The sequence below is a fragment of the Balaenoptera ricei genome, chromosome 1 (assembly GCF_028023285.1).
Source record: "Balaenoptera ricei isolate mBalRic1 chromosome 1, mBalRic1.hap2, whole genome shotgun sequence".
In the NCBI taxonomy this organism is placed as follows: Eukaryota; Metazoa; Chordata; class Mammalia; order Artiodactyla; family Balaenopteridae; genus Balaenoptera; species Balaenoptera ricei.
Genome location: NC_082639.1, coordinates 112,454,268 through 112,593,742, shown reverse-complemented (window position 1 = coordinate 112,593,742; position 139,475 = coordinate 112,454,268). Strand labels below are relative to the sequence as shown.

The 139,475-nt window shown below is 46.3% G+C and overlaps 5 protein-coding genes across 9 annotated transcripts; 3 read left to right on the top strand and 2 right to left on the bottom strand.

Annotated features, from left to right (window-relative positions):
- The first annotated feature begins 1,322 nt into the window (after positions 1 to 1,322).
- Positions 1,323 to 43,035, top strand: ADAR (adenosine deaminase RNA specific). 5 transcript variants are annotated; one of them, XM_059932659.1, is made up of 15 exons: positions 1,323 to 1,395; positions 23,908 to 25,343; positions 27,203 to 27,386; positions 27,887 to 28,035; positions 28,618 to 28,762; positions 28,889 to 29,079; positions 35,021 to 35,246; positions 35,511 to 35,682; positions 35,989 to 36,082; positions 36,707 to 36,829; positions 37,124 to 37,257; positions 38,794 to 38,976; positions 39,470 to 39,582; positions 39,926 to 40,053; positions 40,235 to 43,035. In XM_059932659.1, exons 2-15 carry the CDS (start codon positions 24,622 to 24,624, stop codon positions 40,470 to 40,472), a joined length of 2,802 nt encoding a protein of 933 aa, XP_059788642.1. In that variant the 5' UTR covers positions 1,323 to 1,395; positions 23,908 to 24,621; the 3' UTR covers positions 40,473 to 43,035. The 5 variants fall into 5 exon arrangements, with proteins under 5 accessions (XP_059788642.1, XP_059788621.1, XP_059788627.1 ...); XM_059932638.1 differs by lacking the exon at positions 1,323 to 1,395 and adding an exon at positions 20,034 to 20,202 and having other exon boundaries at positions 27,887 to 27,963; XM_059932644.1 differs by lacking the exon at positions 1,323 to 1,395 and adding an exon at positions 20,034 to 20,202 and having other exon boundaries at positions 35,021 to 35,168.
- A 5,502-nt stretch (positions 43,036 to 48,537) lies between these two features.
- CHRNB2 (cholinergic receptor nicotinic beta 2 subunit) lies at positions 48,538 to 56,000 on the bottom strand. The gene is made up of 6 exons (XM_059901968.1): positions 55,937 to 56,000; positions 54,565 to 54,710; positions 54,332 to 54,376; positions 53,838 to 53,947; positions 52,070 to 53,042; positions 48,538 to 48,708 (listed from the first exon to the last, which is right to left on the bottom strand). The coding sequence occupies exons 1-6, from the start codon at positions 55,998 to 56,000 to the stop codon at positions 48,538 to 48,540; spliced, it is 1,509 nt and encodes a 502-aa protein (XP_059757951.1).
- Positions 56,001 to 64,810: 8,810 nt separating this feature from the next.
- On the top strand, positions 64,811 to 73,477 carry UBE2Q1 (ubiquitin conjugating enzyme E2 Q1). The gene is made up of 13 exons (XM_059932622.1): positions 64,811 to 65,257; positions 67,536 to 67,640; positions 67,975 to 68,079; positions 68,712 to 68,762; positions 70,341 to 70,481; positions 70,706 to 70,790; positions 71,060 to 71,120; positions 71,312 to 71,402; positions 71,513 to 71,571; positions 71,653 to 71,701; positions 71,975 to 72,070; positions 72,445 to 72,511; positions 72,983 to 73,477. Exons 1-13 carry the CDS (start codon positions 64,931 to 64,933, stop codon positions 73,012 to 73,014), a joined length of 1,269 nt encoding a protein of 422 aa, XP_059788605.1. The 5' UTR covers positions 64,811 to 64,930; the 3' UTR covers positions 73,015 to 73,477.
- A 2,171-nt stretch (positions 73,478 to 75,648) lies between these two features.
- On the bottom strand, positions 75,649 to 118,470 carry TDRD10 (tudor domain containing 10). The gene is made up of 13 exons (XM_059901954.1): positions 118,433 to 118,470; positions 115,141 to 115,169; positions 114,730 to 114,809; positions 113,729 to 113,787; positions 102,617 to 102,687; positions 101,806 to 101,962; positions 82,090 to 82,132; positions 81,306 to 81,396; positions 80,339 to 80,486; positions 79,927 to 80,072; positions 79,543 to 79,697; positions 76,145 to 76,215; positions 75,649 to 75,942 (listed from the first exon to the last, which is right to left on the bottom strand). Coding segments are annotated over exons 2-13 (1,056 nt in total). The 5' UTR covers positions 115,143 to 115,169; positions 118,433 to 118,470; the 3' UTR covers positions 75,649 to 75,909.
- Positions 118,471 to 119,250: 780 nt separating this feature from the next.
- SHE (Src homology 2 domain containing E) lies at positions 119,251 to 137,994 on the top strand. Its single transcript, XM_059932612.1, has 6 exons — positions 119,251 to 120,249; positions 122,940 to 123,066; positions 131,822 to 132,124; positions 134,385 to 134,541; positions 134,990 to 135,109; positions 136,545 to 137,994. Exons 1-6 carry the CDS (start codon positions 119,644 to 119,646, stop codon positions 136,729 to 136,731), a joined length of 1,500 nt encoding a protein of 499 aa, XP_059788595.1. The 5' UTR covers positions 119,251 to 119,643; the 3' UTR covers positions 136,732 to 137,994.
- Positions 137,995 to 139,475: the final 1,481 nt, after the last annotated feature.

Here is a 139,475-nt window from a genome sequence, read left to right as displayed (position 1 = left end):
CACAGTTGAACACTGACATACCCAAAACCCATCAATTCCACTCCTAGGTAAATATACCCAAGAGAAAAGTTTGTATAGAGGAACCAAAAGGCAATGCTCATAGCAGCACAGTTGGAAAAAGCAAAACAAAAACAAAAACAAAAAAACACCAACAACTGGAAATTGCATAAATATTCAGCAGCCAGAGAATGGATAAATAATGGTACACTCACAAAATGATTTGTTATATAGCAGTGAAAATGAATGAAATGCAACTTCACTCAACAAGAAGAATGAATCTTAGGGCTATGGTCAACATTTGTGTTCTCCCCCAAATTCATATGTTGAAATCCTGAGGCCCAATGGATGGTATTAGGAGGTGGGGCCTTTGGGAGGGGCTTAAGTCATGAGGGTGGAGCCCTCATGAATGGGATTGGAGTTCTTATAAAAGAGACCACACAGAGAACCCTAACTCCTTCTGCCATACAAGGAGAACTCTGCCAAGAGGAAAAGGGCCCTCCCTATAACATGCTGGCACCCTGACTTCCAGCCTCTAGAACTGTGAGAAATAAATTTCTGTTTAAAAATCTGGTATTTGTTATAGCAGCCTGAATGGACTAAGTAACTTAGGAACGTGTTTGTTAAAATAAAAGTCCAGAACATTAGATGAAAGTTCAAACACACACACACAAAACTAATTTAAAAAAAAAAAATAGCGTTTTATAATGCATATAACTGTGAAAAGAAATTAAAGCAATATAAAAGTTGTGTAAACACAAGTCAGGATGGAGGTTACTTCTGAGGGGAAGGCAGAGGTAAAGGATGGCGACCACTTATAAGTACATTAAAATTATTGATAATATTTTAGTTCTTGGTTGGGGTGGCAAAATGGGGAGTTAAAGGTGATGTTCATTATAACATTTAAAAAATATTTAATTTGAACGTGCCATACAAGGAATACTGATTATAGGGTATTATTAACTAATTCTGTGTACTTGATATCCATTTAAAAAAAAAAAAAAAAAGATGGTACCCACATACGTCTCAGGCCTTCTGGCCCAACTACGTTATAAATGACTGAGGAGTTTAATCAAGGCCATGAGCAAAAATGTAGCATACCAAACCCAGGTACCTACTCTCCACCGTGCCTACGACAACGCCATTAACAGATTAGTAAAAACCCAAGGAGGAAGCAACAAAATCCTAGCTTAACTAGGACGCAAACAAAAGAGGGAGCAATCACGTGGTGCTCCCTCCCACGCCCGGCGCGCCAATGATGTCACCAATCCGCGACCGGGCCATTGATTCCCGACTGAAGGTAGAGAGGGCTACGTGGTGGGGGAGGGCGGGGGGAGGGTCCCGGCGCCACTGGCAGTCTCTGGTGTCGCGCTGTGTCCCGGAGAATTACAAGACCCGGTAAGAGGCTTTTCCCTTCCCCGCTATCACCTTCTGTGGCCTGAACGCCCGGCTCGCGCCGCCGCTCCAGTGTCCGGCGCTGCTGGAAGGGGGAGCGCAGGGGCGCCCGGGTGGGCTGTGAGTGTGGCCGCAGGGCCAGATGGGGAGGCGGGGGTCGGGGGCAGCGGCGGGGCTCAGCAGCCTTGCGGGGAGGCGGGCGCCGGGGGCCAAGGGCTTGTGTGCGGGCGTTTGTGCTCCCGGGTGTGCGCGGGTGTGGGCGGCAGAGGCTGCGCACGGATGCTCCGGCGCTCGTGCCAGCCGGAGCCGAACAGCTGGGTACCAAAGGCCCTTGTGTCCCTCTCGCCAACTCCCTCCCCTGGGGGAGAGTGACTGGAGAGCTAGGCGCCTGGGACTCGTTCAGGTCCGCGCCTTCCTGCGCCTTCTCCTCTGACTGCATAGGCCCGCGCCTCATCCCTGGGATAATATCCGCAGCCCTTGGCGTGCCTTATACGGGGAAGGCGTAGGCGTCCGCGGTGGAGAGCCCACTGCGGGGTCACGGCCACTGCGTTCTGCCTCGGTCTGGCCTTGGTGCAGGAGGCCTAGTTGCGTCACCTCCCCTTCCTTCATCTGCTTGGCTTGATTCTTGGGTCCCGCTAGAGGGTAAGCCTGCCTCAGGTGTGCCCTGTTGGTGTCAGAGTTTGGGAAACTTGCCTTTCAGAGAGGCATACGCACCTGTCATTGGATTTTAAACGCAGTGTCGGGGAGTCCCAGCCTCCGGTTGGGGAGGGAACAGAGCCTAAGCTGCTAAGGGAGAAGATTTGCACACAGAGGCCTACACAGTGGCTGCTGTTGGAGAGGGAGGCCGGATTGCTAGAACAGGTCACTGGGAGCCGAGAACGTCGGAGCAACAAATTGTCGATCAAATGCGAGTGATGATGGCAGTTTCTTTCTTTACTAAAGAAGGCCCGTTCCCATCGTTTCAGAGATTTTGAGATATCTTTTCCGTTATTTCATTATTTCACAGACAGCTGGGTGTGCTTGCTGTATGGGAGGCAGGGAAAAGAGTGGAAAGGGGGCATGACTTTTGGGAGTCTGGTCTGCGTTTGCCAGCTGTGTGACAGTGAGTGAGTTATTTAACCTTTCTACTCCTACTTGGTCTTATCTACAAAATGAGGATAATTATATCTACCTTGCAGGGTTGTTGTCAGAATCTGAAGTGTCTAGCTATTATTAGTAAGGGCCCAGCACTTGAACTTGCTCCCTTGCTGAAGGTTTCCCATTGGTACAGCTGCTTGAAAAGCAGGGGAATGTTTTGCTATTCTGTGTGCTTGCTGTTCTGCCAGATATGATAAAGCAGACTTGGGGTGGCGGGGGAGACTCAAAACCCATAATCTCTCTACAATAGACCATAACATTTTCAAACTGGAAAAAGTCTCACTTTATTCTCTTAATTATAGCTTCTCTTTATTGAGCACATGCTATGTGTGTGACCCTGTACTGAGCTCTCAACATACACTAATTTCTTTAATCCCTCCGGCAGCCCAGTGCTATAATAAGTACTATCCCCATTTTGCAGATGCAGAAGGTGAGCTTAGCCAAGTTCCTGACACTATTTAATGGCAGAGCTGAAACTTGAACCCAGGCCCTCAGGCTATGTAGGGGTTGGGTCTTGTTATTTCTCAGTGACTAGAATCCTGGCAGTGTGAGGTGTAGTGGGGGAAGGGAGGCATAAGCAGAGTTTAGAGGGCCGGTATTTGCTGTAAGAATAACATCTCAGGGCTTCCCTGGTGGCGCAGTGGTTGGGAGTCCACCTGCCAATGCAGGGGACACGGGTTCGTGTCCCGGTCCGGGAAGATCCCACATGCCGCGGAGCGGCTAGGCCCGTGAGCCACAACTACTGAGCCTGCGCGTCTGGAGCCTGTGCTTTGCAATGAGAGAGGCCGCGACAGTGAGAGGCCCGCGCACCGCGATGAAGAGTGGCCCCCGCTCGCCGCAACTGGAGAAAGCCCTCGCACAGAAACGAAGACCCAACACAGCCAAAATAAATAAATAAATAAATATATTTAAAGTCCAAAAAAAAAAAAAAAAAAGAATAACATCTCAAATTGTCCAGTGATAAATTACCTTTTATTTTACATTTTACCCAGCATTGTCCAGATGCAAAGCAAGATTTAGCCTTTTCACCCAGAGAAAAAGGAAAGGCTCATGGGCTCACAGTGCTGGGATAGTGGGCAAACAGTAGGTATTTGGTAAATGTCTGTGGAAAGAAGAAAAAATCTTGAGGTATTGTTACGTCTGCCAGAAGGAGACCCATTGCTAACACACACAGTTTCCTTTAAGCTAGCTATTTTTATACTGTAACACAGTGTAATATGAGCATCTTTCTGATTCATGGATTTAAAGATTTGAAGCCGTGTTTCAGACCAAGACTGGTATTATTATCTGTGACCAACTGATTTGAGTTTATGTGAACAACAGGGTCTGAGCCCCTTTTGGGCTTCCGTAGTGATCTCTTGAGATACAGCAGTTTATTTTGCTATAACATCTGTTAGACTTGGACCATAGTGGGTACAGCTGCTTGAGTTAAGTTTCCTGGAGAACACTGGATGATGGTTTGGTATCAGGGATACAGAGTTCAAAATATTAAGTTTGTCACAAAATTAAGTATTTGAGAAAGATCTGTGACGGATGTGCATTAATGTGGTAATGGTAAACGGGTTTTAAACAGATGATATTCTTGGTGTTTTTGATGAGCCATTCTGTGTTGGTTCTCAGTCTGAAAATGACTTAGGGCTGTATAGTGAATTATTACGAATGCAGAAAGGTTTATATAACCCATCCATATAGATTGTGACAAGTAAACTCTCAGTTCCTCCACCCAAGGAGCTTTCATTGCTGCTTCTATACCCTCCCAGACGCCTTGAAGCCACCTATTTCATCATGTTTATCAAACTTAATGGGAGAGACCCTTTAACATAATTTATCCTCCCTTTCCCTCTGTACCCCCCCACCACCACACACAGAGTGAAGTTCTTTCCCCAGAAGGGGGTATATTAATCTAGTTGCAAATGGCAGAAACCTAATGTAAACTAACATAAGCAAAAAAGGGTTGATCATTTAACTAGGAGGTCCAAATGTGAGCTTCAGGCATGGCTGGATCATGAGGCTGAAATGATGTCATGAGAACTCTCTTCGCCCTGCCTTTCTCTGCTTCTTTTTGTTTATTGCCCTCATTCTTTCCTGCTGTTTTCTCCATACATACTGAAAAAGGTGACTCTTGGCAGCCCCAAGCCTATGAGCTTACAGCTCTCTTCTAGCATTGTAAACTAATCATGTGGACAAGGAGCTAGGGATGCCATGTTTAGACAGATCTGTGTCACAGGCCCACTTTTGAGATGAAGGAGTAAAATTTCCTTCCATAACCACATGGGATGGGGAAGTGCAGAGGTACTAGACAGGTGAAAACAACAGATGATTACTGTAAGTGTGTGTGTATACATAGGCATATGTGCTGACATGTGTGCTTATATCCCACTTCTTTGAGGCCTTTCCAGAGCCTTCCTACTGGAATGGATCCACGTGGTTTTGTTTGTCCATCACACGTTGTTTTTTTTTTTTTAATTTATTTATTTATTTATGGCTGTGTTGGGTCTTCGTTTCTGTGCGAGGGCTTTCTCTAGTTGTGGCAAGCGGGGGCCACTCTTCATCGCACTGCACGGGCCTCTCACTATCGCGGCCTCTCTTGTTTGCGGAGCACAGGCTCCAGACGCGCAGGCTCAGTAATTGTGGCTCACGGGCCCAGTTGCTCCGCGGTATGTGGGATCCTCCCAGACCAGGGCTCGAACCCGTTTCCCCTGCATTGGCAGGCAGATTCTCAACCAGTGCGCCACCAGGGAAGCCCACACGTTGTTATTTTGTTGTGGCATTGATCATGTTCTTTTCATCCCTTCCGCTCCTTTGCATCTGCTGTTTGTGCATGCACGCGTGTACACACACACACACACACACACACACACACACACACACTGTTTTGTCTGACTGACTTCCTTTTGGATTCAGGTCATGCTTCTCTTCTCAGAAGGCTTCCTTGATCTCCATCAACGAGGAAGTCACATCCCCTGAGCACAACCCTACTGTGGATTTGATTTCTGTTTGATAACAGTCTATTTTCTAGTCAGTTCTCCACTAGACTGAGAGCCCCTTGAAGACAGAGGTGCCCTTTGCTTTGTATTCCTTACCTCCTCCTTAGCTGCATTATTTTTCTTCTTAGCACTTACAACCAGTTGACACTGTATATTTGTTTGTTGCCTGTCTTCTCACTAAAACATCAGCTTCATGAAAATAATGAGGAAAGGAATTTTTATTTTATTTACTGCTGTATCTCTAGGGCCTAGGACGTGCCTGGCACATAGTATGTGCTTAATAAATGTTTATTAAATGAATGAATGAAAATCTGCCCACAGGGAGAAAATGATGCCACGGTGTTGATGAGGATTCAATCTGCATGATAGATATAGTTCTCACTGTAAATGTCTGTAAATGCAAGTACATGTAAATGCCCCGGAAAGGCAGAACCTCTCTCCCCATGTGCATCTGAACCTACAGAGGTGAAGGGTCAGGCCCCAAGGAGCAGCCACCTGGAAATTCCACCCTGTGAGATATTTCACCCCCCTCAAACCCTTCTGAACTATGATAGGTTGTATATTAAGGCTTTTTTTTTTGTAGTTTGAGTCTTTTTTTTCCTTAGAGTATTTATCTTTTTTTTTTTTTTCTAATTTTATTTATTTTTGGCCATGCTGGGTCCTCATTGCTGCACGCGGGCTTTCTCTAGTTGCGGTGCGCGGGCTTCTCACTGCGGTGGCCTCTCCCTTTGAGGAGCATGGCCTCTAGGAGCGCGGGCTTCAGTAGTTGCGGCACGTGGGTCCTAGAGCGCACGGGCTTCAGTAGTTGTGGCTGGTGGGCTTAGTTGCTCCGCGGCATGTGGGATCTTCCCGGAGCTCAAACCTGTGTCCCCTGCATTGGCAGGCGGATTCTTAACCATTGCTCCACAAGGGAAGTCCCGGAGTATTTATCTTTAAAACATTCCCTTGAGCGCTTACAGTGTGCCAGGCATGGTTTTAAGTCCCTTAACAACTTATTCTTTGACTGGAGTTTGGGGATCAAGGTTGTGAACTTTAAAACTTTTTTTTTCTTTTTAAATACAAAAACACTCAAAAGAGGCTAAAAAAAATCCAAACTAGAAAATTATAAAAGAAATGAGACCCCTCTCCATCCAGCTTATCTCACCCTCCAGAGGTAGAGCTACTACTAATAGCTTGGTGTGTGTCTCCTCCCTTACCTTTTCTTAGGCTTTTGTAGTCAAAGCTATTAAATAAAATACACTCCATCTTGTTGTCATTGTTTGATTTTCACCCAGATGCAGCCATGTTCTACATGCTGATCTGCACCTTTCCTTTTCCATAGCTGTCTTCAATGTGCTTCTGCTGCACCCACCACTACTCCCCAGGGAGAGCACCCTGTCTCGGGGTGATGGGGGACTTGCAGCCCAGAATTGCAGTCTGTCCTTCAGGACAGGGGCTGCTCGGGTGTTGGTCTTCAGCCCTCTCCCAGGGAGGGCCCAAATCCACATCCATCTTCCTGGGTACTATTGTGCCTTATCTTATCTTAACCTACCCATGCCACACCCACCCCCCCAACAAAAATAGCGGGAGGGGGAATACCCTTTTGTTTCTTCTTTTAACACACAAAAAGTAGTTCTCATACAATTAGAGGCTTGAGGTGAAAGGGCTAATGTTTAACCCCACACTCACCCCCAAACGTCTGGATCCCCCGCTTCTACCCAGCTGCAATACCTTCTTGTAGTGCTTAGTCCTCATTTGCTTCCTAAAAAGTGAATATGAGTTTATACTGCACTGCCTGACCATTCGCTGTTGCCTCTGTCTCACCCTGCCTTCTCCAGGACTGGGTATTTTAAGTGAAAGAGGAAAATCTTAGCTAGATTGAAAAACGGTGTCTCATTTTAATCTGCATTTTTTGTTATGATTAAGTTTGAACTTTTCTTTTTTGCATATGCATAGTAACCTTTTTTATTTCCATTTTAAAAAATCTGTTAATTCCTGATTTTGTCTATTTGCTTATTGTGTCTAAGTGATTTTTTTTATAAATTATACAAATACTCTAAAAAATATGAGTATATGCTCATTGTAAAAAACAAACAAAAATCTCTTATTTGCTGTAAATATTCTTCCAGTTGGTTGTTTGCCATCTAATTTTGGCTTTATCATTAAACATACAAAACCTGTTTTTCATTCTTCTGCAGACAAATTTTGTCCTTTTTGATTTCTTCCTTTGCTTTTAAGCTTAAAAATATTTTTTCTTCATTTTGTGTTCTAAAGGTTTGCTTTTTGACATATGACTTTGAAAAGCTAATATTCAGTTTTATTTCAGATTTAAACAAGATATTTGATGAAAATATTGTACAGTGTTTTAAATAAAAGCAGTTTTAATAAGATAAAGGTCTGTGGGGGCTTCCCTGGTGGCGCAGTGGTTGAGAATCTGCCTGCTAATGCAGGGGACACGGGTTCGAGCCCTGGTCTGGGAAGATCCCACATGCTGCGGAGCAACTAGGCCCGTGAGCCACAACTACTGAGCCTGCACGTCTGGAGCCTGTGCTCCGCAACAAGAGAGGCCACGATAGTGAGAGGCCCGCGCACCGCGATGAAGAGTGGCCCCCGCTTGCTGCAGCTAGAGGAAGCCCTCGCACAGAAAAACGAAGACCCAACACAGCCAAATAAATAAATAAATAAATAAATAAATAAATAAATAATTAAAGGTGCTAATAATTTTTTAAAAGTCTGTGTTTTGTTTTTTATAAATTTATTTATTTATTTATTTTTGGCTGTGTTGGGTCTTTGTTGCTGCGCGTGGGCTTTCTCTAGTTGCAGCGAGTGGGGCTACTCTTCATTGCGGTGTGCTTACTTCTCATTGCGGTGGCTTCTCTTGTTGCGGAGCACGGTCTCTAGGCATGCAGGCTTCAGTAGTTGTGGCTCGTGAGCTCTAGAGTGCAGGCTCAGTAGTTGTAGCGCACGGGCTTAGTTGCTCCGTGGCATGTGGGATCTTCCCGGACCAGGGCTTGAATCCGTGTCCCCTGTATTGGCAGGCAGATTCTTAACCACTGTGCCACCAGGGAAGTCCTATGTTTTGTTTTAAAGATACTTACATTAGTGCGTATATATCATTTATTTTTCCTTTTTTAAATTTAGCAGAATATCAAAGCTTGCTCCACAAAACTGAGTTCAAATGTATGTATAATTCTCATCATTTTAATGTTCTTAAGCATTTCCATAAATTGCTGCATGAGATGTTTATCTGTTGCTGTTGATCTGGTTTAAAGAAGCACTCTTATTCTGTTAGCAACTTCTCGGTGTATAGCCAAGATGATGAATTTAGCCTCTTCCAGTTCACCTGTCTCACCATTTCCCTAAGTCTCTTTTTGAGATGTAATTATATACAGTAAAAATATTTAATGAATACGCTATGGTATTCATTGAATACCATTCAGTAAATTTTGACAAATACATATACCCATTTAATCACCATCCAAATCAAGAAATAAAGGATTTCCATCACCCCAGAAAGTTCCCTCGTGCACCTTTCTAGTCACCGCTGTCCCCAAAGGCCACCACTGTTCTGATGTCTATCACCATAGGTCAGTTTTGCCTGTTCTAAAATGTTATATAAATAGAACTATATAGTATGTACTTTATGTGTGGCTTCTTTTAGTGAGGTTCAGCCATGTCGCATGTGTCAGTATCCACTGTATGTATATACATTAGTCATTTATTCATTCATCAGTTGGTGTGCTTTGGGGTTGTTTCCAGTTTGCGGCTATCAAGAATAAAGCTCTAGGAACATTCTTTTTTTTTCTTCTTTTTCATTCTTTTTTTTTAATTGTGGTGAAAAACACATAAAATTTACCAAATTAACCATTTTTAAGTGTACAGTTCAGTAGTATTATGTATATTCACATGGTGAAAAGTTCAGATCTCCAGAACTTTTTAATTTTGCAAATCTGAAACTCTGCACCCATTAAACAACTCCCCCTTTCCCCTTCTCCCTACCCCTGGTTCCATAAACATTCTTGTATAAGTCTTTTTGTAGCCATCTCTTTTCATTTTCCTTCGGTAAGTACCCAGAAGTATAGCGGCTGAGTCATACATAGGGTGTTTACATATTTAGCCTTAGAAGAAATTGCCAAACAGTTTTCCAAAGTGGTTGTACCATTTTACATTCCGACCAACAGTGTATGAGAGTTCTACTTGCTCCATATCCTCACCATTAGATATTATGAGGGGTTTTTTTTAGTTTTATTTTAGCCATTCTAATAGCTATGAAGTGGTATCTCATCGTGGTTTTATTACAGCATATCTTAATCACTTATTTACATGGCTATTTCCATTATTACACTGAGCTTCTTAAGGGCAAGGTTCATGCAATACATGAACCTCTTTTTCTTATTAACTTTTCCCCTTTGAGTGTGATAGATGCTTTATTATAGAAAACTTGAAAATTGAAGAAACTATTAAAATGAATAAAATCTCTGGTAACCCTACTTCTCAGATATCATCATTAACATTTTGGTGTCTTTTTTTTGTTTTTTTAAATTTTATTTATTTATTTATTTTTGGCTGTGTTGGGTCTTCGTTTCTGTGCGAGGGCTTTCTCCAGTTGTGGCAAGCGGGGGCCACTCTTCATCGCGGTGCGCGGGCCTCTCACTATCGTGGCCTCTCTTGTTGCGGAGCACAGGCTCCAGACGCGCAGGCTCAGTAGTTGTGGCTCACGGGCCTAGTTGCTCCGTGGCATGTGGGATCTTCCGAGACCAGGGCTCAAACACGTGTCCCCTGCATTAGCAGGCAGATTCTCAACCACTGCGCCACCAGGGAAGCCCATTTTGGTGTCTTTTGTGCAGTGCTGTGTTGGTTAGCCCACAGATAGGGCAGTTCCAGGGTAGATTGATTCAGCAACTCAGAGTTGTCCCAGCCCTCTACTCTGCCATCCTCAGGGCATCATTTATTCATAGCAAGGAACCTTTGTGACAGAAAGCCCTTGACAGACTTCCTTTGTGTTTTGTTGGCCAGAGTTGTATCACATGTATCACTGGCAAGAGGAGTGGAATTGCCAAAACCAAGTTAGATTAGACTAATCACAGTCCTCCCTCTGGGTCTGGGGAGGGAGCCTGGCCTTCTCAGATGAATGTGGACACAATCAGGGTTCTCTCAGAAGGGAAGGCAGAGTTCTAGGGTAGGCACTCAGCACTATCTGCCACTTGGGCATTTTGTTTTTCAAAGCCAAAATTGTTCTCTATTTAAATTTTATGTCTTTCCACTTATTATGAACTAAACATCTTCCATGGCATTAACTCTTTGTAAATGTCACTTTTATGTATTGTATAATTTACTACTGTACCAGAATCTACTTGACTGTGTCTCTAGTTTTGGACATCAAATCTATTTTCAGTTTTTTGCTATTGTAAACAATTCTATAGGGAGCTTAAATTTCTGTACTAGACTTCAAATTATCTTCCTCAAGGTAGATTTTTATGATTGGATCATTAATTACACTTATTAATAATTATGTAGCAATATGATTACATATTAATAATGATTGTTGATTATTAAATGAGGTTATTAACATATTTAAGACTTCTGACACACATTGTCCAATTGCTTTGTAAAAAAAAGCATCTTAGTCTTACCACCATAGTGTAGAATGCCTATTTCTCCTCCTTTCCTTATTTTTTTACTTTTCTCCCTCCTCTTTCTTTCATTCAATCATTAATGTATATTCCTTTGACAAATATTTGTTGAATACCTTTTATAGCCAAAGCACTGTGCTCGGTCATGGGGGGTACAAGGCTAGTACTGCTCAGGACAGACAGACAAAGATCATGCAATTGTGTAACTACAGCTACTGATAAGGATTATGAAGGAAGCTTCCTAGGGTTATGGATACTATAAACTCTATATGCCGTCTGGCATAGGGACAGGACTGGAGGAGAAAACAGTCTACGACTTGGCTTTTTCGAGGCTGCAAGAGTGCTCTGTGGCTATTGGGCAAACAGGATGGAAGGTGCCTTTTGTGAAGTATGGGAGAATAGGCTTGGCTGGAGAGTGGGAGTGCACAGCCGACCTTGTTATGGACTTGGGCCTTTATCCCAAGAGTAACATGTAGCCAATAAAGGGTTAAAGAAGGGAGGTGATGGTGACCTAACCATCTTTGAGAACATTTTGGAGGGGGCCAGAGGGGATTCCTAGAGTCCAAGATTAGATTGTGAAGGTAGCCATGGAATCTCCCCACCTGGCACTGGGTCATTTTTTTTTAATTGCTAATTTTATGAATGAAAACGTAAAACATATTACAAGTGTAACTGAATATTTCCCCAAGCGTTTGACAGGCATTTGCACTTCCTTTTTTGGGAACTGGCTTTTTTATCTACTGCAGAGTTAGTGGGGGCAGTGTAATGGCCAAGAGCACCCGCTCTGGAGCCAAAATGCCTTGAGTCTGAATCCTGGCTCAGCCTGTTACTGGCTGTGTTATCTCGAACAACTTTGGCCTACCTCAGCTTTTCATGCTGTAACATGGGGACAGTAACAGTGTACCTCTCTCATAAGGTGGTTGTGAAAATTAAAAGATAAAGTACAGGGACTTCCCTGGTGGTCCAGTGGCTAAGACTCCATGCTCCCAATGCAGGGGACCTGGGTTTGATCCCCGGTCAGGGAGCTAGATCCCACATGCATGCCGCAACTAAGAGTTCGCATGCCTCAACTAAGGAGCCCGTGAGCCGCAACTAAGACCCGGTGCAACCAGAAAAATAAATAATAAAAAATAAAAGATAAACTACAGTGCTGGCCCATATGAGCACTCCATATGTACATGCTGTCTTATCTAGGTATGTGGGCTTTATATATACACATATACATATTAACTCTGTCCTGTGTATGATGTGTTGTAACTGTGATTCCCTGTCCATTTTCATTTTTTTATTAATGTCTCTTTTTAAAAACTTTTTTCTGTGAACATTTTCAAACATCATGTCACTATTTTGAAGTACAAAAATTTATCTGCAGTGAACAGATGTCAGTCTTCTCCTTTGTGATGTCTTCCATTGCTGTGAAACAGGTCAAGTCATACACAAAGACTTTTGTTTTTTAGTGTTTTTATTTAAAATACTTCACAAATAATCCTTTAATCCATTTGTAATTTATTTTGGTTTATTAATATAAGGCAAGACTCTGAATAGATCTTTCTTTCCAAAAAGCCTATCAATTAGCCAAGTTCCATCTATAGACTAATCCTTCTTCCCCTCACTGCTGCTTTTGGCTCCTATCATGCATTGGATCTGTACACACACTTGGGTCTATTGGGGGAAAAGTGGTTCTGCTCTATTAGGCTGTAGCACCATTCCTGTATTATACCAGTACTGCTTTGATTTAATCAGTATGGCTGTCCTCTTAAAAATATTTTGGCTATTCTTGCCTGTTTGTTCTTGCACTTGAACTTTAATCATTTTGTCAGGTATCCACTCCTTACTGCCCCTAACCTCATTAGAATTTGCAATAAACTGTTATTTAATTTGGCACTAATTGGCATTCATAAACTATTCCGCCATCACATTTGGAGCTGGTGTATCCTTCTATTTAAGACAGGTATTCCTCAACAGAGTTTTGTACTTTTCCACATGTAGACTCCTCACATTTCTTAGGATTATTCCCAGATGTTTCCCTTTTCTTTTTTAATGTTTTATTTGCTGTTAAGAATATAGTATTTTTCATATAAGGAAGGGAAGGGTTGTGTTTTGTATATTTCTCTTATATCCAGCCATATTCCTTAACTGATGGTGGTCCAAGAGTTCTCATTTAATCTTCTTGGAGCAACAAGGGTTACGATATTATCATCTGCAAATAATGTTTTTCTTTCCTTTTTTAATAATTTATCTCTTGTTTCTGTTTTGTGTTACAGAATATGCTAGGATTTTCAAAATAATGTTAAATACCATATTTCTTTGATTCTAAGACCACTGAGCATAAGAACATGCTGTCAACTTAATAATAGCTTTTAGGGACTACTAGTCAAAATATACCGATATATAATGTAAATGCATGTCATTCACATCCCAATATCAGAAATGTTTGGAGTACATCTCAGAATTGAGGAGATAAGATAACAGTGGTAATGGTGGCCCTCCTTATTTTATTTCTTATTTTAGTGGGAATGCCTAACTATTCCATTTTAAATATGATATCGGCTGTCAGTTTATGATAGGTAGTCTTTGTTATATTACAGAAATATCCTTTTCTTCAAATAAAACAAAAAGCTCTAGTTCTGCTGGACAGTAATGAGAAGGCTGTACTGTTTGGTTTAACAAAAAAGTGGAAGTTGTGGCTGTGCACATCGTCTGTGCCAGCTGGTCTGCTGGTCTGTTGCCGCCTTTTTCCTTGATAGCCCCAAACGCAGAAATCCGTGGCTGCACAGCAAGGTCTGTGCCAGTCCTGTGCCCGGAGCTCCCTGATGTGCACAGCCTGTCGAGGATGGTGTATTAGTTTCCTACAGCTGCAATAACAAATTACCACAGATTTGGTGGCTTAAAACCATAGAAGTTTATTCTCTCACAGTTCTGGAGGCTAGAAATCTGAAGTCAGTTCACTGGGAGGAAGTCGAGGTGTTACAGGGCTGTGCTCCCTCCAGGGCCTCTACGGGAGAGTCGGTCCTTGCCCCTGCCAGCTTCTGGTGGCTGCCTGCATTGCTTGACTTGTGGCCGTATCACTCCAGCCTTCAAGGCCAGTGTCTTCAAATCTCTCTCTGCTACGTCTTCACCGTCTTCACGCACCTTCTCCTCTGTGTGCGTAGATGGAAATTTTTCTGAACTTGTCGATGCTGAAGGAAATGCTTTTAAAGTCATATGTTAGGAATAGCAAAGCCTTATTCATTCCCTTTGGGAAGAAGATTGTGGTCATCTGGAAATAGCTCTAGGTCAATTCTCAGAAAATCAATACGCTGAAATTCAGTTCCACAAAAGCCCCTAAACCTTGCCCCCTCCCACTGTCCCCCGGTCTCCTCCTCAATCTCCAGCTCTTCAGCTTCAGGGAGACGGGCAGAGTACATTCCCCCTAATACTGTTGTGAAGGAAGAATAAAAACTGGTCAATTAAGACTAGAGAGCTTAAAGAAAAAGGTAAAGTCTTTTTCATATTGGTAGTTTAGTAAATCGGTTATTCAGGGAATTGGCCACTTGGCAAGTCAGCTTTCTGCGATTGGCTGTTGCTGAAATCGGCCCACTTCCCCAGGAAACACTGCAGAACTTGTGGGCAGAGGCTGCCCTCAGGCCTGCCTAGAACAGGACTGCACTTGTCCCCTCTGCTTCCTACAAGCCATGGAGATGGGGACACTGCCCTTGCAGGAAGCTGGGACTGAGCCCAGCCACTCATAGGCTAGGTCCTAGGGGTGAGAAGGAAGAGAAGGCAAGAGTGAGAGGGAGGTCCCCCCCTTTGGACTCTGGCTCAGCGGAACCCACGTGTGGCCCAGTAGCTGAACCTCTTTGCTGGCCAGAGCCAAACTAGACGTCAGTCAGGTGCTGCATGCCAGACCACCTAGCATGGAAGAGGTGGTTTCAGGGTGTCAGGACTTATTGCATAAGACCACAAGCTATGTAGAGTCATCTTGTGGGGTGGTTATGAGACTAAATGTACATTCACTGTTTAAACTTGCATGTAAAATATTCAGCACAGGCATGTTAGCCATTATTATTAGTATTGTTTTGACATTATTACCAATATATCTTTAAAATATGGTAATACTTATCACAGTGCCTATAGATGGTTTGATAAATACCATTTTCTTCTTTCATTTACTGGATAACTTTGGGTAGAGGCACATACCCACTTCTGGAGACCTCTGTTTCTTCTGGGGGTACCTGAGGCATCTCTTGCTTTCTTGTAACTTCAAAAGCCAGTCTAGTCATTAACCTCAATAGAATATAAATCAGCATAAAGACAGCTGTGGAGCACTGCTCAGCCAGTTGGGCAACTTCGCTATTCTGCCTTATAGGTTATCAAAGCAAGTCGGGTTATTATAGGAAGACCCTGTAAATTGTGAAAATTATGTTCATGTGGCAGTAGCTGTTTAGTGGAATAAAAAACCCAATGATATATTGAAAGAGAAACAACAAAAACAAAAAAAGGAAGGCAATAAATTTATGCCTAGCAACTCTACGAATTGCTTCTTATGTATTTCCTAGGAGTTAAGAACATGAGTTTATTTTTGTACAGATCCTACTCTAAAATAGTGCCCTAGTACTTAAAAATACCTCAGTAATTCATTACTTTTTTGATAATGTGTTGCAAGTTCAGTAACACACATTCACAGTCAGTACATTTCTGTTGCAGTATCTGCTGTATGAGCAAATACTGAAGGAGTTTGCAGACATCTGCTTTACAGTAGGGAGATAGATGATCCAATTGGATGTAGCCCATATGTGCAGTAAAGTCTGGTTATAGGAAATTACAGACTAAAAAGACTGTTGTTGTAAATATGCACCCCTGCACACAGTAAGGTTAAACAGAAAATCCGCAAGCCAAATTAATCATTACAAAGAAGACTAACAGTTATATTTATAGCATAAAAGCAAGAATAGCAGGGACTGGAAACTAAAACCAACCCAGTAACCCAGATGATAATGCGTCCTTCCCCATAATTGGTGAAGTCCAGGCCCCTGCAGGCACACATGGAGCCAGAGCTTGGCAGTGTTATGTGGCAGCCAGATTTCTGAGAACACTGAATGGGGGGCTTTTTCTGTAATACCTAATTTTAGATGGTAACTCTTAATCACTTAGGTGATGGTTAGCAAGTAGCCCTAGGTAGTATGTTCACAGGAGGTCTTGCATTTGGGGTTACTTCACAGCTGAGCAGCAGACACAGGCTCCTGGGGAGGTGAGCCCCAGTGTTAGGAGAGCTGTGCCTGTGTGTCCATGGAGGCTTTATGCACAGGGAAAACAGCAAGGGTGGACACCAGTGAATTAACAATGGAGATTTAGGGGTAACTTTGACAGTGTTTGCTCATCTGTATTTTCTGAAACTTTTTGCAATGAACCTGTTACTTTTGGTTAATTTTTAAAAGAGCTTCATCCAACTCCTCAAGCCCCTACAACAGAACAGCACAAAGACTGATGTCACCACCTCACAACCCTGTGGGAGCTGAAACAATCCCTGATGGGGAGAAGATGAAATGTTTATGAATAACTCTTGTCTGCAGTTACTCGAGCTGCTGAGATTAAATGACAAGAGCAGTTGTTATTCTTTCAAGGCATGAACTGAACCTCTGTTGAGGAAACATATTTCCCCTCCCTGCTTCACCACTGCATCCTAGGTTCGATTCAAAGCCATGGAGGCAGCAGCGGTGCAGCTTCCCGTGCACAGTAGCTCTGATTACTGCTTCTCTGGATCTTCTTTTTTTTTTTTTTTTTTTTTAATTTATTTATTTATTTGGCTGTGTCAGGTCTTAGTTGCAGTGCGCGGGATCTTTCATTGTGGCACACAGGCTTCTCTCTAGTTGTGGCGCACGGGCTCAAGAGCGCGTAGGCTCAGTAGTTGTGGCGCGCGGGCTTAGTTGCCCCGCGGCATGTGGGATCTTAGTTCCCAGACCAGGGATCGACCCTGCGTCCCCTGCATTGGAAGGCAGATTCTCAACCACTGGACCCCCAGGGAAGTCCCTGGATCATTCTTGTAGATGTAGGTTAAAGGCTTTGGGATTGTTTAGCTTGAAGGCAAGAAAGCAGAGGTAAGACGTAACTCATTTCATTATACTTAAATGAAAAGTAGAACATGGGGAGGTAAGCTGGAATTGCTACAGGGAGAGTTTGCTGTTGTTTTTAACCTTTTAAAATTGTGAAGTACAGCACATACATACAGAAAGGTACAGAAAGCGTCAGCGTATAACTTAAGGAATTATTGGAGAGCCATCTATGTAGCCACCACCCAAGTCAAGAACTAGAACATCACCGGCACCCAGAACTTTCCTTCCCAGGCAAAACCCCTCCTCCCTCCCTAGAGATAACCACCATCCTGTCTTTTATGCAGTGTATACTATAGTTGTTTTGCCTGGTTTGGGACTTTATGTAAGTGAAACAATGTAGTATGTGTATGGCTTCTTTCACTCAGTGTCATGTTTAGATAATTAGCCACCTTGTTGCATGTGGTTATAGTTCTTTCATTTTTGCTTCTGTATCATATTCTATCATAGGCAAATGCCACCATTTATCCATTTTCCTTTTGATGAACATTTGGGTTGTTTCAGGTTGGGAGCTGTTATGAATAATGCAACTACCAACTTCTTGTATGTGTATCCTGGTCTAGGAGTGGAATTGCTAAATTGCAGGGTGTATACATTCACCCTTTTCCCAGGTTTCCTGTGGTGACTAGGAGCTGCTCTGCTTTCCCCCCTGCTCCCACCTGCTCTGATCAGATGGTTAATGTGCCTGTTTGACGGACGGACGGTAACTCATGAGGCTTTGCTGTGCATTTCCCTAACATGATGAGATTGAGTACCGTTTCTTATGTGTGCTGATATTTTTAATTTCTTCTTGTGACATTCCCATGTCACTGTTTGGTCCATTGTTTTTTCTACCGAGCAGTCGGTTATTCAGTCAACTAACTATAACTCTGAAGGTCACTATGCAGGGGATGTGGGGATGTTCCCTGCCGCAAGGAGAAGACTTTACAGCTCTAAAGGCAGATACATAAACAAGTAGTTCATAACATTGTGATAATCGTTGACGCATCAGTCTCCTCCACTACGCTGACTGTTAGCTGAAGGGACAGGACTTTTGTTTGTGTCATGTCCTCAGTGCTTTACACAGTATCTGGCACACATTAGGTGCTTAGTAAAGTCTCTGTTAAATGAATGAATGAGGCATTTTCAGAGGATGGTGAAAGTGCTCTAGTAGGGGTAAGTGTTGAGTAAGAGAGAAGCACAAAATAAGGAACCACGAATTGCACCCACTCCCCCACCCAGAGTGGGGCAAAGCTTCCCTAGGAGGTAATATTTGAAGCAGATCTTGAAAGACTTTCACCAGAAGCAGTGGAGGAAGTACATTCAAGGCAAAGGAATAGAATGCGCAAAGGCATGGAGAGGGAAAGTACATGCCACCCTAGAAATGAGAAGTTGGGGAGGGGGCCTAACACTTAGGGTGAATGGAGTGAGAGGACAGTGAGAAAGGGCATCAGCTGGAGACAGTGCTGTGAAGGGACTGCCTTGTAAATCTCATAAGCAGTTGTCGACTGAAAAAAATGCACAGCCTAAAAGTTGAGAGTTATGTTTTATTTGGTGGACAAAACTGAGGACTTAAGCCCAGGACACAGCATCTCAGATAACTCTGAGAGACTGCTCCAGAGACGCAAGGGAGGGAGCCAGGATATATAGGAGTTTTTGCAACAAAGACCAGGTAGTCGGAACATCAACAGATTACTGTTAATTAAAGAAAACCAGATATATCCTGTGTTTTCTCATCCTGAGTTCCCTCAGGGCTCACCGTCGGGGTGGCTGTAATATGATGGCTTGATGGCTGCAACATCCTTTGTTTACTGATATGGCAAGCAATATTTTTCATTCACACAGTGGGGATAAAATTGAAATTAAATACAGAAAAAAATTTCTCACAGATGAGGGGGGGAGGGGAGCTGTTGAGCAATAGAATTGATCTACAGAATCTTTTCCTAGACATCTTGGACAAAACAGCAGATATATAAGCCTGATCATGAAGTCCATTGATAACAAAAGTTATCTTTTGGAAAGCCATGGTGTAACCTGAGCAAGTGTAGAGTGACTTTCCGCAGTCAGACCTGGATTTAGCAGCAGCATGGTCCCAGTGGAGCCTCCATTTCCACATCTGTAATTTGGGAATAATGCCTACCTGGCAGAGGTGTTGTGAAGATTAAGGAGATAAGGTGGGTCTTCCCTGGCGGTCCAGCGGTTAAGACTCCGCACTTGCATTGCAGGGTGCACTGGCGCGTCCAAAAAAAAAGAGAGAGAGCGATCAGGCCTGTAAAGGATTTAACCCTTGCCTGGATGGCGGATGCTGAAAGGTGGGATGGTTTTATGATGTAGATCCTTTACTGTTCAGTTGCTGGTATCATTATCTTGCTACTATATATTGGCTGTTACGTGGTCGCGTCAGTTAATATGCTACAGTATGAGTAAAGTCCACAGTGAGGACGTTAGTCATCTGAAGAGTTCGCCACCCCTCCCCCCCCCCCCCCCCCCCCCGCACTGCCACATTAGAGACACGAGGTCACGTTAGTGTGGACCTGGGAGTAAGAGGACAGAACCTCAGGCTGTTTCTCCAGCGCTAGGCTTCGCAGGGTGGCTTTGTTCTCCGTTTGCTTTATCCCATGTATTCCTGAGAAGGCCATGAGGGGAATAATGAGCTCAGTATTTATAGCTGTTTTCCTAAAAAAGAGTATCTTGCCCAGTTCTCATGCAAGGAAGGGATTAAACTTGTTACCGGCCTGAAACCAGACGGCTCACGCTAGCTTTGCCCAAGCCCCGCCCCTCGGCCAAACTTTCCAAAGAGGGAGGTCCTTCTGAAGAAACGAAAGTGAAATTGAACCGGAGCCGTTTCACAGCCCTGCTCCCCGCCTGCCTGGGCCTGTCCCGATTCCAGAGGAGCCTCTTGTGTCTTGGAGGCCGACGACCCGCGTTGGGAAGGGTCCCTCTCGGGGAGGGTCACGGCGGGCGGACACCGGGACATGCCTCGGGCGCGCCATGGACCCGAGGCAGGTAAGCCGCTGGGGTCAGAGCCCAGAGCGGGCCACCTGCAACTTGCTCGCCCTGGCTCAGCTACCTCCCTACGCTCCTGTTTTCATGCATGACATATGCGCGTTGTGTGTGTGTGTGAGAGAGAGAGTGAGAGAGAGAGAGAGTGTGTGTGTGTGTTTTCTTGCCAAGCAAAATTTATGTTCTAGGAATTTAGGAATTTGTATCTTGCTAATTGTGTCGAGCAAGGCGTGGAAGAGGATTTGTGGGGAAAATGCACTCCCCTCCCCCCTTCTGAGGAACAAGGCCTGAGCCCAGGTCAAGACAGTCCCCCTCTTCTTTTCTGCTAGGACCCCATGTATGCTCACGCCTCCTTTAGCCCCACTTGGACAACATGCTTCACTTTTAGCGTCTCCTCTCCTTCTTAACCTGTAGGAGAAAGTTTATAGTGGCTTTATTCATTATCTCTAAAAACTGGTATATCAATATAATGGAAAACTGCTAGGCAGAAAAGGGCAGGAACTATTGCTATATGCAACAACATGGACAAATTTCAGATTCATGATGCTAAGCAAAAGAAGCTGGACTCAAAAGACTGCATACTGTATGAATCCATTTAGATGACATTCTGGAAAAAGCAAAGCTAGAGAGACAAGACAGATCGGTGGTTGACAGGGGCTGTGTGTGGGGAAAGGAATTGATTGCAAAGTGCATGAGAAAACGTTTTTGGGAAATGGAAATGTTCTACATCTTGATCTGAGTGGTAGTTATAAGGCTGTGTGTGCCTTGACTCTATATGGTCAAAACTCATAGAATTATATACTAACAGTACATTTTACTATATGTAAATATACCTCGATTTTAAATATATATAAAGTATATGTACACACGTATATATATATGTGTGGTATGTATACATACATATGTGTGTGCATGTGTATATATATTTTTCCCTTCTTTAAAAGGATTAGGGACACCTGACTTACAGGAAAAGCATTTCTTTATGCAAACCAATATATTACCCTTTGGAGCCCATGTGGTAAAGATGGGGGGCTTGTCTCTTAATCCTAAATATATGAGAATAGATTAAAGTGAAATTTTGCAGAGCAGTGAATGTTAAGTGGCTTGTTACATAGTTTGTATAGTACATAGGCATGAAGTTGGGTGAGTGGAGATGTTGAGGGATTTAGGAATGATCTCCATGGAGGTTGGTTTCTCACTTTCTTTGCTCTCACTGCCATTCAGTGGCTCTCCTCCAAATGGCTGTTCTCAAGTGGTGGTTTGGCTTGGTTTCCCTTGTAGGAGATTTTAGGGGGTATAAGGAAAAAATTAATAATCTCCCTCTAATTTTTCCCTAAAATAGCTATTGTTAACAAATTCGTGTATCCTTTTGAGTCCTGTGAGCCAGACACTCACCGTCTGTACTCACATATACCTCGGCCCCAGGTGGGGGTAGGGGGGTTGTGTGAAGCAAGAGGAGCAAGAAAAGAGATGGAATTCATGTCTAGCGATGTCTTGTTCGTGCAGACATTGGTTCAGGATCAGCTTTGTTCCAGGTGCTGCCTTAGGTGCTAGGGATGCAAAGATAACTGAAGTGTAGTCCTTGTCCCCCAGGGGCTTACTGTCGAATTGACTGCAGCCCCCCATCAATACTACATGGGGAATATTGAGAGTGGAGAGCTGAGTATAATTTCTAGGGCACCTAATATTGTTAATCACCTTTCAGACACACTACAATCTATATGTGCCATTAAAAAAAAATCAGTAGCTATGATAAAAGGTAAAGTAAGTGGTGTAACAGGTGCTGGATGGGAGGAGTTCAAGGAGAGGAAACTCTCATGGGGGCGGCGGGGGGGATTCGGAAGTCTGAAGAAGGTGGCATTTAGAGAGATCTGTAGCAAGTTGTAATAGGTGGCAGTAGGGGGAAAAGCAGGCACGTTGCACTGGAATGTAGAGGGATGGAAAGATGAGAGGCACTTGTGGTAGCCCATGTGAGAGGTAATGAGGGTCTAGAACTGGAAAAAGACACGTTTAAGAGAAAAGATAGAGGTGGTAGACAAGGTAGGACTTGGCAACTACCTGATGAGGTGTGGGAGATGAGGGAGGGAGGGAGGAAGGAAGGCAGGCAGAAAAGATGACTCAGGTTTCCAGCCTTAATAACTCAGAGGAGAATGCTGCCATTAACAGTAATAAGAACCACAGGAGAAGGGGCTGGATTGAGGGAAAAGAGTAATTTGGTTCAGAATGTGTGGCATTTGAGGTAATGGCAGGATATCTAAGGGGACAGACAGATCGTCTAGGCATCTGAAAATTCAGGTCTTAAGCTTCAGCACAGGTGGTAGCCCAGCCATTGGAGGAGAATTTTTAAAGAAGAGAGCTCAATCCACATTGAGTCAGCGCATGTTTGTTGTACTGAATTGACCACCAAACAGCTGTGAAAACCTAACAGAAGTTCAAGAGGAGGAATTTATATGGCCCCATTAGCGTGGTGCGGCGGTATCCTCCTCCAGCACCATTTGGAAGCTTTGGAACAGAAAAAGGGGACAGCGGGCCTTGGGTGGTGAAGGGAACTGACCGTGAGATCCAGGCTGAATGAGGAGGTGTGTGAAGCCAGAATGGAGACAAACCAGGAGTGGCTGACCCGCAGCTACAGGGATGGAGGTAGAAACACAGGGAAGTTGCCGGCTGAGAAGAGCAGGAGTCCGCAAACTGCGGCCCGCGGGCCAAGTGCAGCCTTCCCCTTGGTTTTGTAAAGGAAGTTTTACATTTTGCCTGTGGCTGCTTTTGTGCTACAGTTGAATGCCCCTCCGGCCCTTTACAGAAAAAGTTCACTGACCCTGGAAAAGTTTCAGGGTTTGAGGTTTGATAGTGGCCCGGCTCAAGTAAGAGTGAGATTGAATGAGGAGCCGCACAAGCCACTTATGTGGCTGAAAGGTGGAGGTGGCCATCACTGGAGCCGCACTAAGGAGATGTGCAGCGAGCATGCCGTGAGCTTGACCAGCAAGAGTGCTAAAATCCCCTCATGGTGACGGGGGGCAGGGGTCGGGGAGTAGAAGGCTGAAGTTATTGAAGAAAGGGACGCAGCTGCCTGCAGGTCCCTGTAGCCTTCAGGAGAATCAGACAAGGGGGATGTGAGCGTGAGGAATCATTGTTCCTAGATATGCAAGCCCCGGGGACGGGCAGCAAGGTATTTACTGACACCCCCAGGGTCCCTTTTGTCCTTAGAAAAAAGGCACATGGTTCTCGTCCTTCAGTGTGGTGCCCAGACTTGGAAGGGACACTGGGCACTTCTACCCAAACCACCAGGCTCCCCTGGCTGTGCGGAGTTGGCAGCGTCTCTTCCTGGATACCTCGGCCCTAGCCTAGCCTCCCACACCCCCTTAGCTACTTCCCAATAGCTGCTTCCACAGCGTGTCTTCAGAACCCGGTTCTGTAGGCCACAAGCTGCGCCATCTTCTCTCAGACCGCCACCCGTTTACCAGAATGGCGAGCACTGTGACTCTATACGTCTTGCTTCCTGCTCTTCCATCTCCTCCCTCTGTTGGGTCCACAGGTAGTACTTATGAGGTGGGCGGGCCACCCTAGCTAGGTCACAAGCCCACGTCTCACTTGCCTTCTCAGCTTATTAGGAATCAGGCGCGACCCTCACACCCACCCCAGGCAGGGGGGAGGGACAGGCTCGCTGCTGCAGTCCCAATTCACTTTCTTTTCCATCTTCTTGTTCTGCAGGGGCGTTCCCTCAACAGATACCAAACCCATCCCGTTCAAGGCTATGAGCACAGCAAGCTCAGACACCAGCAGCCGGGGCTGGGATCTTATCCTAATAGTTTCCAGCTCCAGCAAATAGAGTTTCTCAAGGGGCAACTCCCAGAAGCACCCCTAATTGGAAAACAGGCACCATCACTGCCACTGTTCCTCCCTGGACTCAGGCTAAGGTTTCCAGGACCACCTGCCAGAGGTGGGTACTTTGAGATCCCGGGTGTCCCCAGGGGTGTGCCTTTCAGAAGTCAGGTGTTCCCAAGAGGGTTCCAGCATCCTTTCCCACGTGGCCGGGTTCGGCCATGGAGCGGTGTTGATAGGCTCTCCGCACGTTTCCAGGAACTGACTATCAGCCAGGATCAGGAACAAAGGATCTTAAAGCTCTTGGCGGAGCTTGGGGAAGGGAAGGCCACCACAGCGCATGATCTGGCTGGGAAGCTCCAAGCCCAAAAGAAGAAAATCAATCAAGTTTTATACTCTCTGGCAAAGAAGGGGAAGCTGCATCGGGAGGCAGGAACGCCCCCTTTGTGGAGACTTTCAGTTCCGGTTCAGGCTTGGAACCAGCCCAGCCAAGTAGCGAGAGCAGACAGTCATAGCCAGGGAGCTCCAAGCTCAGACTTCAGTTTGGAAACTGAAGACAGAAGCTTCACATCTGGCTTGGAAGATCCTCCTGAGCCTCTCGACATGGCTGAGATCAAGGAAAAGATCTGCGATTACCTGTTTAATGTGTCCAGCTCCTCTGCCCTGAATTTGGCTAAAAACATTGGCTTCACCAAGGCCCGAGATGTGACTGCCGTGCTGATTGACTTGGAAAGGCAGGGGGACGTCTACAGGCAAGGGACGACCCCTCCCATATGGCATTTGACCGATAAGAAGCGGGAGAGGATACAGATCAAGAGAAACGCGAACAACGTTCCGGAAACCACTCAAGCTGCTATCCAGGAGACCAGAAAAATCGCAGAGCTCCCCACTTGCAATTTACCTGCGTCAGATGCCTCAAACAGCATGGTCACCACAGAAAAAGTGGAGAATGGGCAGGAACCCGTCGTAAAGTTAGAAACTAGGCAAGAGGTCACACCAGAACCAATAAAACTGAAACCGAAACCACCTGTTCATGACAATGGCCCCTCCAAAACGGGGTATGTTGACTTTGAAAATGGCCAGTGGGCCACAGATGACATCCCAGATGACTTGAATAGTATCCACGCGGCACCAGGTGAGTTTCGAGCCATCATGGAGATGCCCTCCTTCTACAGTCATGGCTTACCACGGTGTTCACCCTACAAGAAACTGGCAGAGTGTCAGCTGAAGAACCCCATCAGCGGCCTGTTAGAATATGCTCAGTTCGCTAGTCAGACCTGTGAGTTCAACCTGATAGAGCAGAGTGGACCACCCCATGAACCTCGGTAAGAGACCACCCAGGATTTGTGCCTACGGTTGGGGTCAGGCGCTCTTGCTCCTGATGGAGTCTTGGCTGACTCATGAGCAGTGCCAGTTGGTGGCCCCTGTCTTTTCCCTCTTTTTTTCTGCCTGTGGGCTGAATCACCCTTGTCTGGCCCTTCCTCCACATCTTGAGCAGGGAATGTAGACCTCAGCCCAGCCAAAATCTTGGCTGAGCAAGGGGGAGGTTGGCAGCCTTGGCTAAAATGAAGCTTCTTTGGAGATGATTAGCTGCCATGCATCAGTGTTATGCCTGCCTCCTAAGGCCAGAGGTAATGAAGACTTGACACCCTTCCCGCCCCCTTCCATGTGCCGTCCTCCCTCCCCCCGAGCTGAGTCGCCCCGGGGGTGCAGGAACAGGTGGGTAGCGGCAGGCTGCACACAGAGAGCAAGGGTGGGTTGTGCTGCTAAGTAGCAGCGGGTCCAAACCGCACCTCCCCACCCCCCTCCTGCTCCGCTCCCGTAGGGAAAGGATGCTGTAGGGTGCACGGCTGCCTGTCTGTTGAAGGTGGTGGTTCTAATTTTACGCACCGCCTCTGCACAGATGGGTGGGCTAGCACTTGCTGCTGCTCCTAAGCTGTGAAATCAGAAATTACCTCACTCAGACAGCTGGCCCAGCCCTGCACCATAGGCTCTTCCAAGCCAGCGGACAGATTGAGGAAGACAGGTGGGCCCAGGAGCTGCTGCAGGGCCTAGCGGAGAGCTGAAACCACTGAAGCTGAGTGACCGCACGCCAGTGAGGCCAGCAGAGGATCCCACTAACTTTTACATTAACCGTAGGCTGGTGTCTGAGGGTAAGGATTCCCAGCGGTGACCCTTCCTCCTTATCCTGACCGTCTTCATGACACTGAGATGGCATTGCAGGAGAGCTGTTAAGAAGAGGGGTGCGTCTGTCCAGAAGCTGACAGGGCCAGGACTGGTGTGCTTCTGTCTGGGGTAGAGACTGGATGGCCGTCATTCTCTTTCTTCTCCCACCATCCCCCTCCCCAGAGTTGGGGAACAGCAGTGGGTTTTGCGGTTAACCTTTCTTTGGACTCCAGCTATAAGAAACATTGATGCCATGCTCAAATATTTCAGAAGAACCAGGAAATAAGAAATTTGACCTACTTTTCTAAATGAAATCCCAGATTGAGCAAAGAGCTGAACAAATATGAAAGCTTGAACAGAGACGGTCTAAGCTAAGTCCAGAGGCCTAGAACAAATGCTTTTTGGTTCTCTGCATAACAAGGGGAAATTCCTTTCATCTCAGGCATCAGACAAATAGAGCTGTAGGATGACTCAAAAGAAACCGTGAGAGTGGTGTATCTCTGAGGGTAGGTTGGGGACGAAAATAGGCCCCCAAAAGGGGCAGGTATCTGATCCCTGTAGGTGTCTGGGGAGTGTGAGACTGCGCTGTAAGAAGCCTTCGCTTTCCTTAGGAGCTGCCCTTGAGGTGGCCAAGTCTACCACCATTGCTTTAGGGTAAAGGCTCTTTGGTTGCTAACAAGACTGTAATGGTGATTTTAGCTCATCATTTTTTGTACAGACTTGATCTTAATTCATTGCTAAAAGATAGTGGGTTTCCCTTGAGCTAGTTTCCTATCACCTGTGGCTATGTTTGCTCTAATGAGCTTGGAGAGAGAGTCACTGGCTGCTTTGTTTCCAAAAAAAATAGGAACAGGCTGAGCCTCCAAAGGGACAGGAGTTCCTTGGCCTACCCTCCATCTCCTTCACAAGTCAACAAGCCCCTTAGTGTAGCAGGAAATTTCAGGGTGAAGATCTCTTTGGAGAGGGCAGAAGGGATGGCCTAGACTAGTGTTCACACATCTAATCACTTTCCATCAAGATTTAAATTCCAAGTTGTCATCAGTGGCCGAGAGTTTCCCCCAGCTGAAGCTGGCAGCAAGAAAGTGGCCAAGCAGGATGCAGCTATGAAAGCCATGACAATTCTGCTTGAGGAAGCTAAAGCCAAAGACAGTGGAAGATCAGAAGAATCATACTACTGTTCCTCGAAGAAAGAATCAGAGAAGGTAGGTGTCCTGCCCTCTGGGAGGACATCAGTTCACTCTCCAAGTCTGTGAAGTATCAGAACTTCATCTGACCCTCTTGAAACAATCTCAGCCTACCCAACCCACTGTGTCAGAGTCAGCTTCCCACTCTCCCCTCTCCCCTGCCTCACCAGCCCACCTTTCCTCTTCTCATACCCAGCTCCCGTTCTAGTGCCCCCTCCCAACCTAACTGGAATTGCAGAATTTCAGGGTTGAAAGAGACGTTAAAAATTATTGAATCCAGTCTCCTCTCTTGGCAGATAAGAAATGAGACGAAGAACATTTAAATAACTACTGTTTCCTGCAAGGCCTAGAAAAATCCATCCCCACAACCCTCTTCCTTTAGAAAGCCAGCCCCAAACATGCAGTTGACCGAAAGAAATTCTCCCATCCCCATTCCCTCTGCTGTGATGGAATAGCCAGTGTTTTCTCAGTTTGTTTTTGTTTTTGTTTTTGTTTTTTTTGTCTCTCATTTTCTCCAGACTGCAGAGTCCCAGACTACCACCCCTTCAGCAACATCCTTCCTTTCTGGGAAGAACCCCGTCACTACATTGCTTGAGTGTGTGCACAAGTTGGGGAGCTCCTGTGAATTCCGCCTCCTATCCAGAGAAGGCCCTGCCCATGACCCCAAGTACATCTCTTGTATCATGTATCTCTGCTGAGGTTTTCTCAAAAAAGAGAGAGATACATTTTCTTCTTTGCCTCCTCAGAGATGGCAGATTATTTCACTGAGCAATCACTCCTGTTTTCAATATGGAAAATGGGGGGCCTTGAGAGCATGGTTGCTGCTTGTGGAGCAGAGAATCTGGGATTAGGAGTTCAAAGGGCAAAGCAGGGACCAAGCACAAGGGAGATACACGGCTTGGAGGTTACTGGTGGTGGGACTAAAAGGTGCAAGACCTGGGCGTACCTGAGAAGCTCTCTGCTCTGAGGCTCTGCAGACTTACATGTTCAAGAGAAGGGTTCCTGGAGGAGGTGAAATTAGGTTGATGCTTAAAAATGTTGAATAGGGGTCAGCCAGGCTAAGAGAGACTGGGGGCAGGAGGAGGGTGAAAGGCACCGGCTCTTCAAGGCAGAAGTGACTGCGTGAGCCAAGGCACAGAGGCGATGTGTGCAAGGAAATTACAAGTCGTAAAGGATGACAACCTGACAAAGGCTAGGTAAAGCTCTTCCATCAAAACCAGTTTAATCCTCTCCTTTCATCTCCTGTCAGGTTCCAGTACTGCGTTGCAATGGGAACCCATACTTTCCCCACTGCCAGTGCCCCCAGCAAGAAGGCGGCAAAGCAGATGGCTGCAGAGGAAGCCATGAAGGCCCTGCAAGGGGAGGCGACCAGCTCAACATCTTCTGATGACCAGGTGGGGCCATTTTCTACTCAAAAGATACAGGTCGTTTTTAGCAACTGAGCGGCTTAGGATTGCCCATGAGCCCCTCAGAGTTTCCATTAAGTGTTTATGATTCCTCTTTGGCTGATTCTCCTTCAGCCCGGAAGTATGAACACGGAATCATTTGATAACTTGGAATCGGTGATGCCCAACAAGGTCAGGAGGATTAGCGAGCTCGTCAGATACCTGAACACCAACCCCGTGGGCGGCCTGTTAGAGTACGCCCGCTCGCATGGCTTTGCTGCTGAGTTCAAGTTGGTCGACCAGTCCGGACCTCCTCACGAGCCCAAGTGAGTGTTCCTGTCCTGGCTACAGCCGTGTGTCACACAGTGGGAACAGCTTATAACCCAGGGAAAGAAAGGATGTGCATTAGCTGTGAATGACAGGAGGGGCATGTTGAGGGAGCCCTGTCCCCAGGGCCTCCGAGAAGACACTAGATCAGCCATCTTGAGAAGACAGCCACTCTTCCAGTGAGCGTGAGCCTTTTTAATTTTTTTAAACTAATTTATATGTACATAGAAAATCATTCAAGCTGATTGAAAAAATGTGCAACGAAAAGTCTCATTTCTATCTCAGACTTCTAGTTTCCCTCACCAGATTCATACGCTATTACCAGTTTCTTAAGTCCTTCTAGAAATTTCCATGCACATATTAGCACATTTTCCTTTCTCTTTGTTTTTTATTTTTATTTTATTTATTTATTTATTTTATAAATTCATTTATATATTTTTGGCTGTGTTGGGTCTTCGTTGCTGCGCACGGGCTTTCTCTAGTTGTGGTGAGCGGGGGCTACTCTTCGTTGCGGTGCGTGGGCTTCTCATTGTCGTGGCATCTAGAGAGAGCACAGGCTCTAGGCACACAGGCTTCAGTAGTTGTGGCACGTGGGCTCAGTAACTGTGGCATGTGGGCTCAGTAACTGTGGCTCGTAGGCTCTAGAGCACAGGCTCTGTAGTTGTGGCTCATGGGCTTAGTTGCTCCGCGGCATGTGGGGTCTTCCCGGACCAGGGCTCGAACCCATGTCCCCTGCATTGGCAGGCAGATTCTTAACCACTGCGCCACCAGGGAAGCCCTCTCTTTGTTTTTTAAAGTTAAGTATATATCATAATCTTCTGTTCTACCCCTTGACTCCTTTACTTATCAGTGTGTCTTAGAGGTCATTACAAATAAGCATGTATATATCTACCACATAATGCTTCATTGAATAGACACTTACAATTTTTAAATTGCTTTATCAAACAAGAGATGTAAAAGGTCTTCTTAAAGTGGACACCCAACTACTTACCACCTAGTTTAAGAAGGAAAATGTTGTTATTTCTGTTTGAAGCCCCACCATGCGTAATCTATTTAACTAACTTCCGGTGACATTCAGGTTGGTTTTGGTCTTACTCTTAGAATCACTCCTGCAGTGAACATCCTTGTATTGTATGTCTTTGCTTACATGTACAAACTTGTCTGTAGTATAAATTCTCAGGAGTGGAATTTCTGGGCCATGAGTCAATGTACATTGGTTTTTAAGGGTTTTTTTTAATAGGTAATAGATGATGCAAAATAAAAAATATTATTCAAAAATAAAAATATAAAAAGCTCATTCTCACTTTGACCCAGCTCTTACCTACACACACACACACAGACACACAGACACACACACACACACACCCCCCAACGTGTAGTAACTTTACAGTATTATACGTTCTTCCACAGTATCTTTATATAAATACAAGCAATTATATTCCCCCCTTTTGTTACACAGAAATACATATATGCATTGATTTCTAGCTTGCTTTTTACACATAAAAGTATTATCTTAGAAAATTTTTCATGTAACTTTATACTCTTTCTATATAACTACAAAGTATAGTGTTCCAGTGTACGGCGTTTATCATGATTTATTTAACCAGTCCCTACTGATGAATACTTGGATTGTTTCCAAACTTTTGGTATTATAAATAAGGCTGCAATGAATAACATGTATACGTGCATTTAAAATTTTGGTAAATTTTGCCAAACTTTCCTCCAGTGAAATTATACCAGTTTCTGCTTCCACCAACGATGTATAAAGAATCTCTTCCTCTACACTGTGAGCATTCTAAAATGCAAAAAATAGTATCTCAATGTAGTGCAAAGACTAGTCTACATTAAGATATTTTTTATTATTATTATTATTATTTACCACATTAATAGGTCAAAGGAGAAACACCACATGATCATCTCCAGAGATTCCAAAAAGATGTGTAGTAAAATTCAGCATCCATTCAGATTAAGAAACCAAGCTGTTAAGAAAATAGAAATTAGTGAATACATCCTTTAAATGATAAAAATACAAGTCTGAAGTCCAAAGTCAGCAGCTTACTTATTATTGAACCTAGAACTGTTCCCATTAAAGTCAGGAGGAAGATGTGGATGCCACTGTCATCGTCATTTAATATCATTCTGGAATTACCAGCTAATGCAATCAGTTTAGAGAAAGAAGTAAGTGTAAAGAGAGGAAAGGGGAGGTAAAGTTATCATTATTTGCAGATGATATGATAGTATACCTGGAATATTCATGAGAAAACTAAAGAAATGTTAGAGACAAAGGAGAATTTAGGAGAGCAGGGGACTACAAAGTGAGGTATAAGAGTCAAGAACTTGTCTGTATACAGTAATAAGCAGTTAGAAAACGTAGTAGAGAATACCCTATTTGCAACATCAACTAAAAAGATAAGTGACCCAGGTGCATTCCTAGTAGGGAATATGTAGGCTCCACATTAAGTAAAATGTCAAAAACCTGGGGACCATCTTCCCTATCCCCTTCACCCCCTTCAGCCAAACCATCCTTAAGTTCTGCTTATTGAACCTACAATTTGTGTCCCAGATCCCTTCCTCCTCTTTCCGCCTCCAGTGTCGGCACTCTCAGGTAAGCCACTCTCTTCTCTTACCTAAACCAGGCAGTAGTCTCCTGGTCTCCCTACTTTATTTATTCATTCAACAGATATTTATAGAGGACATTGTATTTGTTAGAACAGGAGTCAGACATCAATCAATAATCATGTAAAGAAATGTAAGATCTCATACTTGATATGTATTATAAAGAGCTCCAGTTGCATGATGCAGTGAGAATCTACATAGCATGACTTGACTCAGTAAGGAGAGGGGAGAGGGCTTCCCTGAGAAGTGAAGCCTAAGCTGAGATCTTAGGGATGATCAAGAGAGAGGGAGGGTTCTAGGCAAAGGAGATAGTACCCCCAAGTCCACAGAGCTGGTAAAGGGCTGCAGGAAGGCCAGTATGGGTGGAGCAGAGAGCACAGTGGAGGCCTGATGCTAGATGAGACTGGAGGGTCTACCTTGTGGGCCATGTTATGCTCCAGCCACACAAGCAGTGGAGAGACATTGAAGGGTTTTAAGTAAGGGAGTGTCACTTGCCCCCCACCCCCACTTTTGTCCTCTTCCTGGCAGTTTTTTTTTTTTTTGGCCGTGCCGTGCAACATGTGGGATCTTAGTTCCCCAACCAGGGATCAAACCTGTGGCCCCTGCATTGGGAGTGCAGAGTGTTAGCCACTGGACCGCCAGGGAAGTCCCCGGCATTTTTCCTACTATATATATATATATATATATATATATTTTTTTTTTTTTAAAGGAATTCCTTTATTTTTATTATTTATTTATTTATGGCTGTGTTGGGTCTTCGTTTCTGTGCGAGGGCTTTCTCTAGTTGCGGCAAGTGGGGGCCACTCTTCATCGCGGTGCGCGGGCCTCTCACTATCGCGGCCTCTCTCGTTGAGGAGCACAGGCTCCAGACGCGCAGGCTCAGTAGTTGTGGCTCACGGGCCTAGTTGCTCCGCGGCATGTGGGATCTTCCCGGACCAGGGCTCGAACCCGTGTCCCCTGCATTGGCAGGCGGATTCTCAACCACTGCGCCACCAGGGAAGCCCTATATTTTTTTTTTTTAAGTTTTTTTTTTTTTGGCTGTGTTGGGTCTTCGTTTCTGTGCAACGGCTTTCTCTAGTTGCGGCAAGTGGGGGCCACTCTTCATCGCGGTGCGCGGGCCTCTCACTATCGTGGCCTCTCTTGTTGCGGAGCACAGGCTCCAGACGCACAGGCTCAGTAGTTGTGGCTCACGGGCCTAGTTGCTCCGCGGCATGTGGGATCTTCCCAGACCAGGGCTCAAACCCGTGTCCCCTGCATTAGCAGGAAGATTTTCAACCACTGCACCACCAGGAAAGCCCTCTACTATATTTTTGTACTACATTTTCTCTCCTACTCTAAGAAAATCATTTCAGACCTTTGCCTCTTTCTTCAAATTTCCACAAAACCCCTCTTTCTCACTCTGATGACCTTACTTCACACCTAATTGAGAAATTAGCAATAACCAAATGACAGACACCTTACCTTCCCATCACCAAATCCACCTTCCTACCTCGTCTGTACGTTACATCTGTACCAGTATGCAGGAAGCATCCTTCCTCCCATCCCTGTGCCCTGGATCCCTTCCCTCTCGTCTTCTCCTTCAGTTATCTCCCTCTCTCATCATCAGTTGCTCCCTCTGTTGGATCATTCCCATCAGCCTACAAACATGCCCGTGCCCATCTTCTAAAGACCTTCCATTGACCCCACATCTCCCCCCAGGTACCACCTCATCTTTCTGTTCCCCTCACAGTCAGACCTCTCAAAAGAATTGTTTGTAGTCAATGTCTTCATTGTCTTCACTTCCTTAATTTATTCCAATCGGGCTCTTGTCCCCAGCATTCCACTAAAAAGGCTAACCACTTGCCATATGTGGTTACTGAGCACTTGAAATGCGGCTGTGTGACTGGGGAACTGAATTATTAGTTGTATTGAATTTTAATTAAAGTTAATAGCCTCGTGTGGCCAGTGGCTATCATATTGGACCACGCAGCTCTAATGGATTCTAGTTGCACAATTAACAAACTTTATTTTATATATATACATATATATATTTGTATGTATGTGTATGCATATATGGATGTATGTGTATATCTTTGTGCATAAGAGTTCATACTCTTTTCAAACTCATAGAACACTCATGAAATTCTCCTGGATCCCTCAGGTCAAGATCCTACATGGTTTGGCCCCCATCCCCTCTCTTCAACATCTTTTCATGCCGCTCTCCTCTTACTTCACTGAACTTTAACCCACTGGCCGGCACAAACCAGTCAGCAGCATCAAAGAAAGAGGCAAAGGCATTCAGCTACTTAGGATAAGCAAGGAATAGTGAGAAGCTCAGTAAGGCTGAACATAAAGATTGATTCCTTTCACTGCCTGAGCTGACTGATAAATCTTGATACTGAAACCTTTGTTGTATGCAGTTGGATTATCCAAAGCTGGGTTCCCCAAAGCAGATTAGGATCTGGTTAAAAGCTAGTATTCTTGAAACCTTGTCTGGTTGCTGCCCAGGCTGTTTTGCTCCATCATGTTCTGATGTGTTTGTGGAGATCCCCAGCCAGGAAGGGAGGGGAACTGCAGGGCCCCCCAACAGCACTGCCTGCTTCCCTGCTCCACCAGTGCCCAGGGTACACTCCACTCCCCTTAGCCATCACAAGGCCTCCAGGAATCGAAAAATAACTCCTCATAAAGGTGTGGTTCCCTGAGCTAAGGCTGACCTTGACTCTCTGACTTCTCCAGGTTAAGTCCTCTTGAGCTAATCAGGAAATGAATGAAGAAATGGAGTCAGGTACTTAAAAAATCAGACAGAGCATTAAAAAAGTGATGCAAGCAGGGAGAAAGTCATTCCCTTCTCATTTTTGCTTTAGTTAAGAAGAAAGTCCACATGTGGTGTTAGTATTTCTTTAAACCCTCCCTAATACTTGCTACACTATGATAAAAGACAGGCCTAGAGCCTTTACAAGTAATAGTGTCTTGTCAGAATTTAAAACATGATTTTTATCATAGTCAGTTTTACAGCCACCTTCAGTTTATGGCAAGTGATACTCATCTTCCATTTACAGTAGTGATATGAAGTGTCCTTTTAAAATGTGTTTACATTTAAAAAGAGTCAACTTAGAGAAAAATATTAAGTAGTAATGCTCCAAGTGATATCTGGATCTAGCGGAAATCACACTGTGATTCATGAATATCCAAAGTCTGGGAAATGCTGCCTTAGGAACAGAGCTGTCAAGAGTGATGGGGCCACGTGTTGGCAAGACTGGCCGCATCTTGAGCGAAACCAGCCCTTTTCTGGAGCGGCTGTCGGGGTAAGGTGCTTGTCTTTATTCCCTGCTTCTAATCCCCAAGGTTCGTTTACCAAGCAAAAGTTGGGGGTCGCTGGTTCCCAGCCGTCTGCGCACACAGCAAGAAGCAAGGCAAGCAGGAAGCAGCAGATGCGGCCCTCCGCGTATTGATTGGGGAGGACGAGAAGGCAGAGCGCATGGGTTTCACAGAGGTAACCCCAGTGACAGGGGCCAGTCTCAGAAGAACTATGCTCCTCCTCTCAAGGTCCCCAGAAGCACAGCCAAAGACAGTTAAGACGTCTACTTTTGGTGCTATCTTTTTTGGGGGTCCTGCTAACTCCTGTCTGGGTGGAGTCAGCTCTTAACTTGCTATCATGTGAACTATTCCTAGGCTTTAATATTAGACTCAGTAGAACCTAGAACTGGGACACTAGACGTGAGAGGGGGAAAGATGACCCCACCAGTCCAGTAGAACTCGACCTCCCTGCCCACTCTGAAACATGGTGGACACAGATGAGGCTTGGTGGCCCTGACATGGCCCCCTGTCCCCACAGCTTCCTCTCACAGGCAGCACCTTCCACGACCAGATAGCCATGCTGAGCCACCGGTGCTTCAATGCTCTCACCAACAGTTTCCAGCCCTCCTTGCTTGGCCGCAAGATCCTGGCTGCCATCATCATGAAGAAAGACTCTGAAGACCTGGGTGTCGTGGTCAGCTTGGGGACAGGTAAGTGGGTTCTGAAATGTGTCCCAACTCTCCACCCCCCGCAGTGACTGGAAGCACCTCATTCTCTCCTGGGGTCCTGTGTGGGTGAATTTAAGGCAGAGAGAAGACTCTTCTTATATTTCATTTTAGCTACAGTTAATTCAGAGCAGGGAACGAATTCTCATTTCCTAGTGAAAAGAATACAGGAGTCAGGATCTGATAAATTGAGGTTGTTTCTGCCTTCAGGCTTTAAGAACAAACAGCCTCTACCCTATTCATCATCATTTTCCTTTGGAAATTTCACATTTGCTTAAACTGCCTTCCCAGGGAATCGCTGTGTGAAAGGAGATTCTCTAAGCCTAAAGGGAGAAACCGTCAATGACTGCCACGCAGAGATCATCTCCCGGAGAGGCTTCATCAGGTGAGTGAGATCGCAGGGCGTGGCGGCTCTGACACCCACCTGACGGGCAGGTCCTCGACCCTGCAGTGTCAGCCTTTGCCTCACCTGTCCATTTGAACCTGTCTTACAGAATCAATCCCTTCTGTGACCCGGCTACATGCCCCTACTCAGCCTGCTGTTTAAGAGCTCTTTTTCTGCTAACTCTGCTTCAAGCCCTTTTTTAAAAGCACACAATGACCTCTTGATCTTCAGTGCTGTAGGGATGAGGAAGCCTTCCATCTCCATTTGAGGACCTACAAACAAACCCATTGCCCTGCCAGCTTTCCCCTCCAGTTCACCTTTTCTTTAATTTATGAAGGGAGAGAAGCAACAGCCCCCTATAGTCCTTGAATCAGTTTGTTCTGCCCTAGAATCCCTGCAGCTGCCAGAGCGAGAAGCTCTTGGCAGAAATGGAACTGACCTGAAAGGGCTAACTTAGCTTTAAGAAATGCTGAGGTCTCCCATGGAGAATTTCCTACCAACTGTTTCAACCTGAGAAACCCTGAAAGGTCTGCACTGTTAAGGCTTGTCCTTGCTTGGGATCAGATTATAGAAGCAACTGCTGTTCCCAGAATCAGTCTTCTTAACCAGACTTTTTTCTTGTAGGTTTCTCTACAGCGAGTTAATGAAGTACAACCCCCAGACTGCGAAGGATAGTATATTTGAGCCTGCTAAGGGAGGAGAAAAGCTCCAAATAAAAAAGACCGTGTCGTTCCATCTCTATATCAGGTCTGTACAGTCTCTGTGGCCACCAGAGCCAGCCCTGCCAGGCTTCCAGAGCTGGGTATCTGAATGCTCTCCTGGTCCGTAAATCAGAGCTTGTTCGATGGGCCACGCTTGACTCTGTTTGAGGTCCACGCCCCAGTGTGGAGTGACTCACATGTGCTTCTACCCACTCCGGTAGCCTGTAGTAGGCTTCAGAAAAAACCCTTGTGTCTCCCACATCAAGCTGTTCTTGAGCCCCAGGAAACTGGAGAGATATATCTGCACAGGTGGGTTTTAACAGACGCCCCTGTATTGCAGCACAGCCCCATGTGGCGACGGCGCCCTCTTTGACAAGTCCTGCAGTGACCGTGCTGTGGAGAGCACAGACTCCCGCCACTACCCTGTTTTTGAGAATCCCAAACAAGGCAAGCTCCGCACCAAGGTAGAGAACGGTGAGTGACACGTCCTCCCTCTCCCACAAAAAGGCTCTGCAAAGCCCCAGGCCCGTCACAGAGCCAGGGCACAACTGCCAGGTTTTTGCCATTAGTTGTTGAGGTACCAGGGTCTTGTTTCCAGGGAGAGGGAAGATGTAGGTCAGAGAAGATCTGTAGGAAGATCAAGATTCCATTTTGAATTAGGTAGCTGGGGAGATCTCCAAATCAAATAGGAGGCAGAAGTACCCAGTTAGAGCTCAGAGGAGAGAAATGGCTGGAAATAAAAGTTTGGGAGTCATCCTCCTATGGTTGATCTTTATAGCGATGGAAATGGATGGGATCACCTCAGGGAAGATTGGAGAAAATGGAAATAAAATGATGCAGAACCAAGCCTGAGGTGTTGACAGGAGGACGCCAAGTGCCCGGGTCCCCTCCTGACTAGTTGGCTGCTGATTCTCCACCATGTCTGCCAGCTCCCCCTCCTCCACTGTCCTCTAATGTCTCCTACTGTCTCCTCACATCCACTCCTGTTCCCTTCAGGCCATCCTTCTACAGTTATCAGAGTGACCCTCAAACACAGATCATGTCACTTCCCTGCTCAAAACCCTAAAGTGTAAACACAGAGCTACCATATGACCCAGCAACTCACTCCTAGGACCATCCCCAAGAGAAATGAAAACATACATCCACACAAAAACCAATACAGGAACGTTCATAGGAACATTGTTCATAATAGCCCAAAAGTGGAGACAACCCCAGGGTCCATCAACTAACTGATGAATGGATAAACAAAATGAGTTCTAGCCATACAATGGGATATTATTTGTCCATAAGAAGGAATGAAGTACTGACTTCTAAAGGATAGGAGGTTTCTTTTGGGGGTGATGACATGTTCTAAAATTGACTGTGGTGATGGTTGCACAACTCTGTGAATATACTAAAAATTATTGAAGTATATGCTTTAAATGGGTGAATTATATCTCAGTAAAGCTCACTAAAAACAAAAAGCCCACCATCCTATAGTGGTTTCCCACCACACTTCACATAAAAGCAAAACGTGCCACTCACCTGTGCTTCAGCCACACTGGCTCTTTGTCAGCTCTCTCAACAGCTAAACCCCCTGCTGCCTCAGGGCCTTTGCTTTTGCTCTTCTCTGTGTCTGAAACACTCTCAGCTGTTCCTTCTCCTCCTTCGTGTCTCAGCCCGCCTGACAGTCCTATCCCAGGAGGTTCCCCTGGCTGTCCTCCATCATAGCTCCCTCAGAACCATCTAGAATTCTTACGTGTGTTGACTTACGTGTTTAGTGCCTGCTCCGTTCCCTTTCTATCCCCTCACCCCCATAAACGTTCTAGGAAGGCAAGGATCTTATTTGGTTTTGCTCACCATTGTTTCCCAGCACCAAGCCTAGTGCCGAGCACATAGTAGGTGCTATGAAATATATGAAGAACGAATGAGTGAGTAGCATCTGGCCCAAGTCTAAGGAGCAGAAACACCACGCCAGAGAGGGGCTCGGTCCAAGGGCCCCTGCGGGTCTGACCCAAGTCTCTTATCCAGGAGAAGGCACAATCCCAGTGGAGTCCAGTGACATTGTGCCCACGTGGGACGGCATTCGGCTGGGGGAGAGACTCCGAACCATGTCCTGTAGTGACAAGATCCTGCGTTGGAACGTGCTCGGCCTGCAGGGGGCGCTGTTGACCCACTTCCTGCAGCCTGTGTATCTCAAGTCCGTCACACTGGGTAAGGACCTGTCTTCAGAGCTGAAACGACTGTCATTTTGGTGCCCAAATCCCAGCAAACCGCATGCTTCGTTGCCAGGTGCTAACATGATGTCTCCCCTTTTCAAAGCGTGCTCGATTCAGTGGTTAGTGATTGATTCTGAGTGTCTGGTCTGCTGTGATGGGAAGATTGGTTTAGGCAGTGAGCCTAGGTAACGACATGCCAGCCAAGTCTTTTCAAGATGAGTAAAGAAACACAGCAGCTTAAAACTGCAGTGTATGAGTTTCCTTGCTCTCCTCAGCCCTTGGCCTTACCTGGAACCTTATGTATTGTGCTTAAATGTTTGATGATCCCTGTATATCCTGGGCAGCCACAGTTAGAAGGTGCTTCCTAAGTAGGGAGTTGATTCTCTGTCTTGACAATTCTGTCTGTACCCTCACACTCCCCACATGCCTCTGCCGCTTCACAGCATTTGGTGCAAACACAGGTGTGTGCATTTCTTTTTTGTACCCAGGTTACCTTTTCAGCCAAGGGCATCTGACCCGTGCCATTTGCTGTCGTGTGACAAGAGATGGGAGTGCGTTTGAGGATGGACTCCGACATCCCTTCATTGTCAACCACCCCAAGGTGCTATAACCCCATCCATTTTTCCCTTGACGTTTTCTCCTTTTCAAGTAATCCTATCAGCAGAGCAAAAACATACAGTGTGGGCAAGGGGAGCCTTAGTTCGTTTCCCCAGAACTTACCCTTTCCTCCTCTTGAATGCCAAGGGCTTTCCTTCTTTTAGGCTGGAATCCATTTGAATTGAGGTGGAGTTAGTACGTCTGAGTCTTAGCCAAACAGAATCCTAGATAAGGGGGAAAGATCATGACCCCACAACTCCCTCTTTCCTGTGAGTCTTGAGTCCCTGCTTCAGAAGCTTTTTCCTGAAAGGTTTCCATCTTTCTCCCATCACTCCTGGAATTCCTAGGTTGGCCGAGTCAGTGTATACGATTCCAAGAGGCAATCCGGGAAGACCAAGGAGACAAGCGTCAACTGGTGTTTGGCTGACGGCTATGACCTAGAGATCCTAGATGGGACCAGAGGCACCGTGGATGGGTAAGGAGCTGGGAGAGCACAGCAAAAGCAGAGCCAGGCGTCCTGGCCTGAGCCCCAAGGGGGTGTCATGTTGCCCAACACCGGAGCTTAAAAGCTGCCACACGCACCCCTGCGCCATCCCCCCACCAGTGTCTCCACCTATTCCATCCCAGGTGAACAGTGAGTGCTTTCGTTTCTCCAGGCCACGGAATGAATTATCCCGGGTCTCCAAAAAGAACATTTTCCTTCTATTCAAGAAGCTCTGCTCCTTCCGGTACCGCAGGGATCTACTTAGACTCTCCTATGGTGAGGCCAAGAGAGCTGCCCGTGACTACGAGATAGCCAAGAACTACTTCAAAAAAAGTCTGAAGGACATGGGCTACGGGAACTGGATAAGCAAACCCCAGGAGGAGAAGAATTTTTACCTCTGCCCAGTGTAGTGTGATCCGGTGACTGATGGGTCAGGGTGTTTCACACTGGGGTGAGAGAGAGGTCGTAGCATTCCTCATCACATTGGTCAAGGGTTTTTGGTTTTTGGTTTCCTTTTTTTTGTTTTGTTTTGTTTTTTTTTTAAATGGAACCACAATTGGTAACACTGAGAACTTTGGGTTCCTGTTTTTCCTGCTTTCTTTGGGATTACTAGGCCAGGTCTAGCCATCCCCCTTCTCTTTTCCCAAGCAGAGGGGTAGAGACCTAAGGGCAGAGAGAAGGGGTTGTTCCTTCTTTGCTCCCACTTCCTCTTCCTTCTTCGTTTTTTTCTGTTTCCGTTCCCTCTGTGTTTGCTACACTGACCTCTTGTGGTCTCGATTAGGTTCCAGTCAACAGTGTGAATCATGCCAGGGACTGATGATTTTTCATTTGTGGATTCTGAGGCCCCTCTGCTTCCCCTCCTCCCCTTCTGAGATTCCTTCATGATCATTAAGTTTTACCTTTTCCTCCAAGAGGGTAAAGAGATGAACTTAAACAATTTGGTGAAACATTTGTAAGGGCAGGAGTTTAAAACGGCAGTCAGCTTGTTACCAGTGCCAAGCAGTGATCAGAATCTGCAGATAAGGCTCAGTGATCTTCGGATTGTGCACTTTAGCTGGCTTGGGAGGGGCCGAGAGGCAGGGAAGGCTGCTGCTTGGGAAGTGCATCCCTTCCCCAGGTGGCAGGGAAGGCTGGGACCAGCCAGACGGGGCTAAAGGAATTGCCCGAGCGATAGGGAAAGTCTGCCCTGCAGGGGTGACACAGACCACCTCCTGGGGAAGCAGACATATCCTGGCATGTTGCCAAGCTCCCAGCTGTCCCTCCTAAAGCATTGCTAAGAATTTGTCCTACCAATGGGGGAAGTAGCGCCACAGACCCCAACCAACTGGTAGGAAAAAAACCCAGGATAAATCCTAGAGGGTAAATCATCTCTGCTCAGATAATCAGGACCTAGCAGGAATAAGGGCAAAAAATCATGTTGGGTCAGATCACTGTTCCACCCAGCATGTTTCTTATGACCGTGACACCAAGGGAAGGTGACTAAATCATGGGTAAATTGGGAGTTTTAAAAAGAATGCCGTAAATGTTGATTCCTAACAGCTACAGATAACCTTGTAATTGCACAGATTTAAAAGTCAGATGTCATTTTCCATTGATTAACCAAGTGCTTTTGTTTTGCCTGATAGCTTCAGAAGGTTGTTTGTGGGCGGGTCACAGACCTGAGGTCTCCCTGCCTGCTAGGGAATCTTTATAGGGTTGACATTCAACAGTAGTTCTAGGTGAAAGGGCAGGTTGTCCTAAAACTCTGAGATGGGACCCTTGGTCTACCCCTCAAGGTACTGTGGACTCTTGTCAGAGCCTTCGACTCTCTGTGGAGTCTGGCTCTGGGCCTAAGCCAGCCAGACATGCTCAAGGAAAGTATAGAGGCCCTGCCACCTCCAGGCCTGAGCCTCTTTCCTCTGGATGATTCCTCTATCATTATCTGTGAACATGCTGAGCCAGTGCCCTCAGATGATTTTCCATCCTCCCCCACACCCCGCAAGCTACCGAGTAGTTAACCCCCTGTCTGTCCCACCTCTTCAGCAGTGGATACATCCGCATCCACACATTTATTCTTGTGGCTACCGTTCTCTCTGTACTTTTGACCAAAGTGAGAAAACGTAAGTCTTTAAATACATTAAGGATACCTTTGCAGAACACCAAAGTGTCCCAAGGAACTAGGAGGGAAACAGTGCCTGTCTTCTGGGGTGGAAGGGGCCTGCCCCTCAGTCCTGTGAATCTCCTGATGGCACACAAAATCAGTCCTGCCCCAGGAGGCAGCTCATCTCCCTAGTTCTTCAGGCTGGAGGGTATCACCTACTGATTCCTCGGCATGTTCGGCCCCTGTGGACCGTCTTGGGCATTGGAATCTCCTGCAGAGCTCAGACTCGGCTGCCTCTTCTTTAACCAGGAGCACGGGTGCTCTCAAAAGGTCAGAGCCCCTGCTTGCCCCAAGATCTTGTCTAGCGAACTTACAGTATTCAGTTTCTGCTGTAGGGAGAGAGCAAGGCTTCCCTGTACCCATGCATCTGCTGGAAACAAGCCTGTGTCAGGCCCTGCGCGGCCACGCCCACCCCTGCCCCTCTGAGTCACATGGGACAGAGGCAGAACTCCCACCTAGAGTGTTCTCTTCACCTTTTCGTCCAATCTTTGATTTTAGTAAGCAAGACCTTCTTCTCCCCAGCTTTTTTTCTTTTCTTTTTAATGATCTTTGTAGTTGATTTGTCTGAACTGTGGCTATTGTGCATTCTTTGAATAATCACTTGTAAAAACTGTCACTGCTTCAAGCTATTTCCTTTACTCACGTTGAAGGGATTTTGCTGGTTTTTGGGGTCTTGGTAGTGACTCCAAGAGCAGAGTGGGGAAGAGCCCAAGCGTAGACTTGGGTGCCACGATGGGTGCAGTCAGTTTTATGATTCCACTTTTATGTGTCCCTTGGTAAAAGTGACTAACAATATACATTCCTCATAAATAAAAAAAAGAGAAGAATCTTAATTGTTAGAAAACCTCAAGTCTTGGTTTCTTGCGGGGTGAGAAAGTGGGGACAGAGGGAGCCGTGGTCCTGGGATTTCTGGCAACAGCACCAGCTGCATCTGACACAGAACCTGAGGAGAGGGTCTCCCTCAGCCAGCAGAGAGGAGCCATTTCAAAGGGCCTGCCTGGGAGGTGGGTTTGTGTCTGGTGTGTTGGAGTACATCAGACAACCTTTAATTACTTCCCCAGGTCCACAGCCCCCCTTCCCCATCAGTTCCGACCATCAAACATTTTGTCCCCAGAGACTTGCTGCACAAGATTTCAAGGCCCAGAGTAGGAAAGCGTCCCTTGAGACCACATCACAAATCACGTATGCAACTCCAGCTCTCCTTGAGGGGTTTCTACAGCCTTCCACTCGCAGCTGTTTTGCCTGCAGGGAGGTGCAAGTTGCAGCCTGGACCAGAACTGGCTTGGCTGCAGTCTTAGGAGACAGGCCATTTGCTTTTTACTTCATAGATGGCATCCAGAATATTTCTCCATCTTGATTTCAAAGAGAATGCACCACTTTCCAGATTGCAGTTTAGTCCAGGATTTCTACAAGACTCTTCCTTGACCTTGTAAAAATACCATACCAGAGGACACGAAATATTTGACAGTGAGGCTTCCTAAGTCGCAATGAAACCTCCCTCTTCATCCACTATACAGATGGAACAACTGAGGCCAGGAGAGCCAGCGACATGTTTGGGGGGCACATTAAATAAGGGCCAGAACTCTGCATCGGTGTCGGTCACAGTCTGTTGAAATACAGTACCTGGTGAGCTGGACATTTTTGACAGTGAAGGACAATGTCTCCGCCTACCATGAGGTACCTGGAGCCTCGAGCATCTCTGTCCTCTCTGTTCTCAGGCATCTGGTCCCACCTGGAGGGAAATGTAGTATCCAGGCTTTGTGGAAAATGGACCGTTTCTTCCATACCTACAGTGAGTGCATGACGTAAGACTGTCCCCCTGCCACCCAGCTCTGGGTGGGCTGGGAAGCAAGGCTACCCCACGGGAGCACAAGAGGGGTTTTCTTCAGCTCAGCATTTCAGTTGCTGCTCACCCTACATTTCGTCTCAGGGGCCCACCATTTAATACTGCTTCCAGGATGTGGGCCTGGGTCAAACCCATGTTTCAGGAGCCGGAGTGCCTTCCACACAGACAGCCCTGACTTCCCAGAATGCAGGGGCTGTGAGAGGAGTCCCCGGCCATCCCTCCAGGAGACCAGGCCTCACCTCTGCCCTGTCCTCTAGGGCCCCTTCTTTACAAAGGGGCTCCCCAGGAGCTATTTCTGGGCTCTGTCTACTCTAGGCCCAGCCATTTGGCCCTATCTTTTCCATCTGATGAATGGACTTGTCAGGCCACAAATCACAATCATTGATTTTACCACTGATCTTTTCTTCGGATTCTTGCAATGTGTTTAACCTCTCATGAGTCCAGTTTCCCCAGTATTCTCCCTTCTTCCCTTATTCACCAACCCTGGCCCGAGAGGATTTCCCCACCCCCCAGCCCCCGTCCCCACCTCCGCCCCCCAGATGTAACAGAGAGATAAGACGTCTTTGGAAACAGCTTTCTTTATGAGAATCTTGAGTTCCTAATGAGTCTGGCCTGGAGTGGGCTAGGTCAGTGCAAATATTCCAGGAGCACAGACAGGGGCAGCCGAGGCCAGTGTGGGGGAGATGGGGGCACTGCGGGTGGGTGAGTGAGGTGTTCTAATGATTCCTAGACCGACAGTCCCTTAGGAACCATGTGACTGTCACACTGACCTCTGAGACCTGTTGGGATGAATACTGAAGGGTGGCTGCTTGTTCTCTGTCTAGTCTGGGTGGGCGACTGGCCAGCACCAGTTGGCTTGTGAGGGATGCTGTGACTCCAGCCCAACTCTGCCTACAAGCAGAGGGTGACGGCTGGAACTGAGTGGGGAGAGAATTCAGAGAAGACACTGAATGCCCCTCACTTCCCTCCCAAGGAGCTGTCCTCCTCCCTGCCTCAAAGGCCACAGAGAGCGTGGACTCTGGGATCAGTGTTGGGTTTCAGGTCCAGCACTGCTCACCAGCTATCTCTTGGTCTCTCTGTGCCTCATTTTTCTTCTGTCAACAGGGGCCCCTTCCCTGCAGGACAGTGAGGGGTAAACAGTGTATCTGAAGCAACTGGCCCAGAGCAGGCCACTGTGCACAGCAGCTAATACTGGGATTGGGAGGAGAAGCAGAACAGGAGTCAAAGCCCCACATCCTCCCTGTTTCCTTAGAGGGAAATGACCTTGCCCTTTCTGCACAGATAGCCTTCCTCCACAGAAATGCCAGCTGGGGGCTGCCCGTGTCTTGTTTGCTTTTAAATCTGCAATAACTTAGTACCAGCTCTTCCACTTATTAGACACCTCACTGCCAGGAGACTGCCTTCCTCCTGCCGCAGTTCCAGCCGTCAGAAGCAGTCTCTCATACCCTCTTTTTCAAACAAAAAGTGGTTTTCAGATGGCCTGTGGCCTTCTCATCTCGGATGGAGATGATCCCAACTGTTTCCTCACTGCCCTCTCCCAAGCCCACCTTGCTTGGGTGCCAATCCAGTATGTCTCCCTCCCTCTTCAGATCTGGGGCCTTCAGTCCTGGCCTGGAGCTCAGTTGGGTACCCCATTCTCTCCAGAGATGCCCTGCCCCACCCCATGGAAGGGGCCAAGAGGCTTCCCTGACAACACCAAGAGAAGAGGACGGAGGACCCAAGAGTAGAAGAGACTGGTTCTCCAAAGCTTCCCAACGCCCTTGAGGGGTCAAAATCTGTACTGACACGTGGTAACACCTTGCCTGAGCCCTCTTTCCTCCACCCGTCCTCCCCTCCTCCCCACTGGCGTGGTCCCCTAGGGGCTGCACCCAGAGATGGAGGGAATGGTACTGCCCCAGGGACCCTGCCCGGTTAACCCCTTCCATCAATCCCTCCCATCCTTGCTGTAACCCTCGGCCAGCTGTCACCCCCATGTCACAGATGAGGATGAGCAAGTTGAGAGTTAAGTGCTTGCACAAGGTCAGCCAGCAAACAACCTCTGGGCCTCCACTTCCCCGTGTGTCGGGGGGGCCGTGGCGAGGAGTTGGACAAGCTGCTCTCCAGCAGCCCCTCTGGCACTGTCTGGTGACTTCCTTGGACAACAGCCAATTGCAGGAAGTACTGAAAGCAAGTCCAGCCACAGCAACAGCTGATGGGGCCTCCCTAGCAGCCTAGACCCTGGCGAGGAACACGGGAGAGCTGGGCAGGAGGGCCTCAGGCCAGCACCTACCCTTCAGAGGGAGGGTTCCTTTTCATTAGCTGTTTCAGGTTCCGGGATGTTTCCTCAGGGCTGAGTCCGAGGTGGGTCCAGCCATAATACAGGCAACTCTCCATTTGCTGTTCTAGAAGAAGGGAGTCTCCATGGTGCCGAGACACTCACCCCCCAGAAGAGATGTCTGCCAGCCCATTCCGGCAGGTGGGGAAATGCGCTGAGGCACATCTCTCACAGCTGCTGGCTTCATGTCCCAGTGGCGTTCCTCCACAGCCAGTACGAGACCAGATCACCTGGGGGCCTGGGCACACACCTGTGTCAGGAGGAGCCGATCCAGAAGGGAGGCCGGAGCCTGAGCTTAGCCCGGGAATGGAACGAACCTTTGCTGAAGAGGCTCCAGAGGGCAGCCCCCCTGTTAGGCTCCCCCCAGCATTCCCTGTGTTGCTCCTCTCCGGCTCCAGCTCCCCCAGACCCCATCCCTGTTTCCGGGGGCTATCTGCTCCAGGGTATGGGCGGGTCTGGAAGGAAGAGTGACATGACAAGGCAGGTGAGCCCATACCCGTCTACTCTGACCACCTCTCAGACTTGACATTCACGAAGCATCTACTCTACGCCAGGTAGAGCCCTGGGCTTTTTCACATACATCACTCCTGCCTCACAACAACCCCATGAAGAGGGCCTTACTATCCCCGATTTATAGATGAGGAAGCTGAGGCCTAGCCAGACTTGCTCAGGATGGCTGAGAGTAAGTGGCAGAGCGGGGACCAGAATTCAGACTGTGCGCCCTGTCCAGCGCTCTGTGCCTGTGCTGTCTCCCCACCTCCGAGGTGCCTGCAGAAGCAGGCGTCCAGCCAGATTCCAGAGAATAGCACGGTGTGTCGGGCAGGCCCCTCAGGTGCGCTTGGCAGACGGACGCCTCTGTGACCCCGCTGGCCCAGCACTGAGGCCAGCCTGGGACCACAGATCAGAGCCAGTCACGTGGCGGGGGCCAGGGCAGGTGATCCTTGAAGAGGTCTGTTTCCTGGGCTAACAGGCAAGGTGGCCTCCAGCTGGCCCCTGGGAGCAGCGTCGGGATACACCCTCCAGGGACCCACAGGACAGGAAGCCGAAGGCTGGGCTCTGTGTACAGTCCGCTGTGCAGACCGGCAGTAGCAGACCTGTCCTTCCGAAGTTCTGCTTCAACCCTGCTCAGGTTTGGTTGGGCGGGGGAAGAGGAGGAGCCAGAGCAGAAAGGATGGAGCCAGGAACAGAAGTAGGGGGGCAGGAGCCATGCTGATGTGGCAGAGTTCTGGCCACGCGCACCCTGCTGGGCTGGCCTCCACAGGCAGCCCTCTCCTGCCCGGCCTGCTCTGCTGCGGGCAAGAGGGCTGGGTCTGCTTAAAGCTAATGTCCTTAGTTTACTCATTCCAATGACCAGTCGGTTCAAATTGCGGCCGAGGAACAGCCTGTGAACTTGAACTCACACAGTTCAAGAATTCGGCCCTTAAGCTCCAAGCAGGTCACCCAAAGATTCAGAACTCCGAGGCTCCCCTAATACCCAGCCTTGCCCCCCCACACCCTGGCCTGAGCAAGAAAGGAAGTCTAGGGAGAATCTTCACTGGGAGAAGGGGACCTGGGCCTGAGCTCTGGGCCCCTTAGAAGCAAGGGGCTGTGGGACTGGGCTGGAAGCCTCGCTCAGGATGCCGACCTCAGCTCCAGGCTAACCTCTGGGCAGGAACCCCTGCCTGCCGTGAGACCCACCCAGCTAGCTGCTGTCCACTTAAGCAGGGACAGACATCAGGTCACACCCAGGCCTCTCTCCCCTTGCTCCTCCCTTCTGAGCTGCCATTGCGTCAGGCCAGCCCAGCACAGAGTCGGAGCCCCTGTCTCGCCCCCGTGCTCCTCCCTTTTCCCATGACTTGGAGGCAGCCGATGGTTCTGTCCCCTTCTTGTCCCCTTCCCCATCACACTTTCCTCAGGGTGGAAGGCTCCAACCACTCCATCCTCCACTTCTCAGCCTTCATGCTCAACCAGCAGCACTATTGCCTGGCTTGGTACAAGAGGAGGAGGAGAGCAGCCAGAACACGACGCAGCTGGTCCAGCCTCCAGGTTGGCGCTGGCGGGGGGGCGGGCTCCAGGTGAAGTGAAAAGATGGGTCTGTGGGGGCAGCACCCCTCTTCCTGGTAGCTCACTCATCCCTCCTCGACCCAAAACTACTGTACAACAGAGGGGTGAAGGAGCATGGAGCTGGGGAGGGCCTCACTTGGAGCTGGGAGCCGAGTTGTCTGCGTGGAGGAAGGTGGCAGTGGTGTAGTTCTGGAAGAGAGGCTGCAGGAACATGCCGATGGTGCCAAAGACACAGACGAAGACAAAGATCCAAAGGAACAGACGGTCGATCACCATGGCGACATACTTCCAGTCCTCACTCACCTGGACAGAGGAGAGGAAGGAGACCCAGGTATCAATCACATGATACAGGAGGGGAGTGGATCAGGTAGAAGCAGCTTCCACCACACATCACTCCTCTCACTCCACGACCCCAGAGTGACCTTTGCAAAGCATGGCCCCAGTCTTGCCTGCTTAAAAGCCTCCAGTGGCCCCACTGCCTTCAGCAGCCACCCAAACTCCCAAGTCTAAAATCAAGACCCACCCATGACAAATATGAGCCAACCACCTATCTTCCAGCCTCTGACCCAGCCTTACCAAACTCCAGTCTGTCCTCTCAGGTCTCTGTGCCTTTGGGTTTCCTTTTGGTCTAGAATTCCAGTCCTCCTTATCTCTACCTGTGAACTCCTACAAATCCTTCAAAGGCTAAATCAAATGTCACCTCTTCTATGAAGGCTTCCCTGATCCCCCTGATGAGAATGAACCACTGTTTCCTCTGGGTTCCCTCAGCACTGTGTACACGTCTCTATCACGGTATTTTTACTGCACTGTATTGTCATTTCAATTTGTATGCCTGTCCCCTCCTTCCTCCCCGCCCGCCTCCCGCCACTTAAGCTATGAGCTCCTAAACTACAGGGACCCGATTTGATTCATCTTTGTAATCCCAGCATCTCAAACACAGGGTTCCGGTAAACGGGTGTTGAATTAGTGAATGAATGGCTGCCTCTGCAGGCCTCACTCCTTATATGACTGCCTGGGGAGCCCCATCCAACAGCCCCAGAGGGTGAGGACTAGATCTCAGGTGTAAACAAACCCGTCCAGAAGAAAATAACCTCTGTGGGTTTGGGAGCCAATCACAGGGCCTGCAGGAGGCCTGGCCTCCACTCAGAGCTGCTCCACTCCGGCCTGAGTCTGGACCTTTGTACACGTGTTCATCTGTAGCCCAGCCAGCCGGGGGGATGGGAAGAGGCACTGTGCACCTTCCTTTAGTCAGCAGCTGAATAATGACTCATTCGTGTCACCCTTGTGCCTCCTATGTACCTGGCACCATGCTAGGCACTGGGGATGTGACTGAGAGCAAGACAAACACATCCTGCAGTTTACAGTCTACTGAGGGAGATGGACACAAAATTAGTAAAAATGAAATAATTACGCATTGGTGGGTGCCTATATGGAAACAAAGGATAGAGAAATGGAGGGGGAGATATAATTCAGGGTGTGATCTGGGGAGGCCTCTTTGAGGAGGTGACACCTTAAGCTAAGATCTGATAAGTGAGAAGGAGCCAGCTGAAACAATCAGAAACAATCAGACAAACCCAAACCGAGGGATCTTCGATTGGTCTGTACCCTTCAAAAATGTTTATGCCATGAAAGACAAAGCTGAGGAACCGTTCCAGATTGATGGAAACTAAAGAGACGGAACAACTAAGTGGAATTCAAGATCCTGGATTGAAGTGGGGGAGATGCTACAAGGGACATTACTGAGACAACTGAAAAAATGTTAGTATGGACTTTATATCAGATAAAGGTATTGTATTGATGCTAAATGTCCTGAATTTCATCACTGAGCCTGGGTTATGCAAGACAATATCTCTGTTCTTAGGAGAGAAAAGCTGAGGTATTTGGGATAAAGGATCACTATGTCCACAACTTACCCTCAAACAGTAGTGCAAAAATTAATAATAGTAATAATAATTTTTAAAAGGAAAAAAAGAAGGGCATTCCAAACAGAGGGACCAATATGTGCAAAGGTCCTGAGTCAGGAAAGAGCTTAGCTGGCTTAGAAAGGTTGAGCAGATAAGCCAGTGACCTGAGCAGGGGAGAGATGGCACAAAGTGAGCAGGAGACATTGTGTGTTTGGATGGAGAAGCACAAGAACTGAATCAGGGAGACCATTAGGAGTCTCTGCCCTGGTCCAGGCAAGAGCTGATAGAGGCCTACAGCCAGGGAGGCAGCATGGAGATGGTGAATAAAGAAGGAAGCTGAAAATCACTTTGGAGGTTGGTTCCATAGGACAGGACTTCTGATGATTTGGATGGTGGGGGACGTAAGAAAGAGAGGAGTCAAGGATGACTGCAGGTTTTTGGTCTAAACCATTGGGTGGATGGTGATGTCATTTACTAAAAGATGGGGAGATTGGAGGAGGAGCAAGTTGGTGGTGGGGATGTAGATTAAGCACTCAGTTTTGGACATGTTAAGTTTGAGATGCCTGTGAAGCATCCAAGTAGGTCATTGCATCCTCATCACCTAACTCAGTAAATGCACATTACATGAGTGGACTGCAGTGGGGGAGGCGGAGGCAGTGACGCAGCCGGTCAACCCCCTGCATGCACCACCGGCATCTCCCACTTGGCCTCAGCCACCTCTGAGGCTCCCGCCCCATTTCCTCATGACTTGGTCCCTCTCTTCTTCCTTCAGGACCATAACTTGCTCCTTAGCTCAAGCCTCAGCTCCTGCCCTCCCAGGGAATAGAAACACCAGGCTCTGAAGCATCCCCCCCACCAAAAAAAAAAAAAACCGGTAGTGCAGGAGCCCACCCTTCCTCATCCCCCAAGCCGGAATGGCTGCAATCCAGTGGAAACATGGCCAGTCACCAGAGCAACAGCTGAGCCACAGCCTGGAACCAGCCAGGTACCCAAAGACTGATTGCCAGATGGGGCCAGCCACAGCCCAAAGTGGGGGGAAGTCAACCCACCATCTTCCCCCCCATCCCCTGGCTCAGTGTTCCCCTTCTGGGAGTCACTGCAGAAAGATCCCAGTGTGCAGAAAGCTCAGGGTGGGTCTTAAAAACCCTCGCCTCCACCTGCCCCCACCTCCGTAAATATTTCACAAGGGCATCCCCTGAGGACCCAGAAGAGCAGGAAAAGGATATTGCTTTGGGACTCTTTGCTCTTCCCAGCAGCTGGTGGAACCTCTTAACCACCCCCACCCCTCCCATACACACTTTCTACTGCCCTCAATTTTGCCCCCCGACGCGGGGCACACAAAGGACTCATCTCCATTTGTGCTAAGAGCTGCAGGTTAACAACATGGGCTCGGGAGTACAAGCGGCAGAGAGGGTGTCTGGGGTCAGAGCCACGGGCCAGCTGCAAACCCAGAAGGGCCTCCTCCACTTCCTGGCCACCCTCCCAACACTAACGACACTCACGATGCCCCAGCTGAGGCATTTTGCTCTGGATACTAGTCCTCAGGAAGCCGCAAGGTCATCCTGTACCAACTGCAGCTTAGGCTGTGCCGCCTCCCGGAAGTCAGAGAAGAGGCCACGCCAGCGCCAAGGCCCACAGGCCCCGGCCGGACTCTCACTGCCCACATCCTGCACTCCCGTTAGCTCCTCGGTGTCTGTCTGCGCAGGTACCGAGGGCCCTGCAGCCCGCATCCCACGCCCGAGTCCCCGCGCCTCACTCACGCTCTGGTCGTCGTCCTCGCTCCGCATGTGGTCCGCGATGAAGCGCACGCCGTCCACCGCCTCCCGGAGGCCGCAGCCACACGGCCCCCCAGAGCGCGCGGGGCCGGCTGCCGGCGCCGGCTCCGAGCCGAAGGCCCCAGCCAAGCCCTGGACAGACGCGTGGTTGACGAAGCACGTGCAAGAGTCTGCCCCCAGGGCTTCGCGGAAGAAGAGGGCGCCGGCTCCCTCCCGCCCGCGCTGGCGCCGCCGCAGGCGCAGGCGTTGGCGGGCGCAGCGGTGGCGCGGCTGCTGCATGAAGAGCAGCGTGGGCAGCTTCTCCAGGAAGATGACCTTGACCCAGGGAGCCATGGTGTGCGTGGTGGGTGAGCGGTGGTGCACGTTGAGCACGCACACGCTGGTGACGATGGAGAAGGTGACTAGCACCATGGTGAACATGAGGTACTTGCCTACAAGCGGCACATCGAGGGAGGTGGGCGGCACGATCTTGGAGATGAGCAGCAGGAAGACGGTGAGCGCCAGAAGCACGGAGATGCACAGCGTCATCTTCTCGCCGCAGTCAGATGGCAGGTAGAAGACAAGGATGGCTAGTGAGGTGATAAGCACGCAGGGGATGATGAGATTGATGGTGTAGAAGAGTGGCTTGCGGCGGATGATGAAGTCGTACGTGATGTCCACATAAGTGGAGTCGTCCGGGTTCTCGTTGCGCCGGCCCGGCAGCGCAACAATGTCCCACTCGCCACTGGGCGTGAAGTCGTCCAGGCTGGCCACGTCACTCTTGAGCACCAGGTCAATCTCGGTGCGGTCGTAGGTCCACGAGCGGAACTTCATGGTGCAGTTCTGCTGGTCAAATGGGAAGTGCTTTACTTCGATCTTGCATGCACTCTTGTAGATGGCAGGCGGCAGCCAGAAGATGCTGCCATCATAGGAGACCACGGCATTGGAATAGAAGGACACCTCGTACATGCCGTCAGCACTGCCAAGGGATGAGCGCAGTCAGCCCTGGCCTAAGCATTCCTCCACCCCACCCATCAACCCAGCCCTGAGTGGGAAGAGAGGAAAGCCAAAGGGATATATGGGAAGAGGGTAACCATCCAGGGGTAGAGGGAGGAGGAGCAGGAATTGAGCAAGAAGGGGATCTGGGTGGGTTGGTGAGGAGAAGAGGTGTCCTGGTCAGAAGGCCTCAGAGACAGAAGAGGGTGATGAAGAGGGGAGGCACATCTGCCACTTGTCATGCATTCTGTAAGCTGGTTGCTCCACATGAAGGTGGAGAAGTTAGGGGAGCCAGGGAGGCCAGAGTGAGGAGCCCCAACTAATGGACAGGGACAGGGGCAGGTGGGAGGAGGAGACGGTCCCTAGTGGCTATGGACTAGTGGCTTTGGGTCTTCGAGATAAGAGGGATTATTGTAGGAGAGGGGCTGGAACCTGGAGGAGAAACTGGGATCTCCAAGTTCTTTGACCCTCCCCAATCCTCCTGAAAAGCCTATTCTTGAATCAGTTTAGGCACTGGGGGCTGTCAATACTCGTTTTTATGCCACTGCAGCTCCAAACACTGGGAGTCCTAAGTGGCTGAGAGGGAGCTGGCCATGGCCCAAGTTACCTTGGCTGTCCACATTATACCTCACTGGTTTGGGTCTGTCTGTCTGGGTAGTGACTTGTCTTTGCCAATGAAAAGTCCCTCTGTCCCCCAGCATGAGCTAATTTACTTTCCCCAAGACCTGAGTACTCCCATGATCTCCTCCAGCCTTCCCACCCTTCCAGGGTCACCTACTTGTTGTATAGGACCACATCTGGGAGCCAGATGTGTTTGGAAGGGAGCCGAACTTTCTTCATGTTGTCAAATTCCTCAGGCTTCCAGGTGAGGCGATAATCCTCCCACTCCTGGGAAAGAGAGAGAGGGAGGCAGCACCAACCTCTGCCCTGGGAGGGGCTCAAGGTCAAGGACAGGGACAAGAGGAGGCCTATCTGGCTTGAGGAAGTTTTGAAAAGTCATTGCATCCCCACAGTGACTTCTCTGCCCAGCAAAAGTGTCTTCTCATTTAATTTGCATAGCCAAGCCAAGATATTAGAATTTACGTTTTACAAATGAGAAAATGGATCTTGCAGAGTTTAACATATTCAAAGTTACAGAGCTGTGAGTAGAAGAACCAAAATTCAAATCCAGTTATTTAGGACTCCAAAGTCTATAAATTTCTGCCTCTCTTGAGGACATTAAAGAGGGAAAAGCACATGCCCCCCAGGGGTGTGGACAGGAAGAGTGCTAACCTGGGTCAGCCAGACGTTGGTGGTCATGATCTGCTCCCGCTCATGCTGCAGGGAAGAAGAGAAGCTGCTGAGAAGTGCCCCACCCCCACCCCTCAAGCCTGTGGTCTCACTACACCACCCAGGTTCCTTCCCCCACCTCCCCAAGCCTTGGGAACTCCAGAAGAATAAGCACAAACACATTCTGGCTATGCTGACTTCAGTAGCTGGGCAGAGAGTTTGGGACCTTCACTCACCACACTGATGAGCTGGGCCAGTGATACCATGAGCTGTACGGTCACCAGCTCAGAGCCATTGGTGGCTGGGCGGATAAGCTTATTGTAGCGGGAGGGATCCAGGAGATGCTCCACCAGCCGCTCCTCTGTGTCTGTACCACAGACTCCTGGGTAGTGTGGGTGGAGGGCAAGAGGTAAGTACATAGGCAAGGAGGTCCCACCCAGGATCCCACTCTCCCTAGGCAAGTGGTACAACCTAGGCCCAAACAGGAGGCTGTAGCTTCCCACAGCCCCATCCTTAAGGATATAGCAAAATGCTTAGGTTACCCCATGGAGGCCCCTCATAGAGAAGTCCCTCTCTGAGATCACTGACCAAGGAGCCCAGACAGCCCCTCACAGTCCCCCACTAAGAACCCATTCTGCAAGGATTAGTGGAGACCCTGCTCTTCCTGCAAGGTCTCAGAGGGTGGTTTCAAAATAATTGAAATTTCTGTCTCCATGGCTTCCCCTAGAAGATACCTACAATTCAAGGAAGGTTCTGGAGGGTGGTGAAAGGGGAACAGTTATTCATGTCCCACCATACAGCCTTTCTCCTCAGTCAGTGCCCATCTATGTGTGCAAGTAACATTGTGTGCCTCTACATGTGACTGGCTGTGACCCCCTCCCCCCAAAGGTACTGGGTTGGAGTAGAATAGTTGGGCTGCCTGAGCTCTGGGTCAGGGCATATATTTAGTCCCAAGTTGCGCACCTACAGGAGCCCACCTCTCATGAGATTGTAGGCAGGTATGGAAAGCTCATTTAGTTGTATATTCCCTTTGTACCTGCCCCACCACACACTCTATCTCCTTCTGCAACCCTGCACGAATGCACCCCACCCTCTCAGAGATTCCTCCCTGGCCCTCCGCCTGGCAGAGCTTCTTCCCTTCCGAGTCTCCTGTCCACCCTACAAGAGAGTTGAGAAGTTGCTTCTTTCCCCCTCCTGCCTTGCCCCTTTGGAGTGAGCAAAATCAGGGGTCCAATATGAGGGACAGAAAATGATGGAGAGCCAAGGGAGGGTACTGAACCAGGTAGATTTTCTTGAGATAATGTTTCACAGGAAGTCAAATGGCATCTCAGCTGCAATCAGACTCTCCCCTTCCTTCCACCCCAGATAGCCTGGGGAGATCCCCTCCCTCCTTCCTGTCTGTGCCCACACCCTCTCCACCACCTCTGCCCAGGTTGCCCTCTCTTCCCAGCATCACTTTGGGTATGTCCTCCTCCCAGTTCAGTCTCCCAGGTACTCCCTGCGGTCCCGTAGGTCTCTCCCCTAACCCCTAACAGACTCCCCGCCTTAGGGATCCCTCCCGTACACCTTCGAGACTGAGTGAGAATGAGCGCGGCGACTTGTCCTTACCTGAGCACAGCCCGAGGAGGCCAAAGCTGAGGAGCAGCGCCATGGGGCCCGAGCGCCAGGCCATGCCTCTGGCATAGCTCGCGGGCTCGCCTAAAGCTGCCGAAGCGCGCCGCAGGCCGGAGGGCCGCGGGCGGGGCGCTGTCCGTGGTGCTGAAGCCGCTCCCGCACCGCCCGCGACCAGCTGGCGCTGAGCCCAGGTTGTGCTCGCAGCCTTTGGTGCTGCAGTGCCGACCGCCACGGCGGTTCCCAGGGCTCAAAGAGCTGGTTGCGAGAAGGAACCAGCTTCTCGTTTATCCCGGTCTGAGCAGGAGGAGGCTTTTCCGGCTGCTCTTCCAGGGAATACAATTGGGACGGTGAGGGGGAGGAGTCTCCGCCCCGGAGGCGGAAGCGCAAGAGCTCAGAATAAAAGGGGTCCCTGCGTTGGGTATTCTTCTGCTGGTCCTGCTTAGTTAGGGTGTGCGTGAGGCGGAAGAAGGGCGGCTCACCAGACAGTGGAGGAGTTCTGAAGCCCCTGCGTTGGGACAGGACCCTGGAGGGGTCTGAAAAGGCTCCGGAAGAAAGCGCGAGTAAGACAAATAGGTCAGGACCCACTAAGCACTGGGGACCGAGGGCCAGAATGAGGGGGTGGGAGTCGGAAGGAGTTTCTGGAGTTCCCGCCTTCTTTCTTTTCTCTTACCAACCCCAAATGATCCTGCTTCCAGGGAAGGCTGAGGATGCAGCCAAGAAAATGCATTTTAGGCCCTTAGAGAAAGAGACAGGGGGCTGTAGGTTTGCTATTTTAAGAAAGCAAGCAGTTTTGGAGTCTGGAAACAGGATCCCCTCACCTGTTTCCATCTCTACCAACGTAGAAGGCCAAGCTTCCTGCCCTCCCCCAGGGGATCTGCGGTGGGGACATGTGGACATCTCCTGAAAAGAAGGTGACCTTCAAGAGTGGAAAGGTAAATGGCCCCTATCAATTAGTCTTTCTCACCCACATTCCCTTCCTCTCCAGTCTTTGGCTTCTGTGTGACAAGGGGGGATCAGAGGATGATTTCACAGAGGCCAGCCCAAGAATGAAGCTAACACAAAGGAAAGCAAAGATGAGACAGAGACAGAGAGAGGTGTCAAAACTCAATGACATCTTTGATCTTGAAAGCCCTGAACTTTTAACTTCTGAGCCAATAAATGTTTCCCTTTTTTCTTAGGGGGATTTTTGTCATTTTCAACCAAAAGATTCCTGACTAAAGCAGCCTTATTATACATCAAGGCACTGTCTTATTCCATCTCTGCCCACTTCTTCAACCTCCTCTGGGCCACTACCCCCAGCCCCACACTCCTCTTGGCAATGTCTTTAAGATCCTCCCAACCTCCACACTTCAGGGCCTTTTAAACATGCAGTTTCCTTGATTCTTTTATCACCCATTTCCCCTCAACCACTTTCTACTTTAGTTTGTACACGTGGCAGAAACGTCAGTTCCTCAAGGAAGCTACGCCTGACCAAAGATTAGGTCAGGTGCCCTGCTACATGTTTCCAGAGGATGATCAATGAGTAAATAAATCAATCTAAGGTGGTGGCTGTCTATCCTGCTAGATCATGAACCAGCACAGTGTCTGGCGTATTGTGAGGGCTCAGCAAATAAGGCAAAGGGCTGGTATAGTACTGAAATCTTTTAACATGTAGAGGAAAATTCCTCTCTAAAAGCTCAGCCAAAAGCAATTTATTTACATGTACTTACTTCCTTGAATTGAGGAGGAAAAGCAAGACAAGTATCAGCAAAGAGCTGGAGAGGATGTGGGATGACTACAGGCCCCATAATGCACATGGAAGTGGCCATAAAGCTGCAAGCTCCAGGGCATGTGCATGTGTAAACATGTAATCATCTCTTAAGAATTCCAGAAATCTTGGAACCAACAAAAGATGTAGAGAATAAAAGCCTTAAGGAAAATGGAAGGAATGTGTATAGTCACTCCACTTGGCAAAAGGGTCCAAGATGGGAAGAAGACACCCCCTTCAGTAATTCAGATCAACGTTTGTTGGGTATCTACTGTATGGGTGTTGAAGCAGTGATCAAAAAGACCTAGTCCCAGCTATTAAGGAGATCACAATTTGGTGGCAAAGACTTGTTACACCATACGGTGGCTGCTCTAGTAGAGTATAAACAAGGTGCTTTGGAAGCACAGAGGAGAAAGAGGTTCATAATGCCTGAGAGCCTGGAGGGGATGGAGATGAAAATTGAGATTGGAAAGATGAGAAAGCCAATAAGACAAAGGTGGCTAAAAGGCATTCAAACTCCTGAAAGAGAGAGACAGGGAGCTTTACATGTAGATAGTACTTAGTACTTTCATCTTTTGGTGGAAGCTGGGTGATTGAAGAAGGCTGTGAAAGTCTTCTCTTATGAAAATCTCTGTCTGGAGTGGTTGCTTGTCTCTGTATTGATAGACTGGAAAGTCCTTTGCTTGCTTGAAGCCCTTGGTCACTCCCTGATGCTCCTCTCAGATCAGTCAGGGCAGCCTGTTCACCTTGACCCCTACCTTTTCTTTTCAAATTCCCCAGCTTTTATTTCAAGTTTAATTCCAGCCTGGCAGGGAGTGAGTCCTCCGAGCACAACCACTCAGTGGCCGAGGAGAACTGGAACACCCTTCCTCACTCCCTCATGTCTCCCACACACACCCCTTCCATATCCACCAGGGAGAGAGGACGGGTCCAGAACCATGCAGGGTGATGGATTCATAAAGGAGTATCAGCCCTCAGGCAAAATAGTGACCAGGCAAGGTTTTGGTGGGACACTCCCAGTGCCCCTGATGGTAAGGAACATTTTCTCTTGAAAGGCATTACAATGTTATTTTCCTTTAAGATATTTTAAATTTAAAAACTTACTACCAGAGTAATACATATCCATAAAGAGCAATTAGAAAACACAAGTTAGCAAAACACAAACTAGATTCATAATCTTACCTCCTAGCAAAAAAATCGCTGTTAGCATTTCATATAGATACAGTATATCTCCACATTTATCTATGTGTACTTAGATATAATATACATGCAAAAAGTATGTAAATTATAAGTGTACAGCGAGATAAATTTTCACAACATGCACACAGCCGTGTAACTCCCACCTAGATTTAAAAAAATAGGGAACGTTACCAATATCCAGAAGCCCCCCACTATGTTCCCTCCAGGCATTATTCCCTCCTCTTGGAAAATAACATCATTGGGGCGGCGGGGGAGGGATGAATGGGGAGTGACTGCCTAAGAGGTACTGCTTGAAGTTCTGGAACTAGAGAGAGGTAATGGTTACCCAACTTTGTGAATGTATTGCATGCCACGGAATTGCACACTTTAAAATGGTTGAAATGATAAATTTTATGTTATGGGTATTTTCCCACAATTAAAAAAAAATGACCCCAAAAAAGTAAACTCTATTCTGACTTCTAATAGCATAGATCAACTTTGCCTGCTGAATTTTATATAAATGGAATCATAATCTTTTGTGGGTTTTCTTTTTTTTCCCAACATTATGTTAGTAAGAATCAAGGGCATTGTTGAATGTAGTTGTAGTTCATTCATCTTCACTTCTGTAGACTATTCCACTGTATAAATATACCATTGTTTATCCATTCCGCCGCTGATAGAAATTTGGGTTGTTTTCTCTTTTGGACTATTAAAAATAATACTGCTATGAACATTCTTGTTCATGTTTTTGGTGTACAAATGTATGTATTTTCATTTACTTTTTTAAAAGGAGCACACTGTAAAATAGCTCTGTAACCTTCCTTTTTCATTTACTATTTCTGAAACATCTCTCTATACCAATAATTATTCTTTGATAACTATTTTAACAGCTGCATAGTATTCCATTGTAGGTAAATGTTTGCACATACCTTTAATAGTTTCCAAGTGAAATTGCTGAGTCAAAGGTTTTTTTAGTTTTTTGATTATTTAATCATTTATTGCTAAATTGACCTCCAGAAGGATTGATACTATTAGGGTTACCCTGGGGCCCCAGGCTAAAGCACCCATGACCAACACCTCTACGATCTTGCCTGTGCTGAGCCCCTTCCTTGTCCTCTTCCCCTCTTCTCCTAAGTCATTCCTCCTTTGTCTTAGGCATTTCTGCCCAACCTCCTTCTACTTTAGGGCCAGTGCTTTAAAAACATCCCCCCATTTCCATCTAAGTAACTTCTACTTTCACATTCTTTCTTGGGAGTTAATCCTGACTACTAGCACCCTTCAAGGCTAGTAGTCCTCCTTCATCCCTGTTATTGCATTTGTCACATTGTATTACAGTTGATTACATCTGGCTCCACTCCATCCATTACCACCTGCTCCTAAGAGCAGGGGTAAGAAATACAACAAAAATGATAACATGAGTAGCAGCTGTCCTGTGAGGAGCCAAGAATCAAGCCAGGCTCTCCCCACAGGGACTGAGCTTACTTGTCTCTGCATCCCCAGTGTTTATTACAGTATCTGGCAAAGAGCAAGTGCTCAGGACACGTTTGTTGCGTCAGTGACAGAATGCTGTGCTTCTGGGAGCAACTCAAAGGAAAAGGCTGCTCACTCTGCCCAAAACAAGTGCATCTGTTCACTCTGATAAGACATGACCTTTTGGAGAAGAAAAAAAAAAATCTCTGTAATTCATTTTCCATAGAGCAGCCAGAGTGATTTTTTTTTTTTTTTTTTTGCCTTGTGGGATCTTAGTTCCCCCGCCAGGGATCGAACCTGGGCCCACGGCAGTGAAAGCACCAAGTCCCAATCACTGGACCACCAGGGAATTCCCCAGAGCGATCTTTTAATATTTTAAATCAGATCATGCCACTCCCTGCTTAAAATCTTTCAATGGTTTCCCGCTGTACTTTGAATAAAACCCAACAACTTACTGTGGTCTCTATTCTTCACTGGCCTCATCTCCTACCCCTCTTTCTCTTCTTTTGTGAAACTCAAGCTATGCTGATCCTCTATTTTTTAAAAAATGAGCTCTTACTGTGTGCACTGGACTGAGCACTTTTCATGTGTTATCTCACGTAATCCTCCCAACAAACATATGAGGTAGGGTGGTTTCCATGTTAGAGATGCTGAAAGTGAAGCATGACAGGCTAAGTAACTTGCCCAAGGTCACACCACTAGCAGCTGGCAGAGCTGGGGTTCAAAGCCCATGCTTTCAGCCGGTATATCATGAGCTTCCTGCTTCTAGACCACACCACCTTTGTTCTCACTCAGGGTCTTGGAGGTTGGCTCTCCCTGATGGAATGCTCTCTGCCAGTTCCTCCCAGGCCTGCCTTCTCTTCATCAGATCTCAGCTCAAACCCCACCTCCCTAGGGAGAACTCCCCTGACTACTGGACTTAAAGTAACCCCCAGTCATTCTCTCCCACATGACCCTACTTTAATTCCTTGCCTCTACTTACCAGTCTGATATTCCTCTGGTTATTTTATTCATAACTCCTTGAACTTAGAATGTAAGTGCCATGGGAGCTGGGATACTGTTTGTCTACTGCTGTATATTCATACCTCCACCAGTGTCTGACACATGACAAAGCTCCATAAATGTTTACTGAATGGTGAGTACCTCTTGACTTTGTGGCAGTTAACAGTAATCATAGCAGTTGCAGGGTTTAGCATTTGCTGAGCAATGTACTATGTGCCCAGCACTGCAAGATGTGTTAATCATCTTACATATCCCGTTTCATCTACACTGGCACAATGACCCACGCTGCAAGTCAGAGTGTCATACCCGTTTTACAGATAAGGAAACTGCATTTCACAGAAATTAAATAACTTGCCCAGGGTCACAGAGCTACCAAATCAGAGAAGCTCAAATCTAAGCCCAGTTCTGTCTGACTCCCCAGTCTATGCTCTTTCCACTCAGCTGTGCTGCCCCCTTTATGGTCTAATTCAAAGAAGAGCTGTAGCTGACTCTCTTGTTAACACCTATGGCTCTGCCCCTCTCCCAAACTCAGAACCCACACCCTACTGCATGTCCGGGAGATTGTCCACGTCGCCCTCCCTCCACACACTCAATGTGTTTGTAACTCTCCACCTTTCCCACAAAGTTTAGCTCTCCTTTGAGAAGTCTTACCCTCTGTTAGCACTACTACCATTAGTTACCCAGGCATCCAGAGCCTCTCAAAATTCTAGTGACTTTTTGATCATCCTGCATCTTAAAATAAAGCCCAAGTTCCTAAACATGGGTTTGAATATCTGCCAAGACTTAACCCCTGCCTAGCTTACCTTCATCACTCTCTCTTCCTCACCCTAGACACAGGCCTACTTTCTGTTCCTCCAGCTTGTCATAGTCCTACCTCAGTACCTTTGCACATGCCACCCCTTCTGCCTCAGACAGTGTCCAGTCTCTCCTCCCTTAGGTAATTCTACTTACCCTTCAGAATTTAGCATATCACTTGTTCAGGGAGGCCTTCCCAGATCTCTAGTCTTGTTCTTTGAGGCACTTAACCATAACTGCAGTTAAGTGGATGGATGTGTAACAAACAACTCATGAAGTATCTGACTTTCTCCCAGCCTGAATACATGGAAAAGGTGAAGACTGGGTCTGTCTCGCTCAGTGCTGCATTCCCAGTGCGTCACGTGTCACAGATGCTCAGTACATATTTGTTCTTCTCTAATGAGTTTGCTTTGTCAACTCCACCTTTATCATGTCTGTTTCCCTCAATAGAATGTAAGCTCCGAGGGCAGGGATTTTTTTGTTTTATTCACTCCTGTTCCCCTAGCACACAAGTGTTCATTAAATTAATATATCCATAACTTCCTTTCCATTTCTAATGCCCCTGCCCTACACATCTCAGCAGAACACCAGGTATGACTCCGCACTAGGCTTCTAGATGCCAGAGGACTCTCCCAGCCAGAGAGCTGAAATGCTGAACACACCAGCAGAGAAAGCGACTGAGCTCATCCCAGTGACCACGACTTGAGTTTCCTCCTTGGGGGCCTTAGAGTCTGTGCAACATTGTGAGACTGCCTCATCATGTTGTTTTCTTGTAATTAAAACTCTTTATAAAATATGGAATTCAGGATCTTCCAAATGGCTGCATTTGTGGTTTTCTTGGGTAAGGGCTAGAGTCAGTGGACATGTGAAAACTTCTTGAGAAAGCATCAGAGGAAAGCAGAGATGGGTAAGGCATGGACTTTGGAGACATGCCCAGGAACTCTCCTTACTAGCTGTAAATCCTTGGGCAGTCACTCCTTTTCCCCTCTTGTAAAACAGGGATAGAAATGCTTCCCTTGCAATGTTGCTGGCTGGGGTGGGGGGGTGGGGGGCGCGTGGGGACATGGTGGGGGGGTTTAGAAATATTTGCAGGATACCCTGACTCAGGAAGTGCTCAGTAAACGGGAATTCTTTTCTTTTTAAATTGATGTTAATTTATTTACAATACTGTGTTAGTTTTGGGTATACAGCAAAGTGATTCAGATATATATCAATATATATATCTTTTTCAGATTATTTTCTATTATAGGTTATTACAAGATACTGAATATAGTTCAATTAACGGGAATTCTTACCACAGCCTTTTATGCCCCCAACTTGCACATTGAGACACAGAGGTGACATGTAGCTAACTGTTCAGCCTTCTCAAAGGAGATAAATAGCCCCAGGAGGACCAGGAACACATCTCAATCATCTTTGAATACCCAGAGCCCAGCTTAGCCAAAGAAGGCCTTTATCAACCGCCACTGACAATATAAATGAATAGCCCAGCACAAAGAACCGAGGTGCACAGTCAGCTTCCAACAAAGGCTAACTCATTTCAGTCCAAGTGAAAGGAGAAGGTGGCAATCCGGCCAGCTTCTCAAGCGCCGAGTTGGCTCGGTAGATTCCATCAGGCCCTACCACGGGCTAACACCAGCCCTTGGCAGAGGAACCTCAGCCAGCTTTGTCCTTTGTGATAGTGCCACCTAGCGAGGCCCCGGAGGCACTGCCACCTACTCCTGGCAATGCCAGGACCACTGCGACAAGGTGTTAGCCGGTAGACTTGGGACTGGGATTGTGGTCTCCTTTCATCTTATTGCTTGGTTAATGGTTTAGACTAGTGCTGCTCTCCTTTCAAGACCCGGCAGAGGAAGCCCGTGTCTTCCCTCCCCACCCGCCTCGTCCAGACCCAAGGAATCTGATAAGCGCGAAGAGTGAGCTGTCGTCTACCCGTCGTACATTAATTGACCACCGATCCCTTCGTGATCTCCTCGCATCCAATCCTTGGGAGCAGGCAAAGCAAGCATTATTATCCTCATCAAAGTCATCGTACAGATGAGGAAACTGAGAGAAGGTGGTTAACCCAAGGCCACGGAACGTCCGATAACCCAAGCCTCCTGTAACCGGGTCCCTGGTTCCTTCCCCAATCACACGCCCCTCATTTCAGTGTGTCCCCAGGGGGGCAAAGCGTCAGGGACCCTGCGCCAAGGACAGGCGTGTGAGCGCAGGATAAATACGGTACAGCGGCGTCCGCAGCTCTCCCACTTTCTTTTCTGCCCACCAAGCGCCCGGCACGTTCACAGCGGCTCAGGGCGGGGGAAGAGGGGCCCAGAGCAGGAAACAGGGTCCCGCGCGGGTAGCCCCTGGGAGCACGCGGCGCCGGGTCACGTGAGAGGGGAGAGGCGGCGAGGGCCGTCGGTCGCACGCACGTACGCCGTACGTAAACACGCACTGAGGCGCTGAAAGCTGCGAGCCTGAAGCCCCCAGTCACATGTGGAGGGTGGCAGTGGAGAACAAGGGGGCGGGAAGGAGAGAGGTGTCACGTGAGGGAGGTCAGAGCAGCGAGGTCACGTGAGGGGGGACGGAGGCGGGGCCGCCGAGGAGGAGGAGGAGGGGCGCGCGGCTTCCGGCGGCTGGGGGGGGCCGGAGAGCGGAGGGGGGTGGGGGGGCCCTGTCCCGGAGGTGGCGGCGGCGCCATCTTGGCGAAGGGGGGATCAGGAAGTGCGGACCGCGGCGGCGGCGGCGGCGGCGGAGCCCGGAGCGGAGGCCGGAGGCTCCCGGCCCGCCGGCCCCGGAGCGGAGCGGAGCGGAGGATGCAGCAGCCGCAGCCGCAGGGGCAGCAGCAGCCGGGGCCGGGGCAGCAGCTGGGGGGCCAGGGGGCGGCGCCGGGGGCCGGGGGCGGCCCGGGGGGGGGCCCGGGGCCGGGGCCCTGCCTGAGGCGGGAGCTGAAGCTGCTCGAGTCCATCTTCCACCGCGGCCACGAGCGCTTCCGCATTGCCAGCGCCTGCCTGGACGAGCTGAGCTGCGAGTTCCTGCTGGCTGGGGCCGGAGGGGCCGGGGCGGGGGCCGCGCCCGGACCGCATCTCCCCCCACGGGGGTCGGTGCCTGGGGATCCCGTCCGCATCCACTGCAACATCACGGTGAGGATCCCCTCGCGTGTGCGTCTCTGGGGGGCTCTTGTCTGGGGCTCAGGATCACCCCACACAGCTTTTCGCTGTCGAAAGACCTGGGAGGCCGAATCCCCTCTCGGGGCTCGGCTCCTTTTCTCCAGGTTACACTTGTTTCTCCTGTGCACCCAGAATCTCTACTCTTCATGGTCAGGGACACCCCGACATATGGCGCCTCGACTACCCCTTTTCACTAACCCACCCACATCCCAAGGTTCATGATTTTGGCCTATTTGGGCTACTTCACGACTTTACCTTGACCCCTGGGAATGCCCCTGTCCCCACCACTATCATCTTAAGGTTCCAGGTCTCTGCATTGACCTTAGCTGGAAGGACCTGGCTTGGAACTCTGCAGATTTCAGTGATGCCCCCTTCTCAGTAGTACCTTTGATTTAGGACGTTGCCACCTGTGAGATCCCTGCCCAGGCATCTCTCATTCAACTCCTCTTTGCTCTCTGAATTTTACCAAGTGATGGTTTGCAGTTTAGTGACTCCTCTTCTTCCTCTCCTTTGGATTCCCTTTTATTCTGGTGTAACCTCTAACTCTCCTCCTTTTGCCCCAGCTGGTAGCTGCCACTCCCCTCCTGTTCTCTATGGATATCTCCAGTTGCCCTGGGTTGTTGGCTTTCCTGCTCATGATGGTGATGTGCAAGGGCTTTCCCATTTATTCTGAGCGGTAACAGTTCCTTTTCTCCCAGTGAACATCATTCCATCCTAGGCGTGCAGGACTAGGAGACACCTTACCTCTCCTGCCTAGGCTACCCTCAAACATCCTGTGAAGAGGGTTGGCCTCTGATAATCTGGGAATGCCTGATACCGCATGGTATAGCACTTACAGTGATTGATACCACCCGGTGTGATAGTGTTCGCCCTGCTGGGAGCACTGGATAGCAAGCCAGGAGACAGTACTTAATCCAGGCAGGCAGACTGCAAATGGGAGTAGTCTGGGGAAAGACAGACTTGTGAATTGTGTGGCACTTTGGGGCCTGAATTCAATTTACATGGTTCTTGTTTTCTATCCCTTTCTTCCATCAAACCAGGTCAAGGTTTGATGAGGCAAGCCTCAGCTTGGGTTGGATGGTCCCCCCCACCCCCAAAACTCGTGTGTTCGATTTTCCTCTCCCATCTTTTTTCGTACTAAAAAGTTGAGATTGCAGGACTCGGTGTGGTTCCGTGAGCTGAAGACTTGAGCATCTGATAATTTGTTTTCCTCCAGCATTGAGGATTAGAGCCATGGCAGAGTTAAGACCCCTGGTAGAAGAGGATAAGGTTTTCTCAGCATATGTGGAAACTTCAGGGGTCGATTTTGTACCTGAATTATGCTTCCAATTGCTTAAGGGTAGGTTTGCCCCCTTCAGGTTTGCCCCCTTCTAGCTGCCTTCCCAGTTGCCAGAGGCCATCTGCTGTCTTTGTCCCTGGAAGGAGGTTAGTTAGAAGATTCTCAGTCAGACTCTGTGTGGCCCCTATAAAGAAGACTTGGCCTGAACTGGCCCCCTTGGTTTGGGCAGAGGGGGAGTCTGGTCAGGCTGCATTTGGCACCGTGGCTCAGGAATGCTGGGAATGTTAGTAGCGTAGGTTTCTTTCTCCCAGCCTGCCATGTGGAGCCCTACAGCCTACGCCTGGACTGAGAGGGTGGCAGTTTCCCAAGGGAGAGGTGGGGAGAAGTGGCCTTTGAGGGGTTCTGTTGGGAGTGAGGTGGGAAGATTCTTCCTGCTACCCTTTCACGTTTAGGTTCTGGAGACATAATCTAGTTTCTAATCCCTCCTTCCCCAGCTAAAATGAAAGTAATCTGTGGTCTTTGCTTTTTTTCTGTCAGTGTGATTGTGATGAGGTGATCCCTTCCTCAACTGGTTAAGGAGGGTCAGGGGCCTCTCTGTTGGGTGTGGGAGAACTTCAGGTCTGGAACTTGTAGAGGCAGCACAGGAGATAGGAAGTCTCCCTCACTGTTAGCAGGGTTTGGCTCTGCTGCTTTCTCTGATGTTTACTCTTGAGAAGATAAAGAAAGGGACCGGGCTTCTTGGAAAGGGTCCTCCCAGGGACTTTTTCTCCTGGTCTGGGATTTGTTGGGAAGCTGCTTGGTTAGATAATGACCTGCTGCACTGGGCTTGTATGTGTGTGTTTGGGGGGAGAGGGGCGGGGGGAGCGGTGGAGAGCAAAGGGACTAGAAGTCTTGGTGCGTGGCAGGCAGGCAAAATCTAGCTTTCCCCAGAGTCTCCCATCTTGACTGCTCTCCCTGCTCTTTTCCCCTTAGGAGTCATACCCTGCTGTGCCCCCCATCTGGTCAGTGGAGTCCGATGACCCTAACTTGGCTGCTGTCTTGGAGAGGCTGGTGGACATAAAGAAAGGGAATACTTTGGTGAGGGGGCCAGGGTGTTGAGGTGGGAGGGCATTTTCCTCCTGTGACACCCATGCCATGAAAACATCCTGTGAAAGGCGTCTCTGGAAAGTGGGTGGTGCAGTAGCCTGTACATTTGAGGCAGACGTCTTAGGGGAGTTGCTTCCTGAAGCCAGAGGGAGAGCCTTGCACCAGTCCCAGGGTTCGTCCCCTAAGCTCCTCCCCATGGCCGTGTGGTCTGAGTTTTAGAGAACTAGGTACCAGTTTGGGGGCTAAGACAAGAGCTCACCCACGTACCTGTCCATATTGGGGTGGGGAAGGAGTGTTTGATATCACTGTGGTCCCCTACCCCCAGCTATTGCAGCATCTGAAGAGGATCATCTCCGACCTGTGTAAACTCTATAACCTCCCTCAGCATCCAGATGTGGAGATGCTGGATCAGCCCTTGCCAGCAGAGCAGGTGAGCAACGGAGCGGCTTTGGACCCTGTTATGCAGAGTTGCCCCACAGACAGCACTCTAAAAATGCATGTTAATTCAGATGAAGCTGCAGTAGTTTCTCTCCAGCCCTACTCCAAACACGTACACATATCATGACTCTTGGCCTCTTCTCCAGAAGGGAATCTAGCTAAATGGGGCACTAGTAGCTTCACCTCTCCGATCAAAACTCACTCTCCTGGGCAGGATCATCCCTCATGGGGGGATATGGGGGGGGATTTTTACAATTAGCAGTAGGTAGCCATTGGGGACCGAGGTCCCTTGTTAAGATCCAAGAATGCAGTATCAGTCTAGAGATGATTTAGTAAAGGAGGGGTTCTTGAGGAGATAAAACTGGGATTTGTGAGTTAGGTGACAGAAACAGCCATTGTGCTTCTCTTTTATTCTTTGGCATATGGTGGTAGAGGAATAATGGGCTGGTAGTGAAGTCATTCCCTAGGCTGTTGCTTCCACTCAGTTCTGGCTGATGGAGAGGCTGGTAGCATTATGGCCAGGCGCACAGCTTCCAGACCCAGAGGCTCAGGGGGAGTAGGTCAGAGGCTGCATTCTAGGAAACCACCGGGGTCTCATCTCCCTCTTTTCCCTCCCCACTGCAGTGTACACAGGAAGATGTATCTTCGGAAGATGAAGATGAAGAGATGCCTGAGGTAGGCTTCCATCCAAGGCGGCACTGGTAGGAAGCTCTTTCCGTCAGCAGCATTGAGTGCCCGCTGTGTACAGAGCGCCAGTCTAGACCTGGGGAGAGAAAAATACCAAAGGAAATAAAGACAGATTTACTGACCTGGAGGAACAGCAGTGTAGTAGAGGAGGAGACAGGGCACCCGTATCCAACCACTGAAGAGAGTTAAGTGCAAATCTGTTTACACTTAATAGTCAGGAAGTTAATCGCAGATGGCTTTGTAGTCAGACCTGAGCGGGCATCCTGTATCTCCTAACTCTCTTAATTGGGGAATTTTACCTACTCGCTAAGCTGCAGTTTTCCTTATTTATAAAATGTGATTATAACAACTACTACATAGGGTTGTCTTTAAGATTAAATAAGGGATTGCATGTAAAATGCTCCATTCAGTACATGATAAATGCTAAATAATTTATCTGATATATTCTCTAAAAACATACTTTTGCAGAATGTAACATAATGGTTAAGAACTTGAACTTCAGAGTCAGACAGAATTTGATTCACATCTTAGCTCTATAAAGAGGTGTATGACTTCGGGCATGATAACTAACCTCACCTAGACCTCAGCTTCCTCATCTGTAAAATGGGGGTAATGATAGAATAATGGCATGGTGGTTATAAGAATTAAATGAGCTAGTGTGTATAGCATCTAGTACGGTATCTGACATATAATTAAACATTCAGTAGATATCAACAACTAATGTAGTATTAACATCTCTTGCTAGAGTGAGATCACTGATCACTTTGTTTCTCTGCACTGAATTAACATCCCAGGTTCTGCAACTTCTGTAACTCTGTCATGGTCTTAAGTCTCACAAAGGGCTGGGGATTCCTGAAACATTCTCCTCTCAGACAGCGGACAGCCCTCCCGAGTCTGACTGAGAGGGGCTGAATCCTGGCTATAGGCTCCTCCCCCATGTACAGTGAACTACTTCCTCACTTAGAGTGGGGCAAACAGGGACTAATTCTGTTCTTGACCTCTACCATCTGCCTTTCTGGACCTCCTTCCTTATTTCCATCTTGGCACTGGGTACCTCTGCATACCTCATCAGGCCCAGCACTTGGGAAGGCAGGAGATTTCTGATCCAGCTTTCTCCATTAGACCTGGAGTCCTGGGAACTCCTGGGTACAAAAGTCACCTGATGAAACATGAGCTTTGAGTCACAGCGTCAGGCCAAAGTCATTCTAGGAATTAAGGAAGAGTTTCTGCTGCCAAGGGAGAGCTTTAGGGATGGTTGGAGCAGGGTAGGTCTGGGGAACAAGAGAGCTGAGCCTGCTTGCTTTCCCTAGGCCCTTACGCAGTTCTGCAGCTTGAGAATTGAATAGGAGGAGAGATTTGCCACAGCCTTTAGATTGTGGACGGAATGGGACTGGGAGTCTTCCAGCAGTGGAATGGGTATTTTACTCATTAGCATGCCAGATAAGACTACTGTTCCTTGACCTGCAGCTCTAGGTCAAGTGGGACTGGGAAGGCGATGGCCCCTCTCCACAACGTGTGTTGGTTTCTTTCCTCCTCTATCCCACTCCCACCCCACACCCCCACCAGGACACAGAAGACCTAGATCACTATGAAATGAAAGAAGAAGAGCCAGCTGAGGGTAAGAAGTCTGAAGATGACGGCATCGGAAAAGAAAACTTGGCCATACTAGAGAAAATTAAAAAGAACCAGAGGCAAGATTACTTAAATGTACGTGCTCTCTAGGGAGAAGCTGGGCCAAGGGGTCGGCTGGTGCTGGCTGGGAGGTGGGAGGCATCGAGCATCAGTCTGGGGAACAGAATCCACTTTTGGGTGGGTTATGGGTGTGCCTCATCCTTGCCTAAATCCTGGCTGCCAGACTGCCCCTGAGGTCTAGTGTGGTGTTTCTAAGCACATGACCGTGAGATGTTCTGTCCTCCATCCCTCCCTTGTAGGGTGCGGTGTCTGGCTCGGTGCAGGCTACTGACCGGCTGATGAAGGAGCTCAGGGATATATACCGATCACAGAGTTTCAAAGGCGGTGAGTTTGCCTCAGAGAGGGGTCTGAACACGAGCTTCTCATAAAGAAGGACATGGTGGTGGCAGCAGATGCACGGATGCTTATGCAAGTTTTCAGGCCAAGGATGGCACACCCCCACTCCAGTGGCTTAGATTGGATGCATGTCTATCTGGGGTGAACCTGGAGCCTTTGACCTTTTTTTCTCTCAGCATGGGAGAGGGATCTGCATCGGGGACCACTCACCACTTGGACCATCACCTAATGACACCCATTTTCTTCCCTCCTTCCAGGAAACTATGCAGTCGAACTCGTGAATGACAGTCTGTATGATTGGAATGTCAAACTCCTCAAGTGAGTGGGGACTGTGGGATTGGAAAAGAAGTTGAGTAGTGAGTGGAGCCACTGTGGTGGGAGTCTCCAGGTCCGTCCCAGGGAGCGGGTGTGGGCAGTGGCTTGGCCCTCTGCTGCTCGCCCAGGGTTGGTGGGAGCCTCGAGGCTCCTGAGCTGGACCTGGAGCTGAGCCTGAACTCGTTGCTTCCTAGAGTTGACCAGGACAGCGCTTTGCACAACGATCTCCAGATCCTCAAAGAGAAAGAAGGAGCTGACTTCATCCTACTAAACTTCTCTTTTAAAGTAAGGTCTTCCTTTCCAATCCGTCCCTGGCCTAGGCTTCCTTCTCCACCTAACAGTGCTGCAGAGGGCACTGGCCTCCCCTCCCTGATCGTTGCCTCTGTCTCTCTCAGGATAACTTTCCCTTTGACCCGCCATTCGTCAGGGTTGTGTCTCCAGTCCTGTCCGGAGGGTGAGTAGCTCAGTAAGGGCAGAGGGTGAGGAAGGGTGGGGAGCTTTTGCCAGTCACAGCTGACTAACCTTTCTTCCGCAGGTATGTTCTGGGCGGAGGTGCCATCTGCATGGAACTTCTCACCAAGCAGGTGAGCCTGTCTCTCATTCTTGGCCTGGCTGGCCTGGGCAGCGCTAGGCTGAGCTTTAACCACCCGCCCCCCGGGTTGGGTGATGGGCACAACGTGGCCCTTTCATTCTGCCTCGCAGGGTCTGTGCCCACTGACCTGGGCAAACAGGTGATGGCCATTCTGGGAGAGAAGGGCAGGGGCCCTTCTATAGGTGCAGCTGCTCTCTGGAGAACAAGCATAAGGTTTCTCTGGAAACTCTCCTGACTTGTTTGCTTTGTGCCTGTTGTTACTTAGGGCTGGAGCAGTGCCTACTCAATAGAGTCAGTGATCATGCAGATCAGTGCCACACTGGTGAAGGGAAAAGCACGAGTGCAGTTTGGAGCCAACAAAGTAAGGAGCCTGGACCTGAGCCTGGTGGGACTGGCTGGAGCCATACACACTTTAGGCCACTAGGAGGCCAAGGCGGCCTTCTTTTAGGGACTGAGAGGATAAAATCTGTGGGCTGGCAGCATCAGATGAGTGGGCCTAGGATGCCCGCAGTGGGAACAGGAGCAAGGCCTTGGCCTGAGGGGCAGCCTAGGACTTTGGGGAGGGTGCAGGTCTGGAAAGGGAAAGCTAGGGGACTGTGCCCTGAGGGGACCTCCCAGGTGGAAGGTATTTAGTGTGTCAGCAGAGCATGGCGCTGGGAGCTGGGACTCCTGGGTGGCAACAAGGCCACAGCTGGCCTTGCTTGGTGGCCTGATTCAGTGGCTTCCTCTCCCCAGTCTCAATACAGCCTGACAAGAGCACAGCAGTCCTACAAGTCCTTGGTGCAGATCCACGAAAAAAACGGTGAGGCTGGCGCCACAACTCCAGATTCGGACCTTTGCCAAGCCTGAGGTTTCCACTTCCAGCCAAACAGCAAGAACCCCTTTTGGTTTCCGAGCGTTTACCACCCATTAACACAGCACCTGCCCCTGTTCTCCAAAGAAGTCAGTGAGGTGGAGGCTAACGTCCGCCACCTCTTCTCCAGTAAAGCCCCAGCGGTCCATAGCGCCGGCAGACTCAGTGCTGCCCCTCTTCCCCACCACCCTGTGAGAAAGCTCATCCCACTCTGCTGTCATCTCAGGTTGGGCGCATCATTCTCCCTTTCCTTATAATCTCCAGGTAGGCAGTTTCTTACCTTCCCATACACCTTCTCCCCGCACTGGGGAGCCCTTTCTAGACTCTTTTCACCTTTGACCTTGGAGATGTCTTCAGTGATTGGGGCCGGGAGGGTGGACATCAGTCTCCACCTCACTGTGTTCTTCGGTTTCTTTGCAGGCTGGTACACACCCCCGAAGGAAGATGGCTAACCCGGGAGTGCCATCCCCTTCTTCCTTCCCCAGGCACCACTGGACCAATTACCTTTGAATGCTGTATTTGGATCTCACGCTGCCTCTGTGGTTCCCTCCCTCATTTTTCCTGGACGTGATAGCTCTGCCTATTGCAGGACAATGATGGCTATTCTAAACGCTAAGGAAAAAAAAAAAACAAACACAACTGTTTCAAGTACTCAAGACTGACTTACAGACCAACCAACCACCTGGCTGGAACCCTTGCTAGCAGGCATTCTTATAAAAGAAACTTTCGAGCCTCCTTATATTGCTGGAAACTCAGCTGTGCTCCAGACTAGAGCCTCCTTACCTATGCTATGGATTTTTAATTTATTTTCTCTTATTTCATGTACACTGCTTTTTTTGGTTACAGTGTATGATGGATGTGTATGAAAAAAAAAAATGTATCTTTGGGAAAACAATTACAGTTTGTTAATTTGAAGATGCTGGTCTTGACTCATCTTTATTTTTATCCCCATGTCCCACCCCACCCCCACTCCTGAACTACTTGAGCAGTGGGGGAGGGGCACCAAGTCCTCCGTGGCTTTGGTAGCTATGAGGGGCTGCGCTTCGCTGCTAAAGCCAGAGAAAGGTGGAGCTGAAGCACGCACCTGGCTCGCCCCTGAAGGCCTCTGGAGTGACCAGCACTTGTACACCTGGGAATGCAGAGCCTGGCCTGCTGAACCACAAAGTAGTAGACTGAAATGATGAACTTAATTCTTAGGACTACTTTTCTAGTCACAGATGTTTTCAAATTTCTAAGAAAGAAATAACAAGGAGGCCTAAGAGGCTGCTTCACAGAACTACTTTCAAATGAACTGAGTAGGGATGCGGGCAGAGTCTCAAGCATGTATGTGACCTTTCTGGTCTCAGCAACATGCTGTGTAGCTAACACTCCAGTGTTCACTGGTTCCCCTCCCTCCCAGCAAGTGGCACTGAAGGGTGATGGTTGGTAGCTCCCTTGTTGCCCCCTCCCGTCTCTTGCTTCATCTGGTCGTATCAAAGAGGAGCCGTGTGGCTTGGAGACTGGGGATTCTTTTAAGGCACTAGTAAGGTGGGTGCTACTGGAAAGGGTCAGCTTTAAGGGCGTTGGTCTGTGTACCTGCGTCCTTACCTCAGGCTCTGAGAACTGCTGGGGAGGGGAGTCTGCTGAGCTGAACCGTAGGTGCCGTGTCTGTTCCTGCTATTTAAAAGTACAGGCGTACTGTTTGCATGTGGTATGCGCTGCCTGCCTCCTGGTCAGTGAGCTTGCTTTGAGGCAGAGGCAGCCTCTTTGGACCTACTCTGCCTACAGACTGGATGGTGACAAACGCCAGAGGCCAGGGATGGCTAAGTGAAGACACTCATCTTAGAAAGCCCAGACTTAGGACAGCCATCTGGGAACCTGTAAGATGCCAGAGTTCTGTAATGCTTTGTTTGACACAGCAATTTTAACATTGGTCATTTCTCCCCCTTTTAAGGGATTGTAATGTTTTGCTGCTTCAGGTGGACGGAGAGTTCACCAGTCCCACTCAACGCTGCTCCTACTCCACCACACCACCTGATACAGGGTGCTAATTTATGCTGAGGTGGAGACAAAGAGGGGACCCAAGGGGGAAACTCATTTCATGAAGCTGAAATCTGGTTTTCAAGGCCTCTGAGGCTTTCTTCTGAACTTATCACCAGCCCTGGCTGGAAAGTAGATTGTGTTTTTAGTAATGTGTACTGTGATCTGTCCTCAGTATAATGTATTTTGTAATGTATTTTTCTCATCTACCAAAGGATGAAACAAATAAAATTATTTAAATAGTTTGGCTCTAATCAAATTATTTAAAGAAATAATGGGATCCACATTCACCTGATGTCAAGGGAAGCACCAGCTCCTGTGCGCTATAGCTATATAAACACCAACTCTAAGAAAGTCTTCCACTTTTCTTGTCAAACCTAACAGTCCCTTTCATAACCTTACATTAGGCTCCTAATGAAGTTACACAGCATTAAAAAATAAGTAAATAAAATCAAGGCCACATCATCTTGAACCAATGTTCTGTCCACTAAGAAGGCAAAGAGAAAGGAAAGAAAACTTATACCCACACTACCAAATGTAAAATAGATAGCTAGTGGGAAGCAGCCGCATAGCACAGGGAGATCAGCTCGGTGCTTTGTGACCACCTGGAGGGGTGGGATAGGGAGGATGGGAGGGAGGGAGATGCAAGAGGGAAGAGATATGGGAACATATGTATATGTATAACTGATTCACTTTGTTATAAAGCAGAAACTAACACACCATTGTAAAGCAATTATACTCCAATAAAGATGTTTAAAAAAAAACAACTTATACCCTATGCAAGTGTGCATCTATAATCCCACGCAGTGTCCACACGGCCGGCACACGGCAGCTTCCCAGTCTCGCTGCTTCGGTTTTAGAGGGCAGCACTGGGGAGGGGTGGCTAGACAGAGGAATCAATCACCCCAAACGTGAAGCATGCCAACATTTATTCACCAAGGCGATGCATCAATGTTTAAATGCTCCCTACCTGATTCTACAACAGAATGCCAGGAAAATTAAGCAGTGGGCCCCTCCATTCTCCAGAATCTGTCAGGGCAACTTATATCATGCTCTGAGGGTACAAAGAAGAGACACAGGAAAGAATACACTGGTTACATCAGACTTTCAACCTCATGGAAGCGTCCCATGTTTGGTTCAAATGTTCACGCTGAGCTGGGGGACGGAAGGCATATGACAAACTGAGAAGTGAGCTGGGGGAAAGGCAAAGGGGAATCCAATCAATCCTGGGCACCGCTGTGGCCTTTTTCATCCCCAAGGCCTCAAGAGTGAAAGGGTAGAGCAGGCTGAATCTAGACACGAGAAGAAACATGCCGATTGTAGCCATGTTATTTAAACTCTTCAAGCTTCAGGATGTGCAACTGGAAGAGAAAAAGAAAATCTGATTGGGAAGGAAGGACTGCCCCCAGGTGGTCCACCCAACCCCTGGACAACTTCAGTTTGTTTCCTCTAAGGGAATGACAGGTAAACCCGCAGCATTCAGGCGGAGGCCAGGGCCTGCAGCTGAGACCCTGGGAGGTGGGGGAGGGGAGGGGAGGGGAACAGTAGATACACAGCAGTTACCTTCAAGTTCAAAGCACCAGTGATTTTCCCTTTGAGGATGCGATGGATAACCTGATATGAACTCAAAATATCTGTAAAACAAAACACAACAACAAAACCTTGGTGGCACTTGGTCAGGCAGGAGGAGCAAGGGAGGGAAGTGAGAAGCCGGGGCTGCAGGAAAGTATTCTGGCTGCAGACCAGGTCCTGTAGGCAAGTCTCTGCTAGTTAGTGCTCACTCCCTGCTGCCAGGATATCGTGAGATAATAAGCCCTGCAGAGGGAGGAGAAGGGGAGGGCAAAGTAAGAGCAAGTAAAAGGAGGCATTATTGTTGTTAAAATAATTACAGGGATCTGGGATTTTACATTCCCTAATGGAAATTCTGGAGACAGAAAACTGTGTTCACTCAACTCTGCTCTGAGAGTTTTTGCTGGAGAGATGGAGGTTAAAAGGCAGAGAGCCTTTTTACCATGACGAGTGCGCATTCCTACCTGCTGGGACAAGGCAGGGCAGGGCGCTGGTCAGACACTCACCTTTCTCCAGGACATCTGCCCTTACTCAGCTCCCGCCATCCCCCCAAACTCTGGGACTGTTTGTATGCATGAAACTGGCTCATATCAAGGGTCAGACCTCAGTTCCACCCCCAGCTATGCCATTTTCTTGCCATGAAACGTGAAGAAGTCCCTTTCGTTTTCCTGAGGCTTACTTTCCTCATCCATAAAGGGAGAAAAATTGTACACCTGCCCACCTGGCCTCGGGGCCATCTCAAAGTCCACACGAGAGCTGAGAACCCCCATATCCGGGCTGCACACTCTGGCCCCTCTGACAGGCTGGGAGCTGCTCTTTGGGGCAGGGGCTCCTTACTCTGGGCCACCCTCCAACACCCAAGCAGTCAGGTTCAGCCCACCAGAAGCTCCCAGGTCCTGTCTGCTGGCACTGGCATTACTCCCCAGGCCGAGCAGCAGGGGCCCTCTTCATGCAATGACCCAAGGTGACCTCTGGGTGGTGCCCATCAGCCTAGCAGGGAGGCTTGGCCTTGCACTTTGGGGAGGTGCTTTTCCATCTTATTTTGTGTGTATGTGTGTTTCTTCACATCCACTTCTCCTCAGCCCCCAAAGCATTCTTTCACTCTTTCACATCTCACCTAAACCCCAGTCTCGAGAAGGGGCAGAGCAAAGAAGGGGCCTCTCCATTTCAAGGGTGTAGAAATTGAGGCTCCACAGGTGCCTGGATCTATAGTAACAAACACCTCACACTATATACAAAAATAAACTCAAAATGGTTTAAAGACTTAAACATAAGGCATGACACCATAAAACTCCTAGAAGAGAACACAGGCAAAACATTCTGACATAAATCATAGCAATATTTTCTTAGATCAGTCTCCCAAAGCAAGAAAAATAAAAGCAAAAAGAAACAAATGGAACCTAATGAAACTTTAAAAGCTTTTGCACAGCAAAGGAAACCATAAACAAAACGAAAAGACAACCGATGGACTGGGAGAAAATATTTACAAATGATGCGACCAACAAGGGGTTAATTTCCAAAATATACAAACAGCTCATACAGCTCAATATCAAAAAAACAACAACCTCATCAAAAATGGGCAGAAGACCTAAATAGACATTTCTCCAGAGAAGACATACAGGACTTCCCTGGTGGCGCAGTGGTTAAGAATCCACCTGCCAGCGCAGGGGACACGAGTTCAATCCCTGGTCTGGGAAGATCCCACATGCCGCGGAGCAACTAAGCCCGTGCGCCACAACTACTGAGCCTGTGCACTAGAGCCCGCGAGCCACAACTACTGAGCCGGTGCACCACAACTACTGAAGCCCGCGTGCCTAGAGCCCGTGCTCCGCAACAAGAGAAGCCACCGCAATGAGAAGCCCACGCACCGCAACGAAGAGTAGCCCCTGCTCACAGCAACTAGAGAAAGCCCGTGTGCAGCGACGAAGACCCAACGCAGCCAAAAAAAGTAAATTAAAAAAAAAAAAGACATACAGATGGCCAACAGGCACATGAAAAGATGCTCAACATTGATAATTATTAGAGAAATGCAAATCAAAACCACAGTGAGATATCACCTCACACCAGTCAGAATGGCCATCTTCACCAAGTTTACAAATAATAAATGCTGGAGAGGGTGTGGAGAAAAGGAAACCCTCCTATGCTGTTGGTGGGAATGTAAATTGGTGCAGCCACTATGGAAAACAGTATGGAGGTTCCTTAAAAAACTAAAAATAGAGTTACCATATGACCCTGCAATCCCACTCCTGGGCATATATCCGGAAAAGACAAAAACTCCGATTCAAAAAGATACATGCTCATTAATAATCAGAGAAATGCAAATTAAAACAACAATGAGATATCACTCACTCCTGTTAGACTGATAAAAAAAAAAAAAAAGATACATGCACCCCAATGTTCATAGCACCACTGTTTACAAAAGCCAAGACATGGAAGCAACCTAAATGTCCATCAACAGATGAATGCATAAAGAAGCCACAAAAAAGAATGAAATAATGCCATTTGCAGCAACATGGATGGACCTAGAGATTATCGTAATAAATGAAGTAAGTCAGACAGAGAAAGACAAATATTATATGATATCACTTATATGTGGAATCTTAAAAATAATACAAATGAACTTATTTACAAAACAGAAACAGACTCACAGACAGAAAACAAAATTATGGTTACCAACGGGGAAGTGGGGAGAGGAGGGATAAATTAGGAGTATGGGATTTATAGATACACACCATTATACGTAAAATAGATAATAAGGATTTACTGTATAGCACAGGGAACTATAGTCAATATCTTGTAATAACCTCTAATGGAAAAGAATCTGAAAAAATATATATATGTATAACTGAATCATTTTGCTGTAGACCTGAAACTAACACAATACTGTAAATCAACTATACTCCAATTTAAAAAAGAAAAGAAAAAAATAAAGTAACACACAGCACATCGGAGGAGATACTGAGTCCAAATGCTCTAACCCCTATCGTTGGTCTTCAAATTCCAGTTTTCTTCTACACAGAATGCTTCTCTGAAGAAATCTTAAGCAAAACTCGATGTACATGAAACAGATGGAAGCTGAGCCACTCTGGCAGAAGCGAGACTGGGAGGCTTGCCCTCCCCTCACTCCACCCAGAGAACTCAGCCTTCGGGCAGCACCTGAGGTTCCTTTCCAGATCTGGTTGCTCAGAGAGACCAGGTGTGAAAACCAATTCTCAAGAAGCAGCTTTGCAAGGGGCAGACGCCGAAAACTGGGGTGAGATCAAAAGAATAGAGGCTGAAGGGCAGGCATCCTGAGGGCCTCGGCTGCCCCGGACGCCATTCCCGCCGAGGTCCCAGAGGCGCTCACAGCATCTCCTGTCTTCGAGTGCTCAGGAGGGTGGAGGGCACCTTACCTTTCTCCAGCATGAATGGCTGAACCAGGGGGGGGATGGTCCAGAAGTCGTCACTATCCAGGCTGCGCAGGGACTGCACTGGGATGGTGGCCAACTGGCCGAAATCGATGAACATGACAACAGCCCAGGAGTCCACTCGGTCCAGCACCCAGCACCTGGCCAGAGGGAGGGAGAGGAGGCTTGTCCCACCTGGTGCCACGCACAGCAGTCCTCACAGAGAGGGCTTGAAGGTCGGGGCTAAGAGGAATGGGAGTTTCCTACGCTGTTCCCCACCTTGGACGGAGAGGTGATCAGAGGAGAGATATCTTGAGAGAGGAAGCAGCAGCAAATAAACGAGAGTCCAGAGGATGGAGAAGCAAACCTGCAGCCCTGCCTGGCACACACCCGTTCCAGGCCCGTCCGTAATCACCCAGTTGGTACTCGGCCAGACAGCGGGTCCCGCGCCGCACAGCCGAGTCGTGCAGGTAGGGCTGCTGCTCCTCCGCCTCGGCCAGGGCTCTGGACAGCGCCTGCATGTTCTGGTGCAGCGTCTGTGGACGGTACAAACGCCATGGGCCTCGCTGCCTGCCCCACATCGCACGTCTGTCTCTGCAGGTGTCACCTGTTACATCAGCACCGCTGATCCACCCCAAGGGAACTGAAGGTATGACGTGGGAGAGAGAATGAGGCTCAACCAGGGATCAGAGTGCGGCCACTCTGGATGTTCACCGCTGACGGGCCCCCATCACCACGCTTACCCCAGCAGGGCCCCATGAGGTGGCACCGAAGCCCAAGAGGACCACCAACAAGCCTGTACCTCCGTGACATGCATGGCCCAGAAGAAGGGGGTCTGAGGGACAATACTAGTCACCAACAGCCCCACGTCCCCGCCGATGCCATGGACGGTGGCCAGCCAGCCCAGGTCTCGGAAGCATTCCCTCAAGAGCAGCACCCAGAAGGACCCTCTGCAGGAAGAACAGGGAACGAAGGGAAGGGAGTGAACACAGGAGTGATTCAACCAACACCTGTCCTGGAGGATGCTGGGCAGGAGAGTCACGCTGACAAGAGGGCTGTGCACCCCCCAGGGTGGGAACAAGACAAGTGCCCAAGTAATCATAACGCGGAGCAAAGGAAGCACCACACCAGGGGACACAGGGGTTGGAGAGTTTGGGGAAGGGGAGAGGCAGAGGGAAATAAAAACACACCAGGGAACTCCACCGAGAGAGACACGCAAAAGCCTCACTGGGCTGACCTTGGGCCTGCCTGAGTGATTCATGAACCTCAAGTGATGCAAGTTTGGACCGTCCACAATGCAGGACACGTCTGCAACGCCCAAACCACTCCTCCCTGTGTTTAAGCACACGCCACACCTCATCCCACCACTCCACGAACTCTATCGCCTAAGTCACACACGGTTAGAAAGGCAGACCTGCCACTTTAGAAAAACGAAACAAAAAACACACATCCTATAGCATTTCAAGTCAAACAGAATATTCTGGCATCCCTGACATTAAGAATGGTGTCTGCCGTTAAAGCAGACGATGTGGTGGACATGCCGATCTCATGGCATCCAGAGTAGGGGAGAGTCACAGGCCATCACTGTACAGAAATGGAGACAGACTGTGTAAGTCACTGCGGGTCACAGCCTTAGAGCCTGGGTCTGATGCAGGAGTTCCTGAAAACTTTATCCCCCGCCCCAGTACCATCCCTGCCGCCACCCTCTAGGGACTGAGCAGACGTTTATAGTTGTCCTTTGCCAGCGGCCTCTCTCCACCTCTGCTCACCTCATTTCCATGGGAACTGCAAAGATGCTTGTCCTCGGTTTCTCTGTCTCACAGGGGTCAACAGAAGCTTTAGGAGTGAGCTGTGTACAAGCTGGAAAGCAGAAGGTTGTATTCTGGAGGCACCAGGGCTATCTCAGAGGACCATACTCCACCTGCCCCCCAGAAGGCCCTGGCCCCACCCTCAGAGGCAGGATGAGATGGGAAGTGAAGCTACATCCTTCTAGGTCTCGGCCTTCACATCCTCAGCTGGGTGGGGAGGGTTTGCTGGATGACATTGTTTAATCAAGAAAGCATCCTAAGGAGGCTTCCCTGGTGGTGCAGTGGTTAAGAACCCGCCTGCCAATGCAGGGGACACGGGTTCGAGCCCTGGTCCGCGAAGATCCCACATGCCGCGGAGCAACAAAGCCCGTGCGCCACAACTACTGAGCCTGCGCTCTAGAGCCCGCGAGCCACGACTATTGAAGCCCGCTCGCCTAGAGCCTGTGCTCCACAGCAAGAGAAGCCACCGCAATGAGAAGCCTGCGCACCGCAACGAAGAGTATCAGCCGCTCACCGCAACTAGAGAAAGCCCTTGCGCAGCTATGAAGACCCAATGCAGCCCCTTAAAAAATAAAAATTAATTAATTAAATTAATTAATTAAAAGAAAGCATCCTAGAGGAATAAAAAGGGATATTTCCTACACTGAGGGGTCAGCGTGGGACAAAGCTGGAAGAGAGGCTGGGAGAAGTGAATCAGGAGCTGCAAAGACATGTCCTGGGAACAGATGGCAGCTCATGATCTCACCAGTGGTTCTGGCAAATCCTTGACCAGAGGCCTTCTCCAAACCCTAGGGAGAGAAAGAAAAGGTATCACTCAGGCATAGTAGTATTCGTTTCACTGGTTTACATGTTGAGTCTCTCCAAGCAGATCTGGAGACAGCGCAGCAACAGCCCCTGTGCAGACACAGGCTTCAGCTGACTTTTGGGACTCCCTCCACTTTCTCCTCTCTCTTGGGTGGGGGGTCCTGAGTCAACCAAAGACAAGAGGTTCAAGGAACAGGAAGGGAGGAGGGAGGGAGGTGCTGCCGGTGGTGCTCGTCGGTACCTACAGGCGCAGAAGCCCAGCACTGCTTAGCCCGGGAGGCCCCTGCGGGCACTTCTTAGGGGAGAAAGAGGTGGAAATGGTTACTCCGGCAGCAGGGCTGGGTGGAGACAGAAAGACTACAATCCTGCAGCCCTCAACCCACACTGGCTTCCCTTGCTCCACCGTCCACACCTGGAAAATTCCCCCCCTGGTTACACCCACGGATCTGCCCGCCCTGCCACTTCGCTGCTTACCCCACTCCCCACTGACCGCTACCTGAGAACACATGCGGCCACTGTTCTCAAATGGTCATGCCACAATCCCATGGTAAGCCCCTAGTGAGTTTCCTTTCCTTCCCTCCAATGGACGACACCTCACCCCCTCCTCTCTTCAAACCCTCCATACTCCCCACCCTCCGCCCACCCTATGAACCTGCCTATTCGTCAGGAGAAAACTGGAAGCAACTGGATGGGAGGCCCCTCATCCTCTCACCACCCAAAGCGCCGCCCCTGCCATCCCTCTGTTACCTTCTCAGAAGGGTCTGGCTCTGGGGCTGGCGCTGTCTCGCCTTCTCGAGGACAACACCCCCGCAGCCACGGCCCTTCTCCTCTACTGCCATCTCTCTCCCGGTGGACACCTCCCACCAGGAAACAAACATGTTCCATTATCCATGTTTGCAAAGACCCTGCCTCGCCCCCCCACCCCCTCTGGCGAGCACCTTTCTCTGCTCCCTTCACTGAAAGGGGTGTCTAGAGTCCCGTCTCCTTCCACGCCTGACATTTTATCTTCAGCTCCTTCCAGTCAGGCCTCCCTGAAGCGGCTCAGCCACGGTCTCCGTGTTACCGAATCCTCCACGTCCTCCGTTCTGAAATTACCGGCAGCATCCCACCCATCCCCTCTTCTAGGAAACATTTCTTCTCTTGGCTTCCTTGACGCCGCACACATCTGGTTTTCCCTCTCTTTCCCTGGCTGGCCCTTTTCAGCTGAACCAATACATGCTGGCACAACCCAGGACTTGGTCCTCTCCTCCATCTACCTTCTCTCCAAGGTCATCTCCAGCTCCACGGTTTTAGGTATCAACAACAGACCACAGACTCCCAAACCCAGATCTCCAGCCCCAAAGACTCTGTGGAATTCAACTCCAACATGGAGACGCCTCCTTGACAGGCCAACCAAGAGGTACACAGACTCAGCATGTCTAAAACGGACCCTCCGCAAGCTGCTTCACCTTGGCTTTCTCAATTTTAGTAAGCTGCATCATTATCTACCTAGCGGCTCAGGCCAAATTCATCTCTCTTTCTAGCTCTGCATCAAATTCATCAGCAAGTCAAGCCATCTCTTCCTCCAAAACACACCCAAACCCACACACTCCTCTCTCTCCATCTCCACCACCCCAATACTAGCCATCACCATCTCTTACCAGGACCGTAACAACAGTGTCCAAAGACGCTGCCACACAGGCTCCTGCAATCCAGTCCCCACCCAGAAGACACAACCTCTTACAAACCAAAATCAGATCACATCACTCACCTGATTAAAACCTTCCAACACCTTCCCATTGTGCTTACAAATAAAATTCAAAGTCTCCAGGTGGGCTCACCAAGGCCGCCATGATCTACCCTCCTTCCCACTGACCTCTTCTCTGCCCACTTACCCCTTTTCCCCCCATGTCACACTCTGAGGCATTTGTAGGTGGCCCCTCTGTCTGGAATGTTCTTTCCCTGGTCTTACCCATGATAGGCTGACTTGTCATCCAGAGCTCAGCTGAGAGGTCGCTTCCTCACAAAGAGGACTCCCTAAGAACCATCTAAGTGACCCCTCTCCTCTCTATCACATCACCTTATTTCAGTTCTCTGTCTTGTACTTACTATTGAGACAGGCTGGGCCCTGGGACCCTTTGCTGCTGTGCTTGTACCTGGACACACGTCTCCTCGAGCAACGAAATACAAGGAAACTATAAGGGACTAAAAATAACTGCGTGCATATGCAGTAGGGGCAAAGATACAAAAAAGTCGGAAAACCCAAAACCCAACTGCCACATCTGAAGAGCCAGGAGCAAAAGCAGGGTACTGCGCAAGCCCCCTGAACACAGCACCACCAAAGGGGTGGGCAGACCACCTGAGCCCCCCTCTGGCCTGAGCGCTGGACGCACCCCTACCCTCACCCCATATACGGAACCAGCTCACCCTGCTTCGGGGAACCGGCAAGGGAACCTGTGGCTTGTTTTCACTCCCCCCGCTGCTGCAGGAGGGGCCCCAATAATGCCTTGCGTGAATTTCTTGTCTGGCCCGTTATCAATTTCTATTGATTAAGGAGGCCAAGAACCCTGGTTGGTAACACTATCTGACATTTTCTTTTTTTTTCTCTCTCTCTTTTTATTGGGGGGGGCATTTTCTTATTTATTCACTTATTTATTGGTTCACTATATGTGTCTTTCCACTGGAATTTAAACATTATGAGAATGTGAATCACATCTGTCTTTTGATAATTACCTTCATTGCTGAGGTAACCCCAGGGCCCAGAACAGTGTCTGATACATATTAAGCTCTTAGTAAATATATGTGAAAGAAAGTGACAGAAGAAAAAGAGAAGGAAGGAGGGAGAGAGGAGAAATGAACTGGGGCAAATTCTTAATCTAAGCCTTGGCTTCCTCTTCAATACCATGAATCACACTTGATGTGAGGATTTAGTTGGGCCAGTATCTGTTCAGGACATGACATGAAATAGGTGCTTAATAAATGGAAGCAGGGGCTTCCCTGGTGGCGCAGTGGTTGAGAATCTGCCTGCTAATGCAGGGGACACGGGTTCGAGCCCTGGTCTGGGAGGATCCCACATGCCGCAGAGCGACTAGGCCTGTGAGCCACAACTACTGAGCCTGTGCGTCTGGAGCCTGTGCTCCGCAACAAGAGAGGCCACGAGAGTGAGAGGCCCGCGCACCGCGATGAAGAGCGGCCCCCGCTCGCCGCAACTAGAGAAAGCCCTCGCACAGAACGAAGACCCAACACAGCCATACATACATACATACATACATACATACATAAATATAAATGGAAGCAGTATAAGAGAGGTTAAAAGTGTAGGTTCTGGAGTCAGACTGGGCTCCAATCCTGGTCCCAGAACTGACTGGCTCCTTAACTTTGGCCTGGTTACTTGGTGTCCCCATCTGCAGGATGGGAGAGTAGCAGCACCTACTGCTGTATTTAAACAGGTTCACACAGCAAAGCGATCAGAACACAGCTCGCAGTGAGCCCTCCGTGAGTGAACTACCACTGTCAACCGATGGGGCCCAAATCAAATCTCCACGCTAAACCATTCTGCCCCTGCTGCTTACCTACAACAAAGCAAAGTGACAGTGTTAAAAACTGTCCTCTAGCCAAGCACAGAAGGTGCCTTTTTATTTAGATTCTCCTAAGACAGTTCCAAATACCAATCCCAAGAACCAATTATCAGCAATGGTTTCAGGCTAAAAATTATTATTAATACAGAAACATTTAAAACCATTTGGGGTCTAATTATTATTCCCTAATGATTTAAGAGATAAATATAACAAGCCTATTTTGCCAGTTTGTGAAATGAAGTTTCAGAGGAAAATCTATACAATTATCATTCAACCACCACAGCAGACACGTCATCCAAAAACAACCCTCAAATTTCAGGATGTCTGCAGCACAGAAGTGGCCACCTGGAAGCTACAGAGATCAAGGCAGCACCTCAGTAGCTGCCAAACTAGCAGATTTTAATTAAGTTCTATTGTTGCTATAAGCACAGTTACTCTACGCCCAATCAATCAACAGCTGTTAATGGTCTCTTTACTTTGTTCTGGGACATTACTACCAGCTGGTCAAGCGTTCCAAGAGGTGGCCTGGTCCAGAATCATGCTGGTGAGTCCCAGCAGTGGGAGAGAAAACACAGGGCACACAAAGGTCAGCGGCCAGAAGGCTTTTTGGGGCGGGGTTGGGGGAGGGTCCCATCCGGTTCCCCTGCACACCAGGGAGAAGCTCTCCAACCAGTACTGGGGGGTGCGGGGCACAGGCCTCACATGACACTCAGAAAAGTGGTGGCCTCCCTGAGACTGCTCACCGCCACACCCCTGGCCCACTGTGGTCACCCTGGCCATCACTTTTAAGGCCCTGTCTCTACCTGGGGAACTGCACCTGGAGTCACCTGAAGGGCACATCCACGTGGAAATTTAATAGTTACAGCTTTAACACTCAACTGCTTCCCTGCCACCTAGTACCACACCTTGTACTTCACAGATGACAGACACAGACCTTGCTCTCAGGGAGCCACACTGAGTCACTCCACACATATTTATAAAATGTGTACATTCTAGACATGGCCACCATGAAGCTCACACTCTTGGTGGGGGCAGCAGACAAGAAGTATACAAAGAGGTATAAGGTTAATGACCATAAGGGCAAAGAAGAAACGCAAGTCAAGGAGAAGGGACAAGAGGGCAGGGGTGGGGGAGGGAGTGATGGCCGAACAGACGCCTAAATGGAGTGAGAAGGCAAACCCACAGACGCCTGGGAGACGAGCCTTCCGGCTGGGAACACCTGAGGCCCTAAGGTGGGGACGTGCTTGGTGTGTTTGGGGAATGGCACTGGGGCTGGAGTAAGAGACACTTGCATCTCTTACCTGGACCACCTGAGACAGGTCTTCTGCTTCCACTCTGGCCCCTGGAGTCTATTCCACAGGGTCCCTTTAAAACCTAAATCTCGGTGAATAGATGAACTAATGGTGGCACATGCATACAACAGAATACCACTTAGCAATAAAAAAAGAATTGCTGATGGTGCGACCGCATGGATGAATCTCAATAACATTCTGCTGAGTGAAAGAAGCCAGACACAAAGAAGCACATATGGCATGATTCCATTTACATCAAACTCTAGAAAGGATAAATCTCATTTAAAGTGATAGAAAGCAGGTCAGTCACTGCCTGCGGGGCACGAAGCTGGGAAAGGGCACAACAGAACCTTTTGGGTGACTGAAATGGTCTATATTTGATTGTGATGGTGGTTACATGGCTGCATACACTTGTCAAAATTCATCAAACTGTACACCTAAAAGGGCTTCATTTTACGTAATACTTCAATAGTTGATTTTTTAGTGTACATTTGTGAAATCTGGTTATGTCGCTCCCTGCTCAAACTGTCCAGTGTTCTCATTATTATGTGACTATATAAATAAATACCAATTGCTGCTGAATCAAGTTACATACTATGAAAATTTTTTTTAAATTTTAATATTAATGGGACTTCCCTGGTGGTCCAGTGAGTAGGACTCTGTGCTCCTAAAGCAGGGGGCCCGGATTCAATCCCTGGTCGGGGAACTAGATCCCACATGCATGCCACAACTAAGAGTTTGCATGCCACAACAAAGATCACACGTGCCACAAACTGAGACCTGGCACAGCCAAAATAATTAAAATAAATAAATTTATTTTTTAAAAATTTTAATATTAAAAAAAGTATGTATTATGATTACTTTTATCCTTATACAACCTTCTCCAGGAATTAACTGCTCCTTTTTTCCCCTCCATTTACTTGGATTTCCTTAAATCTCTGGCTAAGTTTTCCCACACCCTCCAATGGCTCGCTATAACACCTCTCCAGTCAATTTTATACTTTTCTTCATACAAATGTCACCCTGGAGTCTCACATCATCCTGCTCTGGCTGGACTGAGTGCTGTATAACAAGTGTTCTACCCCTTTGTCATCATCTGGGAAGTCTCAAGTCCCCCTCTTGGGTTGGACCTCCTGCTCCCAGCTTCCCTCATTTTTTGCCTTATTGCTTCATTGTACTGGAGCATATCCCTCCATAGCTTTCTGAGAACAGCTACGTGGGACATATATTTTTTGAGACCCTACATTTGTGAACAAGTCCTTATTCTACCTTCATTCTAGAGTAATTTAATTAAGAACAGATTTGGGGTTAGACATTATCTTCCTACAAAATTCAATGACACATTCCAATCCTATACCCTTCAATGTGGATTCTCTTTCTGAAGCTTTATCCAATACTCTAAAATATTTCTATAATGTGTCTTGGTGTAGGTTTTTATTTTCCCAGTCATTATCCTGGGTACTCACTGGTTGCTTTCAAACTAAAAACATATCCTTCACTCCTGGGAGACTTTGTTATATTTTTGATATTTTCTCTTCCACGTTGACCTGAACTCTTCCTGCATGTATATGTTGAACCACTGATCCTCTCATTTTACCTTTACTCTTCCCTAAAACAATTCTACTACAAAATATTTCGACTGATAAATCCTCTCCCCCAAAAGCTATTATAAAATTTGACAAAATTGTCAAAAACAACCATTTCAGTATTCTGGAAATTGAACAGAAGCATACAACAAACAGGCTGTCTGTTAAAAAACAACAACAACAGCAAACTACAGGCCCTTGGATAAGAATATGAGACTGAGGTGTGTCAGTCTGGAGCTTCTCCCACTCCCTGGTCCTTTGGCTGATAGTTCTACCACAGTAGACAAAGCTGTGAAAACCGGTTGCTTCAGAGGTGGCTGACTTTACTGGAACCTTGAAACATCAGAAAGTAAGAAAGAACATGGTAAGAAAAAATATGGGTAAGTACAATAGGTTTTCTTCTCATGAGTTTTCTAAATTATGTTTGACAGTTGAAATAAAAATTGTAACTGTCCAATATGGTTCTAAATGAACACAGAGGACATATTTAAGAAAATTACATTATAAACAGGGGAGGGTAAAGAGAAGTAGGGCTTCTAACCACTTAAAAAGGTATACAAAGAGATACACTTAAAAAACACTACAGCAAAAGCAAGAAGAACTACAATTCTGCAGCCTGTGGAAGGAAAACTATATTCACAGAAAGACAGACAAAATGAAAAGGCAGAGGACTTTGTACCAGATGAAGGAACAAGATAAAACCCCAGAAAAACAACTAAATGAAGTGGAGATAGGCAACCTTCCAGAAAAAGAATTCAGAATAATGATAGTGAAGAGATCCAGGACCTCAGGAAAGAATGGAGGCAAAGATCGAGAAGATGCAAGAAATGTTTAACAAAGACCTAGAAGAATTAAAGAACAAACAAAAGGGATGAACAATACAATAACTGAAATGAAAAATACACTAGAAGGAATCAATAGCAGAATAACTGAGGCAGAAGAACGGATAAGTGACCTGGAAGACAGAATGGTGGAATTCACTGCTGCGGAACACACTAAAGAAAAAAGAATGAAAAGAAATGAAGACAGTCTAAGAGACCTCTGGGACAACATTAAACGCAACAACATTCGCATTATAGGGGTCCCAGAAGGAGAAGAGAGAGAGAAAGGACCCGAGAAAATATTTGAAGAGATTATAGTTGAAAACTTCCCTAACATGGGAAAGGAAATAGCCACCCAAGTCCAGGAAGCACAGAGAGTCCCAGGCAGGATAAACCCAAGGAGAAACATGCCAAGACACATAGTAATCAAATTGACAAAAATTAAAGACAAAGAAAAATTATTGAAAGCAACAAGGGAAAAACGACAAATAACATACAGGGGAACTCCCATAAGGTTAACAGCTGATTTCTCAGCAGAAACTCTACAAACCAGAAGGGAGTGGCACCATATATTTAAAGTCATGAAAGGGAAGAACATACAACCAAGATTACTCTACCCAGCAAGCATCTCATTCAGATTCGACGGAGAAATCAAAAGCTTTACAGACAAGCAAAAGCTAAGAGAATTCAGTACCACCAAACCAGCTCTACAACAAATGCTAAAGAAACTTCTCTAAGTGGGAAACACAAGAGAAGAAAAGGACCTACAAAAACAAACCCAAAACAATTAAGAAAATGGGAATAGGAACATACGTATCGATAATTACCTTAAACATGAATGGATTAAACGTTCCAACCAAAAGACACAGGCTCGCTGAACGGATACAAAGACAAGACACATATATATGCTGTCTACAAGAGACCCACTTTAGACCTAGGGACACATACAGACTGAAAGTGAGGGGATGGAAAAAGATATTCCATGCAAATGGAAATCAAAAGAAAGCTGGAGTAGCAATACTCATAGCAGATAAAATAGACTTTAAAATAAAGAATGTTACAAGAGACAACGAAGGACACTATGTAATGATCAAGGGATCAATCCGAGAAGAAGATATAACAATTATAAATATATATGCACCCAACATAGGAGTACCTCAATACATAAGGCAAATGCTAACAGCTATAAAAGAGGAAATCGACAGTAACACAATAATAGTGGGGGACTTTAACACCTCACTTACACCAGTGGACAGATCATCCAGACAGAAAATTAATAAGGAAACACAAGCTTTAAATGACACAATAGACCAGATAGATTTAATTGATATTTATAGGACATTCCATCCAAAATTAGCAGATTACACTTTCCTCTCAAGTGCACATGGAACATTCTCCAGGATTGATCACAACTCAGGTCACAAATCAAGCCTCAGTAAATTTAAGAAAATTGAAATCATATCAAGCATCTTTTCCGACCACAACGCTAGGAGATTAGAAATCAGTTACAGGGGAAAAAACGTAAAAAACACAAACACATGGAGGCTAAATAATATGTTACTAAATAACCAAGAGATCACTGAAGAAATCAAAGAGGAAATCAAAAAATACCTAGAGACAAATTACAATGAAAACATGATGATCCAAAACCTATGGGATGCAGCAAAAGCAGTTCTAAGAGGGAAGTTTATAGCAATACAAGCCTACTTCAAGAAACAAGAAAAATCTCAAATAAACAATCTAACCTGACACCTAAAGGAACTAGAGAAAGAAGAACAAAGAAAACCCAAAGTTAATGGGTTGGGAGTTTGGGATTAGCAGATGCAAACTATTATATATAGAATGGATAAATAACAAGGTCCTACTGTATAGCACAGGGAACTATATTCAATATCCTGTGATAAACCATAATGGAAAATAATATGAAAAAGAATGTACATATATGTATAACTGAATCATTGTGCTGCACAGTAGAAATTAACACAACATTGTAAATCAACTATACTTCAGTAAAATAAATTTTAAAAAAAGATTTCAATTGAAAAAAAAACGCAAACCCAAAGTTAGAAGGAAAGAAATCATAAATATCAGAGCAGAAATAAATGAAATAGAAACAAAGAAAATAGCAAAGATCAATAAAACTAAAAGCTGGTTCTTTGAGAGGATAAACAAAACAGATAAACCTTTAGCCGGACTCATCAAGAAAAAGAGGGGGAGGATTCAAATCAATTAAAATTAGAAATGAAAAAGGAGAAGTTACAACGGACACTGCAGAAATACAAAGCATCGTAAGAGACTACTACAAGCAACTCTATGCCAATAAAATGGACAATCTGGAAGAAATGGACAAATTCTTAGAAAGGTATAACTTTCCAAGACCAAACCAGGAAGAAATAGAAAATATGAACAGACCAATCCCAAGTAATGAAATTGAAACTGTGATTAAAAATCTTCCAACAAGGTTTCCCTGGTGGCGCAGTGGTTGAGAATCTGCCTGCCAATGCAGGGGACACAGGTTCGAGCCCTGGTCTGGGAAGATCCCACACGCCGCAGTGCAACTAGGTCCGTGAGCCACAATTGCTGAGCCTGCGCGTCTGGAGCCTGTACTCCGCAACAAGAGAGGCCACGATAGTGAGAGGCCCGCGCACCGCGATGAAGAGTGGCCCCCGCTTACTGCAACTAGAGAAAGCCCTCGCACAGAAACGAAGACCCAACACAGCCATAAATAAATAAATAAATAAATAAATAATTTTTTTAAAAAATGTATGTTGAACTCCTAACCCCCAGTACCTCAGAATGTGACCTTATTTGGAAACAAGGTCCTTATAGAGGTAAGCAAGGTAAAACAGTCACTAGGGTGGGTCCTAATCCAATATGAGTGTGTCCTTATAACAGAGCCAGACACAGAGGGAAGACAATATGAAGACACACAAGGAGAATGTTATGTGAAGATAGAAGATTGGAGTGACAAACCTATAAGCCAAAGAACACCAAAGATTGTTGGCAAACCACTAGAAGCTAGGAAGAGGCAAGGAATAATTCCCCCACAGGTTTCAGAGGGAACTTTGCCTTGCTGATGCCTTAATTTTGGACTTCTAGCCTCCAGAACTGTGAGATGATCAATTTCTGTTGTTCTAAGCAGCCCAGTTTGTGGTACTTTGTGATAGCAATCCTAAGAAACTAATACAATGATTCATTATCAAAAAAAAAAAACCTCTCAGAAAAACAGGAATAGAGGAGAACTTCCTCAACTTAATAAAGAACATCCATCCAAAAACCTATGATAATATCATACTTTATTGTGAAAGACTGAATGCTTTCTACACTAAAAGAGTAAGGCAAGGATGTCCACACTCACTACTCTAATTCAACATAGTGCTGGAAACCTAGCCAGTACTAAGAAAAAGAAACAGAAGACATATAGATCACAAAGGAAAAAATAAAACTGGCCCTATTTACAAATGATATTATTGTCTACACAGAAAATCCCAAGAAATCTACAAAAAAGAAAAGAAAAAAACAAATTCCTATCACTAGTAAGTTCAGCAAAGTAACAGGATACAAGATAAATATACAAAAATCAATTGTATTTCTATATACTACCAATGAACAAGGTGACACAGAAACCAAAACTACAGTGCAACTTATAATCACTCAAATAAAATGAAATACTTAAGTGTAAATCTAGTAAAATATATTAGGACCTGTATGCTGAAAACTATACAATGTTGATTAAAGAGATCAAAGAAGGTCTAAATCAATGGAAATTTATACTGTGTTCATGGACTGGAAGACCCAACATATAATAAAGATATCAATTCTCCTTAAACTGACATATAGGTCTAATGCAATTGCTAGCAAAATTCCAGTCAAAATTTTGGTAGGTATAGATAAAACTACTCTAAAATCTATATACAAAGGCAAAAGAAATAGAACAGCTAAAACAATATTCAAAAACAATAAAGTTGGAGGAATCAGTCTACCCAATTTCAATACTTTTTATAGCTACAGTAACTGAGACAGTAGGAGGCATAGACATGTAATCAATGAAACAAAATTGAGGACCCAGAAATGAACCCACACAAATATGTCCAACTGATTTCTGATAAAACTGCAAAAGCAATTTAATGGAGGAAATGGTGCTGGAGAAACTGAACATCTATAGGAAAATAATAAAACTCAACCTAAGTTTCAAAGCTTATATAAAAATTAACTCAAAATGGAACATGGGCTTTAAAATGTAAAGCTATATAACTTTTTAAAAAATAGGATAAATTCTTTGAGACGTGGGGCTGGCCAAAAAGTTTTTAGACCTGACAACAAAAGCATCATTCATAAAAGGAAAAATTGATAAACTGGACTTCACTGAAATTTAAAACTTCTGCTCTGCAAAAAACCCTGTTAAGAAAATGAAAAAAACAAGCTACAGAGTAGGAGAAAACATTTGCAAACCATGTATCCAACGAAGGACTAGTATCTAGAATACATAAAGAACTCTCAAAACTCAATGGCAAAAAAAAATCAAACAATCCAATTAGAAAATGGGCAAAAGGAAGAAAGAGATATTTCACCAAAGAGGATATACAAATAGTAAATAAGCACATGAAAAGGTGTTCAACATTAGGGAAATGCAAATTAAAACCCTTAGGGAAATGCAAATTAAAACCATAATAAGATATCACCATATACCTATCAGAGTGGTTAAAATTAAAAAGTGACAATACCAGGGGACTTCTCTGGTGATCCAGTGGTTAAGATCCCACGCCTCCAGTGCAGGGGGCACAGTTCAACCCCTGGTCAGGGAACTAAGATCCCACATGCCGAGGGGTGTGGCCAAAAAAAGTGACAACACCAAATCCTGGAGGGGATGCAGAGAACCCCTCATACATCCCTAGCAGGAATGTAAAACGGTAGAGCCACTCTGAAAACAGTTTGGCTGTTTCTTAAAAAAGTAAACATGCAATGACCATACCACTCAGCAATTTTAATTCTGGGCATTTATCCCAGAGAAACACACAAACTCCATACACGAATATTTATAGCAACTTTATTTGTAACAGTCAAAAACCAGAAACAATGTAGATATCCTTCAATGGGTAAATGGTTAAGCAAACTGTAGTACATCCATACCATGGAATACTACTCAGCATTGAAAAGGAATAAACTATTAGTATATGCAACAACACCTGGATGAATCTCCAAAAATTATGCTGACTGAAAAAAAACAATCCCAAAAGGTTATATATTATATATTATATTATTCCATTCATATAACATTCTTGAAATTAAAGAAACAGAGAACAGATTAATTGCTCCAGGGGCTAAGGTGGGGATGGGGATGGGAGGGAAATGGGTGTGGCTATAAAAAGGCAACAGGAAGGATCCTTGTGGTGGTGATGGAAACTCTCTGTATCTTGACTGTATCAACGTTAATACCCTGGTTGTGAAATTGTTTTGTAAGATGTTACCATTGGGGGAACTGGATAAAGGGTACAGGGGATCTTTGTATTGTTTTTTACAAGTAATTGCATGTGAATCTACAATTATCTCAAAAAGAAAAGTTTAATTGAAAGAAAAAAAAAAGTTCTTATCGTGCCAGCAGCATAAAAGCAGGCAGAGGGCCACTGGCCAAAGTTTGCTGACCCCTTTTCTTAGTTAGTCATATTGCAAATATCTTCTCCCAGTTTTTGTCTTGAATTTATCTTCCTTTATATTATCTTTCAAAGAAGATAAATTCATAATTTTAATTCATCCACCTTTTTTTTTTTCCAGTTAACTCTGTATGCCTTAACAAATCTTATTCTACTCTGAGGTCATAAAGATATTCTTGTACATTTTTGCCTAAAAGTTTTTTTTTTTTTTTAATTATTTATTTATTTATTTATTTATTTTATGGCTGTGTTGGGTCTTCGTTTCTGTGCGAGGGCTTTCTCTAGTTGTGGCAAGCGGGGGCCACTCTTCATCGCGGTGCGCGGGCCTCTCACTATCGTGTCCTCTCTTGTTGTGGAGCGCAGGATCCAGATGCGCAGGCTCAGTAATTGTGGCTCACGGGCCTAGTTGCTCCGTGGCATGTGGGATCTTCCCAGACCAGGGCTCGAACCCGTGTCCCCTGCATTGGTAGGCAGATTCTCAACCACTGCGCCACCAGGGAAGCCCTGCCTAAAAGTTTTTAAGTTTTGTCTTTCACATTTAAGTCTCTAGTCCATCTAGAGTTGTTTTTTTTTTTCTTTTTAAAATTTTATTTATTTATTTTATTTATTTTATTTTTGGCTGTGTTGGGTCTTTGTTGCTGCGCGCAGGCTTTTCTCTAGTTGCGGTGAGCAGGGGCTACTCTTCGTTGCAGTGCGCGGGTTTCTCATTGCGGTGGCTTCTCTTGTTGCAGAGCACCGGCTCTAAGTGCGCGGGCTTCAGTAGTTGTGGCTTGCGGGCTCTAGAGGGCAGGCTCAGTAGTTGTGGCGCACGGGCTTATTTGCTCCGCGGCATGTGGGATCTTCCCGGACCAGGGCCCGAACCCGTGTTCCCTGCACTGGCAGGCGGATTCTTAACCACTGAGCCACCATGGAAGCCCTAGAGGTTATTTTTGTGCATGAGGTAAGGCAGGGATATAATTTCGGATTTTTCTACATGAATAAGCAATTGTCCAGACTCAATAACTAAAGTGTCCATCTATTCACCAGAGATGTACAACTCTACCAGAATAGTCAGTAGTTTCTGCATTTGCATGAGCCTCCTTTGGGGGCTCTCTATTGTATTTTATTGGTCAAACTGTCCAACCCTAGGCCAATAGTACGTCTTCTTGTAGGGCAAGGCCTCCCATCTTTATTTTCAGGAAGAAATGTCTTACATATTCATAGGCTTTTGTACTTCCATATAAATTTTAGAATCAGCCTGTGGGAATTTTTATTGAAATTATACAGAATCAAAAGATTAATTTTGGGAGAATGACTCTTAAATAACTCTTATTCTGTCTTCCTATCCATGAACATGAAACTTTTCCTATTTTAGAATTCCTTAAAGACTTTCAATAAAGCTAAATTATTTCCCCCAGATAGGCCATGAGCACCTTTCACTGGATTTATTCCTAGGTACCTTAATTTTTAAAACTGCTCTTATAAATGGTATATTTTAAAAGTTATTTTGTTGTTTATTCATGGAAATATAAATAAAATTGATTTTTATATACCTGATATATATCCAGCTACCTTGTTAAAATGTTATTTCTAATAATTTACGTATTATTTAAGTTTTTCTATGTAAAGAAACATCATCTGTAAATAATGAGTTTTATTTACCCTGTTCCAATATTTATGCCTTTAACTTATTTTCCTTTCCTCACTAGATAAAACTAGACTTCCAGTATATCCTTGTCTTGTTCCTATTTTTAGAGAATGCTTATAATGTTTTTCTATTAAAATATTATCTTCTGTAGAGTTTTGGGAGATAGCTTTTATCAGGTTAAGAATAACCTTCCATTTCTAGCTGCTAAGAAACTTTATTTTTTAAATCATAAATTAGTAGTGAATTTTATCAAATGCTTTTGCTGTGTCTATTTAAGACGATCATATGGTTTTCACTCTTTAATCTGTTAATGTAGTGAAAGATTTATCGTTTTTCTTTCTTTTTTTTTGGCCGCGCCATATGGCTTGCGGGATCTCTGTTCCCTGACCAGGGACTGAACCCAGGCTTTGGCAGTGAAAGCCAAGAATCCTAACCACTAGGCCACCAGGGAACTCCTGATTTATCATTTTTCTAATATTAAGCTACTTCTGCATTTCTAGAAAAAAATCCAACTGCCGTGATGTATAATACTATCTTCATTAGCCAATATTGACTTCATTTTGCCAATATTTTGTTTAGAAACATTGCATGTGTATTCATGTGAGTGAAACCAGCCTGCAATTTTTCTCTCTTATTCTCTCCTGTCTGATTTGATATCAGGGTTATATTGGCCTCATAGAATGAACTAGCAAGTATCTCACTTATTCTTTAGAAGAATTTATATAATATTGGAATTTTCTGTTCCTTGTAAATTCAGTAAAATTTGCCTATAAAACCATCTGGGCTTGGTGTTTTCTTTATAAGAAGATTCTAAACTTTGATTCAACTGGTTTATAGATATAGGACTAGCAGTTTCTTTTATTAGTTTTGAAAATGATATACTTTAAGAAATATGTCCATTTCTTCTAAGTTTTCAAGTTTATTACCATATTAGCTTATATTTTAATATCTGCTACATCTATAGTTATGATCTTTTTATTACTAATGTTTACCTATGCTCTTTTCTCCTTTTTTCTTGATTAATCATTCCAAAGGTTTTTCTGTTTCATTAATCTCTTTAAAGAATGAAATTTTGACTTTATTGATCCCTTCTATTGTAGCTTTTTTTTTTATGCTTCTTGTTTTCCCTGTAGCTTTGTTTACAAAATTTTAAATTTTTAAAAACTTTGTTTTAAAAATTTTGTCTGTTCCTTATTTGGGTTTATTTTTACTTTTTATCTACCTCTTCAATCAACTCTAAGCTCATTTATTTTCATCTTGTCTTCTTTGCTCATTTAAGCATTCAATATTATACACTTCCCTATAAGTATTGCTTTCACTGTATCCCACAACTTTTTTTTTTTTTATAAATTTATTTATTTTATTTTTGGCTGCGTTGGGTCTTTGTTGCTGAGAGCCAGCTTTCTCTAGTTGAGGCAAGCGGGGCTACCCTCGTTGCGGTGCACGGGTTTCTCATTGCAGGGGTTTCTCTTGTTGCGGAGCATGGGCTCTGGCATGCAGGCTTCAGTAGCTGTGGCACGTGGGCTCAGTAGTTGCGGCTCACGGGCTCTAGACCGCAGGCTCAGTAGTTGTGGTGCACGGGCTTAGTTGCTCCGAGGCATGTGGGATCTTCCTGTACCAGGGCTCGAATCCGTGTCCCCTGCACTGACAGGCGGATTCTTAACTACTGTGCCACCAGGGAAGCCCTATCCCACAACTTTTGATGAGAAAAATTTTCCGTATCGTTCAGTTCTAAGTACTTTTTTTTTTTTTTTTTGGCTGTGCAATGCAGCATGCAGGATCTTAGTTCCCCGACCAGGGACTGAACCCGTGTCCCCTGCAATGCAAGTGTGGAGTCTTAACCACTGGACGGCCAGGGAAGTCCCCTAAGTACTTTTAAATTTCTCTTATGATTTCTTCTTTGACCCATGTGTTGTTTGCTTAGGAATATGTTTTTGGATTTCCAAATGTATGGAGATTAGTGTTCATCTACTGGTTACTTATTTCTAATGTAAAAGCACTGGGAATGTTCCTGAGAAATGATAGCCATCCCAAAAGGAAGAAGGCGAGCCTCTTAACACTCTTTTCTAGTACCTGGTTCTGGCATGACAGTACTCGCCCGTCCCAAATAACCCTAAAACTGGACGAACTATAATGAATTAACCGTTTCTGGCACAGGCTATTGATAGTGGATGGCAGAGAGCAGTTTGCGTGAGACAAGGAAAGCACAGGCGGTGAGCCCACATTTACTCTGGGCATTTTCCCAAACCACAGCAAAGGCAAGCAGAGCTTGGGCAGTCAGTGGCAGTCTTCCTGGGCAGAAGAAACCCAGATAAGAGTTTTGGTGCCAGGAATTTGTGAGACAGGGTACCAGAGAGAAAGGAGTCAGAGAAAAGCCCCAGAAATCTAGAGGCTGACCCCAGGTCCTTGGCTGAATCCTAGGCTGCCCGTGTGCAGGGCAAGTTCTGGGAGGCCTTCGAGAGAAGAGCTGCTGTAGAAGGTAGATGACAGGGAGCTAAGAGAGGAATACGGAATCAAAGATCTCACAGTGCTGGGGAGACAACAGAGTTCCGACCCGGCCAGAGTGCAGAGACCTTGGTAAGCACCCTGAGACCCTCACCCTAGAAGGTCAAGCCTTAGGAAAAGGATTTTGCCCAAGAACTACGGCTCAAACTGAAGTATACTAATTCAAACAAAGAAAACCAACTTTAATAAGATCAGAAGGCCAGCTAGTGACTTCATTTTTGCTAGGAAAAAATAATCAACACTATTTAGAGAACATAATATAAAGTCTCTACAATACAATATCCATAATATCCAACATACAATCAAAAATCACCATATTTGTAAGAAGTCTTGACCCTTAAGCAAGGAGGTAAATGTCAATAGAAGCAGAGCCACTAATGACCCAGCTGTTGGAATTAGCAGAAAATGATTTTATAACTACAGTAAGCATGTTAAAGAACATGGAAGAAAAGATAAACAAAATGGATGAAAAGATGGAAGAGTTCAGCTGAGAAATGGGGAAAAAAGAACCAAATGGCAGTTGAAAACTACACTATCTAAAATGAAAAATGCATTAGCTGGGCTTAATAGCAGAGTGGACATAACAGCAGAAACGATTAGAGATTTCCAAGACAGGTCAGTTGGAAAGAGTGGGAAAGCTGTGGCCATACCTATACTGAGAGCAGTTAGCAAGGTGGTGTGAATATCTTCAGCGGCTCACGGGGCAGCTTCAGAAGAGGCTGAGGGCTGGGTTCAACTGAGGCTCACGGGGCAGCTTCAGAAGAGGCTGAGGGCTGGGTTCAACTGAGAGCGGGGTTTTGCAAGATATGACCTAGTGAGCTAAGGGAATTCAGGTCGTTTGAACTAAGGTAGTTATAACTATGGAATCTCAGCTAAGAAGGGAAGTGAGGGAGCAAAGAGTGTTGAACAGTGAAGAAATGGTGAGGCAGTGAATTTTGGGTCCCAGTGTGTCTAATCATTAGACTGGGGCCTTTAGAGCCTTGCTACTCAAAATGTGGTCCCAGGACCAGTAGCACCAGCACCACCTGGCACTTGTGAAAATTCTCAGGCCCTGCCCCAGATGCCCTCAATCAGTATCTCTGCAGGTGAGGCTCAGCAAGCTGTTTACCAAGCTCATCAGTGATTCTGACGCTGTTAAAGTTTGAGAACTGCTCCTCCAAAGTAACAGAGCTGCAAAGAAGGGGAGAGGGGCAGAGTGGGATGCTCGAAATGGATATTTTGGAGACGTTCAGTTATGAGCAATGACAAGGTCTGAGATATAACTCAGGGAATGGGAAACTGTGACTGAGTGGAAGAAAAGATCAGTAAAGATAAATGGTCTAGAAATAAGGGGCCAGACTCTTAGATCATCCACAGGGACACAATGTGAGTGTTATTAAGAGAGAAAGACAGTGAGTCAGAAGCTGAAGTTATCGGGAGGGGGGGGGGCATGACAGCGAGAATGGCAGATGACTGCAACCAAGAAGGTCAGTACGTAGTATAATCTGACAGCCTGCCCTTCCAAGAGCTAGAGTTTAAGGAGAATGGAAAAAAAATATTTTGGACTAGCAAGGGGAGCCACCTCTGACAATCTTACTGTGGTGATTCCAATCCACCTCTCAACTCCCATCTCCAACTTCTGCAGCAATGGCTGACCTTGTTAACTGCCTGCCAACAGGCATTCTCCCTTCCCTTGCTGACAGATCCCCAAGTTTAGCAACAATGTACCTATTTTAAAAGCTATACTTTCTAGCCTCCTCTGCATTGAAGGTCACCAGTTGTAGTTCTCTCCAACACAACAGAAGCAGAATTGTGGTCAGGCTTCTGAGAATGCGGCTTTTATGAGGATACAGTCTCTCGACCCTCTGCCTCTCCCCTTCTTCCTGCCTGGAACTCTGATAACATCACGGAGTGCCCATACCAACCTTGGACTCCTTACCTCCTGAATTCTTCTACAGGAAAGAAAAACAAATAGCTAACTTGTTTAAGTCACTGTCGGCTGCATATATGAGGAAATCAGAACAAGTCAATCGCTAACAATTCAGGCTCTGAAGCGGGATGCTTTGCTCCTGGTTCACCTTTACCTACTGAGAACGGGCCCACCTCACCAGAGGGATGCTCCCAGGGCTTAGTTATGGGCCTTCTCGTCTCTGTCCACAAAGGCAGCCGCCACCAGGCGCTAACCCACCATTAACTCTCCCCTTCCAATACCTCACATTTGTCCTCCTGCCGGGAAGGACCAGATTTTATTCACTTTTGTCTTACTTACCCTCACACCAGCAGCCAGAACAAGGCTGTGCAAACAATAGATACTCAATTAATGTCTGCTACGTTAAACAAGTAAAAGCCTCAATTTCAATAACCCACGTTGAAAAGGCCCTGACTGAATTGCCTAATAACCCATTTTTTGTCCTTGCTAAGAATACAGCCTTCCTTTCATTTCAAAATTCCAAGTTTTCTATACTAACCTTGCTCCCAACTGTTAAAGGTCATAAAAGCCCCCGAATTTCATCCCAGCCCCTGCTTTGTCCACAGTAAGACTGGGATGGAAGGAGGAGGAAAGGACAGAAAGCAAAGTCGGCCAAGCTCTGAAGAGTGAGCACAGAGCAACCCAGAGCACAGAGAGGCCAGACACCGACCAGCAGCTCCTGGGTCCACTCAGTCACATCAGGGGTCCTCTTGGGAGACCTTCTGTTGGAATTCACGTACAGTTTTCGTTTGTGGAAGAGCTTCCCATTCAGCTCCTGGATCGCAAATGCCACTTTCTGCATGGAGCCCACATCTACAAATGCGAAGCTGCAAAGGAAGGAGAGGGCAGCTCTGAGCCCGGCTCAGAACAGAGCCGCAGGAGGGCACCAAGCCCAAGCCTAGGAAGAGTCTCCTCTCCCCTCCGTGGGGACAGGAGAGGGGCTGGGCCGACCCTAACACACAAGGAGGCCACAATGACATCCAGACTTGGGCTGGGATGGGCAGCGGGAGAGCCTGTCCTGGGTGTCCTGGGGATCGGGAGACACGTGCTGACCCTCTCACCATATACCATATGGCACGGCTCTGGGCTTCCTTCACACCGCTCCCCACAAAATTTCAAAGCCCTTTTACTGCCTGGAAAATAAGAAAGGGAAAATATGAGTAGGTCCAGATTTCAGGGGCAACCAAGGCTGAGGGAGGTACAGTAACTTGCCTCGAGTCAGAAAACAGAGCAAGGACATGACCAAAAGCAAACCCAGGTCTCTGGACTTCTAAACCAAGGTTGTATGGATAAGGCAGCATTAGTTGCCAAGTCAGAGGGCTGAATGTGGAAAGGGGGTTTCCCAAATGTCACTCTGCCAAGTCGCAGTGGGTGTGGCTTTGGGAGTTGTTGAGCTAGTCTGTAACATCAGTGCATCAACAAAATGGACAAAGAGGAAAGGAGTTGCTTCCCAAAGAAAACAAAGGAAGAACAGTCATTACCATTTGCAGCCATTCTGGATTTTGTGGACATGGAGAGGGTTGAAGTCCTTTAGAAGGCACCGAATTTCCTCCTACAATGGCAGGGTTTAAAAGAGAAAGAGACCCAGAGACAAGACTTACAATCAGTTCTCAATGTTTCAGATCCCCAACCAGCTAATCTGTAATCAGCTGAACACATACTTAATGAGAACCTATGATGTGCTGAGCGTGCCAGGCTTTGTGCTGGGTGATGCAAATACAGAGACAAGGAAGATATGAGCCCTGCCTTCAATTGAAGCTCAACAGACGTGTGGGGTACAGACAAGTCAATCAAGTAAGCAGACCCTTTCACCAGAGGGTGCAAAACACCATAATGAGGAAGTACACACGCCTCCGGGAGTACACAGTATGGGTATCTAACTGAAATTTGGAGACGGTGGGCTTCCAGGAGGAAGTGACTTTTAATTTATTAGGAATCTAGGCTATCTCCCTTTCATCGCTACCTAGGTGGGGAGGCTTGCTTTAACCAAACCAACCATGCAAGGCCAACTGCCCCTGCTGACTCAGTCCTGTATTCGTGGCAATTTCCCTTCATTTCTTTCCTCACACGTCCGACAGACGTTCAGCAAACATGGGTTACACACAGCGTTATGCTGAGTGTTACAGGAGATACTGATTTGAATTTGACATAAGCCTTGCACTCAAGGAGCTTATAGTTTGTAAATGCGTGATCTCTAACAGATGGGGCGGAGTGAAGTCTGAGGGTAAAAGTAAGGCCTGGAGTGGGCAGTGCACTGAGGGAGGACACACCGTCGCTGGTCAGCCTCTGAGGGAGCGCTCATATCCACCACGCCCTTCTCTGCAAGGCTCCCCTCCCCACTTTCCCCACTGCAGCCTGGCCTCCACTGGCCGGGTATATGGTCACCTCCCCTCCCTGGACATTTCTCTATCCCACTCTCAACTCTCCCTCCTGCCTGCCCTCAGGCTGCCTCCCGTCCCAATGGACCCTGGTCCCACTCCTTCCCCTGGGCTGCCCTCCCTTTTCTGAGATAGCATCTACCCAACCCTGATGCCCTTTTGAGCGACACCCTATTTTTTCGCTTTTCTGCCAAAGGTGTAGAAAGAGCCGTGTCCGCTTAATGCCTCCGTTTCCTCCCCGCCCACTCCCCCCCCCCCCCGGCTGCCTGCAGTTTGGCCATGTTCCTGCTCTACTGAAAACACTTTCTTGCAGGTCACGGATGCACTCCCGCTGCCCACCGCAAAGGCTTCCCCTGAGGCCTCCCTGTCAACACCTACCTGCGCTTCTCCACTTCCTCCTTCCTCAGCTCCCCCACCAGCACATTACCACTATAAATTCCACACCTGTGATGAAAACCAATGTTTCCCTAGAAAATTCTACTTTGGAAAAATATATCTATACCATCTTCTGTTAAAAGCAGCTTTTACCAATCTAAAGTCACTTTGTTGGCTTCGGAAAAGAGAAATGCATAATGTATAGCTCATTTTTCTCAGTCTTCATATTTATATTACATTTAAATTCAAATTTTCTAATTTGCTTTTACTTTTAAATATTTAATGTTTATTACACATGAATCTATAAGATGCTGAGCAACAAGCAATTTGTGAGAACAAGCAATGTGTGCTTAGCATTTTCAGTTTATAAAGCATTTTCACATACCTTATTCCATTTGATCTTTAAAACCACCCTGTGAAGTGTACATTATTATTGTCCTCATTCTCAGAAGCATAAAATAAGGATCAGAAAGGTTAAGTGACTGTCCTAAAATTACACAGCCAATTTAGAGTCAGGATTTGAACCCAAGGCTTCTAACTTCAAATCCTACATTCATTTCGCGATATCATGCAAAACCATACCTTTCTTCTTGTCAAATTTTACCATAATTAAAATAAAAGAGGGAATTCCCTGGCAGTCCAGCGGTTAGGACTCCGCGCTTTCACTGCCGAGGGCGCAGGGTCAATCCCTGGTCGGGAAACTAAGATCCCACAAGCCGTGGGGCACAGCCAAAAATACATAGATATATAAATAATAAAATAAAAGAGAAAACTCCCATATTTTTGTACCTTCAATAGCAGATGTCAGGAAACCACAGCCTTGGGCCAAATCCAACCTACCACCCTTTTTGTAAGTAAAGTTTTACTGGAATGCAGCCATGCACATTCATTTACTTATTGTCTATGGCTGCTTACATGCTATTATTTACATTTTTGGCTAGAATACTTTATAGATGGCGTGATACTCTTCAATAATATTATATCGCTTTAGGAGGCTTGTATCTGGTTGTCTTACTTTTAGTGATGCTAAATTAACCAACAAATTCAGATAGTAACAGCCTGATTAAAACTGCCCATCAATATTTTACCTAATTGGGCTTCCCTGGTGGTACAGTGGTTGAGAATCCGCCTGCCAATGCAGGGGACACGGGTTCGATCCCTGGTCTGGGAAGATCCCACATGCCACGGAGCAGCTAAGCCCGTGCGCCACAACTGCTGAGCCTGCACTCTGGAGCCCTCAAGCCACAACTACTGAAGCCCATGCGCCTGGAGCCCTGCTCCGCAACAGGAGAAGCCACCACAATGAGAAGCCCACTCACCGTAATGAAGAGTGGCCCCCGCTCGCCACAACTAGAGAAAGCCCGCGCACAGCAACGAAGACCCAACGCAGCCAAAAATAAATAAATAAATTTATTTAAAAAAATATTTTACCTAATGCATTTACCATGCTCTGATAACTACTGTCTGAAACAGGTATTTTATTATGGTTTGCAGAATGATGATTTTCTATCATTTCTTCGGCATTTATGAGCTGAAGTTGCTCTGTAAAGAAATTTTTCTCATCCACTAGGGTCATTTGTTTGCCCTGAAATGGCACTGGTGTTGGAAAAGCAAGATAAACACTTATTCTTTCCCTTTAATTATCAAGTTTTATATTAATGAACTATTGTCTTGCTACCTTCAATGTGTCCAGCGAGCTTTGCTTTCTTTAGGTATTACTTCTTTAGGTATTACTACAAATTATTGCTTTTTATCACAGTAAGTTTTAATCAGAGGTAGTCATTAGTATTTTTGAAACGCAAATTGTCCCACCTTTGGCCTGTAGGACCCCCTTTTCCCTTGTTCTTATGCTTTTTTATTTTTATTTGGAAACTTTCAAACACACAGAAAATAGTATAACAACTCCCTATATACCTATCACTTAGACTTACTAATTCTCAACTCAAAAAAAGAAAAAAAAAGGAGCAAGCAAGGGCATCTGTTGCTTGTTTCCACTCCTTTGTGCTACAGCACGAACCCCCAATAAAGCTTTGCTTGCAAAAAGAAATTCTTAAGTCATGGACATTTACATGATTTCATCTACACCTCTCCCTACCACTAGGCTGTTCTGAAACAAATCTCAAACACCTCACCACTACATCTGCAAACATTCCAGCACATAGCCCCAAGCAACAAGTATCTCACCTCTAATCACAACCTCTCCCATCCCTTCAACCAAACCCTAATAGCCTTTGAGAGCTTTCCAGCTTTCTGGCATAACAGCTCCAGACCTGGAATCAGGCATTTCCCTAAGAAGGCCTAGTTCCTTTCAGTGGGGAATGGTATTTAAAGTGAGAAATCTAGCAGGTAGGAGCTTAATGCCACTGGGTTGTTACAGTACCAAGGTCTTTCAATGAACAGAGTTAGAAGATATGTATCTTTGAAAGGTAAAATAATCATTGTAATCATGGATTCTAACTCATATATAAGAGCTACAGATAGTTTTTATTTAATTTCTTTTATTTTTATATCTTTTCTCTTATGCTGAAAATCTTTATTCCTAACAACACTAAATACTTATTGTATCCTATTTTAAATATGTAACAGGTTCAAATAACAATACCAGATTACTACAGACAACAAAATTATTGAGTAAAGTTTAAGATTTCTTTGCAGTTCTTTTTATGCTTGTAGTATATCCTACTGAGGATATACAGTCAAAATACCATATTCTGAGGTCACCTGGAATAATTCTTTTCTCTGGCACATTTACATATTTTAAAGTCAAAACAATAATACAAGGTTTTGCGTTGTGGGTAGGGACAGAGAAGAGGGTGTCCCAGGAGAAGATGTCTGCATGGGGAGAAAACTCTGAGCCCTTCCTGATTGATTGTTTCCCTTTGGGGCCCCCAGGGAGAATCCTGAGATTGAAATCAGCCTCAGTTTAGAAATCCCTTTAGTAGAGGACAGAGCAGGGCTTTGCAGCCCTGGGAATTTTTTTGCACTGATTTTTTATTTGCAGAAAATTTAAAGTCTTATTTTTATTAATGCCTTTAAAAAGAGGTGAGATTTTACTATTGATTTAATATTCAATGACTAAAACTATCTTGAGTGCAAAAAATAAAAATTAAAAAAAAAAATACAAGGTAAGTTCAGAAATTGTGCCACCATCTCCTTTCTACCCTTTTTTCCTTCCCTCCCCAGAGGTCACCGTCTTTATTCCCTTTTTATCCTTCCATTGTTAATTTTGGCAAATTTAAAGAGATATTCCATTCTCTTCCTCCCTTCTGATGCAAAAGATTGTTTGATTCTAGGTGTATTTTTATACCCGCTGACAGACTGAATGTGAAGTGTGAAAAACATATGAGGTATGAAACGAGAATATTTCCCAGGTTTTGGGCCATGTACTGAGATGGGGAAGACTGTGGGAGGAGCAGGCTGGACACATTAAGTCTGAAATGCCTATTAGTTGCCCAAGTAGAGATAAGGACTAGGCAATTGAATATACAAGTTCAGAGTTCATGGGCAAGGTACAAGCTGGGAATACAGATAACTGGTCATGATTTTCTACTACCACAATCATATCACCTGCACTAATGACACTTATTTCTGCCTTTCCAATTCTTATTCTTTTTCCTTGCCTATTGTACTGACCAAGACCACCTGTACAATGTTGACAGTAATAGCAATAGCTGGTGTCCATATCTTTTTCCCGATCTCAAAGGGAAAGCTATCAAAGTTGTGTCCCTAAGTATTATATTTGCCGTACATTGTTAAGTCCTTAATCCATCTAGAATGCATTCCATGTATGTTATAAGGTAAAGGCCCAATTTCATTTTTCATGTATGGATAATGAAATGTCTCAGAACCAGTTTACTGAATAGTCCCTTCTTTCCCAACTGATCTACAATACCACCTGGTTACACACACCAACTGTTCATATATGCGTAGGTCTATTTCTGGACTTTCTACTCTGTTCCGTATGTTGACTATTAGCAATGCACCCACATCAAGGTCATCATTATTACAGTGGAAAATTTGCTTTCCTCTCTGTCCCCCTTATTCTTCTTCAGAAAGGTGCAGTTATTCATGGGACTGTTCTGATTCATGTAAATTTTAGAATCACCTTGTCAAGTTCTTTGGAAAACCTTTGGGTATTTTGATCACAATGGCATTGAATCTATATATCAATTTAAGGATCATAAAACTGATTCTTCTTATCCATCTCTTTATTTAGGTCTTCCTTAATGACCTTCAGTAAAGTCTCATAATTTTCTGTGTATATGTCTTGCACAACTTTTATTAAATTCTAGCTCTTTGTATTTTTTGCTCCTCTTGTATAGAAATACAATTGACTTTTGTATATTTAGCTTATATTCAACCAACTTAACTCTCAATAATTCTAACATGTCCAAGAGTCTTTCAAGCTTCAACTTAGGCAATCATCTGCAAATAATGACAGCTTTGTTTTTTCCTTTCCAATTCTTACACCTCTTATTTTTTTTATTTTCTCACTTGCTCTAGCTAAGAAATCGCATAAAATGTTAAACAGAAGTGATAGAGGCACTCATGTCTTGTTCTTGATTTTAAAATACTTCTGTTTCCCAAGTGATCATGTTTTCTGTGTATTTTTTGTAGATACTCTTCATCAGATTTTGGAGGTTTCCTTCCATTCACAGTCTAAATGTTTTTCTGTGAATTGGGTTTTTAACTTTATCAAAGGTTAAATTTTAGCTTGAAGGTTCCCAGACCTTGTAAGTAATATGGATTTAAACCCCAAGTCACAAGAAATCAGGCCTACTGTTACATGTTCTTGGGGAGACTGCTTAGCCCTACCAGCCCCAGATCCAGGCCAAGACAGATTAACTTCCTCAACACCACCCTGGGCCAATGAGCAAAGTTTCTGTGGTTCACACTTTCACTAAGGGTCCAGCCCTTGAACAATCCTGCTTTTGCGGGGATGTCAGTTACCATTCCCCTCCTCACATAGGCCCAGAGTGTCATCTCCTGTCCTGACATGGCTGTTATAATCCAATCTACTCTTTGGGTTTTGAGGTAGGCACAGAACCTAGGGCAATGGCCAGACTCTCCTGGTCCTGGTTATTGCTTATTTGGGGTCCTCTTAATTTTCCTTACTTTCTTAGGAGTCAGATATGTATTTAAAAGTGGTATTTCCTATATTTTAGCTTCTATTTCCAAGTATTTTCTTATGAGAGGGTTTTCAGGTTATCTAACCTATCATAATTATGGAAACAGAGGCATTTGAAGATTTTAAATCCATTTGGCATCATGAAGGTTACTCATATACTCAGCAAGACCAGTTTGAGAAAACTGGTGAGGGCAGAAAGCAAACCAATGGGTTCAAGAATAAGTGTGTGATCAATTTCAAAACTTACTACAAAGCTACAGTAAGCAAGTGCAGTACTGGCATAAGGAAAGACATACAGATCAATGGAATAGAAAGAGACTCCTGAAATAAACTGCTACATTTATGGTCAACTGATTTTTAACAAGGGTGCCAAAATAATTCAATGGGGAAAAATCATCTTTTTAGCAAATGATGCTAGGACAACTGGATATCTACATGCAAAAAAAAATGAAACTGACCCCTACCTCAAACCACACAGAAGAATGAATTCAAAAAGGATCACAGGACTTCCCTGGTGGCACAGTGGTTAAGAATCCTCCTGCCAATGCAGGGGACACAGGTTCAAGCCCTGGTCCACGAAGCTCCCACATGCCATGCAGCAACTAGGCCCATGCGCTACCACTACTGAGCCTGCACTCTAGAGCCCACGAGCCACAAGTACTGAGCCCACGTGCCACAAATACTGAAGCCTGCGCACCTAGAGCCTGTGCTCCGCAATGAAGAGCGGCCCCCGCTCGCTACAACTAGAGAAAGCCTGCACACAGCAACAAAGACCCAATGCAGCCAAAAATAAATAAATTAATTTTTAAAAAACAGATCATAGACTTAAATATGAGAGCTAAAACTATAAAACTCTTAGAAGAATGCATAAGTGTACATCCTTGTGATCTTGGATTAGGCAATGGATTCTTAGATATGGCACCTAAAGCACAAGCAACCAAAGAAAAAAACAGAAAATTGGAATGCATCAAAATTAAACTTCTGGGCTTCCCTGGTGGCGCAGTGGTTGAGAATCTGCCTGCCAATGCAGGGGACACGGGTTCGAGCCCTGGTCTGGGAAGATCCCACATGCCGTGGAGCAACTGGGCCCGTGAGCCACAATTGCTGAGCCTGCGCATCTGGAGCCTGTGCTCCGCAACAAGAGAGACCGTGATAACGAGAGGACCGCGCACCGCGATGAAGAGTGGCCCCCGCTTGCCGCAACTGGAGAAAGCCCTCGCACAGAAACGAAGATCCAACACAGCCATAAATAAATAAATAAATAAATAAAATTAAAATGTCTGTAATACACTAGCCAAATTAAAAAAAAAAAAATTAAACTTCTGTGTTTCAAAGGACACTATAGAGAAACTAAAAATACAACTGATGGGAGAAAATATTTGCAATCATATATCTGATAAGAGACCTGTGTCCAGAATGTATAAAGAACTCTTTCAACTCAATAATAAAAAGACAAACTGATTTTAAAATGGGCAAAGGATCTGAATAGATATTTCTCCAAAGAAGATATACAAATGGCCAAAAAGCACATGAAAAGATGCTCATTAATTATTAAGAAAACGCAAATCAAAACCACAATGAGATACCACTACACATCCACTAGATGGCTATAATCAAAAAGACAGGGACTTCCCTGGTGGCGCAGTGGTTAAGAATCTGCCTGCCAATGCAGGGCACACGGGTTCGAGCCCTGGTCCGGGAAGATCCCACATGCCGCGGAGCAGCTAAGCCCACGCACCACAACTACTGAGCCCACGTGCCACAACTACTGAAGCCTGTGTGCCACAACTACTGAAGCCCGTGCACCTAGAACCCGTGCTCCACAACAAGAGAAGCCACCGCAATGAGAAGCCCGCGCACCGCAACTAAGAGTAGCCCCCGCTCGCCGCAACTAGAGAAAGCCCGTGCGCAGCAACTAAGACCCAATGCAGCCAAAATTAAATAAATAAAATAAATGTATTAAAAAAAAAAAGACAGACAATAACAGATTTGGGCAAGGAAGTAGAGAAACTGGAATCCCCATACATTGCTGGTATGAATGTGAAATGGTACAGCTCTTTTGGAAAACAGTTTGGCACAGAGTTATCATGTGACCCAATAACTTCACTCCTAGGTATATACCAAAGACAACTGGAACATATGTTTACACATAACGTGTACACCAATGTGCAGAGCAGCATTATTCATAAAAATCAAAAAGTGGCAACAACCCAAATGTCCAGTGATGAATGGATAAACAAATTGTGGTATATCCATATAAATATTTTAGCCATAAAAAGGAATGAAGTACTGAGACATGCTATAAAACATGTGAACCCTGAAAACATTATACTAAGTGAAAGAACACACAAAATGCCACACGTTATATGACTTCATTTACATGAAATAGCCAGGATAGGCAAATCCATAGAGACAGAAAGTAAATTAGTGGTTGCCAGGGGCTGGAGGAAGAGAGGAAGAGGGACTGCTAATGGGTATGAGATTTACTTGGGGGTGACGAAAATATTCTGGAATTAGTGGTGATGCCTGCACAACCTTGTGAATATACTAAAAACCACTGAATTTTATGCTTTAAAATAATGAATTTTATGGTATGTGATTTATATCTCAATAAAAAAAGAAATGTTAATAAAGTAAAAACTCCTGGCTACTGTTATTGCTATGAATAATAGATCATCTTTCATCTCTGATCCAAGACTTTCATCTTTTACCAACCAAATCTGTTGGTTTGCAAGCAGGGTAAAGTCGCAGACACTTACTTCACGGTTCTTGATGAGGCATTAATGTTTTTCTGTTTTGTTTTTTTTTAATTAATTAATTGATTTATTTTTGGCTGCACTGGATCTTCGCTGCTGAGTGGGCTTTCTCTAGCTGCGGCGAGCGGGGGTTTCTCATTGCGGTGGCTTCTCTTGTTGTGGAGCATAGGCTCTAGGCGCGCAAGCTTCAGTAGTTGTGGTGCACAGGCTTAGTTGCTCCGCGGCATGTGGGATCTTCCCGGACCAGGGCTCGAACCCGTGTCCCCTGCGTTGGCAGGCAGACTCTCAACCACGGCACCACCAGGGAAGTCCGGCATTAATGTTAAAATAAGAAACTTCTTTTTAAAAACCTACTTCTTTAGCTCAAGTCTTTCCTCTCCTATGAGACTGGTCTGCGTTTGTTAAGTTGGAAGAAAGCACCGTGGGGAAGGCTGCTGCTTTCCTGTGAAGGGGGCAAGGATCAAAGGCCCCCTATACCACGGTGTGGGTCAGCATAGCCAAGCAAGCGCCAGGTGCTGGGCTGCCAAACAGGGTCTACTGGAGAGAGGTGGCAGAGCCTCTCAGTGCCTCGCCTCCCCAAGACCACTGCAGAACTGCCTGCAGGGCTCCTGCCCTCATCTCACTGTCAAATAATGGGTTGTAGCAGCCTGCCAACAAGAGGAAGGGGAATCAGCCCCACTACTCTCTTCTCTCAGATGCCACGAATCCCCCAACCCACCCCTTTGACTCTTGGTTTAATTCACTGGGTCAAAATGAATTACTTCATTCTCTGGGCTCCAATACCATGCTCTTCTCTCTTTGTCAGATAAAAACATAATAGGTCCATCTCTTTTTATGGTGAGTTGTTTACACGTCTTATCGATTATGTGGTTTGGTACTTGGGGGCAACTGGACATGGACTCAACTCTTGGCTGACCACTCACTAGGTCTGTGCACTTGGGTAGGGGGGACCTCTTAGAGCCTTGGCTGCCTCATCTCCAAGATGGAAATACCACCCACCACCCAGAGTTATTATAAGAATTTAATAAAACCACACTAATGAAGCATTTAGCCTATTTCCCAGAGCATCTCTGATAATTAAAATATAGTAACTGGTGTAAAAGGAATAAGGCACAATTTGAGCAGAGAAGATTGAGTTTAGCTAATTGGCAAGGGGGCACGAGACCAGGACATTTTTGAAAAATGTCTGACATGCAGCAGGGGCTCCACAAAAGTTACTTTCTCTCATCCTTCATCTAAGACTGAGCTTGAGCGCAAGGACCAGGTTATCTTTTAGGGTGCTGAGTGAGCCTCAGGCACATTATTCTGCATTACGCGCAAATTTTTTAATGTTCCAAAAAAATTAAAAAGCCAGGGGATGCTTCAAATCAGTAGATTACACTTCCGTTCTCTTTTCACCTGTACTTCAAATGCACTTATTACAAATTTTAAGGACTTATGTTGTTCTATAGTTATTTCAGGTTTGGTGGTCTGGCCTCCCCAAATAGACAGGAAGATTCCGGGGGTCAAATATGGTTGTTTATATTCTACTCTCTAAGTACACAGCCAACTGACTGAACTGGTTCATTTCAAAGTGAAATGAGTGTAGTTTCCTGGCTGAGACCCCACTGCTCCCTATGACCAAAGGATCGGCAATTGAACCCTCACAAGGCCCCCTTCCTAAAGGGAAGCTGCCTCACTGTGGCCCCTCCATTCAAAGCGATAAGGAGGGTGACCACCCATCCAGGTTTACACGGATGGTTGGATGCAGGATGCCCCACACTAAAAGTGGGAAGTCCAAGGCAAACTGTGAGTTGGCTGTGAGCTGGTCAGCGTAGTCACCAACTAGTGACTACTTGCACATTCGTAGCTCTAACATACCTTTTAAAACTGGTAAAACTGTTACTGGCAGGTTTAAGTCATATGGGGCAGACCAAAGAAGATAAGAAGCAACCGTTCACAGAGAGTGAAGCATACCTCAGAGATATCCAGCGGGAGATTGCCAACGTACACCTCTGTCTCTCTTTTCTTGAATCCTAAGAAGAAAAATAGCGAAAAAAAAGGCAGGTGTAAGGCTAGAGGATTCAGAGGAGTTACAACATGCGATAAGTGACACATTTTCCTCAATGTTAAGACATACACACACAGTCCCCTACAAACATTCCTCCCCCGTGATCAATGAACGGTTATACAGCACTCAATGGGTCAGCAAACACTTATCAGTGTTATGGGAGTGGTCCAGTGTTAAATGTTGGCCTTGGATATCACTGCCTTCAAAGCAGGAGCATACTCTCTGGGGGCTGGGAGGACAGCGAGTCATCAGCACACCAGGAATCCAGCGCTTTCAATGGGGTATTATGTAGTTTCAGGACCAACGGGGGTAGTATTTCAAAGTTAACATTCAGCTGAAGGAGGGAAGGAAGGGGGGTGGTTAATGCAGGAGGGAGGCAGAAGGGAATCCAGGCAGAGGGCAGAGCACACGCAAAGGCATGGAGATGCGAAAAGGCCCGGGCGCCTGGAGTCAGGAATAGCTAGACGCACGCTGCAGCTGGGTGAGTGGCGAGAGCAGAGGGAAGAAAGGCAGGCCAGGCCAACTGCTGAAATCGCTGACTGCTGCCCACAGCAGTCTCAGCAGAGTCCACTGGCTGTGAGAAGGAGGTGAGGGGTTTAATCAGAGAGGTGACATCCACACGGCTAGGTTGCAGAGAGATCACTTTGGAGATGGTGGAGGGTGAAATGGGAGGAGATAAGGATTAAAAAGAAGTATGGGGTTAGGAGCAGCGAGCGCAACAGCACCTGAGGGTCCGCACTGTGTGTGGCAGAGGGATGCATCCCTCACGTGAAAGGAAACGTGGTGACGGACTGGAGCAAGGGCAGGGTCTCAGGTTTCATGCTTGAAGAGAAACTGAGTAGATTAATTAGAATCCAGGTGATAGACTGAGTGTCCCAGCACCAGTCAAACCCCCAAGCTAACTCACTTGGAGATTTCTGTTCCTCCAACACTCCATTCTTCCCAAGTACTTCAGCAGAGGGTCGGAAGTCACTGCTGCTCCAGGACCTGTCAAACACAGGTCTTAGCACTGCACCTCCCAAGGCCAAACTCCAACAGAAGGAGTTTGGGCATAACAAGCAGGGCCCGGCATAAGCCTCCATACCCGCTTCCTGACAGAGGGTTTCCCTTCCTCCTTCCAGACTCAGGTTCCAAGCACGAAGCCCTCCACTGGATCTTTTTAATCACTAATTGTTAAAGCACATTTAGGGTCAGAATCAAAGGGCAAGAAATGCTGGGGTTGACTCCTAAGCTCTGGGCATTGGGAGGCAGGAGCAGGAGGAAGAGAAGGCTGTGGGGTGGAAGGAGGCTTGTTTATCAGCAAAAGCAAACAACTTACATGCTGCAGTTTCTTTCCAACAGGCTCTCCTGCAAAGCCAACCAGCCACAGTTAGAGGAATGCCAGGATCATTCACCATCACATTACTGAATAGGTGCTGTGGCGGGCAGAATCATGCCCCCCAGCAAAGTGGTCCATATCTTCATCCCCAGAACCTATTAAGGGTTCTGGTCACCAATTCCAATGTAGGGGGGGAGCAATTTTACCACACCACCAAGCACTGCTCCAGACACCAGCTGGGTGTCCTACAATGCAACTCAATTCTGATACTGTCTACCCAGGAGATAGCATCAGATTCCACAGGTTAAGGGCTCAGTCCCATAGGACTGCCCCGCTTCAGACACCAGTCACCTGCAAGCCCAGGTTGTCACCTGCACTTCTGACTGACCACCTATAGACTGGAGGTTCCCACGACCCCTCCTTGGGTCCCATCAATTTGCTAGAGTGGCTCACATCTCAGAGAAACATTTTCCCTACTAGATTGCCGTTTATTTAAAAAGTATATAACTCAGGAACAGCCAGATGGAAGAGATGCATGGGGCAAGGTATAGGGAAAGGGCACAGAGCTTCCATGCTCTCTAGGTGCGTCACTGTCCCCAAATCTCTACTGTGTTCACCAACCCAGAAGCTCTCAGAACCCATACTTTTGAGTTTTTATGGAGGCTTCATTGCAGAGGCATGACTGATTAGCCCTTGGTTCTTTTCCTGCAGGTAAGAAGGCTGTCAAAGTCATTTTAAAGGGATTTTTTTTTCTTTACTTTGGGAGAAACAAAAATTAAAACGTTAAATTTTAAAAGAAAGTAGTAACGCTGTCCTCTAAATTGTTCCCAGCTGTAGGAGGAAACTGCTTTAGTTGCAACTAAGTTTAAACAGAACTAACAGTGGTTAAGATAATTAAAAGGTTGAAGTATTGATGAATAAAAATAGAGAGGTTTATGGGCAGAATCAGGCTATGGCTGTTACTCCCAATTTCCTGGTAATCCCTGGAAAAGTCTATGGGCTTTTGGAACAGGGAGGGCACCAACACCTCCCAAGCAAGGGCCCAGCATAAATCTTTCAAAGATGCCTTTAAGGGCCTGCCAGGTGCTATGCTAACTAAACAGCTAATGTACGTTGTCTCATTTAATCCTCATGGAAACTCTCAGAACTTGCCATTATTACCCCACTGTACAGATGAAGTCCTGGAGGCTCAGAGACCATAATCTGGTAGTCTGTCCAAGATCACTTAATTTATGCTCACAAATAGAGAAGCCTGTTTTTTGAATTCAAACCATATGACTCAAAAGTCATGAGCTTCCACTCTATTGCTTGGTCTGGAAAAGTGTCTTATTTGTGTTTTTAAAAAGACAGAGTAGGACTTCCCTGGTGGCGCAGTGGTTAAGAATCCGCCTGCCAATGCAGGGGACACGGGTTCGAGCCCTGGTCCGGGAAGATCCCACATGCCGCGGAGCAACTAAGCCCGTGTGCCACAACTACTGAAGCCCTGGCGCCTAGAGCCCGTGCTCCACAACAAGAGAAGCCACCGCAATGAGAAGACTGTGCACAACAACGAAAAGTAGCCCCTGCTTGCTGCAACTAGAGAAAGTCTGCGTGCAGCAATGAAGACCCAACGCAGCCAAAAATAAATAAATTTATTTAAAAAAAAAAAAAAAGACAAAGAGTATATAAAGAACTCTTACAACTCAATAATAAGGCAAATAGGGAGTTCCCTGGTGGTCTAGTGGTAAGGATTCGGCGCTTTCACTGCAGAGGCCTGGGTTCAATTCCTGGTCAGGGAACCATCCTGCATGCAGCCAGGCGCAGTCAAAATAATAATAATAATAATAATGCAAATAAACCAATTAAAAGTGGACAAATCATCTGATAGACATTTCTCCAAAGATAAACAAATGTCCAATAAGCACATGAAAAAGACTCTCAACATATTTAGCCATTAAGGAAATGCAAATCAAAGCCACAATGATACATCACATCCACTAGGAGGGCTATAATATAAAAGACAGACAATAAGTGTTGAGATGTGGAGAAATGGGAACCCTCATATTGCTGGTGGGAACGTAAAGTGGTGCCGTTTGGCACACAGTTTGGCAGTTTCTCAAAAAGTTAAAGAGAATTCCATATGACCCGGCAATTCCACTCCTGGGTATCTACTCAAGATAAACTAAAATTGATGTCCACCAAAAACTTGTTCACAAATATTCACAGCAGCATTGTTCACAATATCCAAAAAAAAACAACTCAGGGACTTCCCTGGTGGTGCAATGGTTAAAGAGTCTGCCTGCCAATGCAGGGCACACGGTTTCGATCCCTGGTCGGGGAAGATCCCACATGCCTGCCATGGAGCAACTAAGTCCTTGTGCCACAACTACTGAGCCTGCGTGCTGCAACTACTGAAGCCCACACACCTAAAGCCCGTGCTCCGCAGCAAGAGAAGCCACCGCAATGAGAAGCCCACGCACTGCAAGGGAAGAGTGGCCCCAGCTCGCCACAACTAGAGAAAGCCCACACGCAGCAACGAAGACCCAACGCTGCCAAAAATAAATTAAATTTTTTAAAAAAGAAACAACTCAAATGATCATCAATTGACAGATGAACAGATAAATAAAATGTATACCCAAAGAATGGAATATTATCTGGCAATATAAATGGACTAAAATATTGATAAATGCCACAATGTGGATGAATCTCAAAAACGTGATGCTACAGTAAGAAACCAGACACAAAGGGCCACATATTGTATGATTCCACTTATATGAAAAGTCCAGACTAGACAAATCTGTAGAGACAGAAAATAGATTGGTGGCCGCCTAGGGCTGGGGGGGGGGGGGGCGGGGAATGAGGAGTGATTGCTAACAAGGTTTCCTTTTGGCGCCCCAAATGCTCTAAACAGGGAAATGTTCTAAAATTAGATTGTGGTGATGGCTGCACTGTAAATATACTAAATACCGTTTAATCGTACACCTAAAACAGGTGAATTTTATGGTATGCAAATTTTACCTCAATAAAGTTGTTTTTTTTTTAAGGTAAGGCACATTTTCAAGAATGGCTGGTATAAGCAAGCATTTCTTTTCCCACTCCACCTCACAAACCAACGCCCACACAAATGAAGCCAATGAGTGGCCAGGATCATTCAGTCCCCATGGCTTGTATTGGATTTAGAACGTATTGCTTTAGCCTCAACAGCACGTTTAGTTTTTTAAGCTAAAAAGGTTTTAAATTTAAAGTTTTTAAATTCAGTCTGCTATCCACTCCCACCCACCAACCCCACTAAAAATCAGTTCTGCAGACGCACCTGGCGAGAGCAAGCGACAAGCTCCGAGGGGTAACACACGCCCCGCCACCCTGGAGAGGAAATGAGAAGTGCAGTTTCCACAAACGCCTCCCAACGCTCAGGTCCCCGCCACCGCCTGCCCGGCAGCCCGGGGCCAGGAACCAAAAAGCCGTACCTCCCCCCTGCCAGGTACATCCAGCCTGCAGCCCAGACGCTAAGCCTTGGCCCATTCCAGCGCACTCCTACTCCTCCGACGCCCGCGGGGCACGGGGCGGGGCCGCCCCTCCGCAGCCAATCCCCGGGCGGCTGCAGCCCGGCCGGGCGGGAAGATCTGTGTGCTAGCTGCGCCGCGCCGGCAGTGCTCGCTGGGACCGTAACTGCACCGGCTCGGGAGCAAGCGCCCGCGGGCCCTGCTCCCGCTTTTAATAGACACCCTCCCCCCACACCCCCCCCCAAAATATGCTTGCAGAGAGTGGAGCGAGTGACCGTGGCGCGCGCCTAGCTCTTTTAGGAGTGGAGGGGCTCCCATCCTGGGTGGGAGAGGTGCACGTGGCGCACTTGGGCTGCCTTTGAAGGCAGCGTCCAGCCGAGACCGGCTCAGTGCAGATGGGGAGCTGCTTGCCCAAAAAGTGGGGGGCCCTAACCACGCGGGCGCAACCGGTCAGCACGTAGAGCTGCTGCTACCTTCCCCCGAACACGCACCCCGGACCCGCCTCTGCGGAGGCGCTGACCCCGGCGCCCCCGGATCTGGGCGGGAGGTGGCGGGCGGGGAGGCGCCAGCCTCGGAGGGGAGGGGCGCGCGGAGAGGGCGGGCTGCCCGCTGGCGGCCCACCGTCCGTCGCGGCGCCGGGGACACTCCTGCCGCCTCCGCTTCGTCTCCCCTGGTCTCCGGGAGTGTGGGCAGGGCTGTCCCGGGGCTTCCGTGGGCCCGGCCTCTCCCACTTCGGGAGGAAAAAGCAGGGGAAGCCCCCGGCGCCCGCCGCCCCCGGAGACCCGCGGAGCCCCCAGCCGTGCAGGCGCTGAAGACGAGCTCGGGCGGGGCCCCGGTGCGTCGTGCCTGTCGCCGTCCGTGTCCGGAGCGGCGGCTCGCGCCCGCCCGCTCGGCGCCCCGAGCCCCCCGCCCCGGGCCGTAGGGGCCCCACCCTGCGGGTAGTAGGCGACGGCCGGCCCGGGACGAGCGGAGCAGCCGTCGCGGGGCCTCGCCGCGGCCTCTAGCGCCCCAGCCCCGGGGAATGCAGTGGCCCCCGGCCCCTGGCGCTTCTCCGTGTCTAAGCTGGGCCTCCTCGCTCGCCTGCTCCGCGGCCACGACGCTCCTGAGCCGCGCCGGCCGGGCCCCCCTCATGGCGGCCAAGTGGTTCAAGGAGTTCCCCCTGAACCTGAAGACAGTGTCGGAGCGGGCCAAGCCCGGCGGCGGGGGAGGCGGCAAATTGCGCAAGAACTCGGAGGCGGGCGGCGCGGGGCCCGCCCCGGGCAAGGGCCGAAAGAACTCGGCGGCCGAGCTGGGGAGCAGCCGGGCCGGGGTCGGCCCCCCCAAGGATAGCCGGCTATCCCGAGACAACCTGCAGGGTCTGATTCAGGCCGCCGCGGGCAAGGGCCGCAAGAACTCCCGGGCCACCGAGGAGGAGCCCCACCGGGGCGCGGCCAAGAGCTCAGGCTGCAGCACCTACATCAACAGGCTCATCAAGGTGGACACTCAGGAGAAGAATGGGAAGAGCAACTACCCCAGCAGCAGTAGTAGCAGCAGCAGTAGCAGCAGCAGCCCTTCCTCCGCGTCCTCTTCCCCTTCCTCCCTGGGACCCGAACTGGAGAAGGGCAAGATTATTAAGCAGCAAGACACGGTAAGAATACAACCTCCCTTGGACCACCTCTCCCCTACTGAAGCGGAACAATGGGAAGGGAGCATCGTCAACCCGCTAAACTCTAGGGTTCTTTATACCTCAGAGAAGGTGAGGATGTATTTACCCCCTGTAACATTTGATGACTCCTAAGTGACCATTTAAAATAATTAGATTTTTTTTTTAATCTTGAAAAATTCGCCTTCTAGCGTTGGGGAACTTGGCAGAAATGTACTTTCCATTTAATTTTGTTATCAGTTTAGAAGAATAATTGAATGAGACAGTTGGGTGCTTTGTTAAATTTGATCCCCTTGTAGAAGTGGTTTATTTTAATTTAGAAATCCAGGGGAATTGCAAAGCTAGATTTGTGTGTAAATTTTATCCTTCTTGAGCATAAGGAATGGTAACCTCTAAACTGTTTAAGTACTGATTTCAACTGCCCCCTTCTCTGCTAGTTTGGAAGCGCCATCGTTCTTTGCACTTCAACCCAGTAAAGGGTTTCTCAGCCCTTCACTAGCACCACAAGATTACAGCCCTTTCATTCATCCCATGAACATTTGCTGTGCAGGAGCCATATAGGATAAGGGGCACAGGGCTCTAAGGACTGCGGAGGCTACAGAATAGGACAAGGAAATGCCCTGAAGGGAAATTACAGATCAGGACAGAAGGTGTTTCCTGCTTCTTACACACTGGAGGTTTTCTGGGTGCTGTCCAGTGTGAGACAGTTAAGAAAAGGACTGTGAACATGTGAAGAGACCCGCTTCATTCTTACAGAGATGAGTTGGGGTTTTGTTTCTTTTTTTTTTTTGGCTGCGTTGGGTCTTAGTTGCAGTGCTAAGGCTTCTCCCTAGTTGTGGCGTGAGGGTTTTCTCTTCTCTAGTTGTGGTGCGCAGGCTCTAGAGCACGTGGGCTCTGTAGTTTGAGGCGCGAGAGCTCAGTAGCCCTGCACGTGGGATCTTAGTTCCCCGACCAGTGATCGAAACCCCGTCCCCTGCATTGTAAGGTGGATTCTTTACCCCTGGACCACCAGGGGAGTCCCTGTTCGTTTGTTTTTAAATCTGCTGTTCTGTGTGAAGGAGAGAGAGAAGAGCTCACACCCAGCTTTCAGACTCCAGCCCAGGCGATCACTTCCCTGTCATGAGAACTTTAATTTTCTCTTGCCCAGGCTTCAAACATGTGGCCCACCCGGATGGAGTCAGGAGTGGTAGCACATACCACGTGTGTCTGCACTGGCACTTCTATTCATTCCTCCACTTATTCTCTCCACAAGTATTTACAGCATGCCTACCCCCCTGCCAGACACTGCCAGGAGAGCCGTGGAAGGATGACCAGCTTGTCCAGACATTAGTCAGTGGTCTCTCCATGTGTTTAACTAGATTGTAAGCACCTTGCAGCCAAGCACTGAGTATCATGCTTCGTGTTCCTCGCTGTACCTTGGGGATGCAGTACACGTGTTCAGGCAAGAAGAATGGAGTGAGGGAGTGAATGGTAACCACAGCCCTCTGCAGTGATTGCCCGGTTATTGGTCATCGCTTCTAGATGTCTAAAGTTTCTTAGGCCATCTCCTCCCAGGAAGAGGACTCTCATCCAGGCTGTCCCCTCCTCCTCACTTCTCCCTGTTTATCTGGATTCTTCTGCCAGCTCCAGTGGTGCTTCTCTGTGAACTCTTTGGAGAATGTAATCAGAGATTGTACCAAGGCCTGGGGCTTCCTCCCTTAATTTTGATTCACCTTTGGTTTTTATTCCTCTCTTTCTCTTTAACTGGAATAAGTAGTTTATCTATACTATCCTAGCTGTTTATTTGTGGAGCCACATTGATAATAGGGAAAGTGCTGTGCTTTAAAAATGAATATATCTTTTTTCCCCATAAAGCTCTTCCTCCCTGAGAAGCACCTGTCAAGCTCAGACTCCCTGAGCTCCCACATTGTCACCCAGCTGCTGCAGAACAGAACTATTGCACTCACACCACCTTCCCAGGCACTTTTCTATTTTTGGAAGGATGGATGCTTTCTGTAGCAAATACGGATCAAAACTCTATCTGATTGTAGTCTATGAGAATCAGTCTGCCTGTAAATTATTGAACCTAGAACTCCCACAATACTCTTTAGCTCTGACCTATTTCTTAGGCTTCTTATTATGAAGCCTGCCTCTTTAGAGCTGTTACAAATTCCTTGAGGACAAAAAGTAAGTCTTGGTCTTATTTTATTCCCTCTCAGTGCCTAGCCAGTGCTGGTGGATGTTCAGTATCAGTGGGTGATGGGCTGACTTAACCATGGCTATATTGCTCAACTGGTTGGCATTAAAAAAACCAAAATCGTGGAAAATGTAGTAGACCAGTTCATTTTTTTGTGCTGTAAAGCCATAGACATCTTCCACCTTCTGCCATCCACCCCTGCTACACTTTAACCAGCAAATGCCTTATTGCTTGGGGAGAGAGAGGGAGGTGAGAAGAGCCTTGGGTATAAGCAGGAGAGTTTAGATGGATTGTTGCCAGTCAATTATACTACCAAAATAAACCAGATGTTTGTCCAACTGGGTGGATAATAGCATAATCAAGTGCAAAAGCTCTTCAGAACTGGTTGGAAATTTTGACCTCTTTTTGGGTCTGCAGGTTTTTTAGCAGTCTTTCTGATACCATTGTCACTCTGGTATATGACAGTCCTTAGCAACTCCCCTGTCTGGTTCTTTTACAGGTCATCATTTTAGAAGACTATGCTGACCCTTATGATGCTAAACGGACGAAAGGCCAAAGGGATGCAGAGAGAGTAGGGGAGAATGATGGATACATGGAGCCCTATGATGCACAGCAAATGATAACAGGTTTGTAACCAGGAGCTGCTTCATACAGACTGAAATCTCACACTCACTCGGAACGTAGTAAAAAATAATCACCAGTGTGTATTTTGGGAAGAGGGGCGAAGGGACTATACCAGATCCTGCTGAGTGGAAGAAGCAGAAATTAGACTCAAAACTAAAGTCAAAATATCTAGTTCACATCCCTAATGGTTTTGTGTCCTTCAGTTTTAGAATTTGTGGGAGTCTCTAAAGTTTTTCTAATTCTATGCAAAATGACACTTGTGAATTTGCAGATCTGCTCAGAATGTGATCTTCAGTTTTAAGATTATTTAAATACACTTTTTGGCCACTTTCAAAGCTTTGACATCCATAATGGGAGTCATAAATCTGTACCAAGGGACTAACACATACTTAAAGTACTTTAAGTTGTTAAAAGTTGCAGACATGATGTGATCCTCTGTTTTATAGTAGAAGATTGATTTCTCAACAAGCTTTACGATATTGGAGCAAAAAAATTTAATTACTAAGGAATGAGTATTAATCACTGGCATGAGCCAAGCCACTCAAGGCAAACCTCCTAAAACCAAAGTTGACTACTCTTGTAACTTTTCAAGTTGAAATAATTCCAACTTGTGAGTTGAGCAATCACTCTGTCATTTTTTGTGTCAAACTTTTCCCTTTTATTCATAATTCTCTTAAGTTGGTGTAAACAATACTTAAAAAACTAATTATTTAGATTTATTTGTGCAATTTTAGAGTAAGTTATCTATTCACCTAGTTTTCCTTAAAACATTCTTTAATCTGTAATGAAAAAATGCAATTTCTAAGTGCTGACTCAAGGGAGCCTTGAGTTTGAACATCGTGGGTTTCATGCCTGGGAAGGGAATAATTGGTCACACATTAAAGATTTTGTCTTTTCTGTTTAAGAACAGATAGAAAAGCTGTCAAGCTCAGGCTCCATAAGCATAGTCTCAGAAGAGTTGAGCATGAGGGTAACTGCAGCACCCTGGAAGGGTCAAGACAGGCTTCAGAGTGAGACCGAGCTGCAGCAGGAAAGCACTGCTCTGTTTCCTGCTCTCTGCTTACAGAGATAAGGCATCACATTTGGGAAGGGTGTACCCTGGCCAGGCTGTGACCCTGAAGGTCACTGGACTGTGACCTCTAATGAAATCTGTGAATGAAAGGAAGTGAAAATGAACTTAGTCAGAATTTTAAAAAATATCAGAGGCTTGAAAGGAATAGGAGGAAAGATTTTCTTCTACATAAAACTGAGGGAAAAGATTTTCTTAAAAAACAAAAAATTAATGTTTTGTTTTGATTCACCTTTCTTTGTCCTTTGGTTTTTATTCCTCTCTTTCTCTTTAATTGGAGTAAATAGTTTATCTGTATTATCTCAGGTTTTTTGTTTTTTGTTTTTGTGGAGCCACACTGATAATAGGGAAAGTGCTTTGCTTTTTAAAAGTGAATGTCTTTTTCTCCCCCCATATAATCACCACAAAACCCTGAAACTAGGGGACCCTCATACTACCCCCTTGTTACAGGGTAGAAAATAAGATCAAAGAGATTCTGACTCTCCTATGTTCATAAGACTCTTCAAGAGACAGAGCAGGAATTGGAACCCAGATCTTCCCACTCCAGACTGAGTGGTCTGCTTTCTACACCAAGCAGCCTCAGGACATGTGAAATGATATATGAAAAAGTTTAAACTTTACATATAAGCAAGGCACCTTTCCACGCAGACTCACAAGGAAAGTTGTATTTAAAAGTCAAAAGTTGGTATGTAACTTGTTGCTTTTCCCAAAAAAATAAATAAATAAAATTTAAAAATTAAAAAAATAAAAGTCAAAGTGTCCAATACGAAATATATGTAATAATAGTAGTAGCTAGCATTTAATATTTGAACATTTATTAAGTTCCAGGCTCTGTTTTAAACAGTTTATCTGAATAAATTTACTTAGTAATGCAAAACTAATGTATTCAATTAGAGGATAAATTCAAATTTATTAAAAATTTAAATTACTAACATTTAAGAATTACTAGCTTTTTTTCCTTTGCTCTTTTAAAAAATATTATATTGGTGAATTTAAAAGGTCCTTCATTTAAAATATATATCACAAAGCACCTTCTTTGTGCTTTGTGATATATATTTATGTGCTTTATATATATATAAAATATATATCACAAAGCTATAAGAGAATATACCTCTTATTTTACGCATAGGTTACACAGCTGGACAGAATAACAGGAAGTGGGTTTATCGGAAGCTGGGAATAAAAGATTTGCTGCTGGGTGGGTTTTTTTTTTTTTTAACCTTTTACTTTTTTCTGTTCAGTTTGCTCCCTGTGGGCTTGGCTGTCAAGTCTAAGCTCAGAAATGTCTCACATTTCTTGAGAAATGTTAGGGATTTTGTTTATTTCAGCAGGAGACAGAGAGGGTTCTGATGAATATGATTTAACTGTGGAGCACCCAACTTCTGTACTGCCTTTTTGGGTGTGTTGTTTTTTATTTTTTGGCCGTGCCACGCAGCTTGTGGGATCTTAGTTCCCCGACCAGGGATTGAACCCGGGCCCTCGGCAGTGAGAGCATGGCATCCTAACCACTGGACCACCAGGGAATTCCCAGTACTGCCTTTTTAATACCTGTGAAGTGGAAGTAACATGCCTGATTTCAACAATATCTTGGATGTATAGAACATTGTTCACGATGGTATTTTGTAACAACCATCAAATATTTCCTAGGCATTTCTTTACCATGCACCAGGCCCTGTGCTGGGCTCTGGGCCTCCAGGCAACAAGATGCACAGGACCCATGTCCGTATGGACCTCACAACCCAAGGGGCAAACAGACCTAACAGAGCAGAAAATATGTCACTTAGCACTTAGCCATGAAGAAGAGAATAAGTATCACCGTCCGCCTCAGGGAACAGAGGAAGGAACAGAAATTGAGGCATTTATTACTTTCCTATGGCCAAGTAACTGTGGGACCCAGGCTCCCTGGATTCCCTCCTGCCCAAAACTTTGCTCTTAACTTTTAAAAGCTAAGGATTTATAAATTTATGAATAAATGCTTACTTAGATTTCTCCACAGGATTGTTAATAAAGATATGACAATCAGTACAAGGCAATATTAGTTTAAACCCGTTGTTGTTCTGTTAGATTTGCAGGAACATTTTAGCTAAATGATTAGCAGAAACATTCTACTTAATTTAGTAGGATAAGTTTTCGCCACCAAATTAAAACATTAGCATTGGGAGGGTCTTTAGAAGTTCCCTAAGATGAGCCAACATTCAGCATGATAATTCCTTCTGCAGCTGATATCACACAAGTCGAGCGTCTACTAGGTGCCAAGTTGCCAGATTACCCCACTAAATCCTACCACCCTGTGTAGTGGGTGTTAGAAGGCTCTGTTTTACAGATGAGGAAACCAAGGTTCAGAAAGATTCAATAACTTGTCCAAATTATGCAGCTAGAGAGTGGGGATACCAGGTCATCCAGCACCCTTTGGTTTTAGTTACCGAGCTCCAGTCACAGATTGTTTTTAAATTTTTATTTTTGCCTCCTGATGGTTTTATTGGTTGGTGTAGATAGTCAAATCTAAAGGAGAACCTCATTTTTTCAGTCTCCATTTAAAAAATTATCCATTATGGAAAAAATATAAATAGAAGACTTTTTGATTTATTTACTTTGCCTATATTTTGCTTGTTAAACTTAAGTTTCAGGACTTCTGAATTATATCTGCTTTTGTTCAGAGATTTAGATTTGTTCGACAGGAAAATATTAATTTTAAATCAAAATTTTAAGCATCGGTAAAAGATCCCTATTGCTGATTCTAAGAGAAACATAGAGCCTTATGAGACTCTAAGTTTGATGTTTTGAATACATGAAATGGATTAAGGGAAAAGGTACATTACAGAAATTGTAACTAGCATTCTACATGAAATCTCTGAGGCATAAACTAAGATATGATAGAGAAGGCATAGGCTCTGGAGCCAGTAGTGAATGGCTCCCCTGCTGACTACTACACAGCCTCAGTTTTTTCACCTGTGAAAATGGGCTAACACATCTCTTGCTGCATTATGATGAGGCTCCACTGAGCTGCAGGTGTAACACGCCTAGTACTTGCATATGTGAAAAGTATCACAATTATTTAGACACTCTGGAGAGAGAATTCCATTTTCAAAGAGAATTCTGAACAAGTATAGGGGAATATTAATTGCTAACTAGAATTAATTTAGCAAAAGAAAGTCAGTCTTCTGCTGATGTTTTTAAATATAAATGGGGGCTTCCCTGGTGGCGCAGTGGTTGAGAATCTGCCTGCCAATGCAGGGGACATGGGTTCGAGCCCTGGTCTGGGAGGATCCCACGTGCCGCGGAGCAACTAGGCCCGTGAGCCACAACTACTGAGCCTGCGCGTCTGGAGCCTGTGCTCCGCAACAAGAGAGGCCGCGATAGTGAGAGGCCCGCGCACCGCGATGAAGAGTGGCCCCTGCTTGCCACAACTAGAGAAAGCCCTCGCACAGAAACGAAGACCCAACACAGCAAAAATAAATAAATTTATAAATATAAATGGTATACTTATGTACAGTGAGAGTTGGGAATTGAGAAGGGAAAATTTTCGGCCAATATTATGTTTCACGGCAACCAGTTGCAGATATGAACTGGTGCAGGTCAGGCCTCAGTTCAGCCCTTGGTGAGATGGGTGTTTATCTGCAGCCCGTTGGCTGTATTCTGTTGTCTGCCGTGGTAAATGGCCTCTATCGGCAGAGCCAGGGCGTAGCTTCCTCTAGCCATTTCCTCCTTCTCAGGCTCGTTTCCTCTCGGAGCCAGCTCTGCACGTCAGGGGCTATTCTCCCTGCAGGAAGGGTCGGCTTGCAGCCCCCGCAATTGTTTCTGTTTCTATGGCGCCTCAGGTTGGGGGCAGCCAGGTGCTGGAAGGGACTGGAAGGTTACTCCCCTTGAAGGGGCAGATAGGCCCTGCGCTCAAGCCCTTTTTTTCCCCGTAATTAAACATTGTTTAAAAAGATGATCATACTCTGCAGATTTTGCCCAGTCCCAGGATCATCCTGGGAAGGAACATTCTCAGCTGTATACTTTCCAGTGTTTTTCCCAGAGCTCTAAGTGTGCAGTGACTATCTAAAATAGAAGGAATACTGAATTCCCTGGCAGTCCAGTGGTTAGGGCTCCGCGCTCTCACTGCGGAGGGCCTGGGTTCGATCCCTGGTCCGGGAACCTAAAATCCCACAAGACACGTGGTGTGGCCAAAAAAAAGAAAAGAAACAATCATATATTTGGGACTTCCCTGGTGTTCCAGTGGTTAAGAATCTGCACTTCCACTGCAGGGGGCACAGGTTCAATCCCTGGTTGGGGAATGAAGATCCCATATGCCACACGGTGCAGCCAAAAAAAAAATTAATAAAATGATATAGAAGGAATACAAATGCCTCATCTCAAAAGTAAAAACCCAAAATACATGTGTAATAAGAACTCAAGATTCTAATCACTGTACATCATTTTAACACAAACTCATTGAAATTTCCTGTGAGCAGGACTCCTATCTTAAGGTTGGAATCAAGCCTTTTTCTATTTTGTTCAACTGGGACAGAATTGAAGCAAGGACCTTAGGAAAGTTTTCCCCAGCCTATGCCAGTCTGAGGGTAGACTTAGGTTTTGATCAGAAACTTTAAAATTCGAAAATCGTCCTTTGAACTCTTTTGTGTTTTCTCTTTCCTAGTTCTGTAGAAAAGTTCTTTTTCATAAATTCCAGGCTTATCTTAGTTGAACCAAGAGCAGAGAGAGTTTTTTGTTTCTTGTTTTCCATAACTCCATCTAGAATAAGCAATGAAGAAAAAAGGCTGTCGATTGAAAGTCAAGAGGCTTGGACCAGAGATGCAGGAGACCTCAAACAACCCCAGGCACCTTCCTGACCTGGGGATGGGGAATAGTCCTTCTAACTCTCACATTCGGATGTGGAAGTTTTTGATAGTAGGAGAACCCTTTTCCTTGGGCTGGGGCTAGCAATGATAAGATTAGCTCTGGAGGGCAGGAGGAACTGGGAGGGGGAATGTGGGGACCCAGGTGTTGTGGGAGTGCTTCTCAGGCTTAGCTTCTCATTAGAATCACCTGGGGGAGCTTTTACAACTCTGACTCCCAGGCTGTACCCCAGCTCAATTCAGTCAGGACCTGTGGTGATGGGACCCAGCCATGAGTATTTGTTAAAGCTCCCCCAGGTGATTCTAATGCACTAGAACTGCAGTTTTATAGGATTGGAGCCAGCTGCAGTAAGGGGCCCTATCCAGCAGAATTAGAACCTCACCCTACAAATAAATTCTGCCCCTTTGAATTTAGTGTCCTGATTTTAATAACTTTTCCCTAGAATGTATCCTTTCCTTGTTATAGAAGTCTTATGGAGTCAGTGATTCTTCTCTATAGAGTGTCACCATGCCCATTATCAGTTACCTGTAGAAAGTCTCACTTTCCTTCATTTCTGTGACACTGTAAGTCTCCTGATCCTCTTCATCCTTACCTGACCATTCCTTCTCCGTCTTCTTCGGTGGCACCTCTTCTTCCATCCACCCTTAACTGAAGAAGTCCCAGATTTTGCCTTTGATCCTCTTTCCTTTTCAATCAGCCTCCTTTTCTCTGGTGATGGCTTTCATTCTCACAATACCAACAATGATCCATTAGTGAGTAACTCCTTGACATGTACTCTGACCTTCATCTCTCTGCCGAGCTCCAGATCCATATTGTCACCTGCCTGGAGAAGTTCTAGAGCTCCTTCCCCTCCCTCTCTCCTCCCATCCATCCATCCAACCATTATTTAGCACAACTGTTTCCTACAAAGTCAAACAAGATATGAGGGTCCCTGGCCTGGCAGTCTCCACCAAATTGGAAATACAGACACATCAACAAATAAATCCATACACTGAGAGAGATGCAAGGTGAGAGTGGGTTGGCAAAGCGGTGGCACCTGGGGGACATGGGGCATTGGAGGAGAAGGTAGGCAGGAAAGAGGAGGAGATGCTAGGCTAGACTCCAAAGGATTGGCAGATCACCAGGACACTGGTGGGTATAAGACAGTGCAGTGTGCAGGGAACTTGAGAAGTTCCGTTTGGTTGGAACAAAGAATTGGATTTTAAGGGGCTCAGGGATAGGGTGGTATTGAGAGAAGAAATTGGAGAGGGGGGCAGTGATGTGACCACAGAAGGTGTCCCATGCCATGCTGAGCAGTTTGCACTTTGTAAGTGGACATTTGAGAACTTATTGGGTGTTAAGTGATATGGCGAGATGTTTGTGTTGGGAAAGTCCTCCTTCACTGTGACCTGGTGGACAGATTGAAGGCTTCCTCATGGGCATTTAGAGGAACCACAGCATGATGCTTCTGTTGGCCTATATCACCAGCTCTGGTTGTCAGAGACTGTAGCCATCTCTGACTCTACCTGCCAAGGCCTCTGGGCCCCACGCTGGTCAGTCCCCAGACGCTGCTTCTTCCTTCCCACTGTGGCTGGCTGGCTGGTTAGCTGGTGGTTGGTTGATTTGCATCCGGTTTTTTGCATCCATTTCTGTGCCTCCGTTCAGACCATACCTTTATTCTATCCTGTACACCGTGTTGGAGTTATCTTCCAGCAAATCACAAATATAATTGTTATTACCTGTTTAAAAACTAGCAATCGTTCTCCACAATATAAACTTTTAATTCTGGCTTTTAAAACTTCTGCACTTTGGTGCCTATCCTGCCTACTTTTCCAGCTTCTTCTCCCGCTACCCCTCTCCTCTCCTGGCCTCTGTCCTTTGAACTTCTCTCTCGATTCCCCCTGATGGGAACAAGCCCTTTCTGGTTCCCACCTCCATATCTTCACTCATGCAGCTTCCTCCACTGGAAATGACCTTCTCTATCAAAGTCAATGCATCTTCCATTTCTCTTCCACTTGGAGTCAATCCAAGTGTGGTGGCTAAGAGTATGGCTTCTAGAGCCCAACTTCCTGCTTTTGAATCCAGGCTTTGCACTTGCTGGTTTGGGCAATTTCCTTAAACTCTTTGTGCTTCAGTTTTCTCTTCTGTAATATGGGGAACCAATAGAACCCATCTCATAGGGCGGTTGTGAAAATTACAATGCACTTAGAAAAATGCATAATGCATAGTACACTATGGCTAAATGTTAGCTCTTGAGATATTATTTTTGTTGTTTTTCCCCCAACTCCTCTTTTACTTTTATTTATTCTGTCGTTGTTAGCCTGTTAAGTATTATTTGTGAATGTGTCACTATGTCGAAACTGCCTAGAAGTCAAGAACTCTGTCTAACGCACATAAATATCTTACCTCAGTGTATGTGGCCCAGTGCTTGAATATAGTAAACACTCAATTTTTATTAACATACTTTGATCACAGCTTCCTAACAAGATGTAAACACTTTGAAGGTGAACCACACTCGAGAGGAGATGGGGGACCGGGAGTTGTGGAGCAGGTTGCCCTGAGGCCACTTCTCCGAACTGCACGCGGCCCCAGAGGCAGGCCTGTCTTCGGTTGTGATCCCCTAATCGTTGGACTTGATCCTATTATCTGGCTTGATCGTATTATCTGGCTCAGGCGACTGGCGGGAAGAAGTTGTAGGGCCCTTCCCCCAGCTGAGCAGCCATCAGCCCAGTAAGGAACAATCCAGGCGTTCTAGGTCACCTTCAACCAGACAGACCTGTCGGTCGGGGGTGCAGCGGTAACTGGGTTCATCACAGGGCTTCCATGACACCTTTTCTTCAAAAGTATTGTGAACGGTGTGTGTTTTTCAGAAATCAGACGACGAGGTTCCAAAGACCCCCTGGTGAAGGCTCTTCAGCTGCTCGACAGCCCCTGTGAGCCAGGGGAGAACGGCGCAAAGCCCGAGGCGCTGGCCAAGAGACGGAGCTCTAAGGAGCTGCTGGGGAAGCCGCCGCAGCTGTACGACACGCCCTACGAGCCGGCGGCCGAAGGCGGCCCGCGCGCCGAGGGGCTGGAGCGGAAGGCGCGGCTGCCCCAGGACGACGAGAGGCCCGCGGCCGAGTACGAGCAGCCCTGGGAGTGGAAGAAGGAGCAGATCGTGCGGGCGCTGTCGGGTGAGGGCTGGGTCCGCGCCCCCCGCTCCCTCCTGCTTTCTGCTTCCCTGATGGAAAACCCTGCCAGCCAGGGGCTTTGCAGCCAAGGCGCTTTTCTTTATGTTCCTCAACTGCAAGTCTCTTTTCCCAAGAAATCTGATGATATGGGGAAAGGAGAATTTGGCTATGGTTGGAAGACCAGGACTGAAGACGAGCCCTTAATGTTGCATGTATCCTGTATCCTTCTGGGTATCTTTATTTTCCTTTATCTTGGCAGTATGCGACTGTTTTAGAAATGCCTTAAGTCACTATTGAAAAACCTTATCTAATCACCACCAAAGCTATCAAATTGAGATCAGCTTTTTCTAACTCTTACTTTGTGCTCCTCTTCAAACCTGTTAAAATCCCTGTTTATAAAATGCCAGTAGTGGATCAAGTGGATTACAGGAGAGGTGGTTGGAAAGCTGGAGGAAGCTAGCTTTTTTTTCCCTCTCGAAAATCCTCCTAAAGGAATCAATTCTTCAAGTATGAACTTTTTTTAATAACTTAAGAGGAAGTTGATAAGTAGATTGTCAATAGTTATTAAAGGTAATTCTCCCTCCTGCTTCTCCCAGGACATAGTTTTTCTTCTTAGCTGGCCACCGAATTTCTTTTGCCTTTGATTTTAAAAGTTAGGGATATCTTTTCCCTCTAACAGTAGAGCTATGTTTTTGATTATAAGTATAGTCAGTGTAGGGAATTCCCTGGTGGTCCAGTGGTTAAGATGCTGTGTTTCCACTGCAGGGGGCACGGGTTCGATCCCTGGTCAGGGAACTAACTAAGTAAGATCCTGCAAGCCACACAGCCAAACAAACAAAAAGTATAGTCAATGTAAAGGGTGAATAGAAAAGGTAATTAGTTTGATAGCAAACATTTGAGTCAGGTTTTCTGTTTGTGTGCTTTAGTTTTTTTATATAATTTTATTGAAGTATAGTTGATTTACAGTGTGTTAATTTCTGCTGTACAGCAAAGTGATTCAGTTATACATATATATATTCTTTTTCATATTCTTTTCCATTATGGTTTATCACAGGATATTGAATATAGTTCCCTGTGCTATACAGTAAGACCTTGTTGTTTATCCTATATATAATAGTTTGTATCTGCTAATCCCAAACGCCCGATCCTTCCCTCCCCCACCCCCAAATCAGTTTTTGTTTTATTTTATTTTAGAATTGTTTTCCACAAATCTCTACTGGGCACCTGCTACAGTGCTAGATGCTGCTCATTTTATATCTTTATCTTCTATCCAACCTAGATGTCATAGCATCTTTAAGGCACTATTAGTAGTTTCTTTCTATTTCTGAGTTGATTTTTCTCTTTATTATTTCATAGTGAAAACTTCATTTGGTTTCATAGAATGATATGCACCCTTGCAGGGAGTGATTACCTGTAACTCTGTTTAGTCTTTTATTCTAAATATACCAAAACGAAGAGTGTTTTATAAGTGCATGCCGAAGGGACTTCCCTGGTCGGGGAGCTAAGCTCCCACATGCCTCGTGGCCAAGAAAAAACAAAACATAAAACAGAAACAATATTGTAACAAATTCAATAAAGACTTTAAAAATGGTCCACATTGAAAATATCTTTTTAAAAAAAAAAGAACATGCTGAAATATACTAAAGTGGTTTCCCCTCATATTCTAAAACTGTTCTACATCAATAAATATCTTGCAGAAAAAGTGGCTGCATGTGGATGCTAACAGGATGATCCGATATCAAAGACAGCAGGAGCTCAGCTATCCCAGGGCCTCTTGCAGTATTTTTTTTTTAATTTATTTATTTTTGGTTACGCTGGGTCTTCGTTGCTGCGCACGGGCTTCCTCTAGTTGCGGCGAGTGGGGGCTACTCTTCGTGGCAGTGCGCGGGTTTCTCATTGCGATGACTCCTCTTGTTGCGGAGCACGGGCTCTAGGCGTGTGGGCTCCAGTAGTTGTGGCACGAGGGCTCAGTAGTTGTGGCTTGCAGGCTCTAGAGCGCAGGCTCAGTAGTTGTGGCACATGGGCTTAGTTGCTCCGCGGCATGTGGGATCTTCCCGGACCAGGGCTCCAACCCGTGTCCTCTGCATTGGCAGGTGGATTCTTAACCACTGCATCACCAGAGAAGTCCCTTGCAATGTATTTTAGCTCAAATTAAAGAGGGGGAAAAGCTTCTTTCCTAAGACGAGGCAGACAAGGTCTTTTCTTTGAAGTTTACATGGGTCACCTCAGTGACCTCTGATGTTAAATGGAGCCTTCCTTCCAGTTCAGTTTGAAGGCTCTGAGCGACCTTCCGTCAAGGAGGAGACAGTGAGGCAACACCACCGACAGAAGAGTTGGACCCAGAAGATCCTGAAGCCAACCCTTTCTGACCACAGTGAGGGGGAAAGAGTGGACCCAGCCCTGCCACTGGAGAAGCAGCCGTGAGTCTCCTCCACAGACACGTGTAACACACAATGGCCAGGAACTTGGTTGGGGCACACTGGCCCATTTTACATGATTCTTTTTGGTGCTGAATACTTGTCTGGGTGGGACTTATTAGTGAAAACCCATTTTCAAAGCCCAGTGCATTTGTGCAGAGTAGAAAATGCACTGTATCCCCAGAACCTTATCTCAAATTCCATTCCTCTGCACAGGGGGAAAACTTTTAAAATGACACTAGCCCTGTTAACTCCCTCTTAGGTGATTGATAGGTTTTGTGATCCAGGATTCCCCAAATCTCATTTTGTCTATTTTGAATGGGAAGCAGGATCTAGTCCAGGCTGTTGAGCTTTCACTAGAAGTTCATTTCAAATAATGCTTTATGGAGTGATGCCCTGTCTGGACTGGTATCTTGATGCTCGTGGTTTCTCCCCCTGCCCCATTTTTCAGTTGGTATCATGGTGCCATCACCCGTGCTGAGGCTGAGAGTCGACTACAACCCTGCAAAGAAGCTGGGTACCTGGTTCGAAACAGCGAGTCAGGGACCAGTAGGTACTCCATTGCACTAAAGTGAGTATCGAAGCCTCCCTGTCTGGATGCAGGAGAGGGGTGCAGACTTCCCTATCATGGGTAGATGACCAGGCAAAAAAGCTATACTTTGAAGGTGGTTCACAGGGGTATGTACTGTCAGAAAATAAGATGCATTTGCTTGGACAACAGAGTATGACATGCTCTGATTAGAATGCAAAATCGGGGGAATTCCCTGGCGGTCCAGTGGTTAGGACTCAGCACTTTCACTGACGTGTGGCCCCAGGTTCAATCCCTCGTTGGGGAACTAAGTTCCTGCAAGCCGCATGGCATGGCCAAAAAAAAAAAAAAAAGAATACCAAATTGGTATTGGGTAAATGTCCCAATATCTCTTATGATAAAGAGAGTCCTATTTTATTATTGTTGTACATTGATCACTTTCTGCCTTACATTACGTGATCTAAAGTAGGTCCTCTCAGCAGAGAAATAATTCCTGATAAAAAAAAGTAATTTCTAACAGGATAGTTCAGTGGTTCTTTTATTCCCTAGTGTTTGGGACTTTAATAAATCAGATCCCTTGATTGTCAAAATGCCAGCTGCAATTTTGGTACCAGTTTCTTTTGATGAAAAAGGAAACACTGCCTTGCAATGACTCCCCTGCCCAGTTGTACACAGAACATTCATTTCGGCCCTGGTAGGCCTGGTGGAGCTGGTGTCATGGAAATTCTCTTTGCTCTTGCGAGTTCAGTGGTGCTATATTGGAGGATCATTGTCAAGAGCCCTAACAGCATTTCCTTCCTGAGGAAGCTGAGCCCCTGCAGCTGAAACAATCAGACTGGAGGGGATAAGAGGTTGTCGGGGGGAGCAGCATGGCTCAGAAAACGGGATAGGCCACCAGATACACAATACCAGGAATAGCTTTGCTGTGTCCCTGAGACTGGTGCTCGTGGATTAGATCTTTGAGCCTTCGGTGCCAGCTGTCATTATCCACAACCAGGAACAGTCTTTCCAGATTGGGTTGGCCGTGGGGGGAGGAAGGAAACAGTTTTATTATTATTATTATTCTTAATGTGTTCTTTGGGGAGGAAAGAAGGAGGAAACCTTACACATGTCCTTTTAGCCATGACAAAGAGGGTGAGTTTAAACCTCACCTTCGTGGTCTCACACTTGGGCTTAAGCACTAGTTTGGCAATTTGGGGGCCAGGAGGGACTGGACATTTTTTTTTTCTTTTTGGTCCAGTGCCTGATGACTTGTGTGTATTAAGGATAAACAACCCAAGGATGATACACATTTAGCTGAGGGCTGTGAAGCTTCTGAGAGCGTCACTGGAGTGCTGAATGCATTTCTGTTTGTATATCACAATTCCAGGAATGGATGGGAACCTGTTCGCCTGTGACTCTGGCTGAGATTGTTTTCAGGGGGGAGGGATCCCTCTGCTCACTCACTCATGTCTCCTCAATTTTGGTTTTGTTCCAGGACTAGTCAAGGATGTGTCCACATCATAGTGGCTCAGACCAAAGACAACAAGTATACCCTGAATCAGACGAGTGCTGTCTTTGACAGCATCCCGGAAGTGGTACACTATTATTCCAATGAGAAGCTGCCTTTCAAGGGGGCAGAACATATGACCTTGCTCTACCCTGTGCACAGCAAGCTGCACTAAGGTTCAGCCACCAAAAGCCCCAGCGGGGCCTCTCACACCTAGGAGGGCATCAGCACCCAACCAGTATCTCAGGGGACAAGGCTGGACTGCACCATAATATTTTGGAGGAAGCGGGACGCTTCATTTAGGAGTCAAAAAGTCTTCGGCCTTGAATCCATTCCATGACACTTGGCTACTGACCTGTCCCTTTTCTCCTTGCTAAACAGTTCTACAATGAGAAACCATAATTTACCAGTTGCCTCCAGTCCTGGCGTAGGGTGCTCTATTTGGGGCGTGACCCTCAGGAAAGGTAAGTCAGGAGTCCAGAAATATTAAGATTCTCCAAAAATGTGCTAGTTGTTCCGTGGAATACCTGGTCTCCAAACAAACCAACAAAAATGCACTTGGCTTTTACATAAGACAACAAAAGATGATCATGTGGACCCAAAGAGCATGTAATACAGGACCCCTTCTTGGGGGAAAAGCATGAACAGTGGAAAATAAGTAAATAGTGGGCACTTTGGAGAAAGCTATATTTCACTCTTGAGGGTCCTAGTTCAGCTCCGGAGTCCATAAAAATTCACAACTGTAGGGTCTGGCAAAAGGATTATTAAGAAAGTTTGTGTTTTCTCAATTTCTGTGGACCTTTTCAGCAAATCAGTAATATAAGCATAAATAAGAAGGAAGATGCCCCTGATTTAAGAATCACCAATATAATTAAACATTGGCAGCGTTACCATTATTCTGAATTATAGAATAAAATGTACAACGAAGATTTCATTTCTGATTTTTAACAAATCTGAAAATTTACAAAGCTCAACAACTGTTTTCTTATTGAATAATTATACAGAACTTCTGATATCTTTTGTTTCACCTTTGTTCATTTTAGTTATTGGAGCCATTTTTAATTTTTATCCCTAAAATTGGATTCGCTTTGTATTTTAGAGTAACTTAAAAATATATATATATATAGGGAGTTCCCTGGCGGTCCAGTGGTTAGAACTCCACAGTCTCACTGCCCAGTGCCCGGGGTTCAATCCCTGGTTGGGGAACTAAGATCCCACAAGTCGCGCAGCAGATATATGTGTGTGTGTGTGTGTGTATATATATATATATATACATAAACTCTAGGACATGATTGTGTGAACTGGGTCTCTAAAACCTGCAAATTTTCTCTCATGCTGTACAAAGCAGACTGGTTGGCACCGTATAAAAATATTTTAAAAGACTGGCATTTTCTCTATCTACTACTGCTTAAAGATATTAAAATAATATTCATAGTACCATTATCTTTATGATTTATTGTGAACTTGTATCGCCAATGTACTTACTGTGAAAAAAAAACCGTGGGAATGGCATACTGTGAGAAGGCTACAGTGAGTGGCTCTGTAATTACAACTGAGCAGATGTTTCTGTATTCTGGGGTTTGTAATTTGGTTCTTGAAACTGGTCCAGATGCAAATGTGCTGACTGTCATCAATGAAAAGTTAACTTTTGTAACTAACGTTAAATACACAAAAGAAATGTTGATTCGGTTAATTTTTAGGAAAACATATCCTTCTAGTTATTAGTTATCATTTTACTATTATGATTTAGAGATTAGTAAATATTCGCTTCTTTATTCAGTTAAGATTGTAGCCAAAGAGTTGTGTGATCTTCGTTTTTAAAAATTTGAAAGGAACTTTTCCTCACTGGATGTCAAAGATTTTATTAGTCAAGAATGTTCTGTTTTTTAAGTACTGATAGAATTTTTTAATGTATTGGTTTACGTACTATATCTTTAGTACGAGATTTTTTTTTTAATTTTTAGCATTTGTAGTTCCAATTCCATTAAACAAATATTTATTATCTTCCATATACAAATAATTCATTCTGTTAAACTTATTTTCAGTTCAACATTCTAGAAATGAAACCTTATTTTTTACTTAAACTTATTCTACAAAGGAAATACAGCAGTTACCCTAATTTTAATAAATGCTGAAAGCTTTGTAAAATTTTTCTTCGTGCACTAAATGATTTTTGGCCCATACCCAGCAACTGTGATGAATGTAATAATGAAATAACATTTTGAAAGCAGACCTGATACATTAAGTATTTATTGAGCTTCTATCATAGGCTCAGTATTGTGCTTTCTCTATATTGTTTTTCTGTGACAGTCATGCTGTTTTCTTTATGTAATTAAAAGTGGAGATGTGGAGTTTATATATAGTCCAGTTCCTTCACAATTGTACAGGAGGTTATAATAAGAAGAAATATAGTAAATTCGTAGAAGGGGGGTAAGCTACTATTTTCTTCTTAAGGTTGTGACACAAGCTGACAAAAGCCAGGGAATTCACAGCTGGGTGGTGGCACAAAGTACCATATGTTCTAAAAACAATTAGGCCCAGCAGGGTTTCCCTAATGGCTTCCTTGTTAAGCCTCCAGGGCCAGCTGATCTGAAGCCCTCTTGACATGTCTCCTCTCTGAGCTCTGAATGCTTGTGCTTTTTGTCATTTTGTCTTAATACAAGTATTTTCCTGTAGTCATACTTCTTTTGAATTCATTCAGTCTCCCAAAATATTTTCTGATTCTTTCTGGAGGGAATAATGTCTTCTAGCAAATTTGTACTCATTTGCCTTGAATTTTAGCATCCATGGAGCTTCCTACAACTGTTCCTTCCCCTTTATCACACCTCCTTTTAAAAAAATGCTCTGTTCCAGGTTATGAGTTTATTTCATTGGCTCATTTCAGGCCTATAAGAACAGAGGGTAAAGGGACATTTCTAT

What these genes read in the sequence shown, in the direction of transcription:
- ADAR (XM_059932633.1), top strand. An exon ending in GGACCACCCCATGAACCTCG is followed by an intron (nt 25,344 to 27,202) that starts GTAAGAGACCAC and finishes CTTTCCATCAAG; the next exon opens with ATTTAAATTCCAAGTTGTCA. An exon ending in CAGAAGCACAGCCAAAGACA is followed by an intron (nt 35,247 to 35,510) that starts GTTAAGACGTCT and finishes CTGTCCCCACAG; the next exon opens with CTTCCTCTCACAGGCAGCAC.
- CHRNB2 (XM_059901968.1), bottom strand. Translation starts at nt 56,000, where the DNA reads ATGGCCTGGCGCTCGGGCCCCATGGCGCTGCTCCTCAGCTTTGGCCTC. An exon ending in TGGCCCAGCTCATCAGTGTG is followed by an intron (nt 54,377 to 54,564) that starts GTGAGTGAAGGT and finishes TCTTCCCTGCAG; the next exon opens with CATGAGCGGGAGCAGATCAT. An exon ending in GATGTGGTCCTATACAACAA is followed by an intron (nt 53,043 to 53,837) that starts GTAGGTGACCCT and finishes ATCCCTTGGCAG; the next exon opens with TGCTGACGGCATGTACGAGG.
- UBE2Q1 (XM_059932622.1), top strand. Translation starts at nt 64,931, where the DNA reads ATGCAGCAGCCGCAGCCGCAGGGGCAGCAGCAGCCGGGGCCGGGGCAG. An exon ending in TGGAATGTCAAACTCCTCAA is followed by an intron (nt 71,121 to 71,311) that starts GTGAGTGGGGAC and finishes GTTGCTTCCTAG; the next exon opens with AGTTGACCAGGACAGCGCTT. An exon ending in TACTAAACTTCTCTTTTAAA is followed by an intron (nt 71,403 to 71,512) that starts GTAAGGTCTTCC and finishes TGTCTCTCTCAG; the next exon opens with GATAACTTTCCCTTTGACCC.
- TDRD10 (XM_059901954.1), bottom strand. An exon ending in TCCCGCTGGATATCTCTGAG is followed by an intron (nt 102,688 to 113,728) that starts GTATGCTTCACT and finishes CTGCCATTGTAG; the next exon opens with GAGGAAATTCGGTGCCTTCT. An exon ending in AGGATTTGCCAGAACCACTG is followed by an intron (nt 81,397 to 82,089) that starts GTGAGATCATGA and finishes TCTGCTTTCCAG; the next exon opens with CTTGTACACAGCTCACTCCT.
- SHE (XM_059932612.1), top strand. Translation starts at nt 119,644, where the DNA reads ATGCAGTGGCCCCCGGCCCCTGGCGCTTCTCCGTGTCTAAGCTGGGCC. An exon ending in TGCACAGCAAATGATAACAG is followed by an intron (nt 123,067 to 131,821) that starts GTTTGTAACCAG and finishes TGTGTTTTTCAG; the next exon opens with AAATCAGACGACGAGGTTCC. An exon ending in CTGCCACTGGAGAAGCAGCC is followed by an intron (nt 134,542 to 134,989) that starts GTGAGTCTCCTC and finishes CCCATTTTTCAG; the next exon opens with TTGGTATCATGGTGCCATCA.